General features: G+C 33.6%; 8 protein-coding genes, 1 long non-coding RNA gene and 3 pseudogenes across 11 annotated transcripts; 1 reads left to right on the forward strand and 11 right to left on the reverse strand.

Moving 5' to 3' along the window:
- Window positions 1–18,006: 18,006 nt before the first annotated feature.
- LOC117911428 (basic form of pathogenesis-related protein 1-like) lies at window positions 18,007–18,695 on the reverse strand. Its single transcript, XM_034825799.1, has one exon. It carries the CDS (start codon window positions 18,654–18,656, stop codon window positions 18,174–18,176), a length of 483 nt encoding a protein of 160 aa, XP_034681690.1. The 5' UTR covers window positions 18,657–18,695; the 3' UTR covers window positions 18,007–18,173.
- A 3,061-nt stretch (window positions 18,696–21,756) lies between these two features.
- Window positions 21,757–25,302, forward strand: LOC117910919 (annotated as a pseudogene).
- Window positions 25,303–44,840: 19,538 nt separating this feature from the next.
- LOC117911839 lies at window positions 44,841–45,325 on the reverse strand (annotated as a pseudogene).
- Window positions 45,326–48,030: 2,705 nt separating this feature from the next.
- LOC117910832 (pathogenesis-related leaf protein 6-like) lies at window positions 48,031–48,680 on the reverse strand. The gene has a single exon (XM_034825004.1). The coding sequence runs from the start codon at window positions 48,663–48,665 to the stop codon at window positions 48,183–48,185; it is 483 nt and encodes a 160-aa protein (XP_034680895.1). The 5' UTR covers window positions 48,666–48,680; the 3' UTR covers window positions 48,031–48,182.
- Window positions 48,681–71,424: 22,744 nt separating this feature from the next.
- LOC117911729 (basic form of pathogenesis-related protein 1-like) lies at window positions 71,425–72,087 on the reverse strand. Its single transcript, XM_034826131.1, has one exon. The coding sequence runs from the start codon at window positions 72,085–72,087 to the stop codon at window positions 71,605–71,607; it is 483 nt and encodes a 160-aa protein (XP_034682022.1). The 3' UTR covers window positions 71,425–71,604.
- Window positions 72,088–80,315: 8,228 nt separating this feature from the next.
- Window positions 80,316–81,642, reverse strand: LOC117910920 (annotated as a pseudogene).
- A 121-nt stretch (window positions 81,643–81,763) lies between these two features.
- On the reverse strand, window positions 81,764–82,246 carry LOC117911875 (basic form of pathogenesis-related protein 1-like). The gene has a single exon (XM_034826300.1). It carries the CDS (start codon window positions 82,244–82,246, stop codon window positions 81,764–81,766), a length of 483 nt encoding a protein of 160 aa, XP_034682191.1.
- A 3,130-nt stretch (window positions 82,247–85,376) lies between these two features.
- LOC117911778 lies at window positions 85,377–89,446 on the reverse strand. 2 transcript variants are annotated; one of them, XR_004650917.1, is made up of 3 exons: window positions 89,333–89,446; window positions 86,351–86,491; window positions 85,377–85,458 (listed from the first exon to the last, which is right to left on the reverse strand). It is a non-coding gene; the product is annotated as an uncharacterized LOC117911778 (long non-coding RNA). The 2 variants fall into 2 exon arrangements; XR_004650916.1 differs by lacking the exon at window positions 89,333–89,446 and adding an exon at window positions 88,174–88,268.
- A 652-nt stretch (window positions 89,447–90,098) lies between these two features.
- On the reverse strand, window positions 90,099–91,561 carry LOC117911774 (probable E3 ubiquitin-protein ligase ZFP1). The gene has a single exon (XM_034826197.1). The coding sequence runs from the start codon at window positions 91,559–91,561 to the stop codon at window positions 90,176–90,178; it is 1,386 nt and encodes a 461-aa protein (XP_034682088.1). The 3' UTR covers window positions 90,099–90,175.
- A 1,966-nt stretch (window positions 91,562–93,527) lies between these two features.
- Window positions 93,528–94,013, reverse strand: LOC117911775 (basic form of pathogenesis-related protein 1-like). Its single transcript, XM_034826198.1, has one exon. The coding sequence runs from the start codon at window positions 94,011–94,013 to the stop codon at window positions 93,528–93,530; it is 486 nt and encodes a 161-aa protein (XP_034682089.1).
- Window positions 94,014–96,879: 2,866 nt separating this feature from the next.
- LOC117911773 (protein trichome birefringence-like 13) lies at window positions 96,880–106,342 on the reverse strand. Its single transcript, XM_034826196.1, has 6 exons — window positions 105,837–106,342; window positions 104,601–104,778; window positions 99,991–100,131; window positions 99,319–99,439; window positions 98,388–98,522; window positions 96,880–97,353 (listed from the first exon to the last, which is right to left on the reverse strand). Exons 1-6 carry the CDS (start codon window positions 106,264–106,266, stop codon window positions 97,090–97,092), a joined length of 1,269 nt encoding a protein of 422 aa, XP_034682087.1. The 5' UTR covers window positions 106,267–106,342; the 3' UTR covers window positions 96,880–97,089.
- Window positions 106,343–107,970: 1,628 nt separating this feature from the next.
- On the reverse strand, window positions 107,971–114,402 carry LOC117911747 (probable pectin methylesterase CGR2). Of its 2 annotated transcripts, none has more exons than XM_034826165.1 (7): window positions 114,296–114,402; window positions 112,855–112,997; window positions 112,572–112,611; window positions 112,286–112,327; window positions 110,851–111,225; window positions 109,956–110,011; window positions 107,971–108,542 (listed from the first exon to the last, which is right to left on the reverse strand). In XM_034826165.1, exons 2-7 carry the CDS (start codon window positions 112,975–112,977, stop codon window positions 108,390–108,392), a joined length of 789 nt encoding a protein of 262 aa, XP_034682056.1. In that variant the 5' UTR covers window positions 112,978–112,997; window positions 114,296–114,402; the 3' UTR covers window positions 107,971–108,389. The 2 variants fall into 2 exon arrangements, with proteins under 2 accessions (XP_034682056.1, XP_034682057.1); XM_034826166.1 differs by lacking the exon at window positions 114,296–114,402 and adding an exon at window positions 114,122–114,264.
- Window positions 114,403–134,425: the final 20,023 nt, after the last annotated feature.

Raw genomic sequence — 134,425 nt, forward strand, 5'->3', positions numbered from 1 at the left:
GTTGGAGATTGGAAGTAATGTATGTTAAAATTTGATTGTACGTCATCTCAAGATCACAACATCATAGAACAATGGCCTAGAGAAACGATAGATTTCACCCAATCCACTAGTTCACCCCCATTTTGGGCTAATACATGAACCATCACTACAACAAATTTACTCTTTGGCTAGGAACCATGTTGTAGCAAAAAGAAGATATTTTATGGGAAAGAAAAAAAAAAAAACCAGATTTTATGGCAAAAAAACTTTCAATACATTTTTTTTTTTTTTTTTTTTTTTGTGGCACCTTCATGGGTATAAGTTTGTGAGTAATTACTTTTAACCACTAAAATAAATTTTATAACCAAAAATTATTTTTAAACACAAAAAATAGTTTATAAAATAATAATTTTCTCATACTAAAAAATTTGTGGCAAAACATCATTTTTAAATATTTAAATTAATTTCATTGCTAAACATCACCTTTAGCCATGAAATAAATTTAATTAGTGCCAAAACATCTCTTTTACTCTTAAAACAAACTTTAAAAAAAATAAAAAATCATCAACTTCAAAATTTCAATTTTTTCTCACATTTTTTCTAGACAACCAATCAGAGCATTACTAGATTTATGTTGAAAAAAGAGATGAAAAAAAAAACGGCAAAAGTGTAAAGGATATTGTATATCCTCAAACTGATGAAGATAAAATCTAACAAACTTATATTTATCATATATCAATTAGTTGATAGCAAGTAAATGTTATGAACAGCTCAGGGTTATGGATGACTTGAACAACTCAAGGTTTTGAGCTTAAGGCTCTAGATGCTATGAACAACTCAGGGTTATGTTGAACATGAACGACTCAAGGTCGTGAGCAATAGGCTCTAGATTCTATGAACAGCTCAGGGCTGTGGATGACATGAACTACTATAGGTCATGAGCTCAGGTCTCTAGATGCTATAGATAGCTATAGGATGTGGATGATATGAACTATTCTGGGTCATAAGCTAAGGGATCTAGATGCTATGAACAGCTCAAGGTTATGGATGATATGAACGATTCTGGGTCATAAACTCAAGGCTCTAGATGTTATGAACAACTCAGGTCTATGGATGACATGAACAACTTCAGCTCGTGAGCCCAGGGTTTGTTTTTTCTCTATTTACAATTCAAATCATTGTTTCACAATACCTTTTATCACCCCCTTCTTCATCAAACTTGATTGAAGTAATTATTTTCTCTTGAAATCACTTATTATACCTGCCATCAAAGGTCATAATCTCGATGGTTTTCTCTTTGGGACACTACTTCATCCTCCCAAAAATCAAGGAGAATCAACATAGAGTATTAACCTTGATTAAATTGCATGGGAACGACAAGACCTACTCTTATGTTAGTTATTAACCTCTCTTTCTAAAACTATTTTAGGCCATGTGGTTAGCTGTCAAACCTCTCATGCAGTTTAGACCACTTAATCATTGCCAAATATCATGCAATTTCAGTTTCAACTCCAAAATACAAATGAAGGAGTCTTTGATATTGATGATTATCTTCTTAAAAGGAAAAATATGGTAAATAAATTAGCAATAATAGGAGAACCTATGGATGAGCAAAGACTGGTGTGAAACCAAGGTTTGGTTAATCTCGATTTTGATGATAACAAAACAAGGTTTAGAATTAATGATTATATTTCAAGTGTGATTAGGCAAGACAATTTCTAAAGTGGCAATCACAAAGACAAATCAAGCCAAGGAGAAATCATGAAGAAGAATACCATCTCAAAGAGAAGTGTTTTGCAAGACCCAAGCTTCATAAGATCTCTTTGTAAGGTTATTGGCGCACTAGGATTTTCATGCATTACATTCTTTACTTATGCACCAAAATCATCCAAGAGTTATTTTGTTTTAAATATTTTAAAATTGGATGATTTCATGTTTTCAACTAAAACCTTGTGTCAAATGTTTTTCAAACTTGTTTAAAAGGTTTTAAGTTGAAAAAGTTGGTTGTTAAGCCAAAAACGGCTCAACCGGTTGAACCAAATGAGGAACCGATCGACCGCCAACTCAATCGATTTAGGAGTAGGTCGATCCCCAGTTCAACCGGTCAATGGTGTGAACAGTAATCGATCGACCCGCCAGCTCAACCGATCAAGGGGTGCAAAAAACTCTCTCTCTCTTCCAAAATGGTTGTTCAACCGGATAAGGAACCGGTCTACCCACACCTCAACTGGTCGAGGTCCAACGGTCACCTGCTAAGCATTAAATGCTAATGGCTAGTCAACTGGTCGACTCCTAGCTCAACCGGTCGAATCCCCAACGGCTAGTTTGGTCGTTTTCTTCTATAAAAATGCTCCAAATCTTCATTGTTAAAGACCTCAACCTTCTCAAACCTTTCTTGAATATATTTGAGCCTTGGAAGAGTGTTTTTTAGTGCACCATTGTTCTAAAACTTGCATATCTTTAGTGTACCATTCAATCCTAGTTTTTTTTGTATCATTTGAGCTTAAATTTTTTGCACTAGGATTTTGTGAGATCAATTATTTGTATATCTTTGAGAGTAAGATTCTTAAGTATGGGGTATCACTTGAGAGGTTGTTCAAAAGTGGGGTATCTCTTGAGGATTGTAAAGGGTGCTTGGAGCCAAAAGTCTAAGAGGGTGGATTGGAACCATAATCCAATTGTATTGCTTGAAGGCTTGGTTTGGAAGCCTTGAATTAGTGGAACCTCAAGCTTGGGATTGAAGTTAGAGGAGAGTGGATGTAGGTTGGCTTACGCCGAACCACTATAAAATCTTGTGTTTGTATTCTCTCTTCCCTACTTTTTTACTTTATATGCAATTGTCTTTATATTGTTTTATTATATACTTGCATATATTTGTCTCTTACATCCACATAGTTTAAATTTGCAAAAAGAGACCATCACTTTTTTCACCCCCCCCCCCCCCCTCTAGGGTGGTTACCATAGGTTGGACTAGCCTAATTTTTCTAACAATTGGTATCAAAGCTAGGCCTCTTGTTTAAGACTTCACCGTCTAAGAGATAATGGCTAATCCATCAAGCTTATCTCACATTGAAACCCGACCTTCATTTTTCACGGGAACCGATTATCCCTATTGAAAAACTAAAGTGACTTGGTTTCTATAATCTACTAATCTTGATTTATGGGATGTCATTAAAGATGGTCTCCACATTCCTTCAAAATTAGAAAATGGAGTGATGGTTCCAAAACCTAAGCAAGAATGAGATGAACTTGATAAAAAAGAAAGTTCAATTAAATGCCAAAGTCGTTTATATCTTACATTGTGCTATTGATAGAAGTGAATTTAGTCGTGTTTGGCAATGTAAGTCGCCTAAAGAAATTTGGAGACTATTAGAAATCACTCATGAGGGAACCAACCAAGTTAAGGAGTCTAGAATCAACATCCTTGGGCATGATTATGAATTATTTTCTATAAAGGATTTTGAATATGTTGTAGAGATGTTTTCTAGGTTCATGGTGATTGTGAATGAACTTAAAGCCTTGGGAAAGACCTACACCGAAGTAGAGAAAGTCATGAAAATCTTAAGGTCTCTACTAAAGAAATAGGAAACAAAAGTGACGACTATTCATGAAGCAAAGAATCTCACCAAACTCTCACTTGAAGAACTCATTAGATCACTCATGACTTATGAGATAAATTTGAACAATCATCAAAGAGTTGAAGAAAATAAGAAAAGTATAGTTTTTATGGCTTCAACAAATGATGATGAAAAGGAAGAAAGTGAAAGTGAAAGTGATGAAGACTCCACGAAAGAAGAATGCACAAATGAGGATGGCAACATGTGCTTCATGGCCTTGGAGGAACATGAAGAAAGGTAAATTCCAACTCTAATTATAATGAGTTTCAAGATGTACTTCAAGAAATATATTTTGATCTTGAAAAACTTGGGTCCAAAAATGTCTCTCTCAAGAAAAAGATTTCTTGTCTTCAAAATGAGCTCCATGAGCTTAAGGAAAAAAATTGCAAATACTGAGAAGACAAAAATCTCTTTTGAAAAATAAAAATGAGAAGTTGAAAAAGAAAAATGAATGGCAAGTCAAAAGTGCATTTTTGATAAAAAATAAAAAATAAAAATAAAAAAGGGCTAGGCTACAAGCCTTTCAAAAATAAAAAATATTTTAAGAATTATTTTGTAAAGCAAGCCTCTAGTTTTTCACCTTCAATTATTTGCAATCTTTGTGTTTTTGTCCCTTAAGAAAATCTCCTCATGTTTTTCAAAACTCTAAATTATTTTGGATTCCAAATGGAAGAAAGTCTAACCCTCTAGGACCCAAAAAGATATGGGTACCAAAAGTTACTAAATTTATTTTGTAGGAATCCATGCAAAAAGGAGGATATGCTTAGCTTGGAAAGAATGCATTGATAATATTTGTAATGGTATCCCTTCTAAAGCTTAATTTTCAATAGCATTTTATCATTTTGCTAACACTTGGTATAATTTTTGTTAATAATATAACATTTGGTATCACATGCTTGAATTATCATATTTGTTAAACCAAGATTTGGATTAAAAAGAAGATTTTTTAATATACACCTAGGTAAAATTGAATGATCATATGCTTGTATGCTCTAATAGTGTTATTCAATGCATGAATATATATCTTTTTAATGTATATGTTCTCCCATATATTTTTTTTTCCAAATCATGGTTTAAATTGGGAACGCTCTAAGGTTGAGCATCGTTTATTTGGAAAATGTTCTCAAATGAAAAAGGGGGAGATTCATTTTTATGAGAAATCATATCATGCTTATTGTTTATTTTTTAAACTTTTGATAACATGTAATTCCTCTTATATACTTTATTGAGACTTTTTGTTGATGACAAAAAGGGGGAGAAGTAATGAGGTTGCTAAATTGGGAAGAAATGTAAATATTGTTTTAGCAATCCTATTCATATTGATGCTATGTGCTTTATTGGTTATAATTGCATGCATCATATTTAATAATAATGTCTTGCCAATTGCTAAATTGCTCTTTATGCTATTTATGTTTGATTATATCATTTTGAGCACCCTTAATATACTCCTTAAAGTTTCTAAACTTGAATATTTTCTAAATTCAAAAGAGCATATATTGAGGGGGAGCTTTTTAGCAACCTTGGTTTTGTCATTATAAAAAATGGAGAGATTGTGAAACCAAGGTTTGGTTAATCTCGGTTTTGATGATAACAAAACAAGGTTTCTAACTAATGATTATATTTCAAGTGTGATTAGGCAAGATTATTTTCAAAGTGACAATCACAAAGACAAATCAAGCCAAAGAGAAATCATGAAGAAGAAGACCACCTCAAAGAGAAGTGTTTTTCAAGACCCAAACTTCATTAGATTTCTTTGTAAGGTTAATGGTGCACTAGGATTTTCATGCATTATATTCTTTACTTATGCACCAAAATTATCCAAGAGTTATTTTGTTTTAAATATTTTAAAATTGGATGATTTCATGTTTTCAACTAAAACCTTGTGTCAAATGTTTTTCGAACTTATTTAAAAGGTTTTAAGTTGAAAAAGTTGGTTGTTGAGCCAAAAACGACTCAATCGATTGAACCGAATGAGGAACCAGTCGACTTGCAACTCAACCGGTCTAAGAGCAGGTCGACCTCCAATTCAACTAGTTAAGGGTGTGAACAGTAATCGGTCGACCGCTAGCTCAACCGATCGAGGGGTGCAAAAAATCTTCTCTTTCTTCCAGAATGGTTGTTCAACTGGATGAGGAACTGGTCAACCCACACCTCAACCGGTCAAGGTCCAATCGAGGTCCAACGGTCACCTGCCAAGCATTAAATGCTAATGGTTAGTCAATCGGTCGACCCCTAGCTCGACCGGTCGAACCCCCAACGGCTAGTTTGGTCATTTTCTTATATAAAAAGGCTTCAAATCTTCATTGTTGAAGACCTCAACCTTCCCAAACCTTTCTTGAATATATTTTAGCCTTGGAAGAGTGCTTTTGAGTGCACCATTGTTCTAAAACTTGCATATCTTTAGTGCACCATTCAATCCTAGTTTTCTTGTATCATTTGAGCTTAAAGTTTTTGTACTAGGATTTTGTGAGATCAATTATTTATATATCTTTGAGAGTAAGATTCTTAAGTGTGGGGTATCACTTGAGAGGTTGTTCAAGAGTGGGGTATCTCTTGAGGATTGTAAAGGGTGCTTGGAGCCAAAAGTCCAAGAGGGTGGATTGGAACCATAATCCAATTTTATTGCTTGAAGGTTTGGTTTGGAAGCCTTGAATTAGTAGAACCTCAAGCTTGGGATTGAAGATAGAGGAGAGTGGATGTAGGCCGGGTTGCGTCGAACCACTATAAAATCTTGTGTTTGCATTCTCTCTTCCCTACTCTTTTACTTTATATGTCATTGTCTTTATATTGTTTTATTATATACTTGCATATATTTGTCTCTTACATTCATATAGTTTAAATTTGCAAAAAGAGATCATCACCCTTTTCACCCCCCCCCCCCCCCCCCCATCCTCTAGGGTGATTACCATAGGTTAGATTAGCCTTTTTTTTCGAACAACCGGTACTTCACATCTTAGGTGGAAATAGAGTTGAATACAATCCTTTTGTGGCATGGTGCTTACCCAACTAGCATCAATCTCTCTATATGAATTATCTAATTTACTTACCAACTTTGACATCCATTTAGAGCAGCAAAATGCATCAACAACATTAGATATTAACCGATTTTCTGCCAACCTAGTTGCAACATCCCCAAAGCACATGCAAATATCAACACCTAAATATATGACAATCAGCAAGGCCATATCCTATTTAATGTTAGAGAAAGGGGAAGTGGTGGTAGTGGAGGTAACAAAATGGGTCGTGGCAATCATCCACGATGCCAAGTTTATGGAAAGCTAAGTCATCTTGCGATCTCATGCTATTACGGATTTGATTGTAATTTTCAACCCCTAAATAATCAACACCACCAAATGCAAGCTATGACTACCACGCCTCAAACAATAACTGACTCGTCTTGGTATGTCAATTATGGAGTAACTCATCACCTCAACTCCAACATTAATAACCTTAATACCAAAAATCCATGTAATGGTGAAGACAAAATAACAATTCCCAATGGTACAAATTTAGTCATAAAACACACTAGTTGTAACATCCCGAATTTCTAGATGGGCAATTTTCAGTTTTGAAAAAAATAATAATAATGACATAAATAAAATAACTAAAAATCCAATTGAATTAAAAATAATTAGGAAAGTTAAATAACTTAAAAAATTAGAGGTAAATAATCTCATCTTATATTTTTCCTTCTTCACTTTTTCTTTGGGTAAGTGTTGTTAGAAATTAGTTTTTGTATGTGTAAATTTCTTTTTTATATATTTTAAACCATTTTTTTCTTACTTCTTAGATTGTTTGGCTACCGAGAAAGTGAAGGAAAATATTTTAATTTAATTTTGATTGACATATAAATTGTTGGAAGTGAATGAGAATGATATCCTATGATGTTGATACACCCAAATCAAGTTCAAACAATCTAATATAATAAATTGAGTTGGGAGGAAATTTCATGAGAAAAAAAAAATCCTAACAATGAGGAATACAATACTTTTTTTTTTTTTTAATATTCTAACCCATTGGTGATTTTTGAATTTTTGTAAATTTTTGGTAAAATATTAAAATCCAATTAATTTTTTCAAACAATATACTTGATAATGAGTCTAAAAATTCAAGTATTGTTACATTTGAACCACATTTGTCTCATGAGAAAATTTCAAATATATTGAAAATTTTAGGGGAGAGGTTCACAGGAATAGTTTGGACTTATTATATTTCTCAATTTTTTTGGGATTAGTCTTAAAGAAAATTATACTCTAAATTATTTTTATATAATATTATACTCTCTAAGGAATCTAACCTATAAATTTCATCTCATTTGGAAATTGATAGCTTATTATAAAAATTCTAAGGAAATGGGTAAGAAAATAAAGTGGTTCAACTAAGACAGTTTTGACCCACTTAGGTTTCTTAAAGTTCTAGGATATTTTGGCTAATTATCATCATTCTTAATTATTTTTATATATTATTAAAATAAAAAATGAAACTATAGAGTCTAATTGCATTCAATTCTGAATAGAAAAATAACTAAGAAAACATTTAATACATTTTCAACAAGGTATACTAGGACAATTTTTATGTTTGAGACTTTTGGTACTATTAAAATTTGTGTAAGGCTTATAAATTATTTTAAAAATATCCTAGACTCATCATGCATTATATTTTGATAGTTTCACAATTATTGGAACTTGTTTGTTTAGTAAGAAAAATCAAGAAAATAAGTAGTATTGCAACATATATTGTTTTGGATAAATCTAGAACTAAATTAGGTTGGGGCTTAATTGATGGTCTTTTGATAACCATTTGACTTAAAAATTAATTTCTAAGGTTCCTAAACTCATATATATATTTGGCTCAAGTTTCACTTGAATTGGACTTCATTTACCTAACCTTTCATTTTTAAGAAAATTACATATTTTAGGGAGAGTGTTATCAAATTAAGAAAAAATTAGGAGAACCTTAGAATCATAGTTCCCTTTTTATCGAATTTCCAATTCTCTAAGTCCACTTAAAATTTGTTTGAGGAGAATTCAGACTTTGTGGAGTCATCATACTACAAGTTCTACTCTAGTGTTGATTGCGAGAATTTTTGTGAGTAGTTACAATATGCATGCTTTTGTTAAGCTTTTTCTAAAATAAACATCTCTTGCCTATGTATTATCTATCACTTGTTTCATTTTTTTCTAAAGGCATGAAATATATATTGAAATTCTTATTTGATCAAAATGCACATGATTTATGTTGAGTTGCAAAAATAAATGTCACTATACTTTGAAGAAATTATTTATTTCCATGAATATATTTACAACCAATGACATATTGCATACCTTGTTGTGGATATAATAAATTGTTAGACTTTTGGATATTAATATCTTACGGGCATGATAATATGTATACTCGTGAGGTGTTTCATGCAATTTTGTTCTAAGACTCCATATTCTCTTATGTAAGAAGGGGAAGGCCTTAATACGAGATTGTGAGTCTAATGCTAAGCTAGGGGATAGATCTCGAAGTGACAAAGTATGCTCTGTTGTGCCCCTAATGAGATGACTAAGAGATGAACATTTTGGTATTGTGATCCATAGTAACGAGTCACTAAAAAATTGTGTAGATGTGGGGATTCATGGATAGTAGGCTTTTGTATAGTCGATTGATTGACCAAAGATATGTTTAGACCTATGATTGCATGTTTTACTTTTCATATATTTTTTAAATGCCATTACGATTATTCTATAGTAGTTTCTAATTACCAAAGTTATTATAGATATATTTTATAATTGTATTTTTATGTGGACTAACTATCCTAACACTTATGTATCATAACTATTCATTGGACCTTGTGTTCACCCCATAGAATTATTATTATTATTTTTTCAAATAAGGACTCATGTATTCCTATTAAGGAGACAAAATCGACTTTAAAGGGCATCTAGCTTTAATTCTTTTCTTGTTAAACTTATTGGGCATCTAGTCTATTTTCATTATATATTTTAGTTCAATTTAGTTATTCTCAGCCATGTGGCTAATCTTCTAAACCTTGCTCTCGCTATTATTGTATCTAATTGTTGTTTATTTAATATTATCTAGTTATATGTTAATCTTTCAAGACTACATTTATTTCTTAGGATGGTGATTACACTTTAAATTCGTAGTTGGAGTGGGCTCACTATCTTCAAACAGGTCCCTATTAGAGCGAGTCACTCTAGTCAATTTCTTACTTCAAATAAATCCAAACACATTTACTCTCATTTGCATGTTCCTAAAATTACAAAGGTTCTTTCTAAGCATTGCAAAATTCACATTTGACTACAATTTTTTTTCAAAAAGAAAAATTTATTGTAATTTTTTTTCTTATCTAGGATTAGGTTTCGAAGAAGATTTTGCTCTATAGCCTCCTTGACCATGGTCTTTACAAATTTCATCTTTCATCTTCTTATACTAAACAATCAAAACTTATGTTAAATATTTTCTATTTGTTCAATTTAGCTAGTACAGTCTTACAACCAACTTGTTTTTCTACTTTCAATAAGCTAATTTCCTTGACTACTTCACCTTCTTAGGTTATTTAACATGCTAGATTAGGTCATCATTCCCTTAGGATTTTATCTCAAGTTCTGTCCCATTGTAATTTGCTTTTCAGGTTATTACAAATATTGAATGTTGTGCTTCATATCAATTTAGGAGACACAAATGTCATTTTTTTCAAGTTTGTTGTTCAAAAAACAACCAAACCGACTACTTTAGCTTATTCACATTGACATTTAAGGGTTTCCCCTATGATTTCCACAAAAGGCTTTTGAGACTACATTCATTTTATTGATGATTTTTTAGGCTACACATGGATATATCCTTCATAAATAAATTTGAAGCTATCATCTTTCATTAAATTTAAACTTCTTATTGAAAATCAATTAAACACAAAAATAAAATCTTTACAAATTGATGAGGGTTAAGAATTTTCATCTACAATCTTCCATTTTTTTTTTAAATCCCATAAATACACCACCAATTTTCTTATCCACACACATCAACAAAATGATAAAGCAGAATGCAAACATCATCACATTGTCGAAATAAGTCTTACTTGCCTTGCTCACACATCTTTACCTCTGAAATTCTAGGATTTTGCCTTTGTCTTCTCTATTTACACCATTAATCATTTTTAACCCCACAATTCCATATTCTCATACCACATTCCAATTTCTATCATACCTTAACTTTACCACATAATCCATCTCATGCCTAAACACCATCATAAGTCCACATCTTAAGCAGCATGTCCCCCTTAGAAACTCCCTCATTGGAATACATGATACCCACCAATACTATCCCATGCAAACTTGTTCCAAAATTGGCATTATTAAATCCAAATCCTTGCTTTCTCTGCTTCCTTCTTTACCCTTCCATTCCATCCCTTTTGAACTTCATAGCTATGTTGAAGTTTTTAAGTTCTTGAAATGGCATTAGGCTAGCTATGTGTGCTGAATTTGCTACTCTCATGCATAATTTAACTTGATTTCTCGTTCCACCACCTTTTATTGCCAATGTTGTCGACTACAAATGGGCTTATCGCATAAAATAGACATGTAATGGCATTGTGATAGATTCAAAGTTCAGTTAATTGTGAAAGATTTTCATTCTACATATTTATTACAATGAAATATTCAACCCAGTGGTCAAACCAACCACCATCTGAATTGTTCTATCATTCACATTCTCATACAATTGGCACATCTACCAATTAGATGTGCATAATGCCTTCTTGAATGGACTTCTTATGGAAGACAGATATATGGCTCAACCCTTTGGTGTATTCTTTCAAATTATGTTTGCAGATTAAAGAAGACATCATATGGTCTCAACCACTAGTTGAACTCTTCCAAATTACGTTTGCAGATTAAAGAAGACATTATATGGTCTCAACTTAGGCTTGATTCCAACGTTTGCAAGACATTTTTCTCAAATGGAGTTTTTAATCTTCTATTGTTGATTCTTCCATATTTCTTTTTTAGAACAAGAACCATACTATGATTTTACTTGTTTATGTTGATGACATCCTCCTCATAGATGATAGCATGTTTCTCATTCAATCCTTAATTTCATATCTAAACAAGAATTTTGCCTTGAAAAGATTTGGGAGATCTTCATTATTTTTTGGAACTGGAAACCTCTTGCCATAATAATGTTCTCTATCTCACTCAATCAAAGTATACCCATGAATTGTTGGTTTGAACAAAAATGAATAGTGCTAAGCCACAATTAAGCCCAATTATCATCGGTAAACAACTTTCTCTTCACAATGTTAGGCAAGATAAGATCGTGATGGGCAATGGAACAGATTTGAACATTAAACATATTGGACAATCATATTTTTAGTCACAATTTGATTTGAAATTGATCTATTTAAATCATCTTCTTCATGTTCTTTCTATTACCAAAAATTTGTTCAATCTCTCTAAATTTGCCAAATGTTGTGCATTTTGAGTTTTTTCCCAATTTTATTATGTCAAAGATTAGGCTTCCAAGGAAATTCTCATGGCAAGGAGAGTTAAGAATGGACTTCATGTATTTGATGACTTCACACTTCTACCTTCATCAAAGCCATTATCAGTTCCATCTTTCATAGCCTCTTATGAATCATCCACCTTTTCATTTCATAATCATGCTTCTAGTCTCTTTCAATATAATCAAAAAATTCTCTTGGTTCTTTGAATAATTTAGATCTATGGCATCACATACTTGGACATGCATCCCTTAAAATTGTAAAGTTTGTTCTATCTAACTGCAATATTTTCATTCCTAATAAAATGCAATTTTTCTTTTTGCTCAGCTTGTTGTTATGGAAAAATTCACAAACTTCTTTTTTCTTCTTATAACACTGTTTACACTGAACCCCTTCAACTTATACACTCTGATTTATGGGGTTCCTCTCCACTTCAATTCTCTAGTGGTTGTTGCTACTACATTCACTTTGTTGATTCTTACTCAAGATTTGATTGGATCTATATGCTTAGACACAAATCAAATGCATTTCAAGCCTTTCTTAATTTCAAAACTCAAGTTGAATTACAACTAGGTTTTAAAATCAAGGCCATACAAATAGATTGGGGTGGAGAATATAGAGATTTCACAAATTTTTTAACTTCAAATGGCATTGATCATAGATATTATTGTTCTTATACTCATGAACAAAATGGCTTGGCTAAAAGGAGGCATAAAACCATTGTAGAACATGGTCTCACCTTGTTAGCATTTACTTCAATGCTAATAAAATATTGGGATGAAGCCTTTAATTTAGAGTTTTTGTTTATCTCAACAATAGATTGCCAACTTTTTTTCTTTATCATAAAACTCCTCTAAAGTTTTGTTCAAAACCCTACCGAATTATTCTTTCTTAAAAATATTCGGTTGCTCTTGTTTTCCTAATATTCGTTCATATAACAAACACAAACTTTAATTCTAGACCACTGAATGTAGTTTTCTGGGTTATAGTCTTAATCATATAGGCTACAAATGTCTTGATTCTGATGGAAAAATTATTATTTCTCGAGATGTCATTTTCAATGAATCTTCATTTCCTTTTACTCATAAAATTCAATCATCCTCCTCATCTAATTTTGTTTCACCCTCTTTTCATACTCGAACTACTTCCTCAATAATTCCTTCCTTTGGTAGCTTTACTCATCCGAAAATTGCTCAATATGTTATTAATGTTTTAGCACCTATTGTCTATCCTCTTGCTACTAATACTTATGATAGTGTTGTTGGTCATGGCTCTCTTTCATAGAACCAAATATAAGAAGATTTAGCTTCTATTCCAATGCAACTTTACAAAAATACTCTTTCTATGGCCACTCGATCTAAAGTTGGAATTTTTAAACTAAAGGTTTTTGCTGCCACATGTGAACCTACTTGTGTTGAGGAAGCTTTACGTATACATCACTGGAAACAAACAATGGTTATTGAATTTATGTCTCTTTTGAAGAATAATACATGGTCCTTAGTCCATTACCACCTAGAAGAACACCTATTAGCTACAAATGGGTATTTAAAGTGAAAGAAAACCCTAATGGCTCAATTTAGAAGTACAAAGCTAGGTTAGTGGAAAAAAGGTTTCATCAAGTTGCTAGTTTTGATTTCACCGAAACTTTCAGTCCAATTGTTAAACCTCCAACTATTCGAGTTATACTTGCTATAGTATTGTTTAGAGGTTGCTTAATCCATCAATTATATGTTAATAATGTTTTTTTGAATGGAGTATTGCATGAGGAAGTTTTCATGGAACAACCTTTTGGATTTATTCAGCACAACTAGTCTCATCTTGTTTGCAAATTACATAAAGTTTTATATGGATTAAAACAAGCACCAAGGGCCTAGTTTGAAAAGTTAAGGCGTAACCCCATATCCCTTTGGATTTATCTCTACAAAGTCATATCAGTCTTTGTGCATTCATATGACAAAAAGTCATTCTACCTATATTCTTGTGTATGTAGATGACATTCTTATCACTAGTAGTAGTGACCAAGTTGTGATGCATCTCATTACCAATTTAAATAGAGAGTTTGCCTTAGAAGATCTTGAAGAAGTGAACTATTTTTGAAGGATTGAAGTGAAACATACTACTGAAGGCATTCACCCTTCTCAAGGAAAATACTTAATTGATCTATTACGCAAAACCAAAATGCAAAGTGTCAATCCTATTTCTACTCCTATGACCAATGGGCAAAAACTTTCAAGTTATATATGGAAGTGAATTAGTTCAAGATGTGAAGTTGCACACGTCAACTATAGGAGCTTTGTAATATGTAATAGTTACTAGGCCTGAAATTGCCTATAGTGTCAATAAAGTTTGCCAATATATGCAAGCTCCATTAGAATCTCGTTGGAAAGTAGTCAAAAGAATTCTTAGATATTTGAAAGGAACTCTTCATCATGAATTACATTTAAGAAAGTCTTCTACTCTTAATCTTGTAGCATTTCATGGTGCTAATTGGGCCTTTGATCCTGATGACCAAAGATCAACTTGAGGATTTTGTGTATATTTTGGTTCAAACTTAGTCACTTGGCAATCAAAGAAACAATATATTTTATCTAGATCATGTATAGAAGCAGAATACAAAAGCCTAGCTAGTTTGGTTGCGTAAATCACTGGGTTACAATCTCTTCTCTCAAAAGTTAAAATCACTTTGCCTACACCACCAATTATTTAGTGTGATAATCTTAGCACTCTTATGTTGGCTACTAATTCAATATTACATACTTTGACAAAACACATTGAATTGGATTTATATTTTGTGGGAAAAGGTTTTGCAAAAAGGTTTTAGTCCAACATGTGCCTTCCATTGATCAAGTAGTAGATTTCTTGACAAAAGCTGTCTTAAGCACTCAATCTGTAAATCTAAGAAACAAACTCAAATTGCAAAATATTTTTACCTTAAGATTGAGGGGGAATATTAAGAGATAGTTTCATATGATTACAAGATGTACACATGTTATATGCTCATTGGTTTTCTTCTATTATTGTTAGAGAATTTGTTAATTAGGTTTGCTATATATATTCAGAATAAACAGAGAAAGAAAAATAAAAACAGAAAAGGTCAAAAAGATTTCTCTCACTTTACTTTCTTTATTTCTTTTACTTTGCTTTTTATATTTGTTACTTTCTTTACAAGGATGCGGTGCCCATTAATTTATAGGTACATCTTGTAGAAAAGTATCATGGAATGAGTAGGCCTTATCTGTCATTGAATGACTGTAGAAGTGGAATTGTCAAAAAGCTAAGCGACCCATTCAGATTGGACAAGATGCCACTGTCCCAATAAGATTTACAAGAATCAAATTTCCATTTTGAATTTTTTTTTTTTTTTTTTGCTCTTTATTTGATTGAAATGGACAAAATAAGCCTTAAATCACCCAAACTAACTAGCCTTAGGATATGTTTATTTTGTAAATATTTAAATTAGCTAGGAAACAAGTATGTCATACGTATAACTCGAAATATTTTTTATTTTCTTAAATATGTATCCTAAGAGAAATTTCTTGTCTATTTTAGCTCTTAGAGTTTCAATCCCATTCAAAGATACTGAACAAAAAAGGAAAAAATAAATTATCTTATTAGGTTGGTTTTCATATGTGAAACTAAATTTTATAAATATGTATATATATATTTTTTATCTACAAGAATCCTCACCCAATTCCCAAGCTAATCAAGGATGAAAAATAATGAAAAATTCGAGCTCTTGATGCTAACAAAATATTGAATTGGAAGTTCATATTAGTTCAATTGAAGGGATCCATTTCTAAAAATATATTTTTATTCCTTTTTTTAATTAAGAATGTGTTTAACAATATTTTCATTCAAAGGGTCTTTAACTTTTTTTTTTAAGTATTTTTTAAGAGAATCATCCATAAAAAAAATAAAAAAATAAAAATACTATAAGTGATTTTTCAGATTTTTAAAAGTATTTCTCAAGTTTTGCAATACACCTTTTTTTATTTTTTATTTTTATCAAAATAACTTTTTAAGCTAAAAGCTATTCTCAAAATCACTATCAAACATATACTAAACATCCTGATTTTGTCTTTAGATTTTGATTTATCATTTCTTCCTCCTCCACATTTAAAATATAAGTAGAACCCAAAGAAAATTAGAAGGTAGAATTCTGAGTCTCCAAATGAGAAAGTTAATTCCAACTTCCCCGCTTTGCTGAAAGTTTTGTGATTACTTGTCCGGTAGAAAGTTTAAGAAGGTAGAATTGATGACTTCAGTTCACATGCATGGAAGTCTTCATGATTGAGAAATAACGTGCAGGAGAGAGATATGAAGGGCAGGGCCGGCATTTGTATTGTAGCGGGAAGACTCATTCTCTTGACTCTTGGGTCAATGCCGGGGGAACATCATCAAAGAAAGGGGCCATGCCACCACATGTTGCAGAAAGTGGGTTACAATTATCAAGAATTTTCTTCATCTTCTGTCTATCGTTTTCCTGGCCATCACGCACCGATCATGTGCATGTAGTCAGTGCATTCTTCTCTCAAGTCCTTTTGGATCATTTCTCTATTTCTATTAAGATTTAAATTTGGTCCGATTCACACTCCACATAGAAAGAAACACCACCTAGTTTTACCATAAATTTGGCATGAATTACAGCCATCATTCTCGTCTTTTCTTAAGTGCTTATATATGAGAGGGATAAGTGAAACCATTTATTAATTTTTTAAGTGAATAAAAGTGCATTTGACCGTAATTATGAGAAGTATTTTCAGTTTTTCTTATACTTAAACAATAAAAATTTTCAAATATTAAAAAGACTAAACACTTTCCAAAATCACTATTAAATGCATTCTAAGATTCTATCAAATTTAATTTTTGTTTTTGTTTGTTTTTTATTATTATTTTTTTCCATTTAGTAAAATAATTATCAATGCCGAAGTGTATGGTTTCAACACATGGTATTAGGATTAGAAGATCATGCAAGAAATTTATAATTTTCTTAATGAAACCATAGCTACAAATTATAATTTAATCAAACTATAACTCTTGATATTCATAGGTAAGAATTCTTGCAATTGGTGCATTCATATACAAGTCTTTTTTAGATTCCACGTTTTATGGAATCTAGTGAATAATGACCGAAAGAAAGTAACTATTAGAAGGAATTTGAAATCAAAGAAATAGAAAATTTTATTATAGGATTTTTGAAGGGAAGTTTAGAAAATGTTTATACAATATTATTTCAAGTAGTAGATTAATCCATAATTTAGAAGCAAAAATAACAAGGCATAAGATATCCTAAAAAAAGTTAAACATATTTGATGATTGTGTCAAGTTAGTGAAATTGCAACTATTAAAAGGTGATCGAATTCGAATCTTCATGACTAACCATGAATCAATAACATATTATTTTTATCTAATATAGACCATTGTGAATTAAATATGGGTTAATGTCGATAAGTTCAGTGATGGTATCAATTATATTGTGCCTTAAATGGCCTTGTTATGCTCTTATTTACGGTTTCAATTGTTTCTATAGGGACTATGACATGGTTTTTTATGGTGTGACTATTTCTTGGTTAATTTGTGGTTGGTCCATTATGTTGATGTTCTTTGTCTGTCCTTTGGGTTGTATACTTTAATAATGGTTGCCCTCCTATTTTAGGGCCGGCTTATATCTTGGCATGAGTATAGTGGTGGTCTCATCACATTTTTTGCATGGTAGCATGGTGGGCCCTTTAATGGTGTTGTGGCAACTGCTGATTGGTTATAGCATGTCGCTCTTCCTTTGCCACGGCGGCGGATCTATGTGTCCTATGTGATTTATGGTTCCAATTTATGCCCATGATCGATAATAAGATATCTTATAGTATATAGGCTGATAACCTAGAAAGGATTAAGACGAAGAAAAGGACACGCTTTGAAAAAGGTATCCATTTATTAGACTTGGAAATCAAGGATGTCTCTTGACAAAAGGAAAATAAAGCAACACACCATATTGTTCTGACCAATAACACTGATCAGTTTATTATACATCACCATGCTCTAACAGTACCCATACTTGGTTAGAAGTAGTTCCATGATGTTTAATAAGGACGTTGTCCGATATAGTTGCCCCGTGGATCGTAGTTGCATGTGACGAACCACCCTCCTTTGTTGCATTGAACCCTAGCGCACCCAAGGCGCACTGAGTTGCGCCAAACAACTTGAGTATAGTGCCCGCATTGCCCACCAACACATGAGTTGGAGTTGTAGTCATAATTAGACTTCTCCCCCACCCACATGTTTACCGCATCGGTGCCTGTCAATGAAGGGCTGCCCCAGGCAAGGTTCTCACCGTAAGGCCCACCTGAATGCACTAGATTGCAATCGCCAATCCTCTGGTTAGCATAATTCTGGGCGTAGGCAGCCACAGTGTTGTCCCATGACATAGGCCCAACACCAACTTGTGCGCGCGCAGTGTTGTGAGCATTGAGGTAGTCTTGTGGAGAGTTCTGGGCACAGCAGATGTGAGCTAGGGCTAACCCCATGAAACAAAGGAGTGCTAATGGACTCCTACACAACCCCATTTTTTGGTTTCTTTGATGAGAAGTGAGGCTATTGATGAGAACTGAAGCTTGGCTTGAAGGGTACTTATAGGGCAAAGAACTTGGAATATCAAAAGCATCGTACACAAACATTTCCACCAAACGCCCCCTTGGACAAGTTTTCACACGTAAAAGGACACTACTGATGAAATGGCTTCCACGGAGAGCAATATTTGAAATTTCTTCTGGTTGTAACTCATGCGGGCCATACCAGTTTTATCAACACACAACTTTTCTTCTAAAAGGATAAATGAATCAACAATATTTGTGTCAAATTCCTTTTAGACTATGTATGATATCCTTTACACCGTGTATCATAATGGATAAGAATAAATAATGAAATGAATATTTTATTTTTATTCCTATGTTTTCTTAAATAGAAATAAATTTGATGATTTTAATTCTTATATTTGAATGAATAAGAATGAAAGGTTAAAATGATTCTTTATTTATATTTAAATATTCGGTAATAATTGAAATATGAATGAAAATAATAAATAAATAAATTAATAATAATATCCTTATATATAATTTAAATTTATTTTTTTATTTTAAAAGGGCATCATTTAAAAGTTTTTTTTTACTAAATAATAAGATTAAAAAATTAATGTTTACTTAATAAATAAAAATTAATCACAAAAATTTAATGAAAATATAGGGATAAAATAGTAATTTTAAGATATTATATATCATGTCCTATAACCTCCTTTAAAAGATTAATTCAAATTTCACTTATAAGTAGAATTTCATTATTATAGGAATTATTTTTTATTTCACTTTTATTGTCATTTAAATTATTTTTTATCATACAAGGATGAATGAAAAAATAATAAAATATCCCTACTTATCCCTTATTCCCTCTGGTAAAAGACTGTTGTAGATCCAAAGCCGCCAAACCAGTTTGATCAGGATATGTGTAATAATAAAAAATTTATATCTTTTCATATTTGTTTTGTTGGTGAGAAAGCCCTCACTTAAAATTTTCAATAAATGATTATTTGACAGTTTTTTCGAAATTTAATGTATCCTATTATTATATTTAATAATGATTTTAGAAAATATTTTGAGTTTTTTTAATACTTGAAAAATAAATTAAAATATTAGAAATATTAGAAATACTTTCTAAAATTACTGTTAAACGTACTAATAATCTATAAATATCTACAAATGACTTTAACTAATTTAATAATTCATCAATATAATAATAATGATAGATGCTAAAGAACTATATTTGATTTAAAACTTATTTGACAAGGCTTTTAAAAAGTACTCGAAGTGACATAGAATTGAATCTCAATGAGTCTAAAAGATATTTTTGAGAAAAAAAATTAAATGTTTAATAAAATTTAAAAAACACATTTTAAAATCTAAAAAGTCATTTATAGTGTTTTGAAAAATCTCTTATGATGTTCTCCGAAAAAACACATGATAGGTGATTCTCTTAAAAATATTTTTACTAAAAATACTTCAAATAATAACACTATAAAACATATTCTTAATATACTTTTCTTTGTTTCATTTAAGAAGGAAAGTTGAGACAAATCTTACGCCAGTTGATAATATCGGATTCTTCTCAATAATTTCAAAATATATATAGCTTGCCGATTGTTGTTCTTAGTGTCAAAATTATATTTCTTATTTATTTCATTGGGGCATGAAGCTCCAAAATCAGAACCCTGATCAAGGATAAATTCACAGCTACTAGACTATCATCTTTGATGGGATTTAAAGAGAAAAGAAACAATATTATTAAAAAGTGCTTTCTAAAATATCATAATTCAAAAAAAAAATTCTAAATTTATTGCTATAGGAAGGTATCAAATAAAATATTACTTTTGAAAATTTTAACATTTAAATTTTTGCCTATTTATAGAAATAAAAAATAATCATTTTGCAGTGAAAATACAACTTCAATATAATATAAATTTTCAAATCTATTAGGGTGGAAATGAGAAAAAAAGAAAATTAATTTTTCAAAGAAAACTTTAGTTTAAGAGCTAAATTTTAAGAATTTTCTTTTAAACAAACTATTTTAAATTTTAAAATTTTTATTGAAATTGTTTTTTTAAGAGATAACAATTTTATTATAAATTCTTAAATTTGTATTTATTTTAAATTCAATACTTAAACTAACATGTATTTTCAAAAAATATTTTTCTTATGCTTCAAAAAGTATTATAGATTTAAAAATAGATTTTCAATTGACCCGGACAGGAGCCATATTGGCTCAGAGTAGGCACAAGTCACAATTCTACAACATGTCATTTCAGCTTGCAAGATGAGTACTTTTCAAAAGGTTACTCCTAAGGTCCAATAATTCAATCATATAAGTTTGAACATAAATCACTAAATATTGTTATTAATTTCAAGCATATATGTTTGCTTTGATTCATTAAGGTAGAAAAATCCTAAATATCAATTGTAAAATGAGTTTCATTAGAATAAATTAACTCATGATTACTTCTAAATTAGGGCATGCACCTGAAGAATGATATCTTAAATATTAATGTAATTAAGTTACATATTATATATATTTATATTACTTGTTCAATCGTCAAAATACATCCAAACATGACCTTAACTCTACCATTATGTTGGGCTCGTAAAAAATAATAAGCAAAGAAAAATGGATCCTTTCATTTATATACCGAGGAAAACCAAGTTTTGTTTTTTTTTATTAAACTAAATACAACAATCTCTCGACTTCTTGCCCCCATCAAATATTTCTCCTATTTATGCCCGCTAAATTATCAAAGGGAAATTTGTAAAATGGGTTGCAAAAAATATATAAAAACAATTTATTAAATTTAAACATATCTTTTATTTTTCTTCACTCTTTTTTCTTTTAATTTTTTTTTATATATCAAACTTCACATGAATATAGATGCATGGCAGACAATTCAGATATTTACCCTAGAAAACCAAACGTAGCGTGATGACCGAATGGAAAGAAAGAAAGAATATGAAGAAAATTCTTGGTAAATTATAAGTCACTTTATGCAAGATGTGATGCCCTCTTTTGATGTTTTTAACAGACGTAGCAAACGACAATAGGATTGGAATCTGGCATGGACACAAAGGAATGGCTCTCCACGCTCTTCCATACGGATACTTGTCTCTCTCCAGCACGTTATTTCTCAATCATGTCCTCAGCCTATCGTCATCTGTTTACGTAATCGTCCGATGGCGACATTATGTCACCCTCGCGACAAAGATAAGGCCTCAAGACAGCTCATCCATCTCAATCTTTATCTATATCTATTCTTATCATCACTCAAAAATATTTAAACATGATACGATGGTTACAAGAAATTCTCATATTAGTCTTATTCACTCATCTAATTCTTTTAAATTTTTTTAATTTATAATAAATTAAAAATAAATATAATTTATAAATAAAAAATATTACAAATATTTATGATTTTTTTTAATATAAAAATAAATATTTTATTTATCTTTAAAAAATGAAAAAAATGAAAAAAAAAAAAAAAGTTGATGAAGTTGTGGCTAAATCCGCTTTCAACCTATTTTGGGTTTTTTAAACTTCTCAAACTTAGTCATAACATTGTTTATGTTTATTTCAAAGTCTTCCTATAAAAGGCAGGACAGATACCTAAAAAGTTCACCTCATTATCAACCCTAATTATATATGGTTTATATAATTGAATGCGTTGATAAAGAGGATTTTGAAAAAAATATAGGAGTTTATATCATTGAACGCATGGGTGGAGAGGATTTCAAAAAACTAGAGCAACACTTTAAAAAAAACTTATTTTCAATTTTTTTTTTTAAATCATGGTCTAAAGTTATTTTTGAAAAAATAATTTTCATATTTAAATTGAAATTATTTCTTCAAAAAATAACTTCTGTTATAAAAAGTGTTCCAAATTTGAAATAATTTCAAAAATATTATTTTTTAAATTGATGCACTTTTTTTTAAAAAAAAAAAATTCATCCCTGAAGAGAAGATTTTGAATGAGGTAAATGGGTGTGAATTGGAGCAGTGTAAATAAGAAATAAATATTTGATTAAAATAGATGAATAATCCCCAAATTGCAAATCTAATATTTTATATGTTTTTTCTGAAAAATAACCAAATTTTGACATAAATGTTTTTTGTCATTTCAAGTATTTACATGTAGATTTTAAAAGAAATGTTATTTTTGTAAGAAAATAATGAGAATATTTTTATAAAAAAGAAATGGGTGGTTAAATTTCAAAATTTGAGTTCTCTTAGAACCTTTTAAAGAAATAACCCAATAAAAAAGTACAGGCATCAGTACCATAGGAAAAGCAATCACAAACTTTCAACATTGAAAAGTCGAAATTAACCTTATGACTAGAAACAACAAAATTCTATCTATGGTGTATATTTCATTTTGTACTAAAAAAATGAAATATATATATATATGCTTTATATCTAACATAAACTTGGATTAATTCCAAATATAAGTTTACGTTATAGAAACTCAAGAGGAAGAGATCTCTACTCAAACCAAATATCTAAAGATAGAACCAGGAGCATGTTCAGCTTGTTTGCATGTAAGCAGTTCAGGGACTTGTATTTTTTGAAAACGAATTTTTATAATTGATCAAAGGATCCGGTGAAAAAGGGAAAAATACAACTGCAATTCGTTTTGTTGCAGTGGAGTTTGATACATTTTCGAACACGGGAAAAAGGGATCCGGTGAGTGATCATGTTGGTATTGATATTAACTCCATGGTATCTGTCTAAACAGTGAACTGGTCCAGCAATTAGAGGAAGGAAAGCTAAATCATGTTTCCATCGGTTATTCTTCTAGTTCACAAAATCTGAGGAGGTGTTTGTTTTTTGAGCTTTTTGCTAAAAATAATTTATTTTTAGAATTTAGGTTATTTATTTTTCTACTTTTTTATGACTTATTATAAATTTTTTACTGAATAGAAAAAACCAAAATATTAAGGTGTGTTTATATTTTTGAGTTTTTGCTAAAAACAATTTATTTTTAAAATTTAGATTTTTTTTTATGATTTATTATAAATTTTTTACTGAATAGAAAACAACAAAATATTTAATTTTTTTAAAATAAAAAAAATAATATATTGATTTTTTTTATATTTTTTAATACTTAATAGAAATAAAATACTATAAAAACAAACCACATAATATTTAACACTGTTAATCATTAAGGTTATATTTACGATTATAGAATTAAGTAAAAAAAACAAACACAGAGTGTTGTTGTAGTTACCGGGGTTACGGACGATCAAACTACCTCCCAAAGCCTCTACTACAAAGTTGATATGAGGGAATACTTGCCAGAATTTGTTACTATTGGCTTCTCAGGCGGAACAGGAAAAGCATTCCAGATTAACAACATTTACTCATGGAATTTCAGTTCAACTTTGCAACCTCCCAATCTTTTAGAACCAGGAGATGGAATGAAAACAGGATTTGTGGTGGGATTGAGTGTTTGTGTAGTTGTTGTAGTATGTGGGTTGGGATTGGTTTGGCATCACTTGCGGAAGAAGAGGGATAGTGGGGGAGAAGAAGATGGTATTGACTCTGACCTAGCCATGGACGAAGACTTCGAGAAGGGTACTGGACCTAGGAAGTTTTCCTTTGACGAATCGGCTCTTGCAACTAGTAACTTTGCGGCGGGAATCTTGGAGGGAGGGTTCGGTGGGGTCTATAGAGGTTTCTTGAGGGAACTGAACTCTTATGTTGCAGTTAAGAGAGTATCAAGGGAGTCCAAACAAGGGATAAAGGAGTATGCATCTGAAGTGAAGATCATCAGTCGATTGAGGCATCGGAACTTGGTGCAGTTCGTGGGCTGGTGCCATAAAAAAAGAGAGCTCCTATTGGTTTATGAGCTCATGCCAAATGGCAACTTAAGCTCCTGTCCTTTGGAAGAAAAAACCCCTGCTAACATGGGCAATGAGGTATAAAACTGCTCTTGGCTTGGCCTCTTCGTTGCTCTACCTACATGAAGAATGGGAACAGTATGTGGTACATAGGGATATCAACTCGAGTAATGTGATGTTGGACTCAGATTTCAACGCCAAGCTTGGAGATTTTGGACTAGCCAGGCTCGTTGATCATGGGAAAGGGTCACCAACCACAGTTTTAGCTGGAACCATGGGGTACATGGCTCCTGAATGTCTCACGACAGGCAAGGCCAGCAAGGAAACTGATGTCTATAGTTTTGGGAGAAGACCTGTGGAACAAAAAGCTAAAGAGAAGCCGATCAGATTGGTGGAATGAGTCTGGGACCTCTATGGAGTAGGAAAGCTTTTTGATGCCGCTGATCCAAGAGTATCCGACGATTTTGATGAAGAACAAATGGAACGATTGATGATTGTTGGGCTTTGGTGTGCTCACCCAGATTGTGATCTTCGACCTTCCACAAGGCAAGCAATTAATGTCCTTAATTTGGAAGCTTCACTACCAAGACTTCCTTCAAAAATGCCTGTGCCAATGTATTATTCTCCTCCAGTGCTCCAAACTATATCGGGTGGCGCCACCATTTCTGAGAGCAGCCACACCCAGTTTTCCAACTTCTCAAATAGCACAACCTCATCATCAAAGCTCTTTGAATCTCCTAGTTCAACCTCTACTCCATCCGCATCCCTTTTGCACACACACTAATTGGGTTGGAAGCACCGCCTCTATGCTTCTGAGTTTGTTCTATATTTGCAATTGTGATCCATTATATATGATTCCAGTTCTCTATGTAACATATATATAAAAAAAAAAAAATCATTTTGAGCAATCTTTTGGGATATGAAATTTAGTCTACACTAGTTTTGCATGGTTGGCGATGATTGGTTAGCTGATCAGAATTTAATGAATTGTGCTTTAAATTGGTAGGGTAAGAAACTTGATTCATTAAGACTCCAGCTTGATTACATATAGAATAGACTTTAAATTTTCAAAGAGTTTAAATGGAACTTATAGGAAATAGGTAGGAACAATATAATGTTAGTGCAAGTTTGTTTTCATTGGTCTGTTGTTCACTGTTAGCATATATATATATATATATATATATATATATATATATATATATATATATATAATCAAGATCTTCCATTCCACTGACCCAAGAGATGCCAAGAAAGCTCGATCTATTTGAAGTTCTTTTCAAAGGAATTAATCACTCACCATTTGTTAAAAAAAATAAAAAAGAAATAAAGAAGAAAGCTCTATTTGAAGTTTTATCTTTGGAGGAATTGCTTATCATTTGTCAAAAAAAATAACAATAAAAATAAAAATTAAATGAACAATAAAGCCTTGTTTGGAGTTTCTCTTTGGAAGGATTGCTTAACAATTGGGAAAAATACACAACAAACAAGAAAGCATACTTAAATGCTTATTTGCTGCTAATGAAAGCAACTCAGGAGATGTTATTAGGGCTTAGCATATGGACTGATTGATGATTATCATGGTGGTCATTTTGCATTCGTCCTAAGGTTGAGCCTCGACTGATGGGTCGATGTGGACATGTCGAGAACCTTTTTTGTACTAGGTTCTTTGTTTGCCTTGATGGAACAAGGACTTCAATTTTTTTCAAAATGTAACCGTGAACGATGTCACATTACTCCTAATACATAAAGAAAATGATAAAGATAAATGCTACAGGATGAGAAAATTACAAGGATAAATGAGTTTGTTTAAGTGGCTCTTAAAGGTACACAACAATTACTTGTAGGTGTAGTATAAGACATTTCCATGATGTTAGCAAAATAATTTCTCTTATTCGTCTTTTCCCTCTTCTCTTGCCTTTTAATTTGACTACTTGTTGAAAATTTGTCTTCCCTTTTTCTGTTCTAGCAGATTTTTTGAATTTCCTCCTCAAGCATCATTTATTTCCTTCCATTTCTAATAGTCTTATCCCGGCCCTCGATTGCCACTTCTTGTTTTGGCTTAATCCCTGGATAAATGAAAGATATATCTTTTCCTAATGATTTTTAGCATAATGTATGTTCCTATTCTTTTATTCATTTTTAGAATTTTTTTATTTATTCTTCCCATTATTTTCCTTCTTATTCCAATACAACTATCTTTTATTTCATGTTATGTTTGTTAACATTAGGGATGATAGCAAGGTGGGTCGGGATGGGTCACCCCCCTCCCAACTCCATACTAATTATACAAAGTAGTTCTCATCCCATGTTAATAAAAAAATTAAATGAGATAAGATGAGAATTTCCTATAACCCTGTGTCTCATTTAGCCTCATTTATTTTACTTTAATTTTTACTTTTAATTTTTTTAAAAAAGTTAATTCAAAACATTTTTAATATATTAAAAATAAATATATTTTATAAAATAAATAAAATATTATTTATTTCATTGAAAAGAAATTTTTTATTATTTTATGTGTTAACCTTCATCTCTCTCCCTGAAGTGACTTATAAGTTATAATTAGCTTCAATGCTTTCAATTTGATCATACTTTCTATTTTTCTTTGCATGGAATTTGCTGCTTAATAGTATTATTCTCCTTTAGATGCTATCAAAACTGTTTATAATTTACATGTGTTTTGTAGTTGGAACGGGTACAACTGAGAATAGCAGACTGGAAGATCGATGAAACTCCAGGTGACTGTAGCAGCGATTCAGCTCCTAGGAAGTCTTGGCTATGACCCCAATTTTGGTGCTAGACCTGTCAAGCGGGTGATCCAGCAAAATGTTGAAAATGAACTTGCCAAAGGCATCTTGAGAGGAGAATTTAAGGATGAGGATACAGTGTTGATTAACACAGAGGTCACAACATTTTCCAATGGCCAGTTTCCCCAGCAAAAGCTAATCTTGAGAAAACTGGAGCCTGATTCCGATACACTAATTTCAGAAGGCCAAGAAGCTTTTTCACAAACCAACTGAACGTCTTTTTTGTAGTTGTATGGTCACCTCTAGTCTTTAACTTCTACAAAAATGAGCATCATCTCACCTTGCATACTCAATCCGAGTGTATAATAGATATCTCTTTTCTTTGTCTTCTCTTTTCTCATTGGCTTAAACACTATTCACATTTCCCCGGATTGCCTTGGGTCTTTCTAACACAAAGCAATATCAGTTGAGAAGCAGGACATCTCTTTTCTCATGGTAAAAAAGAGGGACGAAAATCTTTACAAACTAAGGTGGTGTTTGTTTTTTTGGCTTTTTACTGAAAACCATTTAGTTTTAGAATTTAGGTTGTTTGTTTTTTTACTTTTTCACGACTTATTATAAACTTTTTACTAAATAGAAAAAGCCAAAATATGTTGCTTTTTCTAAATAAAAAAAAATAACACAATGGTTTTTTTTACTTTTTAATACTTAATAGAAATAAAATACTACAAAAACAAACAACCTAATATTTAATACTATTAAGTATTAAGGTTCTATTTAGAATTAAGTAAAAAAACAAACACCACCTAACTCTACTTTCATCTACAATATTTCAGAAATTTCTTAAATTCTAGAAATGCACCACTAATTTTCTTATCCATAAACATATCAACAAAATGGTAAAGCATAATGCAAATATCATCACATTATCAAAATGAGCCTTACTGGTCTTGCTCACACCTCTTTACCTCTCAAATTCTAAGATTTTGCCTTTACCTTCTCTATTTACACCATTAATCATTTTCTAACCCTAATTCTTCAAAACAAATCTCATTGGAAAAAATTATTTCATTGTAAACCCAACTACTCTTTTTTCACATATTTGGTTGTGTGCTGTTATCTATTTGCTTATCCTCTTAACAGATAAAAATTTCATTTCCACTCCTTAAATGGCATCTTTCTTGGCTATAGCCCATATTATTAAGGCTGGCTATTTGTGTCTCACTACTTCTAGGAAAATAATCTTTTCATGCCATGTTATTTTTAATGAAAGCAATTTCCCATTTTCCTTTGATTTTTTCAAGCCTTCTAGTTCATTTTCTAGTCCAATAGACCTGCCATCTAGCCCTACAAGTATTTCTCCCCTTACTACCACAAGTCTCATCCCCCTCTCTGCCACACATTCACCACACCCCACAAATCCATGTTCTCTCACATCACATTCCAATATTGGTGTGGCGGTTGTGTGCTGCATCAAATTTCTTTCCCACTTTAACTCCACCACATGATCCATCTAATGCCCAAACACCATCCTAAGACCACATCTTAGGTACCATGGCCCCCTTAGAAACTCCCCCATCGGAATGCATAAAACCTACCAATGCCTATCCCATGCAAACTCATTCCAAATCTAGCATTATTAAACCCAAATCCTTTATTTCTCTACTTCCTTCCTTACCCTTCCCTCCCATCCTTTCTGAACCCCGTAGCTTTGTTGAAGCTTCCAAGTTCTTGAAATGGCACCAAGCTAGTTATGTGTGCTGAATTTGCTGCTCTCATGCATAATCAAACTTGGTCTCTCGTTCCACCACCTTCTAATGCTAATGTTGTCGGCTACAAATGGGCACATCATATAAAATAAACCTATGATGGCATTGTGACATACTCAAAGCTCAGTTAGTTGCAAAAGGTTTTCATTCCACATATTGATTACATTGAAACATTCAACCCAGTGGTCAAAGCAATCACCATCCAAATTGTTCTATCATTTGAACTTTCCCACAGTTGGCACATATACCAATTAGATGTGCATGTGACTTCTTGAATAGACTTCTTATGGAAGATATATATATATATATATATGGTTCAACCACCTGGATTTGTATACTCTTCCAAATTTATGTTTGCAAATTAAAAAAGACATTATATGGCCTCCAATAGGCTTCTTAGGCATAGCTCCAACCAAGGACAAAAATATTGGGATATATTGTATATCGGAAAAGATAGATACGATATATAAATAAGATATATCGACTAATGAAAAATATCAATAAGATATCAATAATCACAGATATATTTGTGATATAAGCAAAAAATCAGTTCTAAATGAAAAAAAAATCGTTGAAATTTCAAGGATATATAGGATATATCAGTAAAAAATTAAATTATTATAAATAAGTTAATTTTAATTATTTTATAATATATTTTGTATACTAATTAAATATAAGACAAATATAAAATTATCAATATTTTTAAATAAAAATATTTTGTATCAAAATATCCACCTATATTTTTAAATAAAAATATTTTGTGTCCAAGTGTACCAATATTTTTAAATAAAAATCATAAATATATTTAAATCACAAAATTAGTATATTTGCAATAATCTAATTTTAAATTAATGATTTAATTTTATTTTGATATTCAAGTGTAATAATAGCCTATTGAGAATAAATTAATTTGGTATATTTTTAAATTAGTATAACATTTAATTTAAATTAGTGTTATTTTACAATTAATTAATATATTTTTAATAGATGTAAGTAAATTAACTTAGCATAGTAATATATTTGAATCAATAATTAGTACATTTGCAATAATTTAGCTTCATAATGAGTGTACACTTACAAAATTCATATTTCTTATTAACCAACACAATATAATTAAATTTAATATCGCAAATCATATCATACGTATATCAATTTTTTGAACAAAACAACTTTAAAATATCTATTATATTTCTAATTTCATTTTTAAGATTTTTTTTTTTATATTTCCATGAGTTTTGATCAATTTTTGGCCCATCGATATTTTATGTCAAAATGTCCACTGATATATCTTTGATATATCCGATATATTCATAAAATCTAAATACCGATATATCTGTGATTACCGATATTTTCATCCTTGGTTTTAACATTTCCAAGGCACTTTCCTCAAATGGGGTTTTCAACCTTCCATTGCTAATTCCTCTATATTTCTTATTCAAAATAGTAAGCCCACTCTAATTTTACTAGTTTATACTGATGGCATCCTCCTCAAATGGTGATGGCATGTTTCTCATTCAACCCTTAATTTCATATCTAAATAAAAATTTGGCCTCGAAAAGATTTGGGAGATTTTCATTATTTTTTGGGACTAGAAACCTCTCGCCATAGGTGTGTTCTCTATCTCACTCAATCAAAGTATATCCATGACTTGCTGGTTTGAACAAAAATGGATAGGCCTAAGCCATTATTAAGCCTAATTATCATTGGTAAACAACTTTCCTTTCATAATGTTCACTTTATGAGTGACCCTCATACTTATCATAACACTATGATACGCATGACAATGCCTAACATTGACTAAGATGAATATAACCTTTGTAGTCAACAAAGCCTGCCAATTCATGCATAATCCAACTATGCTATGCTGGAAAGGGGTGAATTGGATATTATGGTACCTTAAAGATACAATTTATCATGGTCTTCAATTCACTGAAGCTTCCTGTTTGACTCTTATTGCCTATATTGATGTGGATTGGGTGAGCAATCCCAATGATAGAAAATCCATGAGTGGTTATGCTATATATCTGTCTTAATCTTATTTCTTGATAGACATCCATGCAAAAGGTCATAGCTCATTCAAGTACGAGGTCACAGTATAGAGCTATCGTACTAGCTACTACAAAACTATCATAGATCTAATTCTTTTTTAAGTAATTTGGTGTTGTTTAACACTCCTCTCCTATCTTGTGGTGCGATAATTTGGGAGCTACATTTCTTACTGCAAATTTGATCATGCACTCTAGAATGAAGCATGTAGAAATTGATTTCCACTTTGTTGGGGTGAAAGTTCTCCAAGGTAATCTTACTACTAGACATATATCTAGCTACTAATGATCACATCACAAATACCTTCACCAAGGACCTTCAGGCTCAACATTTTTAGATGCTCAAAGACAAGCTCACTGTCATTGTAGATCAATTTCTCTTGAAGGGTTGTGTAAAGGCTATTACAATATTCTCAAACTAATAAAGATAAAACTTAACAAACTTATATATCTCATGTATATTAGTTGATAAGTTGGTAAGTTTTGGATATTATCAGTTGGTTTTGGTATAAAAATTCAAATCATTATCTGATTCAAATCATTTTAACTACATTTACGTATACAAAACTTAACCTCTTTTGATAAAACCAAAAAAAAAAAAAAAAACAAGTAAGAAAGACTTTTCAACATTCCTAAACTTTTCATTCCGATGCAAGTAGAAGATTAGATTCTAGAAGAAGAAAAAGATTAAGAAAAGAAAATAACATAGAAAGAATTTGTTACAAAAAATATAAAAAAACAAAACAAAAATTTGTTACAACAACAAAGAATTTTAAAGTTAGAAATTTAATATTATTGTCCCTAAAGAATTATTTTGTTTGTTCTTGTTTTACTGGGTAAATTACATAGACGTCCTCAACATTACATCATATTAAAATTCAATTTAAAGTAAAGCTTTTGTATCCTTTTAGGATTAATTATTAATTAACATTTAATTTTTATTTGTTTTAACTTAGTAAACTAATATGAAAAATATTTTGAAATTAATTTAAGGTAATAACAGGACAAATTACAAGAGGGTTTAGAAAAATAAGAATTTGAGTTTGTTTAATGTTAATTACTAATTACCATATACTCTCTACTTACTTTAACTTAGAAAAATAATTAATCTGAATTTAATTTATGATAATGAAAAAAATGTCTAGCATAATAAGAAATCTGATTGCTAATCACAAGGGTAAATTTGGTATTTTGATAAATAAATAAAAAAACAAAAACAAAATGTATGACATCAGCCCGTGACATCATTAATTTAACTACGTAATGGTAGGACCTAGCGTAAGGTGGTGTTATTGTTCGACTTTTAAGCTTAACCAATGTACAATTTACTCAATTTCATATAATTTAGATAAGATATTTTAAAACTAGTTTAAGAAAGATATAATAATTCATTAAAAAAATCTAAAATTTTTATGATATATATAAAGAATGTGGATCAAAATTATAAAATTAATTAAATGGTTGAAAAACTCATATGTAATTTTGTTTCAAAATTGGTGTATGAATGTCCATAAAATATGTCATACTTTTATCAATTACAAAAAAAAAAAAAGAAAATAGAAAAATTTTGTCATTTTATTGTCTTAAAATAATTGATAAATTGAATCCGAGTGAAAGTTGAGTTCCGGCATGAAGTTTGAAAAATAACATGTCTTGTTGAAACTAACCTACTAAGTGCAAATATAATGATTCTTAATTGAATTTATCGTAGTAAAATGGTTTTGAGTTAAACTTAATCCATATAACAAGATTCAAGTTGGAACTATTGACTCTCTATAAATGTAACAATTCTCTTATTGGATTCATCCTTATAAAATGATCAATTTTCGTATAGATATTGTCCATTCTACACTCGTTATATATAGACAATAATTGTAATGACCTACTTCCTCTTTTAGATATTATTTGTTATAAAGTTTCATAGTTTTAGAACATATCAACTTAATTAAAATCAAATATGTCTTAACTCAATTCTAACTTTATACACTTTCAAAATTCATATTTATTATTCTTAAAATCCAAGTATCGAATCCACCGATATATTTCTGCCTATCAATGTTTTTCTTCTTGATCATATCTATATCAATTACACTTACAAAATAACTTTAAAATATGTATTCTTGCTTATTTTATCATTTTTTTTTTTTAGTTTTTCCAAGCATTCCTATGAATTTTGAATAATTTTCATTTTACCGATATTTCTGATATATCCGTAAAATCGAAGTACTAATATATCCGTGATTATCGATATTTTCATCCTTGGATTATATATACAATCCAATTTTGCAAAACAATATCAGTTAGAGATTGATATTTGAGACCTTGAACAAAAATACATGAGTATTTAGGAGTTTTATTCTGTGATGACTAATCTCTGGGACCAATTGGCTCTCATGGAATCAATAGAGTTCCTAGTCTTTGCACCTTATATTGCCCATAGAGAGAAACAACGTCTAGTTCAATTTTTGATGGTCCTTCATAGTGATTTTGAAGCATTACGTGGGACAATTTTGCATCGAACCCCATGTCCTTCTGTTGAATCAATGGTTAGTAAATTATTGGTTGAGAAGATACGTCTTAAGTCTCAAGCAAGAAAATATATCTCTACATCTCATACATTTGTTTTGGTAGTCCCTTTTGGGCCACCTTCCAAGCCACCTTCCAATAATCAAACCAAGCCTTACTCAAGGGTTGCTATAGATGAATGTAGCTACTATAAGCCAAAAGTGTCATTGGAAGACTCGATGTCCAATGATCCCCCAATAATAGTGCAACACCAGCTCTCAACAGTCTAAACAAAGTCAATTATACTAGCCAACAATGTTTGTGCAGGCCTCCACAATCTAATACCATAACAATTGTTCCTCTATTTGACTTGTCTAGATTTGGACTCACATTATCCTCTAATCCCATAGTTGTTTCCCTTGCTGAACAGTTCTAGAAATTCCTCCTCACACAACCACATGTTATGTCTGCCTCTTCAAGTTTTCTAGCCACTAGGTCTTTAGGTATATCTTCCTTTGTATGGGTCTTAGACTCTAAAGCTCCTTACCATATGTCCCCTGATTCCTTATCTTTTTCTTCTTTATCTCCTACATTTTTTATGTTTATCATGATTCCTGATGACACTCATTTACCTTTAGCTGGTATTGGTTATGATATTACACCTCATTTTTCTCTTCCTCATGTCTATCATATTCCTAATCTTACATTGAATCTTGTCTCTATTGGTCAATTATGTGACTCTGGTTACTTAGTTTTTTTTTTTCTTCTACTTCTTGTTTTATGTAGGATCCTCAATCCGAAAAGCTGATTGGGACAAACCATAAGAGAGGGGGGTTATATACTCTAGATGAGCTAAAAGTCCCAACAATTGCAATTCCTAGTCTTCATTTGTCTTCTTTTCGTTTGAGTCCTTCTTCATCTAGTTTTTATTTATGGCATTCTCGTTTAGGACATGTTTCAACTTCTAATTTAAAGTATTTAGTTTCTACAAGAGCATTAGGAAATTTTCAAATACAATATATATTATTATTGTAGTGGTTATAAATTGGACAAAAATTTCTATCTTACCTTTAAATAGAAGCATTTCCTTTTCTTCCACCTTATTTGATTTAGTTCATTATGATGTGTGGGGACCTTCTCCAATTTCTACAAAATGAGGGTCTTAATATTATGTTTCCTTCATTGATGATTATACTCGTTGTTGGGTTTATCTCATGAAACATTGTTTTGATTTTTTGAATATTTATAGCATTTCAAGCTTATGTCAAAACTCAACATTTTGCTATCATCAAGTGCTTTAGGTGTGATTTGGGTGGGGAATATACTTCCAATGCAATTATTTAATTACTTACTTCACATGGAACTATTCACCACATGTCTTATACTGACACTCTAGAGCAAAATGGTGTAGCAGAAAGGATATGTAGGCACATTGTTCAAACTACTTATTCTCTTTTATTATATGCATGTGTTCCTACTGAATTTTGAGGGGAAGCATTTCTTACTACAGTTCACTTAATTAATAAAATCCCTTCATCCTACACTTCTGGTCTATCATCGTTTGAAAAGTTATATGGCTATGCTCCTGATTACTTTTCCTTAAGAGTCTTTGGTTGTACTTGTTTTGATTTTCGTTCTCATGAGGAGCGTAGTAAGTTATCTGTTTGCTTTGTCATTTGTGTTTTTCTAGGATATGGTGAAGGTCAAAAGGGATATCGTTCATTTGATTCAATTAGTCATAAATTATATGTTTCTCATCATGTTTACTTCCTTGAGCATATGCCTTTATTTTCTATTCCTGTTGAGTCTCATAATGTCTTTAAACCTAAACTTGGTAACATTAATCCTTTCTTGGATGATACAAGTAGTTTGCCCACAGATACTGATATTTTGGTTCTTGATCATCTTGTTCTTTCTCCTCCTATGGTCATTCCAGCACCTTTTGAGACTATGGATCCTCCTCCCTCAAATTATTCTCAACATTTTCGTAAGTCTACTTGATTACTAGATTTTGTTTATTCCTCTTATTCAAATTCTTTTACATCATTTTAAACTTATATTGACAACCTTTCCAAGCTTTTATCACATAGAGAAGTTGTTTTTTATCTTCTTTGGCAGCAAGCTATCATTGAGAAACTTTCTTCTTTACATAAGATTAATACTTGGGATTTAGTACCTTTACCACCTAGTAAGAGTGCCATTGGTTCTCATTGGGTCTATAAAATCAAAACTAAGTCGAGTGGTTCAATTGAGCGGTACAAAGCTCGATTGGTTTCTAAGAGGTTTTCTCAACAGTATGGTATGGATTATGAGGAGACCTTTGCTCTAGTTTTAAAGATGACTGTTGTTCGTACTCTTATTACAATTGCTTAAGTTCGCCAGTGGCATATATCTCAAATGGATGTTAAAAATGCCTTCTTGAATGGTGATCTCCAAGAAGAAGTCTACATCGTACCCACTCTTGGTGTTTCTCATAACCCTGGAGAAGTTTGCAGGCTCAAGAAAGCTTTATAAGATCTCAAACAAGCACCCTATGCTTGGTTTGCAAAGTTCTTTGTTGTGCTTACTTCTCTTGGCTTTCACCCTAGTCATCATGATCCTACACTTTTTCTAAAGTACACCTCTACTGGTTGCATTCTTCTTTCTTTATATATTGATGATATGATTATTACAAGTGATGATGTTGATGGGATTGTAGTGTTGAAATTCGATTTGACTTCCAATTTTGAAATGAAGGATTTAAGTACTCTACGATACTTTTTAGGTATTGAGGTAACCTCTTCTCCAAAAGGTTATCTTATTTCATAGCCTAAGTATATAGTTAATATTCTCAATTGAGCTCGCCTTATTGATACTAAAACTATTGATACTTCTCTTAAGGTTAATGTTTGGTATTCTTTTTCTGATGATAACCCTTTACTAGACCCTACTTTATATTGTACTATTGTTAGCAGCCTAGTCTATCTTACTATTACACTTCCAAATATTGCTTGTGTTGTTCACATTGTTAGTCAATTTGTTGTTTCTCCTACTACAGCTCATTGGGATGTTATTCTTCATATTCTACAATATCTCTAAGGCATTATATTTCAAAGTATTTTACTTCTATCCACTTCTTTGGAAGGATTGCTCAACAATTGGGAAATGTAGACGACGAACAAGAAAGCATACTTTGATGCTTATTTGCTGCTAATGAAAGCACTCAGGGGATGTTATTAGAGCTTAGCATATGGAGTGATTGACCATTGTGAATAGATGTGGTAGAGTCTAATAGACTTAATTTGATGCTTGACATGGTGGTCATTTTGCATTCGTCCTAAGGTTGAGCCTCGACTGATGGGTCGATGTGGACATGTAGATAACCTTTTTTGTACTAGGCTCTTTGTTTACCTTGATGGAACAAGGACTTTAATTTTTTTTTAAATGTAACTATGAAGGATGTTACATTACTCCTAATGCATAAAGAAAATGATAAAGAAAAACACATTATGGTTAAGTTTACAATACAATTTTTACCTGAACTTAATTATAGTTGAGTTGCAATAACAAATAACTTAACTAGGTTTAAGTTCATAGTAACAATACTCACTTAAACTTAATTATAGTTAAGTTGTATTAATTGAGAACTTAACTAGGGTTAAGTTCTTAGTTACAATTTTTACTTGAACTTAATTATGGTCGAGTTGCATTAATTAAGTACTTAAACTCTAGTTAAGTTGTCAACTAAAATGTTTATGTGACCTTTAACTTATGATTGATTTTCATTTAGAAAGAGTTTACACATTAATTGGTTAATTTTTATGGACCTCATATGGTTTGGATATTGATTAAATAGGTCAATTACACATAGGGAGTGTGGAATTGATGCTTGGAAAAATCGAAATAGAAAAATACTAAAAAAAATTAAATCCTCACATTCTTTGTACCCTCCCAAATCTCCACTTCTTTTTATTTTTATTTTTTACAAAATTGGACCTCACATGGCTTGGATATTGATTAAATAGGTTAATTACACTTAAGGGGAGTTTAATTGATGCCTAGAAAAATCGAAATCCAAAAATATTTAAAAAAATAGCAAAGGTATGAAGAATGTGAGGAATAGGTTAATTCTTGGTACCCTTCAAAATCTCCACTTCTTTGAACCTTACAAAAATAAAAAAATAATAAAAAAAAATTATTCCTCATATGGCTTAAATGATTGGTTAGCTGATCTAAATTTGATGAATTTGATTGGTTAGCTTATCTGAATTTGATGAATTGTGCTTTAAATTGGTAGCGTAAGAAACTTGATTCATTAAGACTCCAGCTTGATTACATATAGAATAGACTTTAAATTTCCAAAGAGTTTAAATGGCTTATATGAAATAGGTAGGAACAATATAATGCTAGTGCAAGCTTGTTTTCATGATCTGTTGTTCACTGTTAGCATATATATATATACTCAAGGTCTTCCATTCCACTGACCCAAGAGATGCCAAGAAAGCTATATTTGAAGCTTTATCATTGGAGGAATTTCTCTTCATTTGTTAAAAAAATAACAATAAAAATAAAATGTAAATAAAAAATAAATCCTTGTTTGGAGTTTTTCTCTTTGGAAGGATTGCTCAACAATTGGGAAATGTAGACAACGAACAAGAAAGCATACTTTGATGCTTATTTGCCGCCAATGAAAGTAACTCAGGGGATGTTATTATTGCTTAGCATATGGAGTGATTAACCATTGTGAATAGATGTGGTAGAGTCTAATATACTTAATTTGATGCTTGACATGGTGGTCATTTTGCATTCGTCCTAAGGTTGAGCCTCGACTGATGGGTTGATGTGGACATGTAGAGAACCTTTTTTGTACTAGGCTCTTTGTTTGCCTTGATGGAACAAGGACTTTAATTTTATTTTATTTTAAATGTAACTGTGAAGGATGTTACATTACTCCTAATGCATAAAGAAAATGATAAAGAAAAACACGTTATGGTTAAGTTTACAATACAATTTTTACCTAAACTTAATTATAATTGAGTTGCATTAACAAAGAACTTAACTAAGTTTAAGTTCGTAGTCACAATACTCACTTAAACTTAATTATAGTTAAGTTGTATTAATTGAGAACTTAACTAAGGTTAAGTTCTTAGTTACAATTTTTATTTGAACTTAATTATGGTCGAGTTGCATTAATTAAGTACTTAAACTCTAGTTAAGTTGTCAACTAAAATGTTTATGTGACCTTTAACTTATGATTGATTTTCATTTAGAAAGAGTTTACACATTAATTGGTTAAGTTTTATAGACCTCATATGGTTTGGATATTGATTAAATAGGTCAATTACACATAGGGAGTGTGGAATTGATGCTTGGAAAAATCGAAATAGAAAAATACTAAAAAAAGTTAAATCCTCACATTCTTCGTACCCTCCCAAATCTCCACTTCTTTTGATTTTTATTTTTTACAAAATTGGACCTCACATGGCTTGGATATTGATTAAATGGGTTAATTACACTTAAGGGGAGTTCAATTGATGCCTAGAAAAATCAAAATCCAAAAATATTTAAAAAAAAATAGAAAAGGTATGAAGAATGTGAGGAATAGGTTAATTCTTGGTACCTTTCAAAATCTCCACTTCTTTGAACCTTTAAAAAAAAAAAAAAAATTATTCCTCGTATGGCTTAGATATTGTTTAAATAGGTCAATTACACTGTGTGCAATTGATACCCGAAAAAATTGAAATCGAAAAATATTAAAAACAATTAGCAAGGGTATGAAGAATGTGAGGAATCCTCACATTCTTCGTACCCTCCAAAATCTCCAGTTCTTTGAGTTTCTTTAAAAAAAAATTAAATTGACCTCATATGGCTTGGATATTTATTAAATAGGTTAATTACATTTAGGGGATGTGCAATTGATGCTTAGAAAAATCAAAATCCAAAAATACTAAAAATCTCAACTTCTTTGAGTTTTTCTTTTTTTTTTTCTTTTTTTTAAATTTGAACCTCATATAGTTTGGATATTGATTAAATAGGTTAATTACACTTAAGGGGTGTTCAATTGATGTCCAGAAAATCAAAATCGAAAACTACTAAAAAATTAAATCCTCACACTCTTCGTACCTTCCCAAATCTCCACTTCTTTGAGTTTTTATTTTTTATTTTTTAATTGGACCTTATATGGGTTGGATATTGATTAAATAGGTTAATTAAATTTAAGGATTTTTCAATTGATACTCGAAAAAGTCGAAATCCAAAAATACTAAAAAAATTAACAAAGGAACGAAGACATTTTTTGTACCATCCCAAATCTCCATTTCTTTAAACTTTTCAAAAAAAAAAACTTTCTATCTCATACGGCTTGGATATTGTTTAAAAAAGTTAATTACATTTTGGGGTGTGGAATTAACACCCAAAAAAATCAAAAAAAAAAATACTAAAAAATTAGCAAGGGTATGAAGAAAATGAGGTCACATTCTTCATATCCTCCAAAATCTCTACTTCTTTGAGTTTTTTTGAAAAAAAAAAATGGACCCCATATGACTTGGATATTGATTAAATAGGTTAATTACACTTAGAGGGTGTACAATTGATGCCCTAGAAAATCAAAATCCAAAAATGCTAAAAAATTAGCAAGAATACGAAGAACGTGAGGAATCCGCAAATTCTTCATACCCTCCAAAATCTCCACTTCTTTAAGTTTCTTTAAAAAAATTTGGACCTCATATGGCTTAGATATTGATTAAATTGTTGCATTACATTAAGGGCATATGGAATTGATGCTCGAAAAAATCAAAATCGAAAAATACTAAAAAACAAAAAAAAAAATTAAATTCCTACCTTCTTTGTACCCTCCCAAATCTCTACTTCTTTGAGTTTGTTTTTTCCAAAAATAAAATAAAATTGGACCCCATATGCTTGAATATTGATTAAATAGGTTAATTATATTTACGAGGTGTTCCATTGATGTTCAAAAAAATCAAAATCCAAATATACTAAAAAATTAGCAAAAGTACAAAGACATTCTTCATACCCTTCCAAATCTTCATTTCTATGAACTTGTAAAAAAAAAAAAAACGTCTCATATGGATTGGATATTGTTTAAATATGTTAATTACAATCACGGGGTGTGGAATTGATGCCCAACAAAATTGAAATCCCAAAATATTAAAAAATTATCAAGAATACAAATAATGTGAGGAATCTCTCACATTCTTCATACCCTACAAAATCTCCACTTCTTTGAGTTGTTTAAAAAAAAATGGACCTCATATGACTTGTATATTAATTAAATAGGTCCATTACACTAAGAGTGTCTAGAATTGATGCCCCAAAAAATCGAAATTGAAAAATAGTAAAAAATTAAATCCTTACATTCTTCATACCTTCCTAAATCTCCACTTCTTTGAGTTTCACAAAAAAAAATTTGGACCTCATATGGCTTGGATATTTATTAAATTGGTCTATTACACTAAAAAAAATTAAAATCGAAAAATACTAAAAAAAAATTAAATTCTCATATTCTTTGTACCCTCCCAAATCTTCACTTTTTTGAACTTGTAAAAAAAAAAAATTATACCTCATATGGCTTGGATATTGTTTAAATAGGTTAATTTTCACTTAGGGGGTGTGGAATTAATGCCCAAAAAAATCAAAATACTAAAATACTAAAAAAAATAGCGAGGGTATGAAAAATGTGACATCACGTTCTTCGTACATTCCAAAATCTTCACTTCTTTGAGTTTCTAAAAAAAATAAAAATTGGACCTCATATGGCTTGGATACTAATTAAATAAGTTAATTACACTTAAGATGTATTCAATTAATACCCCGAAAAATAAAAATCCAAAAAATACTAACAATTAGCAAAGATACAGAGAATGTGAGGAATCCCTCACATTCTTCATACCGTCCAAAATCTTCACTTCTTTGACTTTTTTTAGAAAAAAAATTTGGACCTCATATGGCTTGCACCTAGGGGGTATTCAATTGATGCTTGTAAAAATCAAATTTTCAAAAATACTAAGAAAACTAGCATGGGTATGAAAAATGTGAGGAATCCTCACCTCATATTCTTCATACCCTCCAAAATCTCCACTTCTTTGACTTTTAAAATTTTTTTTAGACCTTATATGGCTTTGATATTGATTAAATGGGTTAATTACATTTAGGGGGTGTTCAATTGTTGCCTGAAAAAATTGAAATCTAAAAATACTAAAAAATTAGCAATGTCATGAATAATGTAAGGAATTCTCACATTCTTTGTACCCTCCCAAAATCTCCACTTCTTTGAACTTCTTAAAAAAAAAATTTATACCTCATATGGTTTGGATATTGTTTAAATAGATTAATTACACTTAGGAGGTGTGAAATTGATGTTCGGAAAAATTGAAATCGAAGAATACTAAAAAATTTGTAAGGGTATAGAGAATATGAAGGATCCTACATTCTTCATACCCTCCAAATTTTTCATTTTTTTTTTTTTTGTTTTTAAAAATATTTTAGGACCTCATATTGCTTGGATATTGATTAAATAAGTTAATTATACTTACAGGTATTCAATTGATGCTTGGAAAAATCGAAATCCAAAACTACTAAAAAATTAGCAAAGGTACGAAGAGCGTAAGGAATCCTCATGTTCTTTATACCCTCCAAAATCTCCACTTTTTTTAGTTTTAAAAAACTTTCTTTGGATCTTATATGGCTTGGATGTTGATTAAATAATTCAATTACACTTAGGGGGTGTGGAATTGATGCTCGAAAAAATTGAAATCGAAAAATACTAAAAAATTAAATCCTCACATTCTTTGTACCCTCCCAAATCTCCACTTCTTCAAGTTTTTAAAGATTTTTTTGGACCTCATATGACTTTGATTTTGATTAAATAGGTTAATTACATTTAAGGGGTGTTCAATTGATTCTTAGAAGAATCAAAATCCAAAAATACTTGAAAATTAGTAAGGGTATAAAGAATGTGAGGAGCCTCACATTCTTCTTACCATTCCAAATCTCCACTTCTTTGAGTTTTTTTTTTTTTTTTTAAAAAATGGACCTCATAAAGATTAGATATTGATTAAATAGGTTAATTACACTTAGGAGATATTCAATTGATGTCCGAAAAAATTGAAATTCAAAAATACTAAAAAATTAGTCAGGATACAAAAAATGTGAGTAATCCTTACATTCTTTGTACCTTCCCAAATCTTTACTTCTTTGAATTTTTAAAAATCTTTTTATACTTCACATGGCTTGGATATTGTTGTAATAGGTTAATTACACTTAAGGGGTATGGAATTGATACCTAGAAAAATCAAAATCGAAAAATGCTAAAATACTAATAAGGGTACGAAGAATGTGCAAAATCCTCACATTCTTCATATCCTCCAAAATCTCCACTTCTTTGAGTTTTTTTTTTTAATTTTAATTTGGACCTTATATGGCTTAGATATTGATTAAAAAGATTATTTACACTTAGGGATGTGGAATTGAGGTCCAGAAAAATTGAAATTGAAAAATACTAAATAATTAGTAAGGGTACGAAGAATGCGAGGAATCCTCACATTTATACCTTCCCAAATCTCCTCTTATTTAAGATTTTTAAAACATTTTTTGACCTCATGTGGTTTAGATATTGATCAAAAAATAATTACACTTCAAGGGTGTTCAATTGATGCCTAAAAAAATCGAAATCCAAAACTACTTAAAAATTAGTAAGAGTACGAAGAATGTGAGAAATCTTCACATTCTTCGTATCCTCCAAAATCTCCGCTTCCTTCAATTTTTACAAATTTTTTGCACCTCAATTGGTTTGGATATTAATTAAATAGGTCAATTATACTTAAAGGGTATTGAATTGATGTGCGGAAATTTTGAAATCCAAAAATACTAAAAAATTAGCGAAGGGTGTGGAATTTTATATTGTTACTAATTATATATATATATATTTGGTATTTTCAATATTTCAACCAATATTTTATGTAATTAAATTTAAATGATAAGAAACAATTTATTAATACAATTTTCAATTATTAATTAGTACATAACAATTTTATTTTTTGACAATGTATACTTATTTAAATTTATTTCAATTTATTTTCATATTTTTTTAAAAAGTGTAATTAAAATTAAAATTAAAATTCATTGAAATGATTTAATTATTTTTTTCACTTCAAAAACCAATTATATTGTTTTTCACTCTTTCAATATTCATCCAATTGTTGCACGAATAATTTCAAATTAAAATAAAATTAGTTAACTAATTCTCAACTTATTAATTATATCACCAAATTATTATTTTTTTTACAATATATAGTTTATTTCAAATTTTATTTTATTTTTCTTCACCTCTTAAGTTCATTACTTTATATTACAAAATAAAATAAATTGCAATTTCTCTTTCACAAATTTTTTATTTTTAAAAATTATTCAATATTTTCCAACTTTTATAGAATAATTCCTAAAATTATATAACTGGTTGTTGTAAAAATTTAAAATTATTGTGTTGCATGGGATTATTTTCTTAGCAGAATAACTCCTTTTAAATTTTTTATTCACCTAACCTTCGCATGTGGCTATTACCATTGGTGGAAAATTATGGGTATGGTACCAAAAAGGAGAATTCAGTACCATGGGTAATATAGCATTACCCATGAATTCATTGGTGTAAAATGGTTTTGAGTTAAACTTAGTCCATATCACAAGATTCAAGTTGAAATTATCGACTTTCTATAAATGGAACAATTCTCTTATCGGATTCATATGTATAAAATGATACTTTTTAGCATAGATATTATCCATTCTACACTCATTATATATAGATAGTATTTGTAATGATCTACTTCCTCTCTTAGATATTGTTTGTTATAAAGTTTCATAATTTTAGAACATATCAACTTAATTAAAAGAAACTAATCATATATGATATAAATAACTTATTTCTTAATCAATGTGAAATGTGAAATATCGTATAAATAATATTCACACAATCATCCATTTTCAGGCACGAGTATTTGGAAATAAGATCATATGATCTAGAAGATTGAAAAATAAATTTTGATACCCGTCCCTGTGTGCGTGCTTTAAGAAGGCGGCATTAAATGATAAGTTCTTTGTAATTGTTTTTCTTGTATGCAACATGCCATAATTTTTTTTTTCTTCCTTTTTTCCCTCAAACAAAAGATACATATAAAAATCCATATAATACGTCAATACATTGACTTATAATAGGCTAGATCATCACACTCTTAAGGTTGTAGATGCTCAATCAAAAAGCTAAAGCTCCTAGTAAGGATGCTGGCCGATGATGTTGCCCTGTGGGCTGTAGTTGCAACTGACGAACCACCAGCCATTGTTGCACTGCACTCTTGCACACCTAGACTTACCGAATTGCGCCAAACCACCTGAGTATAATGTCCACACTCTCCTCCAACACATGAGTTAGAGTTATAGTCATAATTAGACTTCTCTCCAACCCACAAGTTGGCAGCATCCGTGGCGGTGAAATCACCACTGCCCATGGCGAGGTTCTCGCCATAAGGACCATTTGAATGCACCATGTTGCAGTCGCCACTCCTTTGGCTAGCATAGTCCCTTGCATAGGCCGCCACATTGTCGTCCCATGTCATGGGCTCAACGCCAACGTCCGCCCGAGCCGCGTTGTGGACATCGAGGTAGTCTTGTTGGGAGTTTTGGGCATGGGAGGGATGGACTAGGGCTAATATTCGAATGAAGCAGATGAGGGCTAATTCTCTCTTGCACAGCCCCATTTTGGCTTCTGTAATACTATTCAATACAGGAACGATCGATTTTTGGCAAGGATTAAGGATGAGGTGCCCATTAATTTATAGGCACATCTTGTAGAAAAGTATCATCGAATGAGTAGGCCTTACGTACGTACGCCTCATCTGTCATTGAATGACTCTAGAAGAGGGATTGTCAAAAAGCTAAGCAACCCATTCAGATTGGACAAGATGCCACCGTCCCAATAAGATTAATTTACAAAAATCAAAATTCCATTTTGAATTTTTTTGCTTTTTATTTGATTGAAATGAGCAAATATATTTCCAACATCTTAGGATATGTTTATTTTGTAAATATTTAAATTAGAAAACAAGTATGTCATATGTATAACTTGAAATATTTTTTATTTTCTTAAATATGTATCCTAGGCTAGGGAAATTCCTTGCCTATTTTAGCTGTTATAGTTTTAGTCCCATACAAAGATAATGAACCATAAAAGGAAAATATAAATTATCTTATTAGGTTGATTTTTATATATGAACCTACAGTTTATAAATAAAATTTTCAAGGTTTTTGGCGCATCTACAAGAATCCTCACCCAATTCCTAGCGCTAACAAAATATTGAACTGGAAGCTCATATTAGTTTAATTTAAGTTATCTATTTCTAAAATTGAATTTCTCTTAATCTCTTAAATTAATAGTGTATTTGATAATAATTTTGAAAAGTGTTTTTAGCATCTTTAATACTTAAAAAATAAAAAATTTAAAGTGTTAAAAATATTAAAAATACTTCCTAAAATCACTACCAAACACACCTTAAGAGCCTATTTGATAGTGATTTTAGGAAGCGTTTTGAATATTTCTAATACTTAAAATTTTTTATCATTCAAATGTTAAAAATGTTTCCCAAAATCACTTTTAAACATACTTTAAATGTTCATTTGACAGTATTTTTATTTAAAGTGTTTTTGTGAAAGTATTTTATATGAAAGTGTTTTTAAGAGAATCACCTCTCAAGTATTTCTTATAAAAACATTTTAAGTGAATTTTTAATATTATAAGTGATTTTTTATATTCTTAAAAGTATTTCTTAAATTTTATAATATCTTTTTTTAAAAAAAAAAACACTTTTTAAATTAAAAATACTTCCTAAAATTAATGTAAAATGGACACTAAACATCCTCCCCATTTTGTCTTTAGATATTTGGTTTTTCATCTCTCCCTCCTTCACTCTTAAATTATAAGTAGTACAGAAAGAAAATGAGAAGGAAGAATTCTGAAGCTCCAAATGAGAAAGTTAATTCCAACTTCCCCGCTTTGTTGAAAGTTTTGTGATGACTTTTCCGGTGGAAAGTTTAGGAAGGTAGGAATTCATGACTCCAGTTCACATGCATGGAAGTCTTCATGATTGAGAAATAACGTGCAGGAGAGAGATGGGAAGGGGCCGGCATTTGTATAGTTGCAGGAAGACACATTCTCCAGACTCTTGGGTCAATGCCGGGGGGATATCATCAAAGAAAGTGGGTTGCAATTATTAAGAATTTTCTTCAAGAATTTTCTTCATCTTCTGTCTTTTTCCCGGCCATCACGCATCGATCACGTTTGTCTTTCTAGGTAAAATACCTCAATTATCTGCCTTATGATGTGAACTTTGATACATGCATGTGCATGTAGTCAGCCCATTCTTCTCTCAAGTCTTCTTGGATCATTCCTCTATTTCTTCACACTCCACATGGAGAGAAACACCACCTAGAATTAATTACCACAAATTTGGCATGAATTACAGCCATCATTCTCGCCTCTTCTTAAGTGCCCATGTATGTTTCTTTTAGCTAATAAAAAAAAAAAACAGTAGTAAAAATCATTAGTTGTGTTTTAGATTTCCAAAAACACAAAAGAAAGGGAAATGTTAATAAAAAGACAAAGATTTATACTGTGAATTTTTGTAAGTGAAACCAGTTCTTACTTTTCTAAGTGAATAAAGATTCCATCAATTTTAGGTTTTTTTTTAAAAAAAAAAAAAATTTTATTTAACGTTTCATTCTCATTTCTATTTAACTTTAGTAATGGTTGGCCTCCTATTTTAAGGTGGGCCTATATCTTGGTATGATGATGATAGTGGTTTCATCACATTCATCGAATGATAGCATGGTGGCCCTTCCATGGTGTTGTGGCAGCTGCTGATTGGTTATTGCATGTAGCTCTTGCTTTGGCACCATGTGGCGGCGGATCTATGTGTCCTAATCAGCAATCTCTTTAATTTCTTATCTTCTCTCCTCAGGATATAATAATTTCGTCTTTATCTCATAGATAATAAATTCATTCTTCACATGCAGCATTCAACGGTTACAAATTTTTGAAGAACAAAAATTTATAAATAAAAAATATAATTTTAATTTAAAAAATATATATATTATATCACATTCCGTGTAATGTGATGAAATGAAATATCATTTGTAATCAATGTAGTATTTAAAAATATTATATTTCATTAGAAATAATATCTTATAATATATTTACGGTGTCCTCAACATGATGTTAATGAAGAAAACTCTAATTTTCCGAACTCGAACAACTTTATAACTATGATACGCTTTTGAGAACTTTTTCATCCTTAGTTCTTTTATCAGTCACTAGCTTTTGCTGTGATTTTTGTTCCAATTTACGCCCATAGTCGGTAATCAGATATATTATAGTATATAAGTGATAACCTAGAAAAGATTAAGAGGAAGAAAATTAAACTAGGAAATCAAGGATGTGTCTTGACAAAAGGAAAATAAAGCAATACACCATATTGTTCTGACCAATAATACTGATCAGTTTATTATACATCACCATGCACTTACACTACCGATACTTGCTTAGAAGTAGTTCCATGATATTTAATAAGGACGCTGTCCCACATAGTTGCCCGGTGGATCGTAGTTGCATGTGACGAACGACCCTCCATTGTTGCATTGAACCCTAGCGCACCCAAGACGCACTGAGTTGCGCCAAACAACTTGAGTATAGTGTCTGCATTCCCCACCAACGCATGAGTTGGAGTTGTAGTTATAATCAGGCTTCTCCCCCACCCACAAGTTCACCGCACCGGTGCCTGTCAATGAAGAGCTGCCCCTGGCAAGGTTCTCACCGTAAGGCCCACCTGAATGCACTAGATTGCAATCGCCAATCCTCTGTTTAGCATAGTTCTGGGCGTAGGCAGCCACAGTGTTATCCCATGACATGGGCCCAACACCAACTTGTGCGCGCGCGGTGTTGTGAGCATTGAGGTAGTCTTGTTGAGAGTTCTGGGCACAGCAGATGTGAGCTAGGGCTAACCCCATGAAACAAAGGAGTGCTAATGGACTCCTAAACAACCCCATTTTTTGGTTTCTTTGATGAGAAGTGAGGCTATTGATGAGAGCTGAAGCTTGGCTTGAAGGGTACTTATAGGGCAAAGAACTTGGAATATCAGAAGCATTGTACACAAACATTTTAACCAAACGCCCCCTTGGACAGAGTTTTTGGGTCATTTTCACTCGTAAAAGGACACCACTGATGAAGTGACTTCCATGGAGAGCAATATTTGAAATTTCTTCTTGTAACTCATGCGGGCCATACCAGTTTTATCAGGACTTGTAACCTTTCTTCTAAAAGGACAAAATATACGAGAATAATGAATGAGAACAAATATTTTGTTTTTATTTTTATTTCTCATTGAATAAGAATAAATTTGATGATTTTAATTTTTATATTTGGATGCACTAAGAATGAATGGTTAGAATGATTCTTTGTTTATAATTTTTAATATCAATTGGAATATGAATGAAAAAATAAATAAATTGACAATAATACAATTATATATTATTTAAAATGATTTTTTATTTTTTATTTTAAAAGAACATCATTTAAGAGTTTTTTGGTTAAATAATAAGATTAAAAATAATAATATTTACTTAAGATATAAAAATTAATCCTAAAAGTCATTAAAAAATTTAATGAAAATATAGGGATAAAATAGTAATTTTAAGATATCATATATCATTTCTTTGAAAGATTATTCCAAATCTCATTAATAAATGAAATTTCATTCTTAAGGGAATTATTTATTTTATTTTATTTTTATTGTTATTTAAGTTATTTTTTAATCATGGATGAAAAAAATAATAAAATATTCATTTTTATTCCTTATTTGCTATCGAAAAAAACATTTGTAGACCCAAGCCCCCAAACCAGTTTGATCAAGATGTCTAATAATAAAAAATTTATACCTTTTCATATTTGTTTTATTGATGAAGAAAGTGGTAACTTAAAATTTTCAATAAATGATTATTTGATGGTTCCGAGAAATTTAATATGTCTTGTCTCAATCATCTATCAATATCTACAAGTGGCTTTAATTAATTTGATAATTCATCAATATAATAATAATAATAATAATAATAATAGATGCTACATTACTAGCTTTGATTTAATATCTTTTTCTTATTTGTTTTTAAGATGAATTTCCAAGATGGGCTACACCTGGAGGAGGATGAATAGGATATATTCATGAATAATTTAAAAAGTCTCCTAACACAAATTATCCAACCTTAAAATTTTTCACAATTTTTTTCTCTTCTCTTCAAACACTTCCAACACAAAGTAAAAATCACATGCAAACATGAATACAACAATACTCCCCCAACAATTTTCAAATGCAAGTCAAGCAAATGCATAAACACTCCCCAACATAGTTCATAAGAACAATTTCTCATTTATTCAAGTTTCCAATTCTACTGAATAATACTGCCCAAATAAACAAAGAAACTATTCATGATATCTAAATAAAATCACACTTATATTAGCTCATTGTTATTTCATTCAACTATATCCACAAGTATAAAATGAAAAATTAAATTTGAACATTCATTGAGGAGGTGAATAAAAGAAAGAGAGACAGTGGCACTAGAATTTACGTGGAAAATCTACAAAGTGATAAAAAACTATAAGCCTACAACCAATAAAAATTTAAGAATAAGCTATGTGTACAAGGTTTACCTAACTCAAGTCCTCTAATACTTCATGGACTATTTGATCAACACCTTTACACTTTAGCTACATACCTTCATCTTCTAAAACGTACCCAACATCCTCTTCAAGCTTGGTCTCGACCTCTTCTTGAAGCTCACTCAAGAAGAAAATGAGTTTTCATCCAAAATCAATTGAGAAAATGAGAGATGAATGAATAGGAATCAACCCTTTTTTTTTCCTTAAGAAAAACATTGAAAAGCAATTTGAAAATCGGCAAGAAAATGGGATTTTATCGGTAGCCAAAACACTCTCAATTTGGTAAGAACACAAGGAGCGACTATTGGTGTCTCTATGGTGTTTTCTCTAAAATTAGAAAGTAATATTGGAGTTTTAAATTGAAAGAAACCCTTGATCCATTGGATTAGATATCATTAAGAAAGTGCAACCTAGATCAATCCGACTTGAAGCTAGATCGATCCTAAAACAAGGCATTTTGAACACTTGTAAAAAAGTGTTTCCCAAGCTTCCCTAACTCCTTAGAAAATATTTCAAGACAAACAACAGTTTGAAAATATAGTTGAATTTCATCCAATTTCAACCTTAACTATATACCTTAGTTTCTTTACAAATTCAACAACTTAATCTTCATTAGACAAGTAGTCCGAAAAAGATTTAAAAACCCAAGTTATGGGACACTAAAAAATTTTGTTCGAAATTACCAACCTAACTAAACATTCACAATTTCAATTAAGGAGAGTTGAGACAAATCTTATGTCAAGGATGGGTTGATAATATCAGATTTTCTCAATAATTTCTATATATATATACCTTCCTGATAGTTATGTTTAGTATCAAAATTATATTTCTTATTTATTTCATTGAGGTATGAAGCTCCAAAATCAGAACATTGATTAAGGATAAACCCACAGCAACTAGAGTGTCCCATTTGATGAGATTTAAAAAGAAAAGAAACAATATTTTGAAAAAGTTCTTTTTAAAATATCATAGTTCAAAAAATTTCTAAATTTATTGCTATAGGAAGGTATCAAATAAAAATTACTTTTGAAAAATTTAACATTTAAAATTTGAAGTTGTCTTTGTATAGAAATAAAAAAAATTAATAATTTGGTTGTCCATTGGTTTTGAAAAGACAACTTTAGTATAATATAAATTTTCAAATTTATTACATTGGAAGAGTCAATAGAAAATTATTTTTTTGAAAGACAACTTTAATTTAAAAACTAAACGTTGAAAATTTTCTTTTAAATAAACAATTTTAAATTTTAAAATTTTTATTGGAATTGGTTTTTTAAAAGATAACTTCAGCATCGATATATTGAAGTTGTCTTCCAAAAACAATTTTATTATAAATTTTTAAATTTATATTTATTTTAAAAATCAATATTTAAATTTTTTCAAAAAACAATTTTCTGTTGATGCTTCAAAAAGAATTATAGATTTAAAAATAGTTTTTCAATTGCCATATGTAAAAATGATTTTTAAAAATATTGTACGTTTTTTTCAAACCCCATCTTTGTCTACGAGGGAGACCCGGATAGGAGCCATATTGGCTCAGAGTAGGCACAAGCACACGGTTCTACAACATGTCATTTCAGCTTGCAACTTGCAAGATGAGTACTTTTCAAAAGGTGACTCCTACAGTCCAATAATTCAAGCATTTAAGTTTAAACATAATCACTACATATGTTATTAATTTCAGGCATATATATTTGGTTTGATTGATTAAGGTAGAAAAATCGTAAATATCAATTGTAAAATGACTTTCATTTGAACAAATTAATTCATGATTATGTAAGGGCACTAAAAAATTATATCTTAAATATCAATGTTATTAAGTTATATGTTGTATATATTTATATTACTCGTACTATATCCTCAAAATGCATCCAAACATGACCTAAAGTTTAAACATGGTCTTAGGTTATGTTTGGTTCCGAAAAGTTAAGTAAAAAAAAAGTAATAAGAAAAATAGTTTTCTCATATTTGATTTCATCATAAAAAATACAAAAGAAAATTGAATATAATTAAAATTTATCAAAAATTTATATATTTTAAAATTATTTAATCTTTATATAATAGAGGAAAATAAAAAAAGGAGTTTAAAGAAACATATAAAAATAATTTATTAAACTTAAACCTAATTTTTTTTTTTTTTTAACTTTTTCTTTTCTTTTACGTTTTCTTTCTATTTTCTTTTCTTCACATTTTTCTTCAAATTTTTCAAAAACCAAACATTGCCTAAAAAAATCACAAGCTGGAGGGAGAATTATGGGACCACTCTCATTTGTATAGAGCATGGAGACTCATTTTTTGGGGTCCATACTAAAATCCAAGCCTATTAGCTGTATGTTTGTTTTTTAGCAACATTATCAAAGAAAGAGTTATCACATAATATATTGGTTAAAACGGATGAAATAGTTTTCATATTCGTGAATTTATCCTTTTCCATATTTTTATTTGAAAAGTAACTTATTTTTTATATAAATGTACAGATCTTTCATACACATATTTCTCTCTCCTGCACCTTCTTTCTCAATCATGCCCACGGCCTATTGCCATCTGTTTACATAATCGTCCGAATGGCAACATAATGGCACCCTCGCCTGCAAGTTGTTTCTCAATCATGCCCACAGCCTATTGCCATCTGTTTACATAATCGTCCGAATGGCAACATAATGTCACCCTTGCGACAAAAGGCCCAGTCCTAGAGTGTAGCTTTTGTAAGATAAGGCCTCTAGAGAGCTCGATCATACATCTCAATTTCATCCATAGTTCAAAGCCGCGGTATCGGTCATTGACTTGGAAGGTCCTGAGGCACATCGGTCTCAGTATTTCGGATCGGTATCGGGTGATACGTAAAAAAATATAATTTAAGAGCTCAAAATAATTTTAAAAAATTATGAAAATTATTAAAAAATTAAATACAAATAAATAGAGTAAAAATTAATAAAATAAACTTCTATTATATTAAAATTATAATAAAAGCATACTTTTAGGATGATTTATAATAATATTAAAATTTTCTAAAAATATTTTAATTTAATCACTTGATAATAAATGTTTCTTATTGAAGATGAAAATAATAAAAAGTAAAAAAATTAATAAAAATTTGTTTAAATTAAATATTTTGAATTTTTTTAAAAAATATTTTCAACTATTAAAAAAATAAAGCCATGATTCATCTTTAAAAAAAGAAATATAATTTTTCTTATAAAATATATTCATTAATTTTAATTTTTATATAAATATTCATTTCCTATTTATTTGATATAAGTTTAATTTCATTATTTATTTTTTATCATTATAGTTTTCATCAAATTATTTAAAACTCAAATCCCCACTAAATACTTATCATCTACTTAAAAAACAAATACATATTATTTAAAACTCAAATCTTCATCTCTTCTAGATACTCATAACCCTCATCCACAGGTCAAACACCTATCTCACTCAAGATACCCATTTCTCCTCTAAACCCACAAGTCTCAAGCAGCTCCTCAGCAAGCCCACTTTTTCTCTTCTCCCACTTCCATCAACCACCTCATTGTTGTTCTCAACAAATATTTTAAACCCTGATCTCATCTTGTTTATTTATATTTATTCTTATCATCACTCAAAAAAAATTCAAACAAGATGAGATAAGTATAAGAAATTCTTATAATCATCTTATCCACTCGTTTAATTCTTTTAATTCTTTTTCAAAAAAATTTTATTTTTATTTTAAAAAATTTAAATTTTATTAAAAATAAATATAATTTATAAATAAAAAAATATTATAAATGTTTATAATTTATTTTTATAGAAAATAATATTTTATTTATGTTTAAAAAATAAAATATGAAAAAAAAATCGATAAAATCATAGCTAAACCCACTTTAAATTTGTTGCGGGCTTTTAAAAACTTCTCAAACTCATCCTAAACCTATTTATATTTATCAAACCCTTCTGGATGGGACGCATACCTGAAAAACTCACCCTATTGTCATCTCTAATTATACATAGTTAATATCATTGAATGCATTGATGGAGAGAATTTTGACAAAAAAAAAAATTAACAATTTATATCATTGAATGCGTGGGTGGGGAGAATTTTGAAAAAATATAGCAATATTTTTTAAAAAAGGACATTTTAAAATTATTTTCAGTTTTATAGCTTTTAATTTAAAAAAACCAATTAAAATTTTTTAAAAAAATTTTAAAGTTATCTTTTAAAAAAATAACTTTTATATTTAAATTAAAATTATCTCTTCAAAAAAATAACTTGCAATTGATGTTATAAATGTTGGGCTTTGTGGAGCCTAGTTTTGTTTGATTCAATTTGACGACCCGACCCGAATAATATTGCATGGCTTTTTAATGGGAGATTTATTGAGGCCTGTTGGGCCGTTTAGCCCATTGTGGAACCACCCTTTATGATTAGGGTTTTTTAGTGTGGTGGGGTTGTCGTGTTATATATATAGAGAGAATATTGTAGCCGCCATGTTGTACTCTGAATTCTTCCCTGATAATAGTGATATCCCTGCAACTCCGTGGACGTAGGCAAATTGCCGAACCACGTAAATACTGTCTTGTGCGTGTAATTATCTTTTCTTTGGCGTGTGTTTTCTTTAATTTTGTTTCTCACGGGTTGGGAATTCGGTTTAATTCCCTACAACTGGTATCAGAGCCTAGGGTTAGGTTTGAGTGGGAGCAATGGCAGAGGAAGCAGGAAAGGCGTCTGGAATAGAAAAGTTTGATGGCACAGACTTTGCATATTGGAGGATGCAGATTGAAGATTATCTCTATGGGAGGAAATTGCATCTGCCTCTTTTGGGGACAAAACCTGAGAGTATGAAGGCTGAGGAATGGGCGCTTCTTGACAGACAGGTTCTAGGAGTTATTAGGTTAACTCTGTCTAGGTCTGTTGCACATAATGTTGTAAAGGAGAAGACCACAGCAGATTTGATGAAGGCTTTGTCCGGTATGTATGAAAAGCCGTCCGCAAACAATAAGGTGCATCTGATGAAGAAGTTGTTCAATTTGAAGATGACAGAGAATGCATCAGTAGCACAACATCTGAATGAATTTAATACAATCACAAATCAATTGTCGTCTGTAGAAATTGATTTTGATGATGAGATTCGTGCTCTGATCGTCTTGGCTTCTTTGCCAAACAGTTGGGAGGCAATGAGGATGGCAGTAAGCAATTCTACTGGAAAGGAAAAGCTCAAGTACAATGATATACGAGATTTAATTCTGGCTGAGGAGATTCGCCGAAGAGATGCAGGTGAAACCTCAGGATCTGGTTCTGCCCTAAACCTTAAGACAAGAGGCAAAGGTAATGACAGATATTCAAATCGGGGTAGATCAAATTCCAGAAATTCTAATCGGAACAGAAGCAAATCTAGATCAGGCCAACAAGTACAATGCTGGAATTGTGGGAAAACAGGTCACTTTAAAAGGCAATGCAAAAGCCCTAAGAAGAAGAATGAAGATGATTCTGCTAATGTTGTAACAGAAGAGGTACATGATGCATTACTTCTTGCAGTAGACAGTCCACTTGATGATTGGGTTTTGGATTCAGGAGCTTCGTTTCATACCACTCCACACCGAGAAATCATACAGAATTATGTTGCAGGTGATTTTGGTAAGGTGTATTTGGCTGATGGTTCAGCCTTGGATGTTGTGGGTCTGGGAGACGTCCGGATATCGTTGCCCAATGGGTCTGTTTGGTTACTGGAGAAGGTTCGACATATTCCTGACCTGAGGAGGAATCTAATTTCTGTTGGACAACTTGATGATGAAGGACATGCAATACTATTTGTTGGTGGTACTTGGAAGGTTACAAAGGGAGCTAGGGTATTGGCTCGTGGAAAGAAGACTGGTACTTTGTATATGACCTCATGTCCAAGAGACACAATTGCAGTTGCTGATGCAAGTACTGATACAAGCCTATGGCATCGTAGACTTGGTCACATGAGTGAGAAAGGGATGAAGATGCTGTTGTCAAAAGGAAAACTACCAGAATTGAAATCCATTGATTTTGACATGTGTGAAAGTTGCATCTTAGGAAAACAAAAAAAGGTAGGCTTCTTGAAAACTGGCAGGACACCGAAGGCTGAAAAATTGGAACTAGTACACACTGATTTGTGGGGGCCTTCTCCGGTTGCATCCCTAGGAGGTTCAAGGTACTACATCACTTTTATTGATGACTCAAGTAGAAAGGTATGGGTTTATTTTCTGAAAAATAAATCTGATGTATTTGAAACTTTTAAGAAGTGGAAGGCCATGGTTGAGACAGAAACAGGTTTGAAAGTAAAATGTTTGAGGTCAGATAATGGAGGAGAGTACATAGATGGAGGGTTCAATGAGTATTGTGCTGCACAGGGAATTAGGATGGAGAAGACCATTCCTGGGACACCACAGCAGAATGGTGTGGCTGAGCGCATGAACAGAACTCTCAATGAGCGTGCTAGAAGTATGAGGTTGCATGCTGGACTACCAAAAACTTTTTGGGCTGATGCTGTTAGCACTACAGCTTACCTGATAAACCGAGGACCATCAGTTCCCATGGAGTTCAAACTTCCTGAGGAGGTTTGGAGCGGTAAAGAGGTGAAGTTTTCACATTTAAAAGTTTTTGGTTGTGTTTCTTATGTTCATATTGATTCTGATGCTCGTAGCAAACTTGATGCAAAGTCAAAAATATGTTTTTTCATTGGCTATGGTGATGAGAAATTTGGCTATAGGTTTTGGGATGAACAAAACAGGAAAATCATCAGAAGTAGAAATGTGATATTTAATGAACATGTTATGTACAAGGACAGGTCAACTGTAGTGTCAGATGTTACAGAGATAGATCAAAAGAAATCTAAGTTTGTCAACTTAGATGAATTGACTGAAAGTACTGTCCAGAAGGGGGTGAAGAAGATAAGGAGAATGTAAATTCACAGGTAGATCTGAGTACACCTGTAGTTGAAGTTCGCAGATCTTCCAGGAACATTAGACCTCCGCAGCGTTATTCACCTGTTTTAAATTATCTCCTGTTGACTGATGGCGGTGAGCCAGAGTGTTATGATGAAGCCTTGCAAGATGAGAATTCAAGCAAGTGGGAGTTAGCCATGAAGGATGAGATGGATTCCTTGTTAGGGAATCAGACATGGGAATTGACTGAATTGCCAGTAGGAAAGAAGGCTTTGCACAACAAGTGGGTATACAGAATAAATATTGAGCATGATGGTAGTAAACGTTACAAGGTCAAATTAGTTGTTAAAGGGTTCCAGCAGAAGGAGGGCATTGACTACACAGAGATATTTTCTCCAGTTGTGAAAATGTCAACAATCAGACTTGTACTAGGAATGGTGGCTGCAGAAAACTTACATCTTGAGCAGTTAGATGTGAAGACAGCATTCCTTCATGGTGACTTGGAGGAAGACCTTTACATGATTCAGCCAAAAGGGTTCATTGTTCAGGGACAAGAGAATCTAGTCTGCAAACTGAGAAAAAGCTTGTATGGCCTTAAACAAGCTCCTAGACAGTGGTACAAGAAGTTTGACAGTTTTATGCATAGAATTGGGTTCAAGAGATGTGAAGCTGATCACTGTTGCTATGTTAAGTCTTTTGACAATTCTTACATCATATTACTGTTGTATGTGGATGATATGCTTATTGCAGGGTCTGACATTGAGAAGATTAATAATCTGAAGAAGCAATTGTCCAAACAATTTGCAATGAAGGATTTGGGAGCTGCAAAGCAAATCCTTGGTATGAGAATCATTAGAGATAAGGCTAATGGTACATTGAAGCTTTCACAATCAGAGTATGTGAAGAAAGTTCTCAGCAGGTTCAACATGAATGAAGCTAAACCAGTAAGCACACCCTTGGGGAGCCATTTCAAACTAAGCAAAGAACAGTCACCGAAGACAGAAGAAGAAAGGACCATATGAGCAAGGTGCCCTATGCCTCAGCTATTGGTAGTTTGATGTATGTTATGGTGTGTACAAGGCCAGACATTGCACATGCAGTGGGAGTTGTGAGCAGATTCATGAGTAGGCCTGGAAAGCAGCATTGGGAGGCAGTCAAGTGGATTCTAAGATATCTGAAGGGTTCATTAGATACATGTCTTTGCTTCACAGGTGCAAGTTTGAAATTGCAGGGTTATGTAGATGCTGATTTTGCTGGTGATATTGATAGTAGAAAGAGTACTACTGGGTTTGTTTTTACTCTAGGTGGTACAGCTATATCATGGGTTTCAAATCTACAGAAGATTGTTACTTTGTCTACTACAGAAGCTGAGTATGTTGCAGCAACTGAAGCTGGAAAGGAGATGATTTGGCTACATGGTTTCTTAGATGAATTGGGTAAGAAGCAGGAGATGGGCATTCTACACAGTGACAGTCAGAGTGCAATTTTTCTTGCAAAAATTCGGCTTTTCATTCAAAGTCGAAACATATACAAACAAAATACCACTTTATCCGTTATCTTGTTGAGGATAAACTGGTAATGCTTGAGAAGATTTGTGGATCTAAGAACCCTGCAGACATGTTGACTAAGGGTGTCACTATTGAGAAGTTGAAGCTGTGCGCAGCTTCAATTGGTCTTCTAGCTTGAGGACAGGAGGATGAGTTGTAGGGATGAGGGATTGTTTCTTGGAGGATAGCGGTTTGATGTTGGTGATTGGACTAGTCTCCAAGTGGGAGATTTGTTGGGCTTTGTGGAGCCTAGTTTTGTTTGATCCAATTTGACGACCCGACCCGAATAATATTGCATGGCTTTTTAATGGGAGATTTATTGAGGCCTGTTGGGCCGTTTAGCCCATTGTGGAACCACCCTTTATGATTAGGGTTTTTTAGTGTGGTGGGGTTGTCGTGTTATATATATAGAGAGAATATTGTAGCCGCCATGTTGTACTCTGAATTCTTCCCTGATAATAGTGATATCCCTGCAACTCCGTGGACGTAGGCAAATTGCCGAACCACGTAAATACTGTCTTGTGCGTGTGATTATCTTTTCTTTGGCGTGTGTTTTCTTTAATTTTGTTTCTCACGGGTTGGGAATTCGGTTTAATTCCCTACAATAAAAAGTATTCTAAATTTGAAAATAATTTCAAAAATATTATATTTTAATAAATATCTTTTTAAAAAAATTGATGTACTCTTGTTTTTTTTTTCTTTTTCAAAAATTGTTGGTGAAGTGAAGATTTTGAGCGAGGTAAATGGGTGTGAATGGGAGTGGTGTAAGTAAGAAAAACCCATATCATAGGTATTAGTACACTGGAAAAGCAATCACAAACTTTCAACAAAGGAAAGTCGGAATTCACCTTATGACTAGAAGCAACAAAATTCTATCTATGGTGTATATTTTATTTTCTACTTAAAAAATAAAATCTATATATATATATATATGCTTTATAGCTAACATAAACTTGGATTAACTCCAAATATAAGTTTACGATTTACAAATTCAGGAGGAAGAGATCTCGACTCAAACCAAATATGTAAAGATAGAACCAGGAGCATGTTCAGCTTGTTTACATTAAAGCAGTTCAGAGAATTATATTTTTTTGAAAATTTGAACAAGCATGAGAGGTTGAATATTTTTGTAAAAATTTAAAATCTGGGTTAATTTTCATCCTTGGTTAACGTAAGGGATTAATTTAAATATATAAAATAACCTTGAAAATTCTATCTATGAACAATAGGTTTCTATATCGATATATGGTAACATAGTGACTCGTTTACTTTTTTTTTTTTTTTATTCAGGAATCTAAAATTGGACCACACATCTCAAATTCTAAAACTATGATTTCATTATAAAACAAATAGGTTAACTCATAATTTTAGAATTTTGAAACGTCAATCTAAAGAATAATAATATAATATTTGAAATATAAACTCTCTATTTAATTTCAAACCGAGAAATGTAGTCGTGATGTATAAATAACAATTAGATTTTTTTTATAAAACATATATTTTCAAATAATAGCAATAACATTTTATAATTTTCAAATTTAAAATTTTATTTCTTTACAAATTTGGAATGGCATGACCCAGTAGAGAGTTTTCCGGTATGCCTTGTTTGTTGCCTTAGTTGTGCATAAATTTCACTAAGTATGAAAAACTAGTCATTTTCAAGAGTACTATGTATTCAGCTTCCATGGCAAGATGCCAGTTGTGCTCTCTCATAGCTTGTTGGAATGTTTGTGGTTCAACAGGTGAAGTTGTAATTAAGGCTTTCTTCTTGACAATTCCGGCCTTTGATATGGTAATATCATGGGATGGCAGTTGGAGGGTAGAAGAGCGGAAGAATGGTTGGATGTGGAAATATCAATAAAGGGGACTTGAATCAAAAATTTAATGGAGGCATTGGATAGATATGGAGAATCTGGTGATAAGGGGCACACACTAGTAGTGGAATTGGAAATTTGGTTCGTTGTAGCATGTAATCTACAAAGAGCAAGAAATACTTTGCACCGGTTATGGAATATGTGGGGACAGGACCCCATAAATCAGTGTGAACGAGGGCAAGAGTATATTGGGCTCGAGATGTAGATAGTGGGAATGATGACTTGTGACTTTTAGCATTTTGATAAGCATGGTAAATGTGATTTTTATTAAGAGAATAAGAAATTTTACAAAAAGAAAGAATTTGTTTCAATATAGGTACAGTCGGGTGACCAAGCCATTGGTGCCATGTGACAATCATTTGGGGTCCTGGCAGTGAGAGCTAAGTAGCTGGATGAAGTAGAAGTTAAGGAGGAACCAGCGCTAGATTTGGGGAATCTATATAAGCCACGCTAAAGGAATCCCTTGAAGAAGAATCACCTTTGTAATCTTGTCCTTAATAACAAAGAAATGAGGGTGAAACTCACAGAATTAATTGTTGTCAATGCAAAAATGAAAGACACTTATAAGATTTGTTGTAAGATAAGGAACATGAAACATATTTTGTAATTGGAAAGATTTGTGAATAGTGTGAAAATTTAGAACAAACATGAGAGATGGATAGCTGCTTACCATTTCCAACCGTGACCTTGTCATTGCCTTGATAAGGAATGTTGTTTGAAAGATTTTCAGAAGTTTGGGAGTGATGATGGGTTGCACCTGTGTCAAGAAACCATGAGTTGTTGCAGCTTGAGGAAGGTGAAGCCATCACTGCTTGAATGTTGTTGTTGGCGGGTTGTATTAGACGAAGGTTTGAAAGGGTTTGTAGTTAAAGAATCTAGTCCTTGAAAGTTGATATCAAATCTGTGACAACATGATACCATTATGTGACCAAATTTGCCTCAAAGTTGGCATTAAGGTCTGTTACCAGTGTGGTTTGTGCGAGGGTCTTGGCCACGACCACCAGTGCGTCCTTGGCGCTGAGAGTTATTCTGTTTGTGAAAGGAAGAGTTATGTCTTCCATTTTGATGGTTTCTTGGACGACCTTGAGTTGCTATATGTGTAGAAATAACTTTGTCTTCTACCATTGATGTTTGAAGATTGAGTTTTTGTTCATGAGTGAGTAGGATGCTATGCATTGAGTAAATATTTACATCATCTTCACAAGCTGCAAGAGAAGCCACTATAGGGTTGTAGTCAGCTCTAAGACCACTAAGAAGTTGCAAGACTTGATCTCTTTCTGCTACCAACTCTATAATGGCAACAAGATTATTAGGTTAAAGATATATTCCATCATGGAGAGGAAGCCTTTCTGAGTAGTCTGAAATGCTAGTCGAAGCTGCATTATTTGTGCCTTGGATGAGGTGGAAAAAAATTTCTCTAGGGTAGTCCATGCTACATGAGATGTCTGGTCCTAGATTATTTGTCCCATAATATCTGAGGTAAAGGAAGAATAGATCCAACTTAGAATCATGCGATCAAAGCATCACCAGTTGATGAAATTTTGATTGATTCCTCCGGTTGTGGTTGTCTTGGGAGGACAGATTTTGAATCCTTCAATGTATTCTTCAAATCCATTTGCATAGATTACATTCTCCATTTGAGTATGCCAAAGGATGTAATTGTTCCTATCCAGCTTAATAGGAAGAGGATGGTTCAACATGTGCATTGACTGCGCCGTGCTAGGTGACTGGAAAGATTATATCTGGAGTACTGTTTTGTGGATTCAAGTTCTGTGTTGAAAAGGCCCTGTGATTGGTGGTTGTTCTTTGGAGAGAAGAATGGTTGCAATCAAATTAGTTAGAGGAAATGCCGGGAAGTTGTGGATGAAGAAGAGAAGCTGAGCACTAATACCATGAAAGAGTTTCAGCTATCAAGAAAAGCAACCACTGCTTCTGTTATCTAGAGAGTTTTATATTCATTACACAGGTTTGTTTCTAACTAAAGTAACAACTAACAGATGATGGCAACTAATCTAAGTTAATAATAAGGTGTTTATTCTATTAAGAGTGCTGAAGATCAATTGTTGTATCATGATGAACTTTGATGTGCTAAAGTTGAAACAAGTTTGTACATTTTAACAAAGAGAGGGAGGGAGCAAATCAATTTTTGAATTCTTGAATAAGTTCCTGCATGATTTATTTTTCATCCTAGCTAAGTTTTTTGTCAATCAATTGGTACAGTTAATATGGTTTATGATCTCCATCTGCTTCAACAATCTGGATATTAATTTATTAAAATAGGCCTACATGCTTGTACTCTTATTATCTCCCTTCATGTAAGGTAACACTAGAAATGAAAAAAAAAAAAAAGAAAGAAAGAAGAAATGTGCTTGTAAATAGCACAAACATGGATCCACTGCTTTGTGAAAATTGAGGATGACTCTTAAGTCTTGACAAAGGAAAAAAGGGAGAATAAAAGAACTTCTTACAAGAAAGCTCCATTTATTTGTACTGACCAATGCTTATGATTAGCTTATTACATATTAGTATATCACTACGATGATAAGATAATACTTGATTAGAGGTAGTTCGATAATATTCAGTAAGGATGCTGTCTGATGTAGTTGTTTGGTGGATAGTAGTTGCATATGATGAACCACCATCCATTGTTGTACTGAGCCCTAGCATACCCAAGACTCACTGAGTTACAGCAAACAACTTGAGTATAGTGCCTGCATTCCCCACCAACGCATGAGTTGGAGTTATAATAATAATTAATTAGGCTTTTTTGCCACCCACAAGTTCACTTTCGCAGTGCCTGTAAATGAATTAACCACTGCCCTTGGCAAAGTTCTCCCCAGAAGACCCATTCGAATGCCTGAGATTGCAGTCCCTGATCCATTTGTTGGCATAGTTCTGAGCATAGGAGGCTATGGTGTTGTTCCATGTCATAGACCGAACGCCAAATTGTGCCTAAGTAGTATTGTGAGCATTGAGGTAGTCCTGTTGTGAGTTTTGGGCATAGGATGTGATGTCCCACATCGGATAGGGGAGAAAGCTCTTGGCGTTATATATGTAGAGACTCCTCTTAACCAAGTAAACGCATTTTAAAGTCGTGAGGGCCCCCTTGGGCCTAAAGAGGACAATATTTACATGGTTGGGTGCAGGTCGTTACAAATGGTATCAGAGTCGATCCCCGACCCCGGTGTGGGAGTTTGTTTGGTTCCATAAGGGGTGTTTGTCTATTTAACCCAGCAATCCCATGGGACACAACGAGAACGTTGTGTCTGCATGGGGAGTGTTTGTGATGTCCCACATCGGATAAGGGAGAATATTCCTAGCTCTATATATGTAGAGTCTCCTCTTAACCAAGTAGACGCGTTTTAAAGTCGTGAGGGTCCCCTTGGGCCCAAAGCGGATAATATCTATACGGTTGGGAGCGGGTCGTTACAAATTGTGATGTCCCACATCGAATAGGGGAGAATGTTCCTAGCTCTATATATGTAGAGTCTCCTCTTAACCAAGTAGACGCGTTTTAAAGTCGTGAGAACCCCCTTGGGCCTAAAGCGGACAATATCTACACGGTTGGGAGCAAGTCGTTACAAATGGTATTAGAGCCCATCCCCGACCCCAGTGTGGGGGTTTATTTGGCTCCGTAAGGGATGTTTGTCTGTTTGACCCCACAATCCCATGGGACACAACCAGGACATTGTGTCTGCATGGGGGGTGTTTGTGATGTCCCACATCGGATAGAGGAAAAAGTTTCTAGCGCTATATATGTAGAGGTTCCTCTTAACCAAGTAGACGCGTTTTAAAGCCGTAAGGGCCCCCTTGGGACCAAAGCGGACAATATCTATATGGTTGGGTGCGGGTCGTTACATAAGAGGTGTGAACCAAGGCTAAGCCCATGAGACAAGCAAGTGCTGATCAAGGGCATCACAATTAAACCAACTCCAAATGGTCAAGGACACAGAAGACTTTGTTGTCACTTGCACATGTAAAAGGACAATAATTGATAAAATAATTGCCACTATGATCAAAATTATTCAACTATAGATTTTCCTCAAAGCTTGAGGTACATGGAGAGATATACAAACCATAGTCCTCCTCAATATCCAAACTAGGGAGAAGCAACTCAAACATATGACGTTCTGTCAAATCAAATTTTGATACCATGTTGAACAACCAATTTTTTTAAAAATTTAACCTTATAAGATTTAGGTTTAATATGCATATCATGTTCTTTAACAAAATTGACTTCCATCATCACCTTGTTCTTAATTAGCATTTGATAAACATTATTTGAAAAAGTTTTAGTATATCTTCTAGGTTTTATCCTAGGCGTCCAAACCAGTTTGATCAAGACTAGTAATAAGTTTCTATTTTCAACATAAAACCAAACTAATTAAAAGGAAACTATATATGATTTTACAATTAATATAAAAATTTAGCAAAACGTGACAGTTTTGCCTTTTTGGTGACATGTCCAATACTGATAGATTGGTTCTTTACTAATTCAATCACCCTTCTAAGAATCAAACACATATTCAAATCAAGGATCTAATCTACATATATCACCAAAAGCTGGCACAAAATTGAGAAGTATATAATACGATTTCATCTGCAACTATAAAACATGTATTTTCACTTAAGTGCATGTCTCTTTAGTGTGTAAAGATCTTATTGAATACGCAAGAATTTAAAATTATGAAACTTCTCTGCCTTAAAAGCCTTTTAATTTATAAAAGCATCTAGCTCCTTAGATTCATAAAAGGCTTGGAAGTTACTTATATTTCTTTAGCCCTAATTAAACATCTTTAATATGTTTAGAAACATAGTATAAAGTATCTTAATATTATTCATTTCAAACACTCAATAAGACCAAGTATTTAGAGGAGTTTCTTAAAAACATTTGATAAAAATCAAATGCTTATAAATTACTTTGTGGATCATCTTGCACAATTCTACTCCATAGTTAGCAATGAAAAATCTAGTTAATTTATGTCATAATTGATTTAACCCTAAGGTCATGTTTGGTACATGGGAATGAGGAATGAGAATGAAAATTTTCTTTTCGTTTTTATTTCTTCTTGAATATGAATAAATTTGGTGATTCCAATTTTTGTGATTGGATGTATATAGGAATGTAAGTTTTTGTTCCATTTCAATGTTAATTAAGTAACAACGAAAATGAGGATTAAAAAAGAAATAGATTGACAGTAATATTCATACTTCTAGTTTAACATAATCTTTTATTTTCATTTTTAAGAAAAGTGTCACACTATACATAGTTTAAAATAATTTTTTATTTTCATTTAAAAAAAACATCTTTGAAAGTTCTTTTTGTTAAATAATAAAAATCTATTTGGGTTTCTTATTTTAAAAAAAAAAATTATTTTCAAAAATTAATATCACAATTTGGTTGTTGTTCTTAAAAAATAATTTTAAAAACAAACTAATAAGTTTAATAATTATTAAAATAGGATTAACAATTTTAATTTTAAATTATTATTATTTATTTTTAATAAAATAAATCAATTATACTTTTCTAATATGTTAATATCCATATTTTTGTAATATTTATAAAAAATATAATTTATAATTTTATTATAATATTATTATTCATATTTTATTTAAAACGATTTATTTTTTAGAATCATTAATCTTGATTTCATTTCCATCATCATTTAAATTATTTAGAAAAAAAAATGAGATTCCAATTTTCATTCCTCATTTTCGTATACCAAACACGGGATAATTGAAATGGGAAATTGATAAAAAATACAACAATTTGCTTTTTTAATATTTCTTGCTTGGTTGAAATTTTGTGACTACTTTTCCAATATTAATTCGTATGGAATTGGATTTCTTCACAAATTTTAACCAATCAAGTTCACAAAATTTCTCCGCAAATTTTGCGGTAGTGGCTTATTTCCTGTCATCAATGTCCGCTGCCATTTGCTTGAACTGTTCTATACAATCAGATCGAAAAATCGGGACCATCACGTGCTTCACATGATAGAGAAGTCCCCCGTAATGTTTTTCATCCATCCTTTCTTTTCGTCTGACACCACATTTAGACCTTTGGTCTTGTGCATATGGGAAAAACGTTTGAATGATATTCGTTTCATATGTACCATGTTCATCTTCCTAGTCTCAAAAGTTTAATATGCATCGAAGTCGTTACTGCTTTAATCGTTTAAGGACATGTTTGGTTTCTGAAAAGTGTTAGAAAAAGAAAAAAAAAATATGAAGAAAAATGGTTTTTTTTTATATTTGATTTTATTATGAAAAATATAAAAGAAAATTAAATATAATTAAAATTATTAAGAAACTTGTATATTATTAAATTATTTAATTTTTATATAGAAGAATTAAATAAGTAAAAAAAGTTTAAAATGATATATAAAAATGATTTATTTAATTTAAATCTATTTTTATTTTTTTCTATTTTTTCTTTTTATTTTCTTTTTCTTGCATTTTCCTTCAAATTTTTCATGAACCAAACATAATCTAAGGATGCCTATGCTACACACATAAGATTAATGATACTAGATATGAAAATTGGAGACAACAAAAATCAAAATCTAGAGCTATGAATTTTTTTTTTTAATTCCAATATTGTTTCTATTAAGAAACGAAAATGTTGTAATAAATAGGAAATGAAGTTAGAAAATAATTAAAAATAAACTTGTAAAAATAATTAGTAGAAAAAATCATGCAAATCTTTCGACTTACACATCCAAATAAGGCATATAATTCATTAACCTAAATTAAGGCATGAATGATGCACAAATGCAATAATAAAAGAAAAAATTTCTAAATGTGCATGTGAAGTCAATTTCTCTAGAATGGTTATGTGCATGCTTGTAAAGCCTGGAAAGTGATTTCATTCATCCAAGGCAAGGACTAAATATGGCAACACCTCGACAACGCGTTTCAGCAAAAGTGAAGATTTCTTAATTAACTTATTTACTATTATTTTGTGTTAAAAAAAGAAGAAAATGAAAAAAATAATTAAACTATTTTATAGGCTAAAAAAATCTCATTGGGTGGAGCAAGAAAAGATAAGATAAGAAGTATGCGAAGGCAAATTAATTCAAATCTAGTTATATATACACTTAAGAGGAGAAGGCCTGGGGGAAGGAGTTGAGTTTTGTTTGTTGGTCTCCTCTTCAAAATTTAATTAAGAACAATTAATTATTAAGAGAGATATAAAACTAAGTATACACAAACCCAGTCTATAGTGGTTCGGCAATCTTGACTTTGTGAATGAATAAGGCAAGGTTTTTTAGACACCTATCCTACTATGACCTCAGTTTATAGTGGGTGCCTATATATATATATTGACTTTATGAATGAATTTAGTAATTAAGATGAGCTTGATTGATTGAAGTTTTGAACCCAAATTGCATTACACAAGTGTAATATTTTATAGTTGTAAAAGTTCAGACCTTGATTCATGAAACTATCTAAAAAGGAGGTGAATAGGTACTCCTTTTTCTCTTTTCTTTTTTTTTGCCTAAAAGTAAAATTTTGATTTGAGAAATTATTTGGGTCCATCGAACATCTTTAACCCCCTCAACATATCTTAAACTTAGGATTGGTTGAAATAGAGTTAGGAAAGCTTTATGCAACTTTGTTGCTCCACTCTTAGTTTGTTCTAGCTTCTCAAATGCCCCAAAAGGTTCTCATGACCACCCTTAATTATTCATCAAAATAGTTGCAAACATCAAGGACTAAGGGGAAAATATGAGAAAGTCAAGCATGTGTAGGTTAGCATAGAGTTAGCTAGTTAGAGAATGCATTTAATTTTAAAATCAAGCCTAAGATGTTATTTTTCCCTCTTATCATGCAAGGTATGTCATTAATCATTATTTTTAATTTTATGCACCACATATAACACACTTTGCTATTAAGGCATTCCTTATTTGTGGTATCCAATCTCTAAAGTTCTCCTAGTTTGATTTATTTTTAAGTTGATGGACTAATTTAATTTAGGCTGGGACTATTTGGATGAGGAATTATAATTTGTAATGCAAATATTGAGGGGTTGCAAAATTTTTATGTCTAGAATTTTGTGAAAAAAATTTTGAAGGGGGATATGGTTTAACATATTTTATCTATATTAGCAATCCCATAATGCATTTTATAGCATCTAATATCTCTTCCATATTAAACCTAATATCAAGCTCCAGTTCAAATTCTAGTGGAGTGTGATTTTTTTGTACAAAGGTAAGTTTGCTCACAAGAATTTTTTATGCATTAATTTGAAGCACAATTCATATTTTTTAATGTATGAAAAATCAACTTTCTAAGTGAAGATTGTTGGAGAGTATGATATATATTATGAACTCAAATCTTATAAGCTTAAGTTTTTATGAAGATTAGTTATTCAACATTGTATCAAAGTCTTGTTGAGTGTGAGGTTAAGTATTCAAATCTCACCACCATATGTTTATTTCTCCAATTTATTAATCCCATGTGTAAGCCTATATGGGAGGGAGGATGTTGAAGAGCATAATATACATTGTGAAACCAAATCCTAAATTTTAGGATTGAGCTTTGGAACCATCTCAACCAAAACTAATTTGTGTCTAGTGTTGAGGGTAAGTTAAAGACTTTTATGGCATTTGACCACTATCCTTTGGGTGACCCATCCTTAGAGCTCTTCTTGGCTTAAGGTAGGCATTGTTGCATCCTAACAATCCTTCCCCCAATATACTTGTGTGACTCTAACCCATGACCTTAGGTTAAGCTTTGACCATCTCATCTAAAAACCAATTTGTATCCGATGATGATAGGTTAATCCTTTTATGACATTCTACCACGGTCATTTTGGGGATCTATTCTCGAGCTTAAGAGTGACATTGTTGCATCCCAACAATGTTACCCCAAATATGATGATTTTGTTGCTAGAACCAACGACTTTGACTCTAATGCTAATCCTTGGACCTGGGCTTTTGACCAACTCAACTAAAAACTAATTGGTTCTAGTGAGGGTCGAATAAGTCTTATATCACGTTCAGCTACCATCATCAAGGTGATTTATCTTTGGGCTCAAAATGACATTGTTGCATCCCAACAATTCCTAAAAGGTTAAGCTTATAGGATTTGAATTCATAGTGTATATCATGCTCTCCAATAAAGAAATGACAAAAAAAAAAAGAAAAAAATATTAGCATTAGCTTGGATTGTTATGCAAATTTTTGTTGCATAATATGATTTTTAAGTTACCAAATAGTTATGTTGATTTATTATTATAATAAAATCATCGAGCCTTCAAAAGTTTGGGAAAATAACCACCCCTTTTGTATTATTTTTAACTATTCAAAATATTTATATTTTTAGACATGGATTTTTCTTTTCTAAATTATGGGAAATTTCATATTAATTTGATTCTCTTAGTTTTGACAAGGCTTGTAAAAATTTTGATAATGATTAAAGGTTCTTTTGTGGAGAATAAAGTTCTCCCTGTTCATATTTTGAAATCCCTAAATCTCATTCAAGATACAAAAGCCAATCATTTTAGCAATACATGTACATTAAAGGATTCATTGAGTCTGAAGGTGTTTGTCTTGAAAGAGTTCAAGGTTGAAAAATAGCTAGGTCAAGGAGACCTGCAACTCTGCAACTTTGTCGAGTTGACGAAAGGGTTGAAACTGTAGAGCATGACTGCAAAAGGATCTTAGGGGTTGTTTTTTTTGATAAATTTCTATAAGTGACATTTTACTATAGTGGATTTTCCTTACAACCTCAGCATTATGATTTTTTTTTGTACCTAAACTATGTTTGATTCCTAAAAAATTTAAGAGAAAAATGTGAGAGGCAAAAGTAGGGATGAAAAGTTAAAGAAAAAAAGAAGAGAATTAAAAATAATAATAATTTAAAATTATTATATTACTTTTTTTGACGTCACTTCAAAACTCATTTTTACTTATTTTAATCCATGTGTATAAAAGTTAAGTAATTTAAAAATATATAAATTTGTAATTAATTTTAATTATATATATGTTTTTTTCATATTTTACATGGTAAAATCAAATATCAAAAATGTATTTTTCCCTTGATATTTTTTTCCTTAGGGCTTTCCTGAACTCAACAAAGCCTACAAAGATTGGGTGTTCTTTTTGTATTTATTTTAATTAGGATCACCTTGATCACCCAAGTGGATAATTTTAAAATTTGAGAACATCACAATGTACCCACTTTCTTCTTTGTAATTCCATAATATTGAAAACCATTTTTTTCTGACTACTTAATCTATCATTTACAATGACTGAGTCATGTTTCCACGAGATCATGCCCATTAATTGCTAATTTCATAAGATTATCTTCACTTAAATCAGAATTTCAACAAAACCTAGATTAAGAGTTGGGAGGTTCAAAAGGTTCTTAAGAAGAACAATATAACAAGTTCTTTTTGTACAAATATATATGTTGCTTGAGACCAACACATGCCCATCATAGATGATTTGTCCATCTCTCCTAACTAGATTGAGGCCAATTAATCCAGCCAAGCTTGAAATTTCCTTTTTCAATCAATATCCCAGGACTGATTTCAAAGCCCTTTTAGAACCCAATATGTCTTCAAGTTAGCCACACTTTTTAAAAGCTTCTTTTAAGTTTGTTGCAATTGTTATGTTATTCTTCCACTAACAACAGCTTGATATCTAAACTCTGAACTTCGATGTTCTGTAGCTGCAACAAGTTGGCGCATTTTTAATAGAAAGAAAATCAACAAGTTCCTGCATGATTTATTTTTCATCCTAGCAATGTTTTTTATCAGTCAATTGGTACTGTTAATATGGTTTATGATCTCCATCTGCTTCAACAATCTGGATAAGTTGCATAATATATTCATGCAAATAAGGAGATTTTTCACTCCATGCATGAGTTTTGTTTGTACTGACCAATACTTGTGATCAGCTTATTACAGATTACTACGATGATAGGATAATACTTGCTTAGAGGTAGTTCGATAATCTTCAATAAGGACGCTGTCCGACATAGTTGCCTGGTGGATCGTAGTTGCATGTGATGAACCACCCTCCATTGTTGCATTGAACCCTAGCGCACCCAAGGCGCACTGAGTTGCGCCAAACAACTTGAGTATAGTGCCCGCATTTCCCACCAACGCATGAGTTGGAGTTGTAGTCATAATTAGGCTTCTCCCCCACCCACAGGTTCACCGCGTCGGTGCCTGTCAATGAACCGCTGCCCCAGGCAATGTTCTCCCCATAAGGCCCATTAGAATGCACGAGATTGCAGTCCCCGATCCGCTGGTTGGCATAGTTCTGAGCATAGGAGGCTACGGTGTTGTTCCATGTCATAGACCCAACACCAACTTGTGCCCGAGCAGTATTGTGAGCATTGAGGTAGTCCTGCTGTGAGTTTTGAGCACAGGAGGTGTGAACCAAGGCTAAGCCAACGAGACAAATAAAAACTAGTGAAATCTTACACAACCCCATTTTCAGTTGTCAAGTTTAATGTAATTGATATGATGTGGAATGAGGATTGCTTAGCTGGGTATTTATAGGGAAAAGGAGTTGAAATTAGGGTGATCAAGAGCATCACAAACAACCATTATTATCTAGCAACTCCTAGTGGTCAAAATATCCTCCTGGACATAGAAGACTTTGTGGTCACTTGCACATGTAGAAGGACAATAATTGATACAACAATTGACACTACGATCAAAATGACTTCCATCCTCACCTTGTTCCTTACATGTGATATACATTGTTTGAAAAAGTTTCATGATTTCTTCTAGGGTTCAGCCCAAGCGTTAGTCTTTCTTTTAGGTTATGTTTGGTTCTAGAAAATACTAAAGAAAGAAAAAAAAAATACAAAAGAAAATGATTTTTTTTTATATTTGGTTGTCCTATGAAAAATATAAAAGAAAATAAAATATAATTAAAATTAATTAAAAACTTATGTATTTTTAAATTATTTAATCTTTATATTCATGAGTTAAAATAAATAAAATGAATTTGAAGTAACAAAAAAAAATAATTTATCAACTTTTAATCTATTTTTTATTTTCCTTTTACTTTTCCTTTGTATTTTCTCTCTTGCATTTTCCCTCAAATTTTATGGGAACCAAATATAGTCTGTTTGGTTGAAATTTTGTGACTACTTTTCCAATATTAGTTCCTATGGAATGGGAGGAGTTTCTTCGCAAATTTTAACCAATCAAGTTCACTAACATACAACTCTAATATTATGCAAATGTTATATATTTTGACAGTGTCTTACTTCCCGTCATCAATGTCGGCTGTTTTGCTTTAACTGTTCTATACATGATTCACATAATAGAGGAAGTCCCATGTAATGTTTTCCATCCTTTCTTTCTTTTCCTCTGACACCCCATTTAGACCTTTAGTTTTGTGAATAAGATGCAAATGTTATATATTTTGACAGTGTCTCACTTCCTGTCATCAATGTCCGTTACCATTTGCTTCAACTGGTCCATACAATCATGTCGAAATTGGGACCTTCACATGATTTACATGATAAAGGAAATCCAGTGTAATGTTTTCCATCCTTTCTTTCTTTTCCTCTGACACCACATTCAGACCTGATTTTGTGCATACAGGAATAATGTTTGAATTATATTTCTTTCATATGTACTATGTTCATATTCCTAGTATCAGAAGTTTAATATGCATGGAAGTCATTACTGCTCGAATAATTTAAGGGTGCCTCTGGTACACACATATATCTGAATGTATCTCAGAGTCGATGACATAATTTATGGGGGTTAATGGCGATGAAAAGGAAAATTAGATCAACAGAACTCCCAAAATATTATGAGTTAGATTTCTAGACCCATTTAAGAAAGTCTAGCATTATTCCTAGAATTGATAGAAGATTATGGTCCAGATTTCGTTTAGGAAAATCTAACATTCCGAACATGCTCTAATAATTATCAAAACATTTTTACAATAGTGTAAGGCAGTAAAAAATTGACATTAATTAATAGATTACAATATTAATAAATCTTTTGGGGTCATCTATAGCTTTGCAGCATATATGTTTTGATATGCGAGAATGAAGTTAGAAAATAATTAAAAATAAACTTGTAAAAATAATTAATAGAAAAACTCATGCAAATCTTTTGAGTTACGCATCTTCATAAGGCATATCTTTCATGAACCTAAATTAAGGCATGGATGATGGGCCGATGCAATAACAAAAGAAAAAAATTCCTGAATGTGTGGGGTCAATTTATCTAGAATGGTTACATGTATGAATGTACAACCTAGAAAGTGATTTCATTTATCAAGGGCAAGGACTAAATATAGCAACACTCCGATAACGTGTTTCACCAACTGTGAAGACTTCTTAATTAACTTATTTACTTGAGAAGTAGATTTTTTATTATTATTATTTTGTGTTAGAAAAAGAGGAAAATGAAAAAAAAATATTACACTATTTTATGTGTTAAATAAATCTCATTGGGTGGGGCAGGAAAAGACTAGGCAATACCTATGTGAAGATAAGTTAATTCAAACCTCATTATACGCCCAAGAGGAGGAGGGGAGAGGAATTGAGTTTTGGGTGTTGATCTTTTTTTCGAAATTTAATTAAGAACAATTTATTATCAAGAGAAATACAAAACTAAGCATATACAAACTCAGTTTATGATGGTTCAACAATCTGCCTAAGCCCACTCTCGTCAAGCTCCTAATGGGTGAGAGCTCCACTAATCTTTAAGGCTTTAACCTCAAGCTTTTAATGAATGCACTTGGATATTAAAATTCCAATGAACCTTTTACACATCACTCAAGTGATTTACTTGAAACACTTCTCACCAGATGGGTAAAATAAAGCAATATGAGTTGTGAAAAAACGCCGGTGAAATAAAGAGGTTGTAACATCCAACGCAGTTGCTTCAAAGTTATTACGGTGTGTTCTGAAGTGTTGTTGATTATCAACATACAACACCAACACCCCCCCCCCCCCCGGGAAGTGCACATTTCGTAGGACAACAGAGAGTTTGGTCTGTAGAAGAAAGAACTGGGCACTTGGAAGATGTTTAATGAAAATGTCTGCAATTTGTTCTGCTGAAGGAATGTATTGAATGACTAGATCGTTTTGAAGAACTTTATCCCTTATGAAGTGGGGTCAAGCTCTATATGCTTAAACCGGGCGTGAAACACAGAGTGGCTGCTAAAGATTTATAATCCTCATGAAAAGAAACCGGACTCATGAACAACCAGTGGCTTCATCATTGGTTATCTAAAAAAATTTAAAGGGTATAGATTTTATTGTCTTGGCCATAGTGCAATAATTGTTGAAACTAGAAATGCTAGGTTCATAGAAAATGGCTACGTTAGGAGTGTGGAACCATGTAAAGTGGAAATCAAAGAAGTTAGGGTGCAAGTTTCTTTACCTATAACTTCTTCTTGGGTTGTTGTTCGTATAGTTGTTGAACAGTTTGACAACTAACAAGAACAACAAATAAATGATCAAATTCCCAATAATGAAATTATTGCAAATGAACTTGTAGTGGATGAACCACATGAAGTAGCATTAAGAAGGTCTCAAAGGCAAAAGAGATCTACTATTTCTAATGATCATGTGGTTTATCTACCAGATTCAGATTTGACTTAGGAATTGATAAGGATCCAGTTTCGTTTTCACTAGCCATAGAAGGTGTTAATTCTATTAACTTGTTAGAAGTCATAAAGAAGAGTAGTTAAAATACATGGATCATAATGGAGTTTGGGATCTCATTGAATTGTCTAATGGTTGTAAGAGGGTCAGTTGCAAATGGGCCTTTAAGACCAAATGTGACTCAAATGGCAATATTGAACGATATAAGGCTAAACTTGTTACCAAAGGGTTTTACTCAAGGGCAGTGTTGACTACAAAGAGACCTTTTCTCCTATTTCAAAAAAAAAAAAAAAACTCTTTTAGAATTAACATGATGATGGTAGCTCATTATGACTTAAGAGTTATACCAAATGGATGTAAAAACCAATTTTTTTTCTAATGGGAATTTAGAGGAAGAAGTTTGCATGGATCAACTTAAGGGTTTTTCTATTGAAAGAAAAGAACACACGGTGTGTAAACTTAAGAAGCCGATACATAGACCTAAACAAGCTTCTCAATAATAGTATCTTAAGTTCAATGATATCATCACTTCTTTTGGATTTAAATAAAACATCGTTGATCTGTGTATATATTTGAAGGTCAATGGGAGCAAGTTTATATTTCTAATTTTGTATATTGATGGTATCTTGCTTGCTACTAATGATTTTGGCTTATGACATAAGATCAAAAAGTTTCTCGATCTCTAAGAACCTTGAAATGAAATATATGGGTGAGGCTTCCTATGTGATATGAATTGAAGTATTTCATGATAAATCACAAGGATTCTTAGGTTTGTCTCGAAAAATATCTATTAATAAAGTTCTAGATAATAACTTAATCTTGAATTCATTAAATTCAAGATGCAATATTGTCAACATAGCAACTCTCAATCACTTAAAAAATTATCTACATAGCAACTATATATACAATTAAGATGAGGTCACTGATCATGTAAGATACCACAATTACTCCTCCATACAACTATATATATAGTGCTAAGAAATTGTCCCACACTTTGTAAGATCTCACAATCGCCCTTATACAAACATGACATTTTTATCACGCATAAAAATATTGTGTGAAGGTTAGTATCAAAAACTTTGAAACTTCTCTCCTTAACAAATATAAAATCCTTCAATCACCCCATCAAATCTTAGAATTATGGGACTACTCAAAACTCTTATTCAAACTCCCTATATTAGAATGGACCATTTTCTCCGATTTATATACTGTTGATTCTAGACCCACAATCCTCATAAATTTAAACACACTTACGTGATTAAGAGAAATCCACTATGTAAGAAATATTAGGAAATTCCGTGTCTCACAACTACTTTATTATTATAAAAACTATAAAGACTAAGTTTATAGTATCAATGTTGTAATGTATGCCTAGTTTTATCGGTATTGCTTGAAAAGTAACATAAAAGTTGGAACTATAGCATGTTACATGTTCCTTGAAACGATTAAAATGGAGTCTTTTAACTCAGTGTGAATCCAAGTCCACTGTGATTTGCTTTTAATTGTTGTATACAATCATATAAAAATCGGGACCATCAGTACATGTCCCATGTAATATTTTCCATCATTTCTTTACCTCTGACACCACGCACACACGTGTGTGTGTGTGTATAGACGTCAATACATGTTTTGTACATATATAGACGTCAATACATGTTTTATGCCTTTGATAATGTATGTCCATATTCTTAGCTGTATTGAAATGTCAGAGGTCCAGTATTAATGATCATCATATTGCTCTGTCTTTAGGTGTTTAATATGCATGGAAGACATTACTCCTATAAAAGTTTAAGGTAGCCTTCGCAACACACATAAGAATGATAATAGAAATGAAGATTGAGGTCAATAGAAATCAAAATCTAGACCTATAAATTTATTTATTCTAATAAATAGGAAATGAAGTGAATTTCTTATTTCTATTCCTATTTTAACATTAATTATCAAAAGATTTTTATAATAGTTTAAGGCAGAAAAAAAAATATTTTTGGGTCATCTATCACGTGGCTGCATTTGTGCTTTGACAAGAGAGAACAAAGTAGTAAATAATTAAAAATGATAAAATAAACTTGTAAAAAAAAATAATAACAATAATAGAAAAACTCATATGAAAATCTTTTGAGTTTCATGTCTACATAAGGCATATGGTTCATGAACCTAAATTATGGCATGAAGGTTGCTCACATGCTATTAACAAAAGAAAAAGCATTTTGAGTGTGTGAGGTCAATTTCTATAGAATGGTTGCATGCATGCATGTATAACCTTGAAAGTGATTTCACTTATCCAAGGACCATATATAGCAACTCCCCCACAAGGTACGCGAACTAAATTTGTGCATGCATGTGTTCCATAAGTGTGAAGAATTTTCTTAATTTGTACCTTTTCCTAGAGGCCAAGTATTGACCGGATCGCGCGTAATCTTGAAGCTAGTAGCAAAGGGCTTGTTTTGTAACTATTTTCAAAAACAATTCTACAAAATAAATTTTGAAAATTGTTCTCTAATTTTAATAAAAGAAAAGTATGTTTGAAGATTTAAAATGTGTTTAACTTGTATTTAATATTTTTAAATATGTTTTTAAAATAATTTTTATATCTAGTGTTTTATTTTTAATCATTCTACACGTTTATATAATTATTTCTTAAAACAATCCTTAGAAAACAAGTGAAAACAACATAAAATAATTAAAAATTATTCTTTAAAAACACTCTATTTTTTATTCTTAAGAACATAAAATAGAAAACATATTTTAGTTGTTAAACATGTTTTTTGTATTTTTTGTTTTGAAAATCAGAAAACTATTCTAAAAAATAATTCTCAAACAAACTCTAAATGTTTAAAAATTTTATGAAAATGGTATGTAAGAAACAATTCCAAAACACTTAGGCCTATCTAGGTATTATTATGTTAAAATAGTTTTGCATTTAACAAATTTTGGATTGAAATTAGTCTTTTAAGAATTTGTTTTGAATTTGAGATATTTCTAAATATTTTGTTTTTTTACAAAGTCATGGATCTTTGCATTATACATCTTTTTAGAGAATAGATCAAGAAAATTATTTCTCATATTTGAGTTATTCATTAGAATTTTATTGCTACAAATACCTTTTAATAATACTTGAAAACACTTACCTTTGAAACGGTTGTTAAACACAACCTTAACCTTTTTTTTTTCTTTTTTTTCTTTTTTTGTCTATGAATTAAGATGGCATGTTTATGTAATGAGAAAGCTACATGTACCATCATTTTTATCATCATTTTCATATTTTATTCAAATTGAAAGTATAATGAAACTTGTTTGGGAAAAAAAATTATGTTTATTTTATTTTCAGCTTCAATTTCCTCTTTAATCATCATTTACCACATATATTAGTTTTGATAATGAATTTAAATGAAATAAATAAATAAGATAAATTAGAGATGACAATGGAGCATATCCGAATAGGTAGTTCCCATCCTAGCTCTATCTCATTTATATAAACATCTTCTAATTTGTAATATATGTAAAAAAATTAAATGGGGCACCTCGTTTATTATTTTTTATTTTTAAATTCATTATCAACAACAATATGTTATTTGCTCCCAGGAATAAAGCATCAATATCTTATTGTCTTTGTTGAGTTATTAAGATTTGCATTGGAGATATGGGCTCCATGCCGATTTAAGATTTGCATTAGCTTCCATCGAGTGTGATAGTGCCAAGAAGAGCATGCCAAATGAAGCCTTATAGGCCTTTTAGTCTATAGGCTTTTGGAAATCATGCTATGGATCTTAGCCTATGTGCCTTTTGGAAATTGCTCTATGGTGTTGGACCTATGGGCCTGTTAGAAATTGTTAGATGGAGCTACACCTATGGGCCTTTTTGAAATTGCTCTATGGAACTATGCCTATGGGACTTTTAAAAATAGGTCTATAGAGCTTGGGCTATGAGACTTATCATTGGTTGATCACATGGTCAAGAAGACCTCTTTACTACTTATGTCCAAGTGATAGGACGTTGGGCTTATCATGAAAAACTTGCAATTTTCGAGCTGATCTCAAGCTGAACTTGCACTCAACCCTATTCATAGGCTCACCATTGGCCCATTGTACTATTTGGTTTGTTTGAAGAGAAAAATATCTGAAAGGATCACGTTATGTTTAGCTTTAGGTCCCTTAAATGTTATCAAGTTTACAAATTATTTTGAAGTAGATGAGTGATACTTCAAAATTTTGACTATCTCATATTTCTAATTATGTCTTTTGTTAGTCTTTTTCTTCTATCATCATTTAACTATACTTTTTCTAACCTTTTTTTTTATCATTTTGTGTTTTATTTACTATATATATTATGACTAATTCCTTCCATTTTCTTCTTTCCCCATTTTTTTTCATGTTTTTCTTGCATGTTTGTCCTTTTAACAATTGTATATACCTAAACCTTCTAATGTGATTGTAAAGTAAAAATAGAAAAATTGATAGAACGTCTAATGCTATTAGCTTCTATTGACAAAAACAAATATATATATATAAAATAGGAATCGGAATTAATAAAATATAAATTTTATCTAAAAAATATCAACATTTTATGTATTTTTTGGTCAAATATACTACGTTTGATCATTCAGGTACTACCTTTTAATTATATAAATGCTACTTTTAATCGATGAGTACATAAAACTTGAATTATTTTAAATGGATTCGTATTTTTTAATGACCCTTATGAACCACATAAAACCCTAGCCTTCCGGCCCCGTTTGGATCGAGTCAAAAAGTAAGTCCAAAACTCATGTGGTAAGAGGTTTAGTTAACAACGATTTGGAGATACTTTCTACTTTTTGCTTTTTGGATTGAAATTTGAGCGAAGCTCATGGAATCAAGAATCAACGGTCACATAACCAGAAACTGAAGGAAAAAAAGGAAAGGCAAGAAGTGAGGCCCACTCCACAACCCTTGCTATCAATGTCCAAAAATTTAAATGTGTACAACAATGGGGGCTTTAATGCCATCATCCAACCCACCTGTGAATCAGTGGCAGGAAAATATTCAAACAACTAATCAAAAAGAGAATGGAATTTGAAACTTGATATTGTTTAGACGCATTATGAACAAGTCATTGCTGGGGCTTTGCAGAGGGGGCAGACATTCTTCACCAGCACCCACTTCTTCAAGCAATCTGCATGGTACTCATGCCCACAATCAAGATATCCAATCTTCTCTTCATTCTCATACTCCTCCTGGCATTTAATGCAAGAATCATTTTCCTCATCCATACTTGCACCCTCTTCCAGATTCAGACAAGTTGAAGATATATAAGTTCTAGTTTTTAGACAATTTGTAATGGATTACTCTGACAACCCAGTGCTTACTTCCCCTGCTTCATTAAATCCTGAAAGATCTAGTATGGCAACTTCTTCTGCTGGGAGCATTCTCAAGTAAGGAAGATTTCCATGTCTCGACGTTGCCTCAGATGCGGCTCCCCCTCGATGAGATCGGTCTATCCTAATCCCAGTAGGTGGAGCAAGTCTATTCGAAGATGCCACTACTTGAGGGTGGAAATGGCTTCTTGCTCCTTGCACAGGTGGTGGTGGTGGATAATGAAGATTATGGCGCCGGTGAAGGACAGGAGGTTGAAGGTAATTTGTGGAACTTCTGCCACTAGATGTATCATGATATCCCTGTATACCCACATTCCCAGCCTCTCTAGAACCTCCACTGATACTGCTCCCATGCAAATAAGGTAAAGCAGGTCCATGATTCCAGGCCAGAGTTCCCCCACCACTACCATTATTGCCTGATTGTTGGTCAACCCAGGGATTGCCAGAAGGATAAAAAGGATGGCCAATATGGTTTCCTTGAACCAAATGGCTATGATTATGTGCCAGAACAGAATGCAGCCCAACAGCACCTGATCTGTTCATCACGCTTCCGTGAGATCCTACTTCCATGATTGAAAGAGCATTATTCCCTCTGTACTGTGGCTGGACAAAGGCAAAAGAAAGCAGAATCCATCACGGGAACCCCGGATTCAAGATGCCATGTATTGAAAGGGGGAGCCGAAGAACTAGACCTTGCTGATCCATTAATATACTGAAAATTCCCCAGGACGCCTTGAACATTCTTTCGTTCATCTGTAGAAACTCCAATGACTCCGTGATTGCTGGAAGATGGCAACTGATCAGATGGTCCATGATTTATAGAAACAGGAACCCTCTGTATCCAGATGAAGGGGTCAAGTAAGGATTATAAATGTTGGTATAAAACTTTAGCAAAAGCTGACGTTTTGGGTGACATGTCCAATATTGACAGGTTGGATCTTTCCTGATTCAGTCACTCCTCAATGAATAAACCATATTATTTAGATTAAGGATCCAAATCTGTATGATATATTACCGGAAACTTGCAGAAAAATGAGAGGTACAGCTTCATTTTTTTCTTTGTATTCTATGAATTTTATGTTAAGATTAATTGCGAAAAAGAAGAGAATGAATTAATTCATTTTCATTTTATTAATTGATGAAAAGCAATAAGCATGCATGTAAGCTAGAGACTAGTAAGGACGCTCCCCCTCAATATTTCCAGGAGGATAATAGTTACAGGTGATGAACCACCACCCATTTTTGCACTGAACCCTAGCACATCCAAGATGAAGTGAGCCACCCCAAACAATCTGAGTATAGTGCAGGCACTCTCCACCAACACATGAGTTGGAGTGGTAGTCATAGTTTGGCTTCTCAGTCAGCCAAAACTCCACTGCATCTGAACCTGACATTGAACCATACCCTTCAGCAAGGTTCTCTCCGTAAGGCCCTCCTGAATGCTCCATGCTGCACTGCTCAGCAACCCGGCTGCTAGCATATCTCCTGGAGTAAGCTGCCACTGTCTCATTCCATGTGATGGGCTGCACTCCTACCTGTGCCCGTGCAGCGTTGTGGGCGTCCACATAGTCCTGGGGGGAGCTCTGAGCTAGTGAGAAATGAGCCAAGGCTGAACCTAAGATGTAAATGGCTAAGAGAAACTTGTGAAACCCCATTTTTGATGTTGTTGACTCAAATGGGAGATATGGTTTAAGGGTATTTATAGATAAAATTAGAAATCACAAGGATTAATTAGAAATCAAATATTTCACTATTAAATCACATTCATGTGGGTGAAATCATGGTGATTGGGACCTCATATTTCACGAGCCTACTCCTATGTAAGACTTTAATATTTGTTTATACCATATTAAATCCTTTGTAGAGAAAAATACTGGAAAAAAGTCTAAGAATACTCCTATGACAAAAGGGGTTTATTCACAGGAAATTTGGACTTAGCTCTCTCTGTTGTCTGTTTGTCTGCTGGTTTTATGCTTTTGGGTTTGAAATTTGAGGGACGATGATGAGGGAGATTCACGGAATCAACGGCCACATATTCAGGAATTGGTGGAAGAGAATGGAAAATTATTGAAGCAGTGGCAGGTCATAATGACGAAATAATGCAGACAAGAAATTGTGCTGTAATAGGATCTAGAATTTTTATTTTTATTTTGCCAACTAAATATAGTAATTGTCTTATATTTTTAAATAAAATTAAATTAAAATTAAAAAATTCAAGGAAAACTAAATAGAAAAAAAGAAAAAAAATAGAGAGAAAAATAAATAAATAAAAATTAAATCAATGAATTATTTTTATATATGATATTTAAAATATACAAATTTCTAATTTATTTAACATTTTTACAATAAAATCAATTATTAATAAATAATTTTTTTTTGGTGTTCCTCCAATCAAACATAGCATAAAAGTGATGAACCTTATCAAACACTAAAGCCCATGCCCTTCGGCCCTGTTTGGATTGAGTCAAAAGTTCATTGATCAGTCCAAAACCCAAATGGTAAAAGAGGTTTTGTTAGCAAGAGTTTGGAGATAGCCATCCGACTTCATTCTTTGTTGGGGTTGAAATTTGAGCAAAGTTTAACGGAATCAACGGTCACATAATCAGAAACTGAAGGAAGAAAATTGGAAATTTTTAAGAAGTCGAGGTCCACAGCCCTTGCCATCAATGTCGAAAAATTTAAATGATTACAACAAAGGATATATTAGTAATTATAAATATATCGGTAATTCGATAAAATATCTTAAAATTAATAAAAATTCTCAAAAATATTTTTTAAAAAATTAAATTATATAAAAAGTAAAAATAGATATTTTTAAGTTATTTTTAAAATATAATTTGTCATATTTGATAATAATATCCTCTTCATGAATAAAAATATAAATTTTATAAATATACATTTATTATTAAATTGCATTATAAATTATTTTATAATATTATTATGATAATATGTTTAATTTTAAAATATATTTAATATTAAAATTATGGTCCATTTTAATTTAAATGTATTCAATTATATCAAATAAATAATAATATATGCATAATTTTTTTAATTTTTATTTTTATTATATTTAATAAATTTATAGATTATATAAAAAAGAAAATTAAGTTTTTATATTTTTGGTAATAAATAAAATCAAATATAAAAATAAAATAATTATAATTTATTTGTTTAATAATAATAAAATGGAAAAATAGTGAAATGTCAATAAAATATCTAGAAATATTGATTGAAACAAGAAAAAATTGAAAATTTGATAAAATATAAAAAAATATTGATTGACAGATATATCTTCCTAAATTTTGTTTCGGTATCCATGGATATATCGATGATATATCCAGATATTTTGATCAAGAATATTCAAACAACTCATTAATAAGAAAAAGCAATTTGGGGATGATATGAATCTCAGTTTTGAAACTTGATATTGTTTAGATGCGTTATGAACAAGTCATTCCAAGTATCCGTAGTTCCTGGTAGGCACCAGTCCATACAATCGTCATGCTTCTTTTCGCCAGCTGTGGAGGGATGGGCATCTGCTCTAAACTCGTTCATCCGGGTTATCTCCAAAATATGGAAATCAGAGCCTTTCAAGGCCTTGTATAGGTGCTGGTTCACGAGGCGTGTCTCCACATTTGTCCCATTGTTCTTCAAAGAGAAGAGTTCTTCAACCTGAAAGACAACACTGGAACTTACAACCTTGGCGGTATTGGAAAAAATACGACCCTTCAAACTCCGAGTAGCAGGAAGGACATGATAACATATGGGGAAAAGCCCTTAAGAGGAATGAATGTAATAGGGGAGAAATTTCCCTCAAACCAACTGATGTGGTCATTTGTTGACCAGAAAGAGAAATTCCAGATGGGCATGAATTTAAGCAATTTTTAAGATTATGGTTGTCCGGTGTTCTTAGTAGTTCCTTGCTTATGAGTCTATAGGGCTTCCTTGAATCTTATTTAAAATTTAGAAAGTCTTCTTAGCTAGAAATTACTTAATTCAAGAAATTTCTATTTCAATTCTATTTTCTTTAGGTTTTTGTTTTTTATGAGTATCTACTTCAATTTCAATTATAAGTGTTTTCTTGGGTTCCAAACCAGCCCATCAAAGAATTAAAGAAACTCAATTTCATATATAAATCTTGGTTAATTTTGTTTGTATAAGATTCTTTTGCTAGCCTAGAAAGTTTTCAGGAGTCTAAACAATGTGTTATTTACCAAAATGAGCTTAGAGTTTGATTAATGGAAATATGAAAGTTCTAGTTTGAAGATTGAGCATAACAGACATGATTGTCTAGGTTCTTCTTATTGCTCTTATTCTTCTATCCTTTTGTTTAATTGTTCCTTTTAATTTGGTGAATCATTATGTGAACTTTTCACAAGATCGACCCTTTCAATAAGTATAAGCAACTTGTTAACCAAGATACTCTAACCCTAGCTTAACCTCACCTCCCTATCACTAAAATCGTAAGTTTTCCTTGTTAAGAAGTTACAACAAGCATTTCCCTAAATTGTAGACCCAATCATTTAACCAGCAAACTAAACACTACTTCCTAGCCTTTAAAACTGTAAACTTTCCTAAACCCTAAAGGGTAGCTCAGTTGGTCCGACCTTGAGTTTGCTCTCCAGTGGTCACCAGTTCGAGTCCCCTCAAAGCCACTGAAGGTTTACCCGGTCGTTAACTTCATGGCGTCACCTACCAACACAATATTCAATGACACTCATCATATACTTACTTGTCCTGGTAACAAAGGCTGTAGGTGCTGACATGAATCACCTTGGTCCCAATCACCTCCTTCAAAATGTCCAGGGGATTGTGTGCGGAAGAACTTGATCCCACCTGGCCGCATTCTTCTCTCCACAAATGAGATCTATCAAAAATGTAAATATAAAAATTAACAAAATTAACACTCCATAGGAAAGAATGTGGCATTTTTGGCACTGCCAAATCTCTTCATCCATCTAGGCTCAGGTCTGCGCCCCTAATATGTGACATGTGATCAGTTCTTAGATATTTTTACACTTCGGTGCCTGATTATTTCACAGCTTTTCCTCTAAGATAATACTTCAATTATTTATCCATGAAAGAAGAAACTCATATAAGCCAACAAAACAAGTAGTCATATCACAGTTCAAACAGAGGCAAGAATTTTAAGAACAAAAATGAATTCAAGTGTACTAACAAGACAAGCATTGATGCCTCCCTACTACTTTGGGTTTGAGAACACAAATCATGCCTTGCCATTTTCCCATACTTGTGCAAATGTAAAAACTGTATCTTATGAAAGAATTTTCAGAGTGGTTAAATGCTAGTTTACAGAATTATGGCTGCAAAACAGTCTCCACATTCTGCAACTACTTGAAAATGAGTGTTTAGATCAGTTCTCTAACATCCTCTGGTAAAACAAATTTTACCTTCCTAATGTGAATAGTTGATTTAGAAGGGTTTTCATCTTATATCACAGCCAGAATCTTGAAAAACAAACATTTCTGTACTGAGCATTGAAGGAACCATACACAGAGAATATGTCAGGTTCTTTTAACTGAAAAAAGGAAGGGTCTAGAGCCCAAATGACAAACATTTCTGTCCCACCATGCTAGATTCATACTCCCCAGGTGCTTTCAATGAAATTTACTAAGTATGCAGCCAGATACATACATTTGCCACCTTCATAAAGCAAAATATAATTCACACTAAAAATCTAGCCTAAGTTGTCAATGGAAACTACAGAATATGGGGTTTCAGGGGAAAAACAATATTACCAGTGTCTTGTGTTAAAGATAAGAATATCATGCAACCTTGGAGCCTCGGCCCATGTACCATCTGGGATATCAACATCAACTCAAAAACCCTCATTATATCCAAGCGATTCTAATGTGCCACCATTAGCATCAGCTGACCACCTACATGAGATAGGAGTGAAGCAAGCCTCCACAACAGTGCAGTAGAAGAGAAAAAAAAAATATAGCAAGACACAAAATCAACAAATCCAAAACCAATGCTCAAAAGTCAAAATGAACCCAACTAAACACCATCAGTGAAATTCCAGACAATCTCATTTATGTGACATCCTAAAGGAAAAGAGGGAAACAGCATCCGCAGTGACTACATGATCTACAGCAGTAACCCAGACTGGGGAAAAAGGAGTTCAAAGAATGTGCCAGCTGACATCATGCCCCCATCAATAATGATTCAGCAGCACATGATTATCATGAAGCTTAAACTAAATGACTCATCCTGGCAGAGGACTTCACTGTAAAGAATAATATCTAAAATTGCCAATGGTAACTGCTTTACATCCAATGCCTTCAGATTTTTGTACCATCCTGGCAGAGGACTTCACTGAACCCCAGTTATTTTTGTACCAGCAGTCAGATCTCCATTAATACAATGTAGAAACTAACATGCCCTCTAGAATAAATCAAGCTTTTCTTCATCCATGTCAAAATTTTCTGGTTCTGAATTGTTTGGGGTTGAACCAAATGCATAGAAATATAATCACTATCACTTCCAAATTCATAGGCCACAAACATAGAAAAAGTTTTTGTCCAAGGTGACCACAATTTCAATAAAAAGTCTCTACTTCAAATACTAAGATACAGGTTTTCACAACACTTTTTCCATTACCACAAATAGGGAACCATCATCTCATGAGCATCAAGGAATCATTTGATTTATGTGAACTCCAAGTTTTAGAGCCCATCAGCAATTAGGACTAGATACATTGAGTTTTAAATATCTGATTTAAACTCCTAATAGAAACAGGTTGTAAAGTTTTCGACCATTCATAAATTTGGTCAAATTAATTAAAATATATCTAAAAAGTTGTCATATAAGGATATCCCCAATTCCCCCACAAGGGTTTGAAACATAGGGAAAATCCTAGCAGATCATGCAATTATTTTAGTGCAATTGATCTACTAATTATACAGTGCATCATGATGTTTTTTTACTCTTTATGGCCTGTTTTAAGGGAAGCCAAGAACCTGTGCATTTTGAATTATATAGTGGCTCATTATGCATAATTATCTGTTAAACAAACTTCAACCAATGACACACCTTCATTACATTTAGGAAATCATGTCTTCAACGGATACTTGCCCTCCACCATCGCTGATCACTAATTGATGGGTCTCATTTCATATATGAAATGTACAAGAGATCAACTAGATTATTGAGTTCTAAATATCTTATTTTAAATTTTTATTCAAAAGCATATGAAAGGTTTTCCACCATCACAAATTTAGTTGAATTTGATTAAAACTATACTATAAAATCAAGCCAATTTTTGTGCCTTTTAAAAAAAAAAAATTGAATCACTATAGGTATCCACAGCACTACTCCTATTAGGGTTTGGGCAACAAGACTAATCCATGTAGATCAATCACATCATGTTTTGAGTCACTTAATCTACTAATTATAGGTCCCGATTCAGTCGAAAGTGGCATGTTTTAGAGGAACACAAACCAGTGCACTTAGAACTATATTGAAGTCAATGTACTTTGGAACTCAATATGCAACTGATTGTACACCAAAAAAAAAACGGAAGGATTCTTGAGGTAAGTGAGATAAGCTATATACTCACCTAGATGGGCATCCTTCCAATTCCACAATATCTACACTTGATGATAGACTACAGGTTGACAAATCGGATTCTTATGCCATTCCCAGTTCTTCAAATCTGAGATAGTTAGCCTCTTTCTATCAACATTCTAGCATGACTTAACTGGAAACAGTACTGCAGCATTCAAAATTCTCTACATCGAGTTGAAATACTCTCAGGAGGATTTTATTTGGACCTACCCATCCTACTAGACTAAAACATTGGAGATTTCCCTTCTAATCCATCATAGATAATTCAATCACCAGTCCAGTAAAGATATGAGACTAGGAAATTAAGTTTCTAGCTCCTTATGAAAGGGAAATGATTACTCAACACATTAAACACACCCTTGTAGGATATAAGTTCCCACAAAGCAATACAATCAAAATAATGTTCAGTGGTCTAGAGAGAAAGTGAATTGCGGTGGTGAAAAAAGACTCAATTACCAAGAACTAGAAGGAAGTAGTTGGTTGATTTGAATTAGTATATATACAGTGCAGCCTCATTTCTAATATGAAGCCTTTCTACAATGTATTTTATGTCTTAGGGTGTCGGAAATCATACAAATGACATTACTAAATTTTGTTTGAACCTGATAAAGGCAAATCAATGGAAAACAAACCCTTTTTCCACTTGGCTCCAATTGGACATGACCCTAGCTTGTAACCAAATATTTTACAAACAAGCAGTATTCAATTTCTCAATTCCCTTCACATGTTTGGAGGCCAAGAAACTACAGGAAACTAAAAGAAACAATAATTTAAAGTCTAATCATTTTCATCCTGCAACCCCACAGAAAGGAGAAATGGCTGTCTACCCAGTTCAATAGAAAACAATATCTACCTTACTTTTAAGTGAGTCACTTGGCCAAAACAATGCCAAGCACAGACATTAAAAATTACAGGCGCTGTGGCATTTTTGAGGACAAAAGAATGAACAAATTCATTTTTATTGTTTTCAAGCAATGCATTTTAACAAATTCGAAAAGAATGAGTGAAAAATAAATATAAAATGTTTTCAAAAACAGTTCTTGAAATCGTATCAGCAACTTTTCGGTTCTGTTTTATTTTCCATTTATGCCACCAAACTGGCCTATAATTTCTTTTTTATTTTCCAAGAAATCAAAAGAGAGGCAATTTACTTTTCAAGTGAAAGAGAGTACAGCGATGGTGTTCCTGAACCGCTCCAAAAATCGAACCGGATCAAATCGAGGAAGATCACAGCCTTTGGGCTTCCAACGCCACTTGATAATATCCAAACCATTGGATTTATTACTGGCAATGCAATTCCATCCCTTGAAAATCTCCTTATGATCATACGGCGCAGATCTCACACCGGGATCATAGATCCACATCCCATCTGAATAATCGCACGCTCAACCAAGGTCGGAGTTCCAGAGGAATCACTACGTTTGAATGGGAGGTTTTGGTGGTTATGAGGAGAAACATAGGATTTGAAGAGAGAGGCGAGGCAGAGGAGAGAGATGAAGAGCAGAGGAGGAGTGAGAAGCGTTCTTCTTCGCTTGATGGAGAGGATTGAACATCAAGATCGGACTCTATATTTAATTATTAAATAGACGAACCATAAGAATCATGTCTTAATCATTGTAACAACTAAAGCATTAAAGGGGATATGAAGATGCCATTAAAGGCACCATGTAACCGACGTTATCATTAACCACTCAAACAGGAAGTGACAATAAAATGAGAATCTCACCATGAACAAAATACACAGATTAATCAAAGAGAATCTCACCATGAACAAAATACACAGATTCATCAACCCAGAAAGGCCGTATACTAATCTTAAATTGCATCAACATTTATTGGTTGGCACAGTCCAAACAATCTGAAGGTAATGCATATGGTGTATTTCACATCAACCCAAGTTACTGCTCAACTACCAAAGAACAAGGAGAAACACCTAGACAAAAACTAAGAAAACAAAGGGCTGCCTGAATAAGCTTTCAACCATCGTCGCTCCTCTATACATCCTTCTTTTTTGGGGTCATTGCTGGGGCTCTGCAGAGGGGGCACACATTCTTCAGCACCCACTTCTTCAAGCAATCTGCATGGTACTCATGCCCACAATCAAGATATCCAATCTTCTCTTCATTCTCATACTCCTCCTGGCATATAATGCAAGAATCATTTTCCTCATCCATACTTGCACCCTCTTCCAGATTCAGACAAGTTGAAGATATATAAGTTCTAGTTTTTAGACAATTTGTAATGGATTCCTCTGAAAGCCCTGTGCTTACTTCCCCTACTTGATAAGATGCTGAAAGATCTAGTATGGCAACTTCTTCTTCTGGGAGCGCTCTCAAGTAAGGCAGATTACCATGTCTCGATGTTGCCTCAGGTGCGACTCCCCCTCGATGAGATCGGTCTATTCTAATCCCAGTAGGTGGAACAGGTCCTGGATGCCTGTGCCCTGCCTCTACACCGACCTGAGGAGTCACAGGACTACGTGAACTAATCGTGACAAGTCTATACGAAGATGCCACTACTTGAGGGTGGAAATGTCTTCTTGCTCCTTGCATAGGTGGTGGTGGCGGTGGTGGTGGTGGTGGATAATGAAGATTATGGTGCCGGTGAAGGACAGGAGGTTGAAGGTAATCTGTGGAACTTCTGGCACTAGATGTATCATGATATCCCTGTATACCCACATTCCCAGCCTCTGTAGAACCTCCACTGATGTTGCTCCCATGCGAATAAGGTAAAGCAGGTCCATGATTCCAGGCCAAAGTTCCCCCACCACTACCATTATTGCCTGATTGTTGGTCAACCCAGGGATTGCCAGAAGGCTGAAAAGGATGGCCAATATAGTTTCCTTGCACCAAATGGTAATGATTATGTGCCAGAACAGAATCCAGCCCAACAGCACCTGATCTGTTCCTCACACTTCTGTGAGATCCTACTTCCATGATTGAAGGAGCATTATTCCCTCTGTACTGCGGCTGGGCAAAGGCAAAAGATGCAGAATCCATCACGGGAACCCCGAATTCAAGATGCCTTGTATTGAAAGGGGGAGCCGAAGAACTAGAGCTTGCAAAGCCGTTAAAATACTGAAAATTCCCCAGGATGCCTTGAGAATTCTTTCGATCATATGTAGAGACTCCAATGACTCCGTGATTGCTGGAAGATGGCAAATGACCAGATGGTCCATGATTCATAGAAACAGGGAACCCTCTGTATCCAGATGAAGGGGTCGAGTAAGGATCATAAATGTTGGATGGAGGAGCAACAGCAATATCAAGACTGGGGAGTGGATGATGAAGGCGAATCCCATAGAACATAGCAGAGGCATCATAATGCTGAGGTAAATGAGGCGCATCAAAATGACTTGAATTCTCTGGAGCTGAAAACATGGTGGGCATAACAACTAACACTAAACATTTGGTAATCTTCTTTTTATAACTACTAACACTTGAGAAAATAGAAACACTTACGAAAATAGAAACTTCTAATTCTAATATATTTCTACCGTTTAAAACTTTACAGCTCAGAAATAGAAAGAAAAAAATATTCTCTTTTCACTTTTTAGAAACCAAATCTTATTATTATTATTATTATTATTATTAAAAAAATGATTTTTACAACTTTAATTCAAAAAAATCCCACCTCATTCTTATTAAAACAAATTTTTTACATAATCCTTAGAAAAAAAAAATATCTCCAATTCCAATTGAAAGAAGAGAGTTTTTTTTTTAATTTCATTGAAAATGTATCTCACAAATTGAATTTAACGTTTAAAAAAAATCTTCAATTTTATTAAAAAGAGTCTCAAATTTTATTCTAAGATTTACAAAGAAAATCAAATTTATTTAAAACTATAAATTTTACAAAAAGAGCTTAAAAAATATTTAAGAAAAAAACACAAAAAGAGTTCAAATTTATTACCTATTTTTTAAAAAAGATTTTTGTAGTTTCATCCAAAAAAACATTTTTACAACTTTTATTGAAAAAGCATTACTTTAACCATTATTATTATTATTATTATTATTATTTAATAATATTTAATTTTTAATAATATTAAAAAATATTTTTTTAATACTTAATTTTTAAAACATTCCTTTCATATGCTTGACATTAGTTTCATAACTAAGTGGTAAAGTTGTCATTGTTTGTCAAATTTCAGCCATGGCAGGTGGAGATGTCCCTTTCATGAAGTCTAACAACCAATTTAGATGCATATGAGGGGTCATAAACTCATAGTAAGGTGGCACATCAAAGTTGGAAATTTTAATGCATGTGAGATCAAGGTTGAATTTCAAGTGCATGAATAACAATGGAGAGGATGGCCTTCAATGATATGAAACATGACAATATTGCATAATGAGGGTCTTATATGACAATAATAACAATTTTCCTTTGTTAATGCATTGATTGATAACATGTTATATTTATACGCAATCTATGCATTGATGGATAACATGTTAATATCATGCCAACTTTTTTTTTTTTTAAATAATTTTTAAAACATTTCTTTCATCTGCTTGACATTAGTTTTGCCTCTAAATAAGTGATAAAGTTCTCATTGTTTGTCAAATTTCAGCCATGGCAGGTGGAGATGTCCCTTTCATGAATTCTAACAACCAATTTCGATGCATATGAGGGTCATAGACTCATAGTAAGGTGGCACATCAAAGTTCGAAATTTTAATGCATGTGAGATCATGGTTGAATTTCAAGTGCATCAATAACAATGGATGTGACAAATGACAATATTGCATAATGAGGGTCTTATGTATAATTTTAATATAATGCAATAATAATAATTTTCTTTTGTTTATGTTTAGAGTTTATTTTAATTCTAAACCCAATTCATAGGCCCATTGTACTATTTAGTTAGTTTGAAGATAAAATTATCTAAAAGGATCACATTCTCTTTAGCTTATAAGTCTCTCAAAGGTTATCAAGTTTACAAATTATCTTGAAGTTGACGAGTTTTGACTATCTCATATTTCCAATTATATTTTTTGTTTGTCTTTTTCTTCTATGGTCATATACCTTTACTTTTCTAACCTTTTTTATTATTATTATTTTGTCCTTTATTTGCTATATATATTAAGACTAATTCCTTCAATTTTCTTCTTTCCCCGTTTTTTTTTCATATTTTTTAGAAGTTTTTGTGTTTTCAAGTATTGTAGAACTACCGTTTGGTATAAAGTCACAATAGAAAGCAAAATACATAAAAACAAGTGATGTTATTTATCTTGTGGGAATCAATACATATGAAGTTGTATTCCCAAATATTAGAAAAGAGAATGAAGAGCTTTATATTTATTTTATTAATTGATGAAAAGCAATAATAAGCATGCATGAAAGCTAGAGACTAATAAGGACGTTGCCCCTGGATGTTTCCAGGAGGATGATAGTTGCAGGTGATGAACCACCACCCATTTTTGCAATGAACGCTAGCACACCCAAGATAAAGTGAGTCACCCCAAACAATCTGGGTATAATGCAGGCACTCTCCACCAACACATGAGTTGGAGTTGTAGTCATAGTTTGGCTTCTCAGTTACCCAAAACTCGACTGCATCTGAACCTGACACTGAAGTACCATACACTTTAGCAAGGTTCTCTCCGTACGGCCCTCCTGAATTCTCCATGCTGCAATGCGCAGCAACCCGGCTACTAGCATATCTCCTGGCGTAGGCTGCGACTGTCTCATTCCATGTGATGGGCTGCACTCCTACCTGTGCCCGTGCAGCATTGTGGGCGTCCACATAGTCTTGGGGGGAGCTCTGAGCTAGTGAGAAATGAGCCAGGGCTGAACCTAATATGTAAATGGCTAAGAGAAACTTGTGAATCCCCATTTTTTATGTTCAGGGAAGACAGGATTTGAGGGTTGTCGAGTCAAATAGGAGATATAGTTCAAGAAGTTCTTATCTTCTTAAGGGGATCGGAGGACATCATCATCTCAGACGAAATCACAAGGGTTTAAATGGTGTTTCCTCGGTCTCACATGATTTCACAGGATTTGGTAAGTAAATTTGGAAGATTTGTTTAGATTTTTTAATATTTGTCAGGATTTAACTCTTTACTATAAGGATTTGGTCATTTAATTTGTTATTATAACCATTTTATTTTATGAAGATTTATAAAATTTCAATTAACAGTTTCTAGCCAAAACTTTTCTTGCATGTTTGTACTTTAACAATTGTATACACCTAACCCTTCAAATTAATGGAACGACTAATACTATTAGCTTTTATTAATTAAAATAATATATATATATATATATATATATATATATATATATATAGATAACTACAATTCTAATGTCTGGTTTGAGATAAATTCTTATTTTTGGTTTTAGTTAGGAACTAAAATCAAAGTGAGAGTAAAAAATTTTAAAAATAATATTGATATTGAAAGGGTTATTAAATGTTGAGGAAATTTTTGTACAAGTCAAAATAGAGTTTATATAAGAAATAATATTTTTTCTAACTTTTATATTAAATTTTTTTAATTCATAATTTTTTAAAGCAAAATTAAACAAACAAATGTAAAAAGTCTTATTAATTTTTAAAATAAGCTTTTAATTTCTCAAAAATTGATCCAAATTGACCATGTGACAACTATTTCTTGTTTTATTTCAAATTAAATAGGAATCTTGTTTCAACTATATATGCATTTATAAATTTTCTATAGGTCAGGTGAAGACATCTCATTGTTGTCTACAATTATCAACATGCACCAAAAATAATAAGAGAGAATTACCTAATAGGGTAGGTTGAGGGTGAAAATGAATCGAAAGGGTCACTCGATATGATAATTCCTCAAAAATGATTGTTTTTTTATCTTACCTATTTGCTCTTTGAGTCAATTTTAAAAATAAAATAAAACTTGTTAGAAAAGAAAGAAGGAATAGAAATAGGGAAAAAAAAATTGTACTTTCATTCATAGTGCCCTCTCCATCAAAGGCTTCCATTTTCTCGTCATCATCGGGGTGTGTTCATCGTCATCGTTGTGCCCTCAACATCATTTTGGAACTCGTAGTTGTCATCGTATGTCAAATGTTTTCTTGTATTTTATATATTTATATTTGAGAAATATTATTTTCTTTGATTTCACTTTATAGGGTTCTTTCACACTTATTTCAATTTTCAGATATTGGGAATGGGAGAGAACTTGCATTTGTATTTCTTCCGTAAGATTAATAGTTTTGAACATGAAATATCTTGCAATTCCATTAATCATGTTACTTTCTCTACTTTTTGGCCCCTTACACATGATTTCTTCGTTTATTCAATTTTTTCCCCTCATTTGGCTACAAAGAAAGTATATAAAAAAAATAATTAAATGTTGGCTTTTATGATTCATGTTGTTTTGGTTTTCATAAAATAAAATAAATCAACCTCAACTAATCCATATAGTTTAACTAACCATAGTTCAGTTGGTCTTGACTTTATTTCATTTTCTTTTCTTACATTTTCTTAGAAACCAAATGAAGCATTATTTTAATTTTTTCCATAATTTTAATGTCTAACTTTGTCTTGATGTTAATATAATCATTTACATGCTTTGTCTACTTTTTGGTTCAAACAACTATGCACCCTTCAATCCAAACATTACTTTCATGGTTGAGCTTAATTTTTCCCTAAGACATTGGAGTAATTTTCCTCTTCGTTTTTTTTTTTTTCCTTAGTACACACATGCAACAACTCACATGTCCTTTTCTTTTTCTTGTTTTTTTTTTTTTTTCCTTTTTTTTGGATGTGGTTATTAAGGGTAGTTATAGTATTTTTACAAAACTGGCCTTTGGAGGAATTTTCACACTTTCAACCCATACTTTAGAGGACTTATCAACAGGGTTACCCTTCCGAATTATTTTCACCCTCAACCCACCCTAATGGGTAATTCTCCCAAATAATAATAATAATGCAGACAAGACACTGCAATACGATAGCATCTAGATTTCTCTCAACAAAAATAAGTAATTATTTTTAAGGTTAAATTTCACTTCTAGTTGAGGTATGTTTTGTCCAAACCTATAGCCCGTATGAAATTAATCCTTATATTTTTAAAATGTCAACATATAACTTCCTACCTATTTAATTCACAACATATAACTTCCTACCTATTTAATTCACAAAAAGATGACGACAACAGAGATAATTAAGCATGACTATGATTAGACAAGTTTAGGTTTTTTCAAATTATCCAGATATTTTATGTCACAAAATAAAAAGGTTTTTTCCCAAAAAAATTGAGGAAAAATAAAAAGAAAAGAGAATACAAATAAAAAAAATATTAAAACAAATAGGATGAAAGAAAGATAAAGAATGATAAAAAAAAAAAAAAAATTGATTTAAAGTTAATAAATTATTTTTATATTCTTTTTTAAAAAAAATCATTTATTTTAATTCTTATATATTTTATTTTCTTTTATAATTTTCGTGTAAGGAAGTCTTTTTCATTTTTCTATTTTTTAAAACCAAACATATCATAAAAGTGATGAGGCTTATGACTCACATAAAACCCTAGCCTTCAGCCCTGTTTGGATCGAGGCAAAAGTTCTTTGATTAAGTCTAAAACTCATATGGTAAAAGAGGTTTTGGTTTGCAACAGTTTGGACATAGCCATCTACTGACTCTATGCTTTTTGGGGTTGAAATTTGAGCAAATTTCATGGAATTAACGGCCACATAACCAGAAACTGAAGGAAGAAAATTGGAAATTTTCAAGAAGTGGAGGCCCACACAACCGTTGCTATCAATGTCCAAAGATTTAAATGGGGTACAACAATGGGGCTTTAATGCCATCATCCAACATTTGCAATTAAAACCAACCGACCTAACCTCAGACAAAACCCACCTGTGAATCACTGGCAGAGGAATATTTAAACAACTAACTAATAAGAGAATGAAATTGGGAGATGATATGAATCTCAGTTTTGAAACTTGATATTGTTTAGATGCGTTATGAACAAGTCATTCCAAGTATCCGTAGTTCCTGGTAGGCACCAGTGCATGCAATCGTCATGCTTCTTTCCACCAGCTGTGGAGGGATGGGCATCTGCTCTAAACTCACTCATCCGGGTTATCTCCAAAATATGGAAATCAGAGCCTTTCAGGGCCTTGTATAGGTGCTGGTTCACGAGGCGTGTCTCCACATTTGTCCCATTGTTCTCCAAAGAGAAGAGTTCTTCAACCTGAAAGACAACACTGGAACTTACAACCTTGGTGGTAGTGATAAAAATACAACCTTCAAACTATGAGTAGCAGAAAGGACATGGTATCACATGGAAAAGCCCATAAGAGGAATGAATATAATAGGGGAGAAATTCCCCTCAAACCAATTCATGTGGTCATTTGTTGATCAGAAAGAGAAAAACTAGATGGGCAAGAATTTAAGCAAATTTTAAGATTATGACTGTCCAGTGTTCTTAGTAGTTCCTTTCTTATGAGTCTATAGGGCTTCCTTGAATCTTATTTAAAATTTAGAAAGTCTTCTTAGCTGGAAATTACTTAATTCAAGAAATTTCTATTCCAGTTCTATTTTCTTTAGGTTTTTGCTTTTTATGAGTATCTGCTTCAAGTTCAATTATAAGTGTTTTCTAGGGTTCCAAACCAGCCCATCAGGAATTAAAGAAACTCTATTTTATATAAATATTGGTTAACTTTGTTTTTATAAGATTCTTTTGCTTGCCTATAAAGTTTTCAGGAGTATAAACAAGGAGCTATTTACCAAAATGAGATTGGAGCTTGATTAATGGAAATATGAAAGTTCTAGTTTGAGGATTGAGCATTTCAGACATGATTGTCTAGATTCTTCTTATTGCTCTCATTCTTCATTCCTTTCTTTTAATTGTTCCTTCTAATTTGCTGAATCATTATGTGAACTTTCCACACAATCGGCCCTGACGATAAGAATAACCAACTTTTTAAATATGACACCCTAACCCTAGCTTAACCTCACCTTTCTAGCACTAAAATCTTACATTTTCCTTGTTGTCAAGAAATTACAAGCAGCATTTTTCCTAAATTGCAGGCCCAAGCATTTAACCAGCAAACCAAACAACATTCTTCTACTTCACTGGCCTTTAAAAACATTAACTTTCCTAAATCTTGGCCAATTGGGTGAATGGAGAGCGTAGAAACCATTATTTTGAGTTCAAGTATTTTATCATGTGTCACCCACCAACATAATGTTCAATAACACTCATCATTACAGAATGATGCTTACTTGTTCTGGCAACAAAGGCTGTAGGTGCTGACAAAAACCACCTTGGTCCCAATCACCTCCTTCGAAATGTCTTGGGGATTGTGTGCGGAAGAACTTGATCCCACCGGCTCGCATTCTTCTCTCCACAAATGAGATCTATCAAAAATGTAAATATAAAACTTAAGCAAATTAACACTCCATAGTGAAGATGTGCAGAGTAACATCTAAAATTTGTTCCCATCGAGACTTGTTATCATTTCATTATTTTACTTCATGTTATATTGGTCATCTGATTTAAAAATTTAAAAACAATTAAAAAGAGAAAAAAAAATGAAAATCCAGACGATGTCACTGGATAAATGGTAGCAAAGAATGTAACACTTTTGGCGTTGACAAATCTCCTCATCCATCTAGGCTCAGGTTTGCACCCCTAAACATGTGACATGTGAACAGTTCTTCTTAGATAATTTTAAACTTCTGTGCCTGATTATTTCACAGCTTTTCCTCAAAGATAATTCTTAAATTATTTATCCATAAAAGAAGAAACCCAAACAAGCCTATAAAACAAGTAGCCATATCACAGAGTAACAGACAAAAGAATTTTAAGAACAAAAGTGCATTCAAATGTACAAAACAAGCATTGATGCCTCCCTACTACTTGGGTTGGGGAACACAAATCATGCCTTGCCATTTTAGCCATACTTGTGCAAATGTAAAAACAGTATCTTATGAAAGAGATTTCTAAGAATGGTTAAATGCTAGTTTACAGAATTGTGGTTGCAAAACAATCTCCACATTCTGCAACTACTTGAAAATGAGTATTTGGATCAGGTGTCTTAACATCCACTGGTCAAACCAATTTTACCATGTCTAATGTGAATAGTCGATTTAGAAGGGTTTTCATCTTATATCATAGCCAGAATCTTGAAAAACAAACAGGTAAACGTCATACCATGTGTTTCAAAACCAAATCAAGGCCAACATGGGGAGGTAGAGGAGGAATCAAAGGCAGACCGTTCTCAAAGAAAAGCATGGGTGACTTCACAGGGTCAAACTTTGAAGGAGCCCACCACCTAGAAGCAAAAAGCCAAATAAGGTGTGAGAAAAATCTAGTAGCACCTACAAAATTGTTTCAAACTCAAAACAAATTTAATGTATACAAGAGACTAGTCATTTTTGTCCATAAAAAAATTCCTCCATATAAAAAAAAAAAACAAAAGAAATTCCTATCCAAAAGAAGAAAAAAAAAATAGAATTGAACTAACTTATAACTTATAAGATAAATGTGACTATTAGGTGTGAGGAGCTGGGCCCACATACCCCTGAATAAGTGCACTGAGCATTGAAGGAACCATACAAAGGGAATATGCCAAGTTCTTTTAACTGAAAAAAGGAAGGGTCAATGACAAACATTTCTATCCCACCATGCAAGATTCATACTCCCCAGGTGCTTTCAATGATGGTAGCACTAACGTTTCTTAATATGTCTCAATTTACTAAGTATAAAGCCAGATACGTACATTTGCCACCTTCATAAAGCAAAATATAATTCACTCTAAAAATCTAGCCTAAGTTGTTAATGTAAACTACAGCATATGGTGTTTCAAGGTGAAAACAACATTACCAGTGTCCTGTGTTAAAGATAAGAATATCATGGAAGCTTGGAGCCTCTGCCCATGTACCATCTGGGATATCGACATCAACTCGAAAACCCTCTTTATATCCAAGAGATTCTAATGTGCCACCATTAGCATCAGCAGACCACCTACATGAGATAGGAGTGAAGCAAGCCTCTGTTACATGCAACTAAAGGATAGCAGGAAAAGTGGGGGGGGAATGTAGCAAGACACCAAATCAACAAATCCAAAACAAATGTTCAAAATTAATCCAACCAGACACCACAAGTAAAATTTTAGAGAATCTCATTTGCATGATATCCTAGAGGGAAAAAGGGAAACAGCATCAGCAGTGATTACATGATCTACAGCATTAACCCAGTCCGATGCAAAAGTTGTTCATAGAACATGCCAGCTGACATCATGCACACATCCATGATGATTCACCAGCATATGATAATCATGAAGCTTAAAGCAAATGACTCATCATGGCAGAGGACTTCACTATAAAGAATAATTTCTAAAATCATCAATGATAACTACTTGACATCCAATGTCTTCACATTTGAAATGAACCCCAATTATTTTCTACCAGCAGTCAGATCTCCATTAATACAATGTAGAAAATAACATGCCCTCTAGAATAAATCAAGCTTTTCTCCATCCATTGCAAAATTTTCTGATTCTTAATTGTTTGGGGTTGAACCAAATGCAAAGAACTGTAATCACTATAACTTCCAAACTCATAGACCACAGACTTGGGAAATGTTTTTGCCCAGGCTGACCAGAATTCCAGTAAAATGTCTCTGTTTTAAATATTAAGATACAGTTTTTCATAACACTTTTTCCATCGGCACAAATAAGGAACCATCATCTCAGGAGCATCAAGGGATCATTTGATTTACGTGAACTCCATGTTTTATAGAGCCCATCAGTGACTAAAATCCACCACTTGATTGGGGGTCAAGTGTACAAAATATGAACTAGAAACTTCAAGTTTTAACCATCAGATTTAAATTCCTAATAGAAACAGGTTGTAAAGTTTTCCACCAAGTTTAATTAAAATCATATCTAAAAAATTATTATATCAAACTCATTTTAGACTTTTAACACGCTTCTTTATAACTAAGGATATCCCCCCCACAAGGGTTTGACACATAGGGGAAATCCTAGCAAATCATGTAATTATTTTAGTGCAATTGATCTACTAACTATATAGTGCATCCTGATGTTTTTTGCTCTTTAGAGCATGTTTTAAGAGAAACCAAGAACCCATGCATTCTGAATTATACAGTGACTCGTAATGCATAATTATCTCTTAAACAAACTTCAACCAATGACTCACCTTCATTACATTTAGGAAATCATGTTTTCAACCGATACTTCATCCACCATCAGAGATCACCAATTGATGGGTCTCATCCAATATATCAATTGTACAACAGTACAAGTTCTAAATATCTTATTTAAATTTTTATTCAAAACCATATAAAAGGTTTTCCACTGTCACAAATTTAGTTGAATTTGATTAAAATTATATCAAAAATCAAGAAAATTTTTGTGCATTTTTTTTATTATTATTTTTTGAATCACTATAGGTATCCCCCCCAGCACTATCCCATTAGGGTTTGGGCAACAGGACTAACCCTTGTAGATCACATCATGTTTTTTGTCCACTTAATCTACTAATTATACAGCAGGTCCTGATTTATTCCAAAGTGGCATGTTTTAGAGGAACACAAACCTGTGCATTTAAAACCATATCTAAGTCAATGTACTTTGAAACTTAATACACAACCAATCATGCACCAAAAAAAAGGATTCATCTGGTAAGTGAGATGAGCTATATTACCTAGATGGGCACCCTTCCAATACCACAGTATTTATACTTGATGATAGACTAAGGGTTGAATGAATTGGATTCTTATGGCATTCCAAGCTCTTCAAATCTCAGATAGTTAGCCTCTTTCTACAACATTCTAGCATGACTTAATTTAAAAAATAACAGTACTGCACAATTCAAAATTCTCTATATCGAGTAGAAAATGCTCTCAGGAGGATTTTATTTGGACCTACCCACCCTACAAGACTAAAACATTGGAGATTTCCCTTTTAATCCATCATTGATAATTCAACCGCCGGTCCACTAAAGATATGAGACTAGTAAATTAAGTTTCTAGTTCTTTGTGAAAGGGAAATGATTACTCAACACATTAAACACCAGGAATGCACATAGCACCGATACTGGAAATATATCACTTGCTAATCATATATTGAGGACTTCTGATATAAATCACAGGCACGCAACTGTTATATTGTTTTGACATATTTTCAATGGAAATACAGGGTATTGATATTATCATGCTGATCTATTGATTATTCTTGATATTTTATCCCTTTAAGTACTTATTAAGAGAAAAAGAAAATAACTTTAAAGTTACTCTTGACTAAGACAGGTTAGCAACATGAAAAGAGAAAGAAAAAGTGATTTAACATGTGTGTATGAGAGAGAGAGAGAGAGAGGGGTCAATCAAAGCCCACCCTTTTAGGATATAGGTTTGAACAAAGCAAAACAATCAAAATAATGTTCAGCGGTTGCTTTATTGAGAAGCATGGTCAAATAGAAATAGGCCAGTTAAATAGTAAACATGGAGCATCATGTTTTCCGTTTTCTAAGTGTTATCGTGAAAGGAATCCACCAAGACAGAAATGGGAACTTTACTAATGATCCAGAGAGAAGCACGTAAAATGAGGACTTTTTTTTTTTTATAGGTAAGTAGAGCTTGTATTAGAAGCGCCTAGAAATGGTGAAAACAGTACACACAAAGTATACAATCAGAATGCCAAAAGAGCTAGGCAAAGAAGACAAAAAACCTTTCCCCTAGCTAGACATATAGCCATTCTATAAAGTCATTCATAGACAAAGTATGATCCTCTATAAACACCCTAGCCCAATTTACAAGAGTATACAAAAATGAATGTTTTAAAGTTTGGTTCAAACGTTCGATATCACTGAATGCTCTTTCATTTCTTTCCTTCCATAAGGTCCACATTAAGCATAAAGGGGCAGCCCTCCAAGCCTTCTCCCTCCTCTTACCCACAAAGGCACCATGCCAAGCAAATTCCTTTTAATTGAAGAATGAAAAACCCACTGCACACCAAAAAGGGAGAAAATCAAACTCCAAAGCATTGTAGCCTTTTTACAAAACAAGATTAAATGATCACTAGTTTCCTCTTTCTCTTTACACAAGTAGCACCTATTCGGCATATTCCATCCCCTCTTTTTTGAGCTAGTTGATGGTCAAAATTCTCTTCCAAGACGCTTCCCAAGCAAAAAAAACCCACCCTCATAAGAGCCCAAGACCTCCAAATAAGACCCCAAGGAAAAGGGTCACTATAGGCCCTCATGAGGGAGCGGTAGAGGGATCTAATAGAGAAAATGCCATCCCTACTTTCTTTCCAACTCAAAGCATCCTCCACTTCTCTTCTCACTACCAAAGGATGCAATTTTCAGAACAAGCTCTCCACCTCTTCCAATTCCCAATCATTAAAATGCCTTGAGAAGTGAGGATTCCAACAACCCAACTCCCCACTCCCCTCCCAAGCATTTGACACCCACTCATCTTTGTTTATCGCCAACCGGTATAGGTTAGGGAATGCTTCTTTCAATGTTTGGTCTTTACACCACAAGTCCTTCCAAAACTTGACCTTTCTCCCATTCCCAACAATAAAGCGAGATCTGCAACGAATACCCTCCCATTCTTTTCTAATAGCTTTCCACACCCCCACACCATAGTCTCCCCTTGCTACTCTCGAACACCACCCTCCCTCATCTAACCCAAATTTGTTGATGATGACGTAAAATCAAGACTTTCTATCATTATTACTAATCATCGCACGTTACTTCGATACAATGATCTCCCACATTATTTGGGAGGGACAAGTTCCTGTGTAAAGGACAACCACTCTAAAATGTGTAGTCACATTTTAAAGACATGAGGGTTAAGGGAACCAAAATGGATAATATCTACACAGGAAAGAATATTGTGATAGATGAACTTCCTATGGATGAATCCTCATGTTTCCTGATAAATTCTCCAATAAACCACAGTCACTTGCCCCTATTTTTATACCCCTTCTCCCCATCCCTCCTCCCCCCACTCCCTCACCTCCAGTTTTCATTTCCCCCAGACAGCATTTATTTTGGTAACTTCAACAATCTTATGTTTAGATGGATCATACAAGGACCACAACCACCACACACACACACACACACATTTTCACCTATCCAAATTCTTAGTTAGTTCTATAGCACAGACATATGCAGATATCCAATTCTTAGTCGCAATCTCATTCTTGAACAAAAAGTTGATGAACAATTTTCAGTTTACTAAATGAACATTACATATTTGGTCTGTGTTAACATCATTTGAAATGAATCTCATAAAAGTAGAACTGCTTCAAAAAGAAGATCGAACATACAAATAATCCATTTTGCCCCACAACCAGAAAAGTAAGCAAAAAGAAAAACAAGATAAAAATAAGTATTTAGCAATAACATTACACAACCTTAGTAAAACAATTAGTTACTCTAAGCACTACAGTTAGCACAGCTTACCTACCATAGCGCGCCAAAAGATTTGTTCGATGATATGCAATAGTAAAGTTATACTGAAGAAATGTAAACCCCCGATCAGCACCAGCAGGACGCCACTTTTTCACTTCACTTGACGCTCGCTTCAGAGTGCAGAACAGAGAAACAAACATATTCCTATTCAAGGAATCACCAACAAAGCCTGCACTGTTGAAAAATCATAATGTCCATAAAAAGCATGACACATCCAAGTAAATATAATTAAAAATAAACCAAATTAAATTAATAAAAATCCAGAAACACATAAACTGTAAGATCAACAAGAGCGATGGAGAGTTCCCACAGCAGGAGCTTCAGGCACAATATCCATAATTGGAATATGAAAGCCTTGGTGCAGAAAATGGACAAGATGAAGGCCAAAAAGAAAGTGAATCGAGGTGGTGAAAAAAGACTCAATTGCCAAGAACTAGAAGGAAGTAGTTTGCTGATTTGAATTTAGTAATATAGTGCAGCCTCATTTCTAATTTGAAACCCTTCTGCAACGTATTTTATGTCTTAGGTTGTTAGAACTCATAAAACTGACATTCCTAAATTTTGTCTGAACCTAATAAATGCAAATCATCGGAAGACAAAACCCTTTTGCCAATCAGCTCCAATTTACCCCATATTTCATTGGCAGGTTCAACAAAGGTTTCACATTACATGATTATTTCAAAACTGTGGTGTTTATGCTGAATTGCACATGACCCTAGCTTGTAACCAAATATTTCACAAACAAGCAGTATTCAATTTCTCAATTTCCTCCACATGTTCCGTTGACAAGAAACTACAGGGAACTAAAAGAAACAATAATTTAAAGTCTAATAACCTTCATCCTGCAACCCCACAGAAAGGAGAAATGCCTGTCAACCCAGCTCAATAGAAAACAACTGTCTACCTTACTTTAAGTGAGTCACTTGACCAAAACAATGCAAAGCACAAACATTCAAAATTACAGGTGCTCTGGCATTTTTTAAGACCAAAACAATTAACATATTCATTTTTATAGTTTTCTAGCAATGCATGTTAACATATGGAAAAGAAAGAGGAAAAAAAAACATTTAATGTTTTCAAAAACAGTTCTTGAAATCGTATCACCAATTTTTCCGTTCTCTTTTGAAAAAAATTCCCATTTATGCTAGCAAACTGACCTATAATTTCCTTCTTATTTTCCAGGCAATCAAAAGAGAGGCAATTTGCTTTTCAAGTGAGAGAGAGTACCAACGTTGGTGTTCCTGAACCGCTCCAAAAACCGAACCGGATCAAACCGAGGAAGATCACAGCCTTTGGGCTTCCAATGCCACTTGATAATATCCAAACCATTGGATTTATTACTGGCAATGCAATTCCATCCCTTGAAAATCTCCTTACATGTGTGATCATAAGGCGCAGATCTCACACTGGGATCATAGATCCACATCCCATCCGAATAATCGCACGGCTCAACCAAGATCGGAGTTCCAGAGGAATCGCTACGTTTGAATTGGAGGTTTTGGTGGTTATGAGGAGAAACAGAGGATTTGAAGAGAGAGTAGACGAGGAAGAGAGAGGCGAGGCAGAGGAGAGAGATGAAGAGCAGAGACATGGAGCAGGAGGAGGAGTGAGAAGCGCTCTTCTTCGCAAGATGGAGGGAGTGACCTCTGATGGGCATGGCGGATGCTGCAGCTAGAACCAGCTCATGTTAGCCCACACAATCCTTGACGCTCTCATCTGTTTGGTTAGTGGGAAAAAATAGTCCATCGCCAATATTAATATTTATAAACAATAAAACAAGGAAAATGATTGAAAAGATAAAACAAGAATTCTGATTCTGCTTCAAATTTTTATTGTACATTCAATTTTTATTATTTAATATTAAGATAAGTTTAAAATAAAAAATAAAAAAATTCATAATGGATTTTTATTTAATGCTGTTTAGTGATTTTGATTAATGATAATTAAGATTAATTAAAAATTATTTATTCAATAAAAATTCAAAGGAAAAAATATTTTTATTCCATATTTATATTTTTTATTATTTGATGCTAAAATTATTTAGTAATTTTATTTAATAATAATTTTTAATAAAAAATTAAATAAAATTATTTTTATTCATAAGAATATTAACATTATTTACTAAATTTAATTAGTTATATTTTGAAAATAATTAAGAGTAGGATATTTTATAAAATATTTAATTAGACATCAATAAATAAATGCTTATTTATTAAATATAAAAAACTTAATTAAATATAATTATTTTAGTTATGATTAATTAATTTAATAAAAAATAAGTATTTTTTATGTAATATCTAGATTTGTTGTAACATTTATAGTAAAAAAATAAAATAAAGTAAAATGCTAAATGATACTGCCACGTCAATGACCATTTCTACCACCTTTCTATGCCACATGGCAAAGGGTAATACTAACAATTTTTTTTATTTAATATATGAGAACCACCTTTTATTTCATTTGATCTTGCTAGTAAGTATCATGCTATTATTGAAGAGCAAAATAAATAACATATATTTTATGTTCATATAAAAATAAATTTTCGGTTATTTAATTAGAAGAGTTTTTGAAAACCCAATTTTTAAAATTTAACCACCCATCTTTTTTTTACCTCATTTGGACGAAAAGAAAAATAATATTTTTAAAAATCTACATGTAAATACATGAAATAATAAAAAATATTTTATGTCAAAAATGAGTTATATTTAAAGAAAAAAAACTGAGAACAATTTCATAATTATTTCATTCCCTTTAACCAAATATTTTATAAAATATTAAAATATGATGATAAGAATTAGATTATAATCATTTTTTATATAAGTTTTGATTTATAAATATGCTTTTCCACCACCTCTTTTACAACAGGAGACTCATTTTTAAATCATCCCAATCCAAAACCAAAACCATACCCAATTCTACAAAGAGAGATTGGTCTTAGATTGGAATCTTGTCACCAATAATACGTTGAATTTATTCGATATTGATTGTTATGAGACGATCAACACATGTAGGTTTGAGCCCCCGTAAAGAATCCTAAAGATTTGACCATTGAAGGTTACTCGATTATCATAAAGAAAGAAAAAAGAGAGAGAGAGAGAACCAACGAAGGGAAATGAGTGCAAAACCAAACAAGAAAATTTTGGATCCTAAAAAATAAATTATCTATCAATAAAAAAAGGTCGAGAGAGAGAGAGAGAGAGAGAGAGAAATTCACATGCTCCGTAGCACCGATGATCTAATGACAGGTACATATAGCGAAATCGTAATATGGCAGAAAATTTCAATTCCTAGCAGTAAAAAATGGTAACAATGAAGCTGATGATTCCTATAAATGTGTTAGCAACAGTTGAAGCTTCAAAACTTACAATCAAATGGGCCCTTCCATTCAGACCGACTCCAGGTACTTTCTCCAACCTGGCAGAACAGGAAGAGACATCCAACGGTGAAATATATCTGTTTGACACAGTGCCATAAATATGTCATACAAAAATAGTTATAGTTTGTTTCATATTCGTCAGAACTCTGATGGGAATTACAAGCAGCAGCAGCACTGGGAAACAACCACCTAACTTACAAAGAATACATTTTAAGAGGCCAGCTCACAAGAATTTACTTCCCCAACAAAAATAAATTTCAATCAGAAGTATTTACAGTCTTATGAATGCATTACAAATTACGGCCAATACAAGTTCCACCTAAATATGCTTTCCCTTATGCGAGATGAGAATGCTTGGCATGTTCACTGAGAAGCTAAAGGAGTCGAGATGCGGGCTCAGATTATCAGTGGTTTGACTTGAGGTGGAAAACTTGGCAAGCTGGCTTGTAAGACCTCTTCATTGAAGTCTGTTCAAACTTCTTTGTCGCAGCTTCATTCTCTTCTAAGCTGGTTTGAACAAAAAACCTTATCCACCAAGATGAGCTCCGCAATTTTGCCTTCACAGAAAATGTTCCACATTGTCATTTGTTTTAAGTCACTTAAGTTTTCTTAGCAGCAATAAAAACTCACAAGCATGCAAACAAAGGCCATCAAAATGAAGAGAAGTTTGCAGAAAATATGAAAGTTGTCAGCTTTTATGATTTCCTATTTTCAAGAATTGCCATGATATGTGGGCAAGGATGATAGTGATGATGTTGTCTAACACACGCATGAGGTGCGAAACCCTAAAGATTCCCCAAAATCTAGAAATCAGGACAAGTTTGAGAAGCTATGACATTGAGAATATATAGTAATCTCATGTGTTTAATTTTGATTTCATAGAAAGAAAAACAGTTCAAGCTTAAAATAATAAGAAAAGTCTGAGCATGGGATATGCGTTTAACATGACTGTTGGTAAAATACATAACTAGCTGCTATGTCCAACAAATTAACAAAAAAATTCTAATTTCATTTGAAGTAACCTTAAACTTGTGTTGGTTATGCCTTGGACACTTCAATTTGGCCTATGAGATAAAATTAAAGGGAGCAGCTCAATTCCTTAGCCATGTCCATGAGTCCCAAAAACTGTGAATTAGATAGCTCTGATATTAAGACACACCAGTGCCTGACACTGGAACCTGTCCATGTAATATAGCAATTATATTTCCTATTCTTGAGCACATTGTTTTGAGTAAATAAAAGCAGACACTTCTACAAGTACCAAAACAGGTGTCAAACAGTTGTGACGTAGGTGAAGGCCAGCATGCCAATCAGCTACAGGGAAAGTTTTCCACAGATAATAGATCTACAATATGCTCACTTTCTAACAAAACTTGCATAGGTCATTTTCTTTAATCATTTTTCTAAGAGCAAATTCTTTTCTCGATTTTTTACTTAAGTTTTTTATTTCAAAATATTGCCAACCTAATTAGATGGCATTAGGCTAGTTCAGCAGAGCTGACCTAAGTCGAACTAAAAACATGGGTGAGCTCCCCAGGCATTGCATATAACATGCACTACTCCAAAAAATATTAGGAACACAAACATGAGGATGATCGGATTTCTCTTGAACCATTTCATAGATCATCTTTCTGATGCTAAGCACCCGAGCAAGAAGCCAGATGCTCAGGCCCCTGGAAGGGGTATCATTGTTTGGTTGTTGCCAACCAGAGAATCAAAGGAAGGGGATCAAGCTGAACAGGTTTCAGGATGCTTGAGCTCCATCAACCAATAAAGGCTGTATACTAATCTTAAATTGCATCAACATTCTCCAATTAGAGGAGTACAATTCATTGAATGCGCAGTCCAAACAATTTGAAGGTAATGCATTGCAAAAATATATGGTGCCTTTCACATCAAACCAAGTTAATGAATAATACTGCTCAACTAGTAAACAACAGGGAGAAACACCTAAAAAAATAGTTACTTACTGGGCGACCAAATTTGGATAGCTCTGCAACTTTAGCCCTATGCTGACCTGGATAACCTACATAACCAAATGAAAAATCAGCAAAAGTTTGAGGAGATAACATTTCTTTTTGAGAAAATAAAAAGGGAAAAAATCACATGAGCAACTGATGGAAATATGTTTGAATGGCTGTATCTATCTCAAAAGTTATAAGAAGGTTAAATTCTGCTGCAATTTATTTGATCATTTTCAGAAGCATTAATTGGGTAGGCATTCAACCTGTATATTCATAGCTCAAAGTGGTTGTAGTTCACTGGTGAGAATTTTGTAGAATATCCTATCAACTGGAAACACAAGAATTCTTCCCCAAGAAATGTGAACACCAGCAAAATAAACTCATAACTAACCCAACAGTAACACCAGTTGATTGAATTGAATACTTCACTACGACAGACCATAAGCTTAGTTTACTTCCAACAGGAGGAAATGCATACTAACAACTTGACCAAGGCTATCGTCAAAATATTCAGGTCACTAGAGAGAGAAAGAGATGTAGACAATACCAAAAATTAAATTGACCAGGAGACAGAATGGGAAGAATGAAAAGAAAGGCATCTGCGGGATTTTCCTGACATTCCAACTGATTAAGATATCACCTAACACCACTAGTAAACCTTGTTTCAACTGGTTAAACTGAATTGATCAAACCAGACCTAATGACCAGGTTAATTCTGGTTGTCGTCATTTTTTTTCATTTTTTCTTTTTTCAGCCCCATTGGGACTTGAACCTGGGAACCTCCCATAAACTCACCCCAACCCTTTACCACGTGAGCTCTGATTTGGTGTCAATACAATTATAACTAACATGAAATTCTTTTCTATACGATGAAAGAACACAAAATGTTTAAGGGGTTTACCAGCAAAAATAACAAGACCTTCAGCAGATACCCTAGCCAGTTCTGGAAGAGTCCTGTTAAGGTATTTTGGAGACAAGTAATCTGATGCATCTGACATAATGACAAGAGTAAACGATTTTGCTCGATAGGGTAAAGGAAATTTGATATCAGCCACACGCACAATGCCTTTGCGCACAAGACTTTTACAGTTGGCATCAGCATCATCTATGTCATATGGTTCCACACCCCAGGCTTCAGTATCCTCTTCTTTTAACAATTTAGAGACCACTGAACAAGTGTAAGGCCCCACATGCAGTATCTTATGCATGCTCTCGCCATATACTTTCTTTAGAATAGGTAAAGCTCTCTGAACTTCTAATGTGCATGAAACACCACCTGCATATTCAAGTGATCTTTAGATTGGGAAAAGTTACTCCATCCAACAAACTTGCATACCACCAATACTATACAAAAAATCATAACTAGTACAGCTAAAAATTTTCTTGAAAGAAATTTAGGAGAGCATGACATATCCACATTCAGAAAGTTAAAAATGCACTTTCCTGCCAATCTCAGAGGCAGTTCATACAAATGATTGAACAAATACGTGTACCAAGAACTCCATGCATGCCTAATTACCACCTGCCTCATCAGTTACATGTTTACACTAGTATAAAACTAAACTAAAAAAAAAAATCAGATCCTTCATGGACACAATCCAAGCATCTCTGTAAAATAAAAATAAATTCAAATGCAAATCATCATTATAAAAATTACAAGAAAAATGGCAATTTAAAATCTGATCGAATAGCGTTTCTTTAATTTGATTTCTTATTAGCTGAAGACCCTGTTTAAGTTATTAGATGCCAAAGAGTGCAACATCATTAAGCAGAGTATCTCATAATCAAATGTGGAGAATCTCAGGAGTGGTTCCATGAAGAGATTCTCTCTAACCTGACTTCTTCAGGTACTTCTAGATTGTATGAGTTTAATGTAGGTTGCCCTCTTGCCAACTAGTATTAGCCCTATTCCTCACCCACCACCAAAATGGCCTCTAGGAATTTGGCATAAATTCATAGAGGATTCACACCAGGTTGGCTGTTAGTCAGAAAAATAATAATAATAAAATCAAAAAATAAATCAACCCCTAATAGATCTTACTTCCATAAAGCCAACTGAAATAGTTGGGATAAGGCTTGCAGATTTTGGTTCTTACATTTTAAGAAGGGTCAGATGTGCATTATGGAGTTCCACAGGTCCTGTATATAAAACATGTATGCTAACTTATAGAAGTAACAGTCTACTGTCAGCAACTTAATAACTGAAACCATTAAATATGAATTAACAAACAAGACACTCCCACATGTAACAATGTACTTGAAAACCATATTCAATTTGTGAAATAAAACTGGAAGCATGACATTTAGTAGGACATGAAAATATCATATAACTTTACCTTCAACTTTACTTAAAGCCTCTTTGTCACTGATGGATCCACCTGTCATGAAAAAATAAAGTTCAAAATGCTGGCAAAAAAAGGCAAATAACCCCATATTTTAATCATACAAAACGTTATGAAAAATATTATTGAATCTAGAGAATAACATCTACTATTCACCCAAGATGGCACATGATAAGGAAAGGATCTACTAGCAAAATGTGGGCCAGATAAGTAGAAAACAGAATTTAGTTTTTCATTCACGGTAGACAAGAAATATCAAGTTAAAAACCCAAATACAGACCTGAACCGCTATAAGCATAGACAATAAGAAGGATTGCGCCCTGAAAATTTTCAAAAAACAATTTGGTCAGTGTTTTTCTTATTAAACATACATCCATTTGTGTAACTGTGTTCAAGACCCAGTGTTTGCTAAAGCCATCCACTTGAAACAGGGAAAACAAGGCTCCAGCCATATATGCTCATTATTCCTAGAAAGGATAACAGGTGCTCGTTGAATACCACTAGCAGCAATGATGGCAAAGGAGAGAAGTAAAAGGGAGACTAAAATTTTAGATGAGAAGTACCAAAACCACAAGCCCAATAGATAGCAAAGGTGATGAGCGTGATCTGGAATGCAATGAGCCCATGAATGGAATGCCTCCGCCATCAGCAAACCGTCGAGCTGAACTTACTGGCCTCCTTGACATGGTTCTTCAATACTCTTGAGCTAGAAAACCAAGCATTGATTTAAAAAAGAAGAAAAAAATACTATAAAAAAGAAACTGTATGGAACCATATATGCTCAGCCAATAGATCAAATTAATAGCCTGAACAATGATTAATATATAGCAAAATTGTGGTACAGAATGTTACAATGATAATAGCAATAATAATATAAATTATTGGGGGGGGGGGAAAGAGTGGCATATAATCTCTCCTACACTGTTCTCAAATAATACCACTAATATATACTCTAGTATAATTAATGCCAAATAAGAGAAATTGCAATTAGCAGGCTGACAAATATGACATAATTAAAAGACGAAAAAATGACAATGAATTCAAACAGGAGCATTAAACTGCCAAATAGCCAAGGGAGAGAGCCCAAGATTGGAATTAAAGAACATGAAAGTGACAACAAACAACTATAGTAAGTTATTAATTAATTATGTTAATGGGTTATATTTTATCTTTCAAAATAGACATAAATATGAGTCAAATTCAAGCAAATGAGCTCCGTGAATCAAGAGAATGTTAACCAAAAAATATGGATGAGAATTCAAGCAAACAAAATAACTAAAGAAAACACACACACGCGAAGTTATCCACAAATATATCAAAAGTGAGGTCTTCCAAACAAGCCTAAATCGATCATTTCCGCAAGAAATCCAGAAAACGTCCAAAAGCAATCATTGTAGCCAACAAAAAGACATCAACTCCTTGCTTGGCTGCTAAGCAAATTTTGGGCGAGAAAAGAAAATTCCAAATCCTAGATTTTCATTGTCGAGGACCTGAGATGATAAAATCTCCCTTTGCTTAAGCAACCATTCGACTTTGATGCGCAGGTTTACATTTTTGAGAAATCAAACAATATACACTCAAGATTCTCTCTTCTCCTTCGTTTTCTAATCAACCAAGCAACCCTTAACACAAAATGAATCACTGTCTCAGACAAGCGAACAACCCAAAACCGAAAACCCCAACCAAATCGCGCAGAAAATAACTGTATAGCACCTCGAATTCAAATTCCTGCATAAAGACCTAAATCCCAAACACAACCCTCCGTTCGGACACTAAGAAAAGCTTGGACCTTTAAGAATCTTTAAATCAGCCTAGAAATGAAAACCTCACCTCAAAGTACAGCGGTATGGGTGTCAGGGAAGTGAAATTTTCCTATTCCGGGAAACAAATAAGGAAAAATCTAAAATTGGAAGGTCTAATTTGTTCTATGTTGCTGCATTTCTCGGCAACCAAACAGACGATAAGGAAAGGTGAATTGAGATCTGAGCAGTAGTAGAAGCTTACCTGAGATGAACGATCCAGATCTGTGAGCTCTCACTCCCTTGATTCTCTCATGAGAGAGGAGCAATATGGGATTCTATTCTATTTTATTAATTTTTAATTAATCAATCTAAGCTTCTAGGAGAAGGCCTACGCCTTATTATTAACCCATCAAATTTTTTTTACCTCATTTTCATTAAAATACCTTTATTATTTTCATGTAAAAATAATTTTATTTTTAAAATATATATATTATAAATATTTGAAATAGTACAAAAATGCTCTAGTTTATTTTCATATAAAAACAACTATTTCTTTTAAAACATATTATAAATACTTAAAATAGTTAAAGACATTTACGTGGAAAATTGGTTACTCTTTAAACAAAAACAATTTATTTTAAAAAATTCTTCTTCCAAGAAAAGAACAATTTTTATATTTTATATTTTAAATTTATATCACTTTTTCTCATTTATATAAGAGATGAGATTTAAAAATATATAAATATTTTTTAAAAAAAATTAATGTATTTAAATTTTTATTTTCTATGATGAATTAAATAAAAATTCTTCTCTTTTATATATATATATATATATATATATATATATATATATATATATATATATATTTCTTTTTAACACTTTTCATGATTTAAATGTTTGTCGTAAAATATTTTTTTAAATAATTACATTTAGAGCACAAAAAATTGTCTATTTATTGAAAAAGGTTTATAATTTATTTTGTACCGTAAAAGAGAAGAAATGGAAAGAGAAATAGTGGGAATAATCTACTTGTTGGTTCTATTAGTAGGTCTCCATTTTTTATAGAAAGTTGAGAAGAGGTTAACAGTAATATTTAAGATATATCAAGCAACAAAGGATCATTCATCTTAACAATTCTTATAGTAAACCCCTTATTTTATAACTCTCCCCCTTGGATGATCATAAGAATATGTCTCGTTAAATCCTTATTAAGAGGAAAAAAAAAATAATAGGAAGTATCTTTATGAAGAAAAATTAATGTAATATTCTTTAAATGATTTGATTATCAAGATTGTGTCGTTAAAAGCATTGACATTAAAACTTTGTGGGACAACTTAAACGAAATTAAAAAGAGTACATTGTACTCATACTTACAGTTTCATCATGATGTGAACATGATTATACTTTCTTCAATGCTTCAATTTATAGATCCTTCAATTGCTGCATTTCAATGCTTTATCTTAACTTTTTTAAAGTAGTAAATGGTAATGCTTTTGTGAATAAATATGTCAAATTATCATTAAATTGGATTTGTTAAGCATCAATTTAACCATTCTCTTGAATCTCATGAGCACAGAAGAATTTGAGAGAGATATACTTAGTTTTTGTTATCCTTTATAAATCCTCCTTTAGGTTACGCATTACAAAAAGTATTATATTCATATAACTAGTTCAGATTATCTTTAATGAAGGATAGTCATCATGATTCTCTAACATGTTGGATTATCAACCTTTGTCATAACTCTCATGACTTACTTCATAAATTGTTAATTATCTCTGAATGTTTTGAAGAAGTGACTACCATTGTTTGTTCAACTTATTTCCACGATATTGTTGTACCACCATAGGTAAATATATATCCTATTTGATATTGAACTTTATGAGAATCTGAAAGATAGCCAACATTTGCATCTCTAAGTAACTAAAACTATGATCCTTTCGAATAAAATAAACTCATGTCAATTGTTCCATGAAAATGTCTTGGTACATATTGGACATTATTCTAATGTTTTTGAGTTGGTGTGAAACTATATCTTGTAAGCAAGTTGATAAAAAATGTTATATCTAATCGTGTACAATTTGGAAGGTACATAAGTGCACCTATGATACTAAGCTATGGTACTGCTAGGCCAAGTATATCTTCATTATCTTCTTTAAGACGAAATGAGTTCTTTTTTACTTTTGGTGAACGAACTACAATTAGAGAATTTAGAAGATATGATTTATCTATATGAAAGTAGTTCAAGACTTTTTCTTTTCTTTTTTTGTACATTGACTCGTAAGTCGAGACAAAATTGTATTTCATAGATTTTTTTCATTGCAAATTCTTTTTTCAAATAGTCAATTGTCCTTATGAGCTCTCCAAGAGCCCCAACAAGATTCAACTCATTCACATACACTGCAATCATCACAAATCCAATTGTATTGACAAATAGGATTATTCATATATCGTTCCTATCATAAATATTCAATGAGATAGTTACACTACATGTGTCCAAATTGTTTTCATCAATACAAGAATTGTTATAAATTAATTTTGTAAATGCTATGAGATTTTAAATAATTTATTTCGAGAATTTTAAATTCTTAAAGAATTTCACACGTTTGAGATTTTAAATTATTTTCTTGAGACATTCAAAATCCTTCAGGGATTTACACATACATATATTAATATTTATATATCTATAACAATATTGAACTACGAAGACCTCATTGACAAAAAGTCATTCCAATGGAGTAAAGGAATGCTCTAGGGCTCATTTTCTCAATCTAACCAATTACTTATTGACATCGAAAGAATATTAACTCGAAGAAAGAATGGAAGGGGAAACAAGAAATTGAACATTGGAATACTAAAATCAAATATAAAATTGCATAAATCAATGATAACAAAAAAAATTCAATGACACTTTAAAGAAACTGAATTCAAGATAAGGAAAATAATCTAAATAAGAACAAGAATATAAAGAAAATGTAAAATTGAATGTGGTTCCAAAATCTCCTTTCCCAAGGTTGACTCCAAGGATGATCAAGAACTTTCCCCCCAAAGGAGAAGATCCGAACCCAAGATGGCTAAAAATCCTTGCTTTTATAGTTTCCCAAACCAACTCAAGTCTCTGGCCATGTGAAAGCATCTCCTATGCAAGTGGAAGATCTAAGGGTGGTTGGAATGGGTTAAAACAAGTAAACCTAGCCCATTTCTTCAAGTTTAATGCTAAGGGGCACCACTTAAAGACCACAGGGTGTCACCATAGAGCTTGTTGCCCTTGTGGGCTATAAAACAAGAGCTCTTTGGAGAAAAAGGGAGGCAACTATAGGGTGGTGCGCTTTGTGTTGGGGGCTTCACTCTTCTTCTTCTAGTTGGTTTCTTGAGAAAGTGACCTCCAAAAATTCCAAAACTTGGTAGATTTAAGTTTAAGAAGTGAGGAATACAACAAAATTGGTTTTAGCTCATTTGCACATCTCCAACCCCCTCAGCCCCTTCTTTCTTGAGTTGGTTTCATGGGCAAATAACCTAAGAGCCTCATGCGATCTTAGTTATTTGTTTCAATTCAAACCTCATTCTCACATTTGGAATGTTCTAATATGATATGGTTGATTGATTCATGTCATATTTTTGTATAAAAATAAGGGTAATGATAACATCTTAGTTATTTGCAATGAAAAAAATCTATGAAATACAATGCATGTCACAAGACTTTTTTTTATATAGATTTTTAGTAATAAGTCAAATAAAATAAAATTATTTTTTTAATATTTTTTTCTTAATAATCTAGAGAGAACATGTATAAAAATTAATAAAAGTATATTATAAGTAGGAAAAACTAGCTTGATGGCCAATTTTTACCTTTCAAAGGTAGGTTCGAGTCCCACAAAGCCTAAATTTTTAAAAAATTAATTGGTTAAAAATGATGAAATAATCCTCAAATTAATCTATAAACCTAACCATTTTATATTTTTATTTTAAAAATAATTTTTTTTTACATAAATGTCTTTTACCATTTCAAGTATTTACATGTAGGTTTAAAAAAATAGTTATTTTTAGAGCAAGGAGTGAAAACATTTTTGTCAAAATAAGACCCAAAATGAGGATTAAATTTCCAAAATTAGGTTTTGGATAACTTTTTAATCAAATAACCCATTTTTGAAAGTGGCCTAGGTTGGGTCCAAGCCCCATGGGCTCCCTTTGACTGATAAATGGGCTTTTTTACCTGGCCTAGCCTGGGCTTAGCCTGGGCTTTAGGATTTCCAACCCAACCAAGATGATTCACTCACTCTTTCTTGTATGATATCATAGTCATGTGGTGTATAACAATTGCTCACGTGTCAACCTCCAAGTGGGCATCAAAAAAATGAAAATTCATATTTTTAAAAATAATATATAGCCCCAATTCAACTATGCAGTCCTTCCTTAATGAATAAATAAATAAAAATTTAATTAATGCAATAATTAATTTTGTCTAATGATCTCCAAGCATAAAAACGAAAATATTTAATGTCTAATTTTGTCTAATTTATTGCAGAAATTTAAACATAAAAACACAAATATTTGAATCTGAAAATATTGTTTATTGAAAATATACCTTGATTATAGAGAGTTGATGAATACAAGTCGGTTGACAGCAAAGGGATGACTCAGAGTGATGAATACAACAAACTGAAGGAGGAAAATTACAAGAGAGAGAATTTTTAAGCTCTCAATTTATCACTATCTCAAGCTCTTTCCAAACTCTCGTCTCTCCTTTGTCTGTTGATGAATTTTGCAACTCTATTTATAGGCGAGGATTCGGACTTGAAGAGAAGTTTTGAGTCTTCAATTTTGAAAATTTTTTAATCCACTTCCACATCCAGGAGAATGAATGAAGTCTGTAGAATGTTTATTCTTCTTGTCTCCTTTCTTTCTTTTCTTTTCCATCACATTGCATTTGAGTCATTTGGTTACTTTTGAGTCATGGTGAAAAAAACACTATTCAAACTTTTTTTTTTTTTTTTACTGGATAAATACAAATGTACAAAAGATTCTTGATATCTCTTAACTGAGCATTTCTAAGAGATATTTTTCAAAAGTTTGTCGGGCTTCTTTTCAAAGAACATATTCCTTTTGTACTTATCAACAAGATAAATAAATTGAGTCTGGAAAAGAAGAGGGGCTTCTAGAAGATTAATTGAAGAAATGATTTTTTGAATGTTGTCTTCAGTGATGAGATTATAGTTAGAAGAACTATAAATCTCAAAATTAAGATTTCTTGAAATCATTATTGACCTCCAATGTCTGATTTATTTTTTGAGGCTGAATTTATCAAAGGAGAGTTGAATTCCCTCCCTGACTTCCTTACTCGGGAGTTTTTACAGGGTAAGGATCCTTCTTTATCCTAATGGGCACTCCCATTAGGCCTGAACTTCCTTCATCATCCAAGAAAACCAAAGCTTCATATGCCATGATTTCAAACTTTTCAAATGTTCGTCCTACTTTTCCATTACAAACATCAAATTCCTTTTAAGTTTTGAGTCCAAATGTTCCTCTTCTTCAACCTTCAAAAAGTTTTATTCAAGCTTCTAAATCAACCCCTAAAAATATTGATGTTCAGAGACAATCCAGCCCTAACACTATTTCAACATTACCTTCTCCTTCTTAGTTTCCTACTCCTTCCTTTTTTTATAGTCAATATGTCAAAAAACCCAAAACCTTAGAAATTGCTTTCATTGAGTCAGAGTTCAATTATGAAGAGATTCCTAAAATTCTTTCTTACATTCCTCAAGGAGTCAACTTCAATTCCAATGATCCTTTGAAAATTCGTCAATTTTATGAGTTCATCCTGGTGGACATCGATTCAGTTGAAATTACTCATAACATTGATAAAAACAATCCTCAGAGGATTGCTTTTTCCAAATGTCAAATTCTCAGAGTCATGACCATTGCTGATTGGAATAAAAAACCCTTCACTTGCAAGGCCTTTAGTCAACCTTTTCATGCCATGAGCTACAATTACATATACTATATGGATGATTGGTATAATATGTTTTATTTACAAAGCTATCAGCATTCTTGGTTCATCCAATTTTCAAGAAATTGTAATATCAAATTTCATGCTTGGGTTTAAAAAATGGTGGACTTTCTTTGGTCTATTAGACTCCATATTTCCTCCTGAAATTCTAGAAAAAATCAACTTCTACAAGAGCAAGACTTCATCTCAATCTATCACTTAGCCAAGACTCCTGACTTTCTGTTCAAGATTAAGAATTCCATGGATTCTCTCATGGAATATTATCAAGAAGCAAGAGCAATCTCCTTCTTTTCCATTATCTCTTTTTAGAGAATTCAACATCAAATGGTGGGACAAATTCAATCATGATTTTATGTCAACAAAAGATTTTACAATTAATTTCAATCAGGTCAGGATCATCAAATTCAAAATATTCAACTAGTTCTTCTCAAGGACCGACTCAAGAAGAATTTCTAACTTCGAAAAGCAAATGTCAAGCTTCATTAGTAGCCGCTACTGATTTAGAGCAATATCGTCAATGACTCATTCAAACCCTCAAATAGTTTGGAGATCAAGAAAATGAAGAAATTGAAAACACTGTTTTATCAGATGATTCATACGTAGACCTTGAGTTAATCCTTTACGGAGGACTTATGGATCAATCCAGATAAAAAATTTCAAGAATCTTTTGCACATCTGTATCTTTGTAAATTTGTTCCCTTGTGTTTATCCAGTAAAAATAAAAATAAAAAAAACAAAGAAAAAAGAAAAAAGAAGAGAATAGTGTTTTTTGTCTTTCACCATGACTCAAAAGTAACTAAATGACTCAAATGCAACGTGATGGAAAAGAAAAGAAAGAAATGAGACAAGAAGAATAAACTTTCTGCAGACTTTATTCATTCTCTTGAAACCTCCTGAAACCTAACCCATTTTATATTTTTATTTTAAAAATAATTTTTTTTTTACATAAATGTCATTTACCATTTCAATTATTTACATGTAGGTTTAAAAAAAATAGTTATTTTTAGAGCAAGGAGTGAAAACATTTTTGTCAAAATAAGACCAAAAATGATTTAAGGATTAAATCTCCAAAATTAGGTTTTGGATAACTTTTTAATCAAATAACCCATTTTTGAAAGTGGCCTAGGTTGGGTCCAAGCCCATGGGCTCCCTTGGACTAATCAATGGGCTTCTTGACCTGGCCTGGCCTGGACTTTAGGATTTCCAACCCAACCAAGATGATCCACTCACTCTTTCTTGTATGATATCATAGTCATGTGGTGTATAACAATTGCTCACGTGTCAACCTCTAAGTGGGTATAAAAAAAATGAAAATTCATATTTTTAAAAAAATAATATATAGCCCCAGTTCAACTATAAAGTCCTTCCTTAATGAATAAATAAATAAAAATTTAATTAATGTTATCTAATATTTAAAATAATATTTTGTAGGTTGATAGGTTGACTCAGTCTACGAAAAAAATAGGATTAGGGCTTTACATTTTTTAATTTTTTAAATTATTTTTTCTAGTCGTATCAATCCACAACTTGTCATTTTTTTGTTTTAAGTTTCCATGACTCTCCTATTCATTAATATCATGGTCTTAAAAAATGGCATTTTATTCCATAAAATAAAAAATAAAATTGTTTTTCCAATTCTAATCAAATTTTGATTCAATAAAACAAAAGATTATAATAATTAATACAACCAATGTGTTTGTCTATTATTATTATGATACAATAAAATATAATCTTATTATTTAAAAAAAAATTCAAAAGTTATTCTTTTAAAATAAAAATAAAATATTATTTTTAATCATGTGTAAGGGTATTTCTGTCCATTCATTTTTTTCATTCTTATTCTCATTATTGTCAAATATTAAAACGAAAACAAATAATCATTTCAATATTATATTTCTGTATAAATCAAAACATAAGAATTAGAATCATGATCATGAGAGATTAATTTACTTATTTACCCTCATACATCATATAGACCCGTGGCATATTCTTATAGAACCAACCTACCGACAATAACAAATATGATTATTGAAGTGATTATTAGTTTAGATTAATTGGCATGTGTAGACCCCCTCAAAGGGTGTTCATTTTTTTTTATGATTATTATCTGATTATCTTTCCTAGCCAACCCGAAGAGGAGCCGTTCTCGGGCAGCTAAATGGAGAATGGGAAGTGAAAGAAAGCGGCTGATGAGAAAGAGCCGTTTCTCGGGCAGCTAAAGAAGGCTGGCAGCCAAAGAGGATGATGGGTGAGCTGTTCTTGAGCAGCCCAAAGAACTTGAGGTGACGGTCTAAGGGAACAGAGGAGCTAGGGCTGCAGGGGTGACAGAGGAGATATTTCAGTGGCTTGCTGAGGAAGACAGGGAGGGGGGGAGTTTTAAAAAGTAAGAAGAGAGGTTGAAAAAGGGTTCGGGTGTTTTTTTTTAAAAAGGAGGCCGCTGTGGAGAGGGGTTCCGAGGAGATTCTGGGAGTTAGAGGAAGAAGCTTGAAGTCCGTTTTCGCTGGAGAAAAACTTCCTCAGGTATGGTTACTGCAGGCTTATTGATGTTTTTAGCTGTTTCCTCTCTTCCATATTTCTCATTGATGTTTGGATATTGTTTGTTTGGGGTGGATAATGAAGGCCACCTGTTGTTTGTTGAAGATGTGATCCTAAACTCAAGTTCTTTTGAGGTTGTTAATCCATGTTTTTACTGTGAAATATTCCACAGCCATGCCAGTAGTTGTATTTGATGTATTCATTCTCACCAATGCATGGCCACCTCCATTCCATACCTGTTTTCCTCATGCCCATGCACACGGCCACCCTCACTTCTCACTAATCCACTCATTTCATGCCCTTCATGCTCACTTCTCTCTCTATACCGCAGCTATACCCGTTCTCTCGCATTACCGCATCCACCATATTTCCCACTTATCCCCCATTCATCCATCCCATATCCTCCCATGTGCACGCGGTTCATGCACACGACCTGCTAGCACCCTCCCCAAGCCTTCCTGTAAAATCCACTTCCCACCATTTTCGAATCCCTTGCCAAGCACCCCCCCACATTCTGCCCATTTCCTCAAGCCAAAGCTCTAACCGCCGCCGACCTGGTCTCTGGTGACGACCACTCCATGGCTGCTGCTCCATGGTCCTCCAAGAGCTGAGTGTGAAGGCACACTTGGTGACAGTCAATGCCCCGTCAAGCCGTCGACACCTCCGCCGTTTCTGCCTCCAGAAACTCCCATGCCGTTTCCGGTTGCAGTTTTGATGAGGACGAACAAGATCTTGAAGCGGCGTCATCAATGATAGGTCTTCAGAGTTATTAGGACACCGCGCATGCAGATCAGTTGGCGAGCTCCCGCGGACACGGCCAGGTTCGTTGAGGCACAGTTTGGAGCATAGGATATGGAGTTCGTTGACCCCCAGCCCAGAAGCTTGAGGAGTACATGTCCATGCATGGTGGTGTCATTAAAGCCCTTGAATGAAGGCCCAATAGAGTTCAGAAAATTTATTTTTTTTTGGGTTATTCTAATCAGAAAATGGGTCCTTTAGCTTATGCGGAGGACGCCTATCTAACCCTTATGCAATCCAATGGAGGGGGTGTCATTTGAAAGAGGTTGAGTGCAATCGGGCCCGTGTGAACAGTTCCAGTTTGCATGATTCGCCATCCCGAGCCCATTTTCCAAAGCCCACTTACTCTTTTTTTTTTAGTTTCTTTTAGTTACCCATTTTCATGTGTGCACATGTGGGAGTTTTTTTCATGTGCTGTCAGGTTGCCACCCTTGGCCCCCTTTTCAAAAGCCCACAAGTTTAAAGAATTGTTTATCCTAAAAAAAAAAAAAGAAATCTAACTCCCAAGTTAATTTAATTCCACTATTCTCCATCCTTAAAAAGTTTTAGGTCCTAAATTCCGTTACCCAATAATTTTCCAAATCTCTAAATTCCTGCATTTGTTCACTTAATTATTATTATTTCCATTATGATTATCATTCAATTTGCTTATTTGCTTATTTATTCATTTATTTAAAATTCAATCCTTAATTGATTTTTCAAATTGCCAAAATCACAAATTCAATTTCTAAATTCCCGCATTTATTTACTTAATTATTATTATTTCCGTTATAATTATCATTTAATTTGTTTATTTGTCCATTATTTCATTCATTTTAAGTTCAATCCTTAATTGATTTTTTTTCAAATTGCCAAATTCACGAATTCAATCTCCAAATTCCCGTATTTATTCACTTAATTATTATTATTTCCGTTATGATTACCATCCAATTTGCTTATTCGCCTATTGTTTCATTTATTTAAAATTCAATCCTTAATTTTTTTTTTTATTATTATTTTTTTATTATTTTATTATTTTATTATTATTATTATTTTTTTTTTTATTATTATTATTATTATTTTTATTTATTTATTTTTTTATTGCCAAATTTATAAGTTCAATCTCTAACCGTTATATTTGTCATTCAATTTGCTTACTTGCTTATTTATTCATCTATTTAAAATTCAATCCTTAATAGATTTTTCAAATTGCCAAATTCACAAATTCAATCTCCGAATTCCCGCATTTATTCTCTTAATTATTATTATTTCCGTTATAATTACCATCCAATTTGTTTATTTGCCCATTTATTCATTTATTTAAAATTCAATCCTTAATGGATTTTTCAAATTGCCAAATTCACAAATTCAATCTCCAAATTCCCGCATTTATTCTCTTAATTATTATTATTTCCGTTATAATTACCATCCAGTTTGTTTATTTGCCCATTATTTCATTTATTTCAAATTCAATCCTTAATTGATTTTTCAAATTGCCAAATTCATTAATTCAATTTCTAAATTTTTGCATTTATTTACTTAATTGTTACTATTTCCGTCATAATCATCATTCAATTTTCTATATGCCTACTTATTTATTTATTCAAAAACTCATTCCTTAATCAACCCTTCAAATTTCCTATTTCTAAATTCAATTTACAATTCCCTAAATTTCTAAATTTCCACAATCTTTTACTTAATCATTACTATTTTCGTCATTACCATTATTTGATTTATTTGATCGCCCACCCGTTCTCTTGTGTAAAATTCCATTTTTAAAATTCATCAAAATTTCAATTTTTAAATTTAATCTCCAATCCTCGCATTTATTTATTCAATTTGTTCATTTTCTAATTTTCAATATTTTATCGATTGTTACACATGATTGATTTACCCTACTCTCTAGGATACATGCGATTATTCTTAAATTGTGCACTAACCCTCTCCATTGATAGCACATGGTGGCTCGTTGCCCAGGTCTGTACCCATTTTCCTCTAATCATTGCCTATGCGTGTCTCGACTTTTATGTGTGCATGATCATTCAGGATATTAATTGATTCTACTCGTCAATTGCCACATCAGCTTCATTTTATTAGTAGAGACCCGACTTTAGGGACTTAGAGGGGTGCTATGCTCTTTTACCGTACCTTCCCGATAAGTAACCTGACCCCCGAACCCGATCCGGTTTTTCACAGACCACCTTTTCCGAAACAAGGAGTCACACTTAGGGTTTTTCTTTCTTATTTTGTTTACCCTTTTAAAAATAAAACAAAAATGAGTGGCGACTCCAAGTCATTATTTTAATAAATAAAATCATTTTCAAATTAAAAATCGAGCTCGCCATCGAGTGGGAAACGCATGAGCCGAAATGCGGGGTCCACAAAATGGCGACTCCGCTGGGGATTTTTAGAGGGTCAAGCTTGAACTTAAGATGAAGCAAAAATGTCATTTGATGAGTCGATCAGTGAGTACCTGTCTTTTGATTGCACATTGGGGGTTTTTGATGCATGCTTGGATATTGTGTTGTGACATTAATACGATTGTTTATCTTGATTTGGGGCTTCGGATGTCACTTTTTCTATACTTCATTGCTATTTTAGTTTGGTACGTCGACATGCCGATTATCATAGATTGCTCATCTTGTTTTGCTTGGTATAGCGATTCTGTTTCTTCCTGATTATTCTGCTCACTTCACATGCATGGACTCACTATTGTACATCGTTTGACTTGTTGTGTTGTCCTCTTTGACTTGCATATTATCTTGATCGTCTTTTGGGCATGATGTTCGTATTGCTATTCATCCTGATAGTCGTAGCTTTTTGTGTGGACATGAGTGATATATCCTGTACTCTGCCTGATTGTATGATGCATGACTGCCCTCCCTCTGTATGATTGCATGTCGCCTGTCTATGTGGGTCGCACTTCTACCCCCCTACCTCCAACTCTCTTGGTTTCGGTCATTCCTTTCATCTTGGTTCTCACTATTGCAAGTGTGAGGCCTTCTGTGTGCTTGCTTTCTGACCGAGCCAGAGATTAGGAGTAGGGTCTAGCGATGGGCTATATCGATGTACGGGAGCATTTTGGAGGAGAGCGACACTTTGATGTCGATTGGAGTCCGATCATTGAAGGCCTGTATAGCCCGGAGCTAGGTTTCATGGATATTTGTGCGACCAGTGTGTTTCCTCTTCTGCTCTAGATTCATAGGGTTTTCGGATGCACCCACACCATTACTGTGCACTTTAGTTGGCTTTTGAGCGTTGAGAGTTTGAGAGGTTTCACTATAGAAGCCCCCTGGGATGCGAGGTAGTGCATGTGTGGAGGTGATGACCACCTTGCATGGAAGCGCCCCGTCTCTTCGGAGGCGTGCAGAGGGTTGCATACCGCTGGAGGGTATGATCGCTTCTGCTAGGATATTTTAAAGTCCACCCGTATCCATTTAGAGCCACCTTCACCTTGTAGGTTGAGCCGTAGATCCTTTGATTAGGATTCCCTCCCTACACGTGGGTGCATCTGAGGGCTTTCCGTGCCTCTGTAGCCGCAGTTTTGGATCCGATTTTCCCTCTGTTTAGTCTCCAGTTGAGAGTGCACTGAGATCAGAACGAGTTTGAGTACGGTCGGACCGTTCATCTTCACTTGGATGCTTTGCTGGTTCCCGCTTAAATTACCTTTTCTTTTGTACATTCTCAGAGCCATATCCTTATTCCGTTCTTTGTGCTTTCTCAGGATCGGACCTTTGTTCTTCATTTGGATATACCTTCGTGGGATAGAGTAGAGGAGGAGACTTTCAGGATCGGATTTTGTTCACAGCCTGGATACACCTTCTTGGGTCAGAGTTGAGGGGAGATTAGTCCGATATTCAGAGAGACAGAGTATGGATCAGCAGGTTGTTACTGTGGATCAGTTCACGGCCGCCATGGCTTCTATCCAGGAGGCTTTGGCCAGCCTCAGGCAGGAGATCGGTGGCCAGCAGGGTAGACCACCAGCAGTGGCTCAGGATGAGACACCGCATGACTCGTTGCCACCTCCACCGCCACCACCTATTCCTTCGGCTCCCAGGCTTCACCTTATGTACTACACGGGCATTCTGAGATCACTCCGCCCGCTGTTGTCCAGACCATCGGCGCTGATGACGCTCATGCGCGTATGGACCGCTCGAGCAGTGTATGAGACAGATGAGAGTGTCAGATGGGTCAGTTGTTTGGGACGATTTTGAGGGTATGCCGGTAGCTAGTTTGCCGGCTAAGTTCAGGATGCCAGAGATCGAGAGATATACAGGCATTGGTTGTCCGCGCCTCCACCTTAGACTTTATAGCACCGTGATGAGGGCTCATGGTTTGGACGAGTCTCAGATGATTACTCTATTCCCCCTATCTCTGAGCGGGGCAGCCCAGCGATGGTTCGCTTCTTTGGAGTCTTCACGACGTCGGACATGGGGTGACTTGGCCCGGGAGTTCCTACGACAGTTTTCGTTTAACACTGTCGTGGATGTATCGAGGAGAGAGCTAGAGGCTCTGAGGCAGAGGACAGAGGAGTCCGTTTCTTCCTTCATTTCCCGCTGGCGCGGGAAGATTGCTGAGATAGTGGATAGACCATCGGAGAGAGATCAGATTCAGATGGTTTTGAGGAGTTTACAGCCCAGGATCGCCAGACACGTGGTCGGGGTCCCGTTCACAGATTTTGGGTCTCTGGTTATGGCCTTATATGATGTCGAGGACGGCATCTCGAGAGGATTATGGACAGATTCTTCCCCTAGTGATATTAAAGGGAAGAAGCCCTTCGTAGGACCGAGGCCAGCAGATGTGAGCGCTATCGGTTCTTCCAGTCAGAGGCCTCTCAGGCGCCATCAGCCGATCCTACAGTTTTCCGAGCCTCATTCTTCTTATGCACCTCAGCAGTTTAGGCCACGGGCACCTTCCCCGGCTTTTGATCAGACATATCAGGCTCAGCCATTGACTCTACCTTACTATGCCACTCAGGGCATTGAGAGGCCTCCTGTTTCATATACGACCACTGGACAGCCATGCTACGCTGCACAGTTCACTCCGAGGCCCGCACCTTCACACCCTAGGCCTCGAGCTCAGCAGACCTCTGCACCTTTTGCTTTGAGGACGCAGAGACAGTTTTCACAGATAGGCATGCCGTTGAGCCAGGCTCTTCGGAAGCTCACAGAGGCCGGATTATTGGCCGCTCTCACTCCGAGACCACCACCTCAGCCTCTTCCCCCTCAGTTCAGGATGGACTTACATTGCGCCTACCATCAGGGGCCTGGGCATGAGACTGATCGATGCACCGCTCTGAGGCACGCTATTCAGGATCTGATAGATCAGGGTTTGTACACTTGGGTCAGCCGAGTGTGACCACAAACCCGTTACCGACTCATACCACGCATGCAGTTCCTCCACCAGCCGGTGGTATCCATTTCTTGGACTACGATGAGATTGACGACCATGTCCATATGTTGAGTTGGGACGATCCAGATCCAGAGCCTATCATGCCAGCTGAGATTTATGAGACGAGTGAGTGACTCTAGGGCCTCAGGTGCCCACTTCCTTTGGATTATTTCCTGAGGCAGCGTCTGTACAGGCTACTACTTTCGAGCCTCTGACATTCACACGTTATAGCGTTCAGACGCCGTTCATCTTGGTCCCAGATGTCGAGGAGGTTCAGGCTCCACATATTGATATTTCTCAGACTCCGGATATCCAGTATATTCTCCGAGGGGGTAGAGTGATGCGACAGCCACCTCCAGCCGCGGCAGCTAGACCAGTTGAGGGTACCTCTGCATCCCAGGAGGAGGTCAGAGCAGAGGATGATGAGATTCTGAGGCAGTTGCAGAGCACCCAGGCTCGTATTTCTATCTGGAGCCTTTTAGCGTCCTCCAGTACTCATCGGGATGCATTGACTCGAGCTCTGAGCCAGATCAGAGTTGATACCACGACTACTCCCGAGGGACTCATTCATATGATGACGGCTGGCAGAGCCACTTGTATCGTCTTTTCTGATGACGACTTGCCACCAGAGGGTCCAGACCACACACGTCCTCTCTATATATCTGTTGGCTGTTCAGGTCGCCGAGTTCCATCTGTCCTTCTGGACAATGGCTCGGCCCTGAACGTATGTCCTCTGGCCACCGCCATCGCTCTTGGGTACGCTCCTTCTGATTTCGGTCCTCCACTCAGACAGTCCGAGCTTATGACAGCACCCGTAGGGAGGTCATGGGTACATTGGAGATCGAGCTGCTGATCGGCCCGGCCACTTTTGTTGCTGTATTCCAGGTTTTGAGGATCCTACATCCTTTAACCTGCTTTTGGGCCGACCGTGGATTCACCGAGCTGGAGCCATTCCTTCTTCACTTCATCAAAAAGTGAAGTTCATCCATGAGGGCCAGGTAGTCGTCGTACAGTCGGTAGGGGACATGTTCATTTCCGCTGAGCCCGTGCTCCAGATCAGCCATAGCGATGACGATCTTTTTCTGACTGGATTCACCTTCGATGAGGTGCAGACTGTGGAGCTAGAGGACTTTTGCCGGGACTTCGTCGCTATGTCCTTTGACCAGCATGGCAGCACTGTAGTGCTTGATATGATGAGAGGCATTCCTATCTTCCGGCATGGATTGGGTCGACGTCAGCACGGGCCTCGCGAGTTCATAGCCATCCCTGATCATGATGTACCATTCGGACTCGGGTTCATCCCCACTGAGGCCGATTATCTCTACATGGCGCGATTGCGCAGGGAGAGGGTGAGGGCTCGACTGACTCATACGCCCTTCTATTATCCTGCGTCCGTATACCAGGAGCCTAGCAGATTATTTTGTGAGGGCATCGGAGCCGCATGCACCATCTGATGGGATCATTGGAGGACTAGCACCACTCAGGAGGCCGAGCTTCAGCGCCTTGTCCAGCAGCTACGATTGAGAGACGGAGCCCCTGGTCCTTCGACTTCTGTGTTGATCGCTCCTTCTTCTCCAGATCGCACGAGCCTCATGACGCTTTGCTTCCCGGACGAGACCGATGAGCATGGGACCTTTGTTGAGGTCGGGGACATAGTGGACGGAGCTGTGCCACCTGACGAGTATATCGACGAGATGCTCGCCTTGAGCCTGAGCCAGATCGAGGAGACTACTCAGCCTGGGCTTGCTTCATCCTTTGACCTTTTCGGGGTGTCCTTCGTCGAGATCATTGAGGAGAGCTTGACTGCCCCTGCGCCGGAGACTGTTGAGGATGCTATAGCTTTTGATGATGTGATTGATAGCCATGTTGGCATTGTTGAGGGAGTGTCCGACTTTGTGGACTCACCTCTTTCATTTGACGTTCTGTCGGGGTTCGTCTCCCGTTCTGACATTGTTTTCCATGATTCATCTATGGATTTGAGCATTTTTGAGTATTTGCCTGCGTCTCGTGATATTGCTTTATCCGCGCCATCTTCACCCACATCACAGATTTTTGATATTGATGATGAGATTGCACAGCATGATTCAGATGATGACTCATCTCCCGATTCCGATTCGGACCCCGTTGATCAGAGAGTTTCACCTGCTGTAGGGGACACAGAGATTGTTGATTTCGGCACAGCGGACCAGCCTAGGGAGTTGAGGATTGGATCGGATTTGTCTACAGATGAGAGAGATGGCCTCATCCAGCTGCTCAGATCCTACCTAGACGTCTTTGCATGGTCCTATGAGGACATGCCAGGCCTTGATCCATCTATCGTCCAGCATCGTTTGCCACTTCTGCCCCATGCCAGACCAGTTAAGCAGAAGTTGAGACGATTGCATCCTCGATGGAGCTTGCAGGTGAAGGAGGAGATTCAGAAGCAGCTCAGTGTAGGATTCTTGTCAGTGGTCGAGTACCCGGAGTGGCTGGCCAATGTCGTCCCTGTTCCCAAAAAGGACGGCAAGGTGAGAGTCTGTGTTGATTTCCGAGATCTCAACAAGGCCAGTCCTAAGGATGATTTTCCTCTTCCACACATCGACATGCTAGTTGACAGTACGGCAGGTCATTCGATGTTGTCCTTTATGGACGGATTTTCCGGGTACAGTCAGATCTTGATGGCTCCAGAGGACATGGAGAAGACGTCCTTCATTACCGAGTGGGGTACTTATTGCTACCGAGTCATGCCATTCGGATTGAAGAACGCAGGAGCTACTTATCAGAGAGCAGCGACCACGCTTTTTCATGACATGATGCATCGGGATGTCGAGGTTTATGTAGACGACATGATAGTGAAATCCCGAGATAGATCAGATCATCTAGCAGCTCTAGAGAGATTCTTTGAGAGGATCAGGCAGTTCGGATTGAGACTGAATCCCAAGAAGTGCACTTTTGGAGTGACTTCTGGGAAACTCTTGGGATACATGGTCAGTGAGCGAGGCATAGAGGTAGATCCGGACAAGATTAGAGCCATTCTTGACATGCCTGCACCGAGGACAGAGAGAGAGGTCAGAGGCTTCCTGGGCAGACTCCAGTACATCAATAGATTCATTGCCAGATTGACAGACATTTGTGAGCCCATTTTCCGACTTTGAGGAAGAGTCAACCTACTGTTTGGGATGATCAGTGTCAGCGTGCATTTGAGAGGATCAGAGAGTACTTGCGGTCGCCTCCAGTCTTGGCGCCTCCTACACCAGGCCGTCCTTTACTCCTATACCTATCCGTCTCCGACGTGGCTTTGGGATGCATGTTGGCTCAGCTCGATGATTCGGGCAAGGATCGGGCCATATATTATCTGAGTAAGAGGATGCTAGACTACGAGACGAGATATGTCACGGTTGAGCGTTATTGCTTGGCATTGGTTTGGGCCACTCGCCGACTGAGACATTACATGACCGAGTATTCGGTGCACTTGATATCCCGTCTAGATCCTCTGAGGTATTTGTTTGACAGGCCCGCCCTGGTCGGTCGCCTCATGAGATGGTTGGTACTTCTGACTGAGTTTGACATTCATTATGTCACTCAGAAGTCCATTAGAGGGAGCATTGTCGCGGATCATCTAGCTTCTTTACCGGTTTCCGATGGCAGGGCCATTGATGATGACTTCCCAGACGAGGATGTCGCTGCTGTGACTAGTCAGTCAGGTTGGCGCATGTACTTTGATGGTGCAGCCAACCATGCTGGATATGGGATAGGCGTCTTGTTGATATCCCCTCATGGTGATCACATTCCCAGATCTGTTCGTTTGGCATTCTCGGATCATCATCCGGCCACGAACAACATTGTTGAGTATGAGGCTTGCATTTTGGGATTAGAGACGGCTCTAGAGCTCGGCATTAGACAGATGGAGGTGTTTGGTGACTCCAATCTGGTATTGAGACAGATTCAGGGCGAGTGGAAGACTAGAGATGTGAAGCTTAGGCCTTATCACGCGTATTTGGAGCTACTGGTTGGGAGATTTGACGATTTGAGATATACCCATCTGCCTAGAGCGCAGAACCAGTTTGCTGACGCCTTAGCTACTCTAGCTTCCATGATTGCCATACCTACTGATGCCACTGTTCGCCCATTGTTGATCGAGTCGAGATCTGCTCCTGCATACTGTTGTTTGATTGATGATACAGGTATAGATGATGGTTTGCCTTGGTACCATGACATATATCACTTTTTGAGACTCGGCGTATATCCTGAGGCCGCCACGGCCAAGGATAGGAGAGCATTGAGACAGTTGGCCACCCGATTCGTGATTTGTGGCGAGACGCTATATAGACGATCACCTGATGGGATGCTGCTATTATGTTTGGATCGGGCCTCTGCCGATAGAGTGATGCGAGAGGTTCATGCCGGAGTCTGCGGACCACATATGGGAGGGCATATGTTGGCCCGTAAGATCATGAGGACCGGCTATTTCTGGTTGACCATGGAGACGGATTGTTGCCAGTTCGTCCAGAGATGTCTCGAGTGTCAGATACATGGAGATCTCATTCACGTGCCGCCCTCCGAGTTGCATGCACTTACTTCGCCATGGCCATTTTCCGTATGGGGTATTGACATCATCGGGAAGATTTCGCCGAAATCTTCCAGTGGTCATGAGTTCATCCTGGTCGCCATCGATTACTTCACCAAGTGGGTGGAGGCTGCTTCATATGCGAGATTGACGTCGTCTGGAGTTGCTAGTTTCATCAGATCACACATTATTTGTCGCTATGGAGTCCCTCATGAGCTGATTTCGGATAGAGGGGTACATTTCAGGGCAGAGGTTGACACCTTGGTGCAGCGATATAGCATCCGACATCATAGGTCGTCTGCGTACAGGCCGCAGACGAATGGGGCAGTAGAGGCCGCGAATAAGAATATTAAGAGGATATTACGGAGGATGATTGAGACTTCTCGAGATTGGTCGGAGAAGCTCCCATTTGCATTGTGGGCTTATCGGACCTCTTTTCGCACCTCTACAGGCGCCACACCCTACTCATTGGTATATGGCATGGAGGCGGTGCTACCCGTTGAGATTGAGATAGGTTCGTTGAGGGTAGCACTAGAGCAGCAGATTCCCGAGACAGATTGGGCTCAGGCTCGATTTGATCAGCTCAATCTCCTAGATGAGAGGAGATTGAGAGCAGCAGACCATGTTCGTGCATATCAGAGGAAGATGGCCCGCGCTTTCAAAAAGCGGGTCAAGCCCAGACCACTACATGTAGGTGACTTAGTCTTGAAAGTCATCAGGGGATTGATCAGAGATCCTAGAGGGAAGTTCAGACCCAACTGGAGCGGACCTTATTTCATCAGGGAGTTGACCCCAGAGGGCGCTGCATGGCTGATGGATTTAGACGGAAACCGGTTCTCAGAGCCAACCAATGTGGATCAGCTAAAGAGGTACTATGTTTGAGACCATGGTCGCAGGATGGGTGGCCATCATTTCGGTTAGCCATTACCTTGTTATTCCTTTGTGATACATAGTCTGTTGCTAGCCCATTGAGCCTCACATGCGTATTATAGCCTTTCTTTCTTATCACCTTGCTTACATTTTCACACCGGGACAGGGGCCCTTTAATGTATGCATGCATTGTTTGGGAGTTTCATGAGCCTTGGACCTAGGGACACGTTTCTCTCATTATCTTTTCCTATCACTGCACCTTTGCATT

This window comes from Vitis riparia, chromosome 3 (assembly GCF_004353265.1).
Source record: "Vitis riparia cultivar Riparia Gloire de Montpellier isolate 1030 chromosome 3, EGFV_Vit.rip_1.0, whole genome shotgun sequence".
In the NCBI taxonomy this organism is placed as follows: Eukaryota; Viridiplantae; Streptophyta; class Magnoliopsida; order Vitales; family Vitaceae; genus Vitis; species Vitis riparia.

Bases quoted from the DNA above. Each gene is read 5' to 3' on its own strand.
- LOC117911428 (XM_034825799.1), bottom strand. From the start codon at position 18,656: ATGGGGTTGTGTAGGAGTCCATTAGCACTCCTTTGTTTCATGGGGTTA.
- LOC117910832 (XM_034825004.1), bottom strand. From the start codon at position 48,665: ATGGGGTTGTTTAGGAGTCCATTAGCACTCCTTTGTTTCATGGGGTTA.
- LOC117911729 (XM_034826131.1), bottom strand. From the start codon at position 72,087: ATGGGGTTGTGTAAGATTTCACTAGTTTTTATTTGTCTCGTTGGCTTA.
- LOC117911875 (XM_034826300.1), bottom strand. From the start codon at position 82,246: ATGGGGTTTCACAAGTTTCTCTTAGCCATTTACATCTTAGGTTCAGCC.
- LOC117911774 (XM_034826197.1), bottom strand. From the start codon at position 91,561: ATGTTTTCAGCTCCAGAGAATTCAAGTCATTTTGATGCGCCTCATTTA.
- LOC117911775 (XM_034826198.1), bottom strand. From the start codon at position 94,013: ATGGGGATTCACAAGTTTCTCTTAGCCATTTACATATTAGGTTCAGCC.
- LOC117911773 (XM_034826196.1), bottom strand. From the start codon at position 106,266: ATGCCCATCAGAGGTCACTCCCTCCATCTTGCGAAGAAGAGCGCTTCT. The intron at 104,779-105,836 runs GTACTCTCTCTC...TCAACAGTGCAG, and splicing joins GTTCAGGAACACCAACGTTG to GCTTTGTTGGTGATTCCTTG. The intron at 99,440-99,990 runs GTAATGTTGTTT...TTTTGCTTCTAG, and splicing joins ATCTTTAACACAGGACACTG to GTGGTGGGCTCCTTCAAAGT.
- LOC117911747 (XM_034826165.1), bottom strand. From the start codon at position 112,977: ATGTCAAGGAGGCCAGTAAGTTCAGCTCGACGGTTTGCTGATGGCGGA. The intron at 110,012-110,850 runs GTAAACCCCTTA...TTGGTTATGTAG, and splicing joins AGGTCTTGTTATTTTTGCTG to GTTATCCAGGTCAGCATAGG. The intron at 108,543-109,955 runs GTAAGTAACTAT...TTTTCTGTGAAG, and splicing joins TATCCAAATTTGGTCGCCCA to GCAAAATTGCGGAGCTCATC.